Here is a 121,896-nt window from a genome sequence, read left to right on the forward strand (position 1 = left end):
TCATAACTGTAATTTTGCTACTTTCATGAATTGTAATGTAAACACCTGATATGTAGGATATCTGATATGTGATCCCTGGGAAAGGATCATTTGATCCCCCAAAGGGGTCGCGACCTACAGGTTGAGAACATTTGCTGTAAAGCATCCCAACAATCATGAGTGCGAAGACTCACCACAAACTACTGCCACCATTTAAGATTTAACTAACAGCAAATGCCTTCTTTTCAGGTTGCTATCCTGTCTTAGTTATGGTTTCTATTGCTGTTGACCGAAAGCAGCTTGGGGAGGAGAGGGTTTATTTCATCTTACAGCGCTCAGGTCTCCCTCCGTCACTGGGAGAAGTCAGGACAGGAGCTCAAGGAAGAGCCTTAGTGGTAGGAACTGAAGCAGTAGCCACGGAGGAACACTACTCACTGGCTTGTTCCCCATGGCTTGCTCAGCCTGCTTTCTTATACAACCCAGAACCACCTGCCCAGGGGTGGTACCACCCACAATGTCTTCCACATAAATCCTTAATCAGGAAAATGCCCCCCCCCCAGGTTTGCCCACAGGCCAGTCTGGTAGAAACATTTTCTCAACTGAGGTTCCTTCTTTTCAAATGACTCTAATTTGTGTCAAGTTGACAAAACAAAAAACAAAAAACCCAACAACAACAAAAAAGCAACTAACCAACCAACCAAACAAACAACAACAAAAAAACCCCAAACTAACTAGTACATATCCTCATTACAAAGAGGAAGGGTAAATTAATCTATCTAGAATTGTAGAAGTGGGACAGAACTGTGGAGTGGAAAAGCTTATTCATGAAAAAATGCATTATGCAGATAGCATAAAATTGAAAGGTGTGAAAAGGGGATATATATATATATTTATTGAAAAGAGCTTTCCTTTTCCCACTGCTCATCAGACTCAGATGCTAGGGAACCCTAAAAAGCTGTTACCAACATCTTGTGTATCACTCTATATATGCATATACAAAACACAAAAGCATATATAGTTATGCTAAAAATGCAGTTGGGAATTGGTATTGTAATGTCTTTTTTCTATTAATATACCCGTCGACTAATCTTGATAATCATTATGTATTAGTGAAAGCAGTTTTGCTGTGTTTATCAGCTCCTACAGTGTTCCCTAGCTCTATTAAGTTCCATCCATATAACAAGCCTTACTGGAATAGCCCCAAGTCTTAACAATGTTTTGCAGGCAATGCCTCACTGGGTAGCCTTGTTCCTATAGCTTTGGCCTCATGCTTACACATGCAAGATAAATTCCTAGAAATAGCATTTTAGCAAAAAGATACACACATTTTAAACTTGCTAGCTACTTTCAAACTGCCCTCCAGAAGGATGGTTAGGGCTCCTATTTACATCAACTGTTCCTGCCTTATCCCAGGTATTTTGATTTCTATCAATCTGATAAAGGGGTATTTATTATGGGCATCTTTTCGTGTGTGTGTGTGTGTGTGTGTGTGTGTGTGTGTGTGTGTAATCTGTCTTCTCATTCCTAAGTGTTCATATCCTCTGTATCCTGAACTATTTAGTCCTTTCAATTTGATTTAAAGGAGTAAAGGTGTTATTGTGTGGATAGAGATTTTCCTTTTTGTTTGTTTATAGTTTTTTTTATTCTGGGCAGAAATTAAATTTCATTTATTTATTTTTAGTGAGTAACTTTATCTTTTAAGCTATCCTTTACTTTGCTTACAGGCTTTAGAAAGCCATTGCTATCTGGAAAGTGAAAAAAAAATTCTTCCATAATTTCTTTTCAGTATGTTTATGGTTTCCTTCCTGCACTAAAAAATCCGGCATTCTTTTCAATATGAAGAGAAATTGAGTTTTTTTCCCCCTTCCATATTATAAAACTCCTTCAATGGCTATATTTTCTTGTTATCTTTTTCATACTGTGAAAAAAATCCCACAAACAAAGGTGACATTAGAGGATAAGGGATTTATTTTGACTTAAGATTCTAGAGGAATAGAGTCCAGGAGGGTGAGAAAAGTCAAATAAAGAAGGTTAACACTCAAGGAATTTGCTGAGGAGGTCTTTCTGTATGCTGTGAATGTGTTGCTTTGAGTGATTGATAAATAAAATGCTGATTGGCCAGTAGCCAGGCAGGAAGTATAGGTGGGACAATGAGAGAGGAGAATTCTGGGAACAGGAGGGCTGAGTTAGGAGACGCTGCCAGCTGCCGCCATGAGAAGCATGATGTAATGTGTTGGTAAGCCATGAGCCACGTGGCAAGGTATAGACTTATAGAAATGAGTTAATTTAAGATATAAGAACTAGATAGCAAGAAGCCTGAGCCATTAGGCCAAACAGTTTAAATAATATAAGTGTCTGTGTGTTTATTTGAGTCTGAGTGACTGCGGGGCTGGGCGGAACTGGAGATAACTCCAGCAACAGGAATTGATGGTGCTGTGAGCAGGGAGCTGGTCACATTTTTATCCATACAGGAAAGGGAGGGGGAGAGAGGGGAGAGAGGAGAGAGGGAGGGAGAGAGGGAGGAGAGAGAGGGAAGGAGGAGAGAGAGAGAGAATGAGAATGAGAATGAGAATGAGAATGGGAACTGAGGACCTCAAAGCCTGCCTTCCTTAGTAAGTCTTCACCTCCCTAAATGGTGCTAACAGCTAGGGACCAAGCACTCACATACATGAGCCTATGCAGGACATTTTTATCTAAACAACCACACTACAGGATGTTGTCTTCTTGTGATTATCAGAGATGACCCACTGACATTCCATCTGTATTTATCAACTCTTTAACACTACCTCCTGAGGGTTAAAATCTTAGTGGTTCTCATGTGATGACTTCAGTCAATATGGATGATGCTAATATCCATGATCACGTGAAGAGCATGTACAGGTGATCACTGGAAAGAACAAATGTGGGCATCATAAAAATTAAAAAGGGAAAGAATAAGAGGTGGTTCAGACAAAAACTCAGCACCATACTAAGTGCTATACACGGAATATTCCATGGAGTAAAGAAAGAAAGATTGTTATCTTATGTAAATAAGGCAACTGGCCTTAGAGCAGTGAAGTGATTTGAAATCACATAGCCAGTGAATGCTGAGGTCAGGCTGGGACAATTCTACAAAGTAGAGCAAAAGAAAATCAGAGGTCTGAGACCTGGGAGCTAAGCATGCTTGGCAAAAAGGAAGATAATATGACAGGGGACGCTGCCCGTCAAGTGACCTGAGCTATATCCTCCTAGGACACATTTCTCCATAGACAAGTCCCTTAATGCCACTTCTGGGTTGGGTATGACAGAATGAAATGCAGTAGTTCCCTCACTGAAGGCACAGAAGTTGCTTACTTGAGAACCAGTGGAAAGAAGACTGGTCAAAGGAAATGCAAGAGCTCATCATTCTCACCAGCTTGGCCACTCTTGAACCAGGACACGGGAAGAAGATCAGGGCTTCAACCAGGTCAACAAGGAGATGAGGAGGCACCTAGGGAATGCCTATGCTCTGCATCTGCCTGGCACACCCACCCACTGACCACACAGCTGTCCCTGCTGAGACTTGTGAAGACTGTAGATTAGGCTGGAACTGTCTGCTACAACCTGGAGAGAGGAAAGGATACAGGAGGACTGCTCTGAGCTGGTGTGGAGCTCCAGAACCCTGTCTTGTATCTCTTCATTTTCTACATTTTCCCCAAAGTTATTCTGGTCTTGAAGCCTGCCTGGCATGGCTCAGGTGGCCAGTGACCACATGGAGAAAACCTTGTCTATTATTATGCCACCGAGGGTTCTCAGGAAACTGGCAAATGTTCAAAAAGAATTGTATGCGTTTCTGGGGTTTGGGCTACCTAATCTTTTTAAAATAAGCTCTCAAATAGTTTGTGTGACTTTGAACTTAGAGTTTAGGAAACTGTGGGGGAAGAAATCTGACCGTAGCACATAGATTTTTTTTTAAAGAAAATATATTTAAACTTTCTGTAAATGTATTTTATTATAGATACATGTATATTATTGTTTTAGGAACATGATTATTTGATCGAGTATTATAATCAGAAGTGACTCAAAGTTACTTAAAACAAAATGCATAAACAAGGAAAAAGTTCTAATATTTTATCAATAAAAGGCCTTATAATAAACATATACTATAGTGTATATTCTGCCTAGTAATCAAGGCTTACCGTTTACAGCTATGAATTCTTTACATTCTTTACTAATTCTTTATGAATTAGTTTTACATCCTTCTTAGGAGCACTAAAAGGTTAATTTTCTTTGTAGTCCCTTTTGTTCCAAATTGAAAAACAGAAGAGGAAAGTAGTTGTGTTGGCTAGTTAACATAGTTAACCCCTGTGTGTTTCATATTGGTAAAATAATTTATATATTTAAAGTAATGGTGGACGCAGCATGGGCTTAGGACCAGTCGCAACTGGTCTGAATTCTGCCTTTGTCCGGTATTGCTCTGTACTTGTGGATAGTTTCTTTGAGCTCTCTGAGACCTCTTCAGTCTTTTCTTCTGTAGGATGGCAACAGTGAAATCCATCTTGGAAGGTACTAAAGAGAAGAATGGTATCTAGTCGTTACTTAATAGTGGTGTTGGATATTATTACAAGGAATGCAAATTGTCAGCCCAGAGCAAAATGTACTTTCTTTGAATGTAAAATAGATTCCTGGACTGAAGCTGGCTGGAGCTAATGTGATACGAATGAAACCACAATCCACTCGGATTGTGGGGATTTCTTCCTGTTTAGCGGGACAGAAAGACAGAAGTCTGAAGCTGATTCTGCCACGTAAAACTAGTGTAGCAGGAATGGAACAAGGACCCCAGGGGTGAAAGGGCTTGGGGTCCCCCAGATGGTGCCTCAACCAATCTCTGCCATAGTTTGGTTATTTCTAACATACTGAGGTGCGGGGGGGGGGGGGAGCCTCTTTAGGCTGACATGAAAGGCATGATGTTTTGTTTTGGAATGTCATTCATCAGTAGGTTCCCCCCACCCGTGGCTATAAAAGTATTTGAAAATGAAACAAAATCGAGTGGTAAAAACTCTCGGTACGTATTTTCCCTTTAGAAGATGAGGTGCTCAGGCAGCCTGCTCGGAAAAGATTATTTTCTGCTCTGGTCAAAGTGGCCTACTTTCTTTTTGTGTTGAAGTGCTTTGAAATGAGAAGTTATTTGTATTTTCCCAGGGAGTGTCCACTTTAGGAAGAAAGAAAATTATATGCCTGAAGAACATAGTTGGCCAGTTTATTGTTTATGTCTACCCTAGGCTAGCAAGGAAATATGTAGAATTTGAGTTTATTTTTTTTCTGGGAAATATAAAATACAATGTCTCATCTGATTTTTTTTTTTTTTTTTTTTTTTTTTTTTTTTTTTTTTTTTTTTTTTTTTTTTTGGTTTTTCGAGACAGGGTTTCTCTGTGTAGCTTTGCGCCTTTCCTGGAACTCACTTGGTAGCCCAGGCTGGCCTCGAACTCACAGAGATCCGCCTGGCTCTGCCTCCCGAGTGCTGGGATTAAAGGCGTGCGCCACCACCGCCCGGCCGTCTCATCTGATTTTATTCTCCTTATTTAGTGGCACTTAAAGGTGACTTCTCTGATCATGGGATCACAAATTAAACCAAACCAGACTCGCAGAGAAATGGAATAAACAAAAGAAATAAAAAATTTCCTTTAAAAACTTCAAAGAATGTTTTAGTTATTTAAGTACATTTTGGCCCCTCTAAATGTGTTGATTTTTTGGCAAACTTTACAAAAGCAATTCTTCTGCAGTTATTTCATATGAGAAAATCAGTATTGAACGCAGCTGAAACATCAAGGGATTCTCATCATGAGTAATGTGTCATGGGGTTATTCTTATACCAAAAAGACTTTTGCAAATCACACAGAAAATAAATTAATTAGTAAAGTTTAGCAAGTGCTCCAGGAGTCTTTGAAGCTGGTGTTGGGGGATAACCTCGTTCATTTGTGCCAGGTGCCCTCTTCTGGTCATTGTGAGTAATGTTTGCTAGCTTACTCCGTTTTACCACGAAGCACACGACGTGCAATTGCACATGTACTCTGTGCTGGCTCCACCTTCTGAAAATAGAGGACATTTAATTTAACTGGAGTTGAACTCATTTGCCCGCCTCAGTCCGGCACTTTTGTTCACCAAGCAGTGCTTGGCTAGCCCTCCGTGGCGGGGCTGACCTCTGGTGAACTGGAGAACGTCCCCATCTTTTTGGCTTCACTTTCGGCCCAGGGAAGCACACTTATGGTCTGTTTATACAACAGAGAGTGACAGAACTTGTGGGACAGAAAGGCTACCTCCAACATGAACAGGTCCAGAAATGAAGATCTTCCCAATATCATCCCCATGAGAGGCTGCTGTATGCACCCCAACATTCTCACACCCAGGGAAGAGGGTACCCATCGAGATCGAGTGTTCCATGTGAAATGCTACTGGCTTATGCACTTTGCCATATGTTTTGGGAATCAGGAAGAGTGGGGTTGAACTCAGAGCCAGAAGCCTATTATGGAGAAGCTATGATCATATTATGGGTTCTCAGGAAAGCAGCTTTGAAAGGACAAAATGGTTTTAGTTTATAAGCTATACACCCTCAGAGTGGGCATGGCTATAAATGTCTTCTAGTTCAATCTCTAGCAGAGGATATACATGAAGTGTCAACTTGTTCTGAGAGATATGATAGGTGTGTCCTCCTACCCGACCAACCACCAAGCAAACAAACAAACAAACAAACAGCCATCACCACCCCTAGGCTTGCTGACTGTTACAAATTGGTTGGATTTGCTGCATTCAGTGTTCTACAGCTCTAGCGCAAATCTCTGCTTCAAATCCGTCAACACATGTTGAGTCGTGACATGGAGAGCGAATGTGTAACTGTGCAGATCCGTGGACCGCTTCCTGTGCCACAGGCAAAAGTGTCCTGGGTCTATGTCATCAGGAGTCCCTGTCTTTGGTCAACAAAACAGTAATGGACTGGCTTGCACGTTTATATGTAATACAAAATCAAAACCTCGACCTGACAATAGCACCCCCAGTGGGCTAGAGTTTTCCCGGGATTCTCTAAGTATCTATTTACTTTCTTTGTATGTGAGATACTACACCAACTTCAGCAGCTGATTAATGTCCTATGCCACATTGGTAATAGGCTGTCTGTAGACGTGAGTACATTTAGCATACTCAGAATATGTAAACACACAGACGATATGTTTCTAGTCAGAAATCAAAATTCAGAAACAGTTTCACAAATGTTTACGTCTTGGTGTTTTAAGCAATCAAATAGCTCGAGCTCACCAGGGACTTGATGTCTAGCTATTGCCCTTGTGAAGATGAAGGGAATGAGTTCATTCAATGCAGACAGCCTAGACCACACTATGGTTTCAATACTAAGAGTTAATATTGTTTATATATATATATATATATATATATATATATATATATATATATATATATGTGTGTGTGTGTGTGTGTGTATATGTATATATATAATATGTTTATATATATATGATTTTGTATATATGTAAGTGTAGTCTTTCAAAGAAAAGATGGCAGAAAGAAATTGAAAAAAATAATGGCCCACACTCTGCAAACATGTTGAGAGTGAAAAGTTTACAGGCTCAATAAGTATAATCCTAGGTATAAGAAACACCATGCAAAGATTAATCACAACCTAATTTTGCAAAACTTCTAATAGGAATAAAAAATTTCAAAAGGAGCCTGAAAGGAAAACAGATACAATTCTCATCATATTTTTTGAATAAATAATTCAAATGATAAACTAATGGAAAATATTTTTGAAGAACTAAAAAGAAGAAAGCTGACAACTAGAACCCTGTGCCTAATCAGTTTTCAAAAATATGAAGGTAAAATAAAGATTTTTTTTCTGAGATATTCGAAAGCTAAGAGAATTCATCAGCAGATCGGAACTGCACTAACTATTAAATGAAGCCTCCTGGAAAGGAAAATAGTAGCAACAGAAACAGACATTAAAAAAGCAAGGCTTCAGGAAAGGTCCAAGCCCAATACTGCCTTACATAAAGATGAAAATGTATTTTCTAAAGCTATGTGAAATCCAATCACTGGGTTGGAGAGATGGCTCAGGGAGGAGTGCCCGCGTCTTTTCCAGAGGACTTGAGTTTGGTTTCCTGACCACAGAACTGCTCACAACCACCTGCAACTCCCACTCCAAGAAATCTGACACTCTTTTCTGGTCTCTAAGGACACCTGTACACATCCACACACACACAAACACATAAACAATTAAAATAAAATACTTCAAAAGATGACTGTTTAAAATAACAGCAATGTATTGTATAACTTATAACAATAAAATGCATGAAAATGATACTAAAAATCCAGAAGGGAGAAATAAGTAATCTCTGCAGCAAATGGTATTATCTCAAACAAACCAGGTTCTTGCTAAGCCAACGGGTTGCCCTCTGAAGACTGACAGCAGGCTCCATTGCTGAGGACAACACCCACATAACTCATTGAACGTGGAGAAGTCGAGCTGGTGCCTACATGGAACATTCATCCTTATGTTCTAGTATCTTTACTACAGGAAGGTACTCTGTAGGCCACCAAAGAGAAACATAAACACCAACCCAGCCACAAAACCTTTTACCTGCAATCTGTCCTGCCTGTAAGCTGTGCTAGGGAAATGATGGCAGAGAACTTATGGGAGCAACCAACCAATATCTGATGTGACTTAAGGCCTACTCTATTAGATGGGACCCATACCTGACACTGTTTGTGTGACCAAGAACCAGAGACTAGATAGCCCAGAGACCCAGGGTAAAACCAACTACTACTAGTCAAAAACAAACAAAACAAAACAACAAAAAACAAGTATCAATAAAATAACTCTTAATTATATTTTGCTATATTCATAGATCAGTGCCTTATTCAGTCATTGTCAGAGAAGCTTCCTCCTGCTGCAGACGGGAACAGATGCAGTGATCCACAGCTAGACATTATGCAGTGTGTGTGTGTGTGTGTGTTTTCTTGGAACACACCACTCTAAATGGATGTTCTCTCTGCTCAGTGTTCAGGGAATCCCACGAAAGAGGAGGCAAAAGGAGTGTAAGAGCCAGAAGGGATGAAGAAAGGACACCAGGAGAACAAGGCCCTCTGAATCAACTTAAAGCTCATATGAATTCACAGAGACTGAAGTAGCAATCTTAGGGCAGACATGGGTCTGCATCAGGTCCTCTGCATACACACACACACACACACACACACACACACACACACACACACACACACACACATATATATTATAGCTCTCAGCTTAGTATTTTAATAGGATTCCTGAGTCTGTGAATGAGTGCATCTCTGATTCTTTTGACTTCCTTTTGGACTCTTTTCTTTCTGTTTGGTTGCCTGGTCCAGTCTTTATATGATGTTTTTTGTTTTATCTTAGTATAATTTATTTTGTCATGCTTGGTTGTTATCTCTTAGAAGCCTGTTCTTTTCTGATGAGAGACAGAAAGGGAGTGGATCCAGAGGGGAAGTGGGGAAGAACCAAAAAGAGTAAAAGGAGGGAAACTGTAAACAGGATATATTGTATGAGAAAAGAATCTATTTTCAATAAAAAAGAAATGATGTAACATCACTTATTCCATATATCTTCACCAAACCACCAAAATAGCTCAAATAAATAAGAGGATACTTTAAATTGAATCATAAAAATATTCAGTTCTTTAAAAAGGGGAATGAATATTTATGAAACAGCTGGCATATGTCACCCTCAATAGTGTCAGGAAAGATACTCACAAAATCCAAAATCCATTCAACATGCAGCTCATGGTCAAATACTATTCCCCTGAAGATGAAGAGTAAGAGGTAAATGTCTGCTTTCTTCACATTTATTCACTGCTAGACTTGAGAGTCGAGTCATTTAATAAGATAGGAAAAACAAAGACATCTAGAATTTGAATGAATTTTGAATTAATTTTTGTATATGATGTTCTAAGACAGGATTAAAATCTACTGCTTTGTATTTAGATGTCCATCTGCTGCTGCACCATTGGGTGAACAGATTCCCCTTTCTCCATTGAGTTGCCTTGAATTTCCATCTTGCGGAAAATCAACTAAATACATAGATGTAGATCTATTTCTACCTCTACTTAATGTGCCTATCTTTAAATCAATATCGTTTCTTTTCTTTCTCTTTCTCAAAACTGTCACTGTGTTGTCTTTAACTTCCCACTCTTGTTTTAGAATTACTTGTCAATGTCTACAAAAGAGCCTTTGGGCAGTTTGATTGGATGATATAGAATCTATAGATAAAACAAGGATGGGTAGCTTTTGTTAGGGAGTGGAAAGAAAGGAGAGACAGAGACTGATTCATTATGTAGCACAGGCTGGGCTAAATCTTGTTATGTAACTGAGGTTAGCCTCCAATTAGTGATCATTCTGCCTCAGCCTTGCAAGTGCTGGGCTTAAAGGTGAAAGTTGTCTTTTTCCTAATGTATTAATGTCTTCTGATTTTGAGCAGACTCTTTCTCTCCTCTTGTCTTTTCCCTCTTTACTTTCCCTCACCAACATTTTGTGGCTTTCATCATATAGATGAAAACAAAACCAGCAAAACTCACATAAAAATCAGATACAGTGTAATCCATCAGAATTTAAAACATGTAGCTAGAGTTTTCCTGCCTTGCCCACAGTCAGGACAAATCTTTGTCACCCGTCAGTCCCACAGCCGCTCAGACCCAACCAAGTAAACCAAGTAAACACAGAGACTTATATTGCATACAAACTGTATGGCCGTGGCAGGCTTCTTGCTAACTGTACTTATAGCTTAAATTAATCCATTTCCATAAATCTATACCTTGCCACGTGGCTGGTGGCTTACCGGCGTCTTCACATGCTGCTGGTCATGGCTGTGGCTGGCAGTGTCTCCCTCAGCCTTCTGCTTCCCAGAATTCTCCTCTCTCCTTGTCCCACCTACTTCCTGCCTGGCCACTGGCCAATCAGTGTTTTATTTATTGTCCAATCAGAGAAACAGTTTTAACATACAGACCATCCCATATTAAAAACATCCAGTTTTTGTTTTTTTTTTGGTTTTTTGTTTGTTTGTTTGTTTTGTTTTTCAAGACAGGGTTTCTTTGTGTAGCCTTGGTTATCTTAGAACTAGCTCTGTAGATCAGACTGGCCTTGATCCCCTGCCTTTGCTTCCCAAGTGCTGGGATTAAAGGCATGCGCCACCACTGCCTGGCTAAAATGTCCAGTTTTAAAGGCCCTTTTGGAGAGAATGAAGACAAACCAAAAATGGCTTTAAAAAGCCCCTGAAAGTTATCTACACCATAGTAGCTGTACTGAAACTTTGAAAAAACACTCAGGATTCAACAGCATGTAAACCACTGAAGTGGGAAAAAGATGTCAGCCATCTGCTCGCCGAGGATCTATTAAGAGTAACAGATGTGCAACCGAACTGACGTTTAAAATTAATCATCATTAGTCAAATCACAGTGGAAAACTGCAATGTATCTACTAGAATAACCAGAGTTCCAGACTCACTCATATCAGTCCCTGGCAAAGGCAGAGACGATTCCTAACTCTCATGTACTGCTGTCGACAATATAAAATAACACAACTGCTTTGAAAAGCAATTTGAGGATTTCTTACAAAGACAAGCAGACACCTGCCAGATGGTCCAGCCATCTTTCCTAGACATTCACAGAAGATGAAAGCTACATCCACTTGAAGAGTAAGATGCAAATACTCAGAGCAACTTTATTAGTGGTAGCCAGAAGCTGCAAACAACCCAAGTGCCCATCAATGTGGGAGTATAGTAACACATCTCAAAGCACCCACCGCTCAGCAGGAAAGTAGCAATCTGTGAACACAACAATGTGGATGAAACAAAACTATTTTCTTCCAAGTGAAAGAAGCCACAAAAAGAATAAATACTGTGTGGTTCTAATTGTGTGAAATTCTAGAAAATTAAACTATAGTGTGAGGGGTCATCGAGGCTGACCCGGGTTGGTGGGTCAGGTTGAAGGGGAAGGATAGCAAAGCTTAAAGAAGCTTGTGGGCATGTTTACAGTCTTCATTATGGTGGTGGTTTTCATTGCATACATAACCATGTTCAATAGCATCTTACTAAAATACCCACACTGCCCACTTTCAAAGATGGAAGGAAAGAAAAATCCCTCTTGCTACATATATCCTGAAGACATCCGCATTGCCTTTCAGCAACATTGAGAACAGTTAGTTTTCATATTATTTATTTATTTTTGAGGCACTCTCACTCTATAGACCAGACTAGCTCGCACTAGTGTAGACCAGACTGGCCTCAAACTTGTAGCAATCCTCCTGCCTCTGCCTCCCAAGTGCTGGGATTGTAGGCAGGCATCTCTACACTGGGCTGGTTTTGGGGAGAGGAGGTAGTGTTTTTGGTGACAGGGTCTTATGTATCTTAGTATGACTTCAAAGTCACTTTGTGGTCAAAGATGACCCTGACCTCCTGATCTTTCTGCTGTCATTTCCATGGGCTGAGATTATGGCGTAAGGAGTCACTATTACCAACTGAGAACAATTAATTCCTGCCTACTGGACAGGCCAAATAATCCCAAAGTTCTAGACTTACCTTTTGGGTAGCTATGTGTAGGTTATTTTCACCTCTTCCAGACTTCCAGGGCATCTGTGCAAGGTATTATTTGAAAACGAGTTTGTTTGCAAACAGACTTCAACAGTCACTGATTTATGAAACATTGGACACATTTTAGCTGATGTATCTAATATAGAAATGTCTAAAATATGACGTATTGGGGGAACCCAGATACAATGTGTCTAATGACCAGAATGTCATTACTATTATAAAATAACTGGCCTCTAAACAGATGGGGAGAAGATTTGATTTTTAGTTGGATGATACAAAAGGTGGGATGTAGTGAAGAACTCCATTGGTTCTTAACTAATAAGGCTTCCTTCAGCTGCTGTGCCAATTCTCTGAAATTGCTGATGCCTAGATATGTTCTGCCTGCACATCTCACACATCTACTAATCCCTCAAATTAAAAAAATAAAATTCTGAGTTATTCTCTTCCTTCATACGACTAGAATTATACTCAAGTGGTACTTTACGACCAAATGTATTTTATAAGAGGCTAGAAGTTATGCTTATTTTTTATTATAAGTATTCTTTGATAACTTCCCACATACGTGTGTGTGTGTGTGTGTGTGTGTGTGTATTGCATTTGTGTTTCTTTCATCCCTACCCGGTCTTATCTCCCTCAAACCCACATTATTACCTTCTTCCCTACAGGTTCCTTTCCCATGTTGATGTCTTGTTTTGTTTTGTAACCGAGTTAAGTCAGGTCTCTCTGAGGACAATGGTTACAGGTTTTCTAGTGGAGCCTGGTGGGTTTGTCCAATGGGTACACATCTCAAGATAATGACTCCTCCCTCCTCCTTATTCAAAATCCTTTGGTAGCTAATTTAGCACTGTGAGCTAGGACCCCATGAGCTCCTACCCTGTCCATGACTGGCTGTTTTTATGTTCAGTCCTACACAGGCCCAGAACATGCAGTCAGAGCTACTGTAAATCCATGATTGCAAGGTTTTTAGTGAACAGAGAAGATAACATTTCACAGCCCTTATCCCCACCTTTCAGATCTTCAAATCCTTCCCTCCCCTTCCTGAGGAAAAAATAAGCAATATTCCTGAGAGCTCAAGGAAGTAGTATAACTATGTTCTTTAGGACTGAACACTCAAGTATCCCCCTTTTCCAGCACCTCCAACAGCCAACAGCCTCTGCATCGACCACCCCCCCACTCATATAAAAGAGACCCTTTCTAATTAAGGCCAACAGTAGCATTTGTCTATGGGTGTAAATATAGGAGTTTAGAAGGCAATTTAATGCAATGCCAATTTTGCTAAACAACAGCGCTAAGTTCCCTGGTAAGATTTATGGCCTCCCTAGCCTTGAATTTTTGACCATGTTTATAATGCCAGGCTTGAAATCCCTCCCTTGGACACCCCCATTCCATTTAGAAGCAGTTGGTTGCTCCATAACGGTATTGCAGCAGTAGGTACTCTTGCCTGCTGGGCTGGTATTACCCTTCATAGGGTTCACAGCTGGGTAACACTATTGATCTCTTTTCTTTCTTAGCAGTCTTCATAGTACTTTATATACAATTTTAAAAAGTTTAACATTAATAAAAAATATAATAAAGCCTGTTTCATGCAAACTATTCTTAAGGAAGCAAGAAACAAATTGGTCCTTCAGCCATTCTATAAAACTGGATAGATCATGATTGACATTTGACAATACCACACAGAGGAATCTGAGCCAGCATTAAAATGAAATACAGAGTATATACACTTGAGGATTTGGGAAATGTCTCTTCAATTGTCTAAGTTCTGCATACCCAAATTAAGTGGATACTAAATTCTATCTTAAGATTTAATGATTTGCTAGCCCCATGGTTATCAGGCATCTTATGTTTAAAGAATTGTCACTCTGTTCTGAGGTTCTTATCTAAGGATTATGTATATGTCCACTGGATATTCTTTTTTCTTTTTAATGTCATAATGTATGGCATAGTGATATCTATCAAATACTAATTCCTCCATCTCCAAACCTAGACTTTCTCCTCTGTACCTGAGATCAAGTAAGTTTTGACTTTCATCCCTCCTAGTCAGCCGGTTTTCAGAAAAAGGGACTTCAGTCATCTTCAATCCTTAATTAAGGAACTGAGATAAAATGAGCCCCTACCCCCACCAAAAAAAAAAAAAGAAAAGAAAGAAAAGAAACAGAGCTGAAACCTGGAAACTTAAGGAAATATGAAAAGGAAAAAATGTCCACTCCTCACCCCACCTCCACCCCTGCCTGCTCCACAGTCTGGCTGCCTGAGACCAAAACTCTTGCGAAGGACTATAGTTGCTTTTCTGGGAGAATCTCACAATGTGATGAAGGAAGTGATGGTCAAAATGGGTGCCCTGACTTGGTAATGACCTTTTTGCCAGTGGTTTGGCCCTCTCAGTCAGTCTGCAGGTCTACACAATGCATCTCATAAGCCATCCTCTAGTCTTGTTCACTAAAGAAACTTCCCTAGGTAAAGATAACCACACATGGGCAATTTTTAGTTAATCTTTTAAATTCTTCGAACAACGGAACTTTGAAGCCATCTAAATCATGCGCACATAGCTATCGTTAAAACACTTAAATGGCACTTTCTTGAGAAACCTAACACACCCTTAAGTGTGTACAGCTGTCCTTTTCCTACCCTTCCCCCATGGCCCTGCTTAAAATGATAAACCTTTCCTAGGCAGCTCCAAATCTGCTTTGAAAATTAACTTATTTAGTAAACAGCAGTCCTTGCCCTCAAAAAGTATAAAAACAGTTATAGGTAAATGATAGAAGAAGCTTAAATAAATACTCATTTCGAATGGCAAACGTACTTTTTTTTTTTTCACAAGGTGGTGCGTGTCCATTGAACATTCCAGAAAAGGATCACCGTGGGATATCAGAGGTTTGTTATGAACTGGGCTAGTAGGGAACGACTTTAAAAGGAGCAGGCCTGAAGCTCGGTCCTGGAGCGTTGTGTAACCGACCAAATGTTTGGCTAGACTGAGGAGGCACACAATTGCTTTTAATAAACTGTGGGCCAACGTTCTGTGTTTAGAGAGTCAATATGTTCAGGGAATGCATTCTGCCAGTAAAGTCAGTCCCTGTGGAGGGTGATGCTGCCTCTTCGGCCAACCAGTCTCTTCTCCCAGGCCAAATACACAGTGTGACTGGAAGTCTCAAGGGGTCAGTTAGAAATATCCCACTCGTTGGAACGGGGACATGTTTGTGGAGTTGGTGAGGCACCTGTGCCTACCCATGACTGGACATAGTTATTAGCTCTTCATTTCTCCAAGTGGCAAACTTGTTCACAGATGTTACTGCAAGGGAGGAAAGCGTTCAGAGTTCATGTGGCAAATCTGTTCTGAAGAAATCATTATGCCCCACTGAGGAAATGCCACCTTTATTTTGGTATTCCATTAACATCGGAAATTTTTATTATTTGCAAGGTTGACCAGCCTTTTTTTTTTTTTTAAATAAACATCACATTCCTGTTTAATATAGCAAATGTTATTGGTCTTTGAAAAATAAAGAACAGGCAGGTCATTTCCGTCCCCACCCAGCAGCTTAGTGACCTTTCCGGTATCAACAAGTTTGACACATACACTTCTATCCTGTTCTCTGTGGGATGTCTAACTCAAAATGCTGAGACTATCAGATGGTCCCTTCTACGGCTCACATGGCTGCAGTGGTGGCAGAGAATTGGCAGTGACCAAATGTTACTAGGGGACATTTCACAATCTATCTCTGTGGCAATCGCGAAATTCCCACCTCATAAAAACCATCACTGGGTCTCTCTTAAATTGACGCCATTTCTGAGATGGATGATGGGGGAGAGTATCACTGGGTCCTCTCTTTATTCTCCTTCCTGCCTGGAGAAATATTAGTCTCTTAGGTAATCGGAACAATAGAATAGAATTCGGTTGGCTTTTTGTTAGTTTTGCTTTTTCATATACATGAAATCTGTGTCACTTAGAAGACTAAAAGAATGTTAGGATTAACCGAAGCCTCCTATGATTGCTTTATATAAAAATTGTCTCAAACACCTCGAGGGTGCTTTGTCTTTGTGGGTATGATGGGTTGATGGGGCTGGTAGAGTGACTCTCAGATGCTATTCCTAGCTAACTTCTGTTGAAATTCTAATCCCCACTCTTCCTTCTGCCGACTGAGTGTGACACTGACATATTCAGACCCAGGCTGTGTGTGACAGACAGGGTGGCAGACGACGAGATGGATAGAGTGAAACAGTTCTCCTGCTTATGAGATGTTTGTGTGTGAAAACATTCTCAACATTCTGGTACCAACCTAGCCTCACACCAGCTTCTCCTCGTGCTGTGGCTTGTGGCTCTATGTTCAGGTCTTGTTACCACTTTAAAGTCTTGCTGCTCCTGAAATCAAAGATACCTGTAGTGTCTCTCTCTCCCAAACTTGCCTCACAGCCATTCTGCCCAATAGACTTTGCCATGAAAATAGAAATGGCCTAGAAAGCACTGAACAATACTGTAGCTGCTAATCATGTGTGAGTACGGAGCCCTTGGAATGAAGCATCACATTTAATTTTAATTATTTTACATTTATATTACAATAGCTTATTATACTGGATAGCATAGCTTCCAAAAAATGGTGTTGGCTGAAAGGTAACATATTCTCAATTGGACAGACCTATTAATATGTGCTTATCACAGATACAGATTTCCTTCTCTAGCATCTAAAAGAATTCCTGCTTGTTTAGGTCTAATACACTCTGTGTCCATGTGTATGAGTCTTACCATATAAACTAAGTCTGCCAGTCTTGTATTTCTCAACTGTATTTCTTTAAACATATGCTTATACATTCATTAGATGCCAGTATTGGCTATAAATTAGCGAATCTCAGCTCTATGTAGAAGCGTCTGACAAATTGTAAAGCAGTCAAACAACTAAGTTTATCTAAATCATGCTTTTAAAGTAGCTGTGATTACTGGTGTCAGGGTACTCCATTGTAGGTATATACACTTTCTGCAGTTTTATTCAGCAGAAACTGGCATTTTATCTGTGGGATGGTAGGCTTTTCTCTCAAGCAGAATGTGCCTATGTTATTAGGGTCTCATACTACTCACCGTCTCCTGGGGTACAGAGAGAAAGTTCCCCCATGCTCCCATTCTCTCAGAAGAGTTTTTCTTGTCCTAAGAGCATAGGCTTTTTTTCACAATGTATATTTACCTTCTACATTCCTTTCTTTCAAATGTTTATTACAAACGTTAATCTTCAACAGCTGGGCTTTATTTTTTTGTGGTGAATGCATTTAATAGATGCTATGAACACTTCCCTTGACCAAAAACTGTTTTCTTTGAGCCAAGGCCTGACACAATATTTCCTCTCTCAAACACTCCTTTGTGTAACTGTTTGCTTGTTTTCCATTTACATTTCTTCTGGGTTTGGCTCCAGTCCGTTCGATAGTCTACATGAAAATGGAACTCTTGTATTCACATGTTGATATGTACAGGCATTCCTTGCTGGGCTCAACATTTCAGCTTGCATATTGTGGCTTCCTCCACTTGTGGGGCAAAGCTGCTATCTGAATTCTCTTGGGCAAAAAGAGTTCTGCAAAAGGAACACTCTTTATTGGATTGGCAATTCACTTCATTTTGGTCCTTCAGACTAAGTGGAGTCACAGTCTATATTGGTTTCTGTCCTTAACAGCTCTATCTTGCTGACTCTATTGTGCAATGCTTTGGCAAGCTTTGATTTGGCCATGCAGAATGCTCAGTAGTGAGCTCAAAAAGTCGGTTATCTCTATTACATTCTTAAATTTGGGGGTAGCACAACCATATGAACAAAAATACAATGAAAATCAGCCCTCCATGACTTTAATGAAGTCGTACTTTTCTATTTATGGGTACGTTTTCACACTGTTATAGTAATGACATCCACACATGTTAAGGGTCTTTCTTTAGAACTGACTTTTTATTAGATTTTTTCACACATTGTGTTTTCACAACTTTCCTTTCTTGTAACTACCATTTTCTCCAGCTAGAGGACAAATTTGAGATTGGGAAGAACAGATATGGTAGTGGTTTCAATGAGAATGTCCCCCATAGGCTCACGTGTTTGAACACTTATTCCCCAGTTCATGGTGCTGTTTGGAGTCTTCTAAGGGTGTGGCCTTGTTGGAGGAGGTACTTCACTGAGGAAAGGTTTTGAGGTTCCAAAGTGTTGTGCAATTTTCATTCATTTTTCTGCTTTGTGCTAATGGCAAAGGACATAAGCTCTGTCTGGGTATCCTCTTCCAGCTGACATGCCTGATGCCTGCGACCCATGCTTCCCTACCATGACAGATTCATCTCCTGGAAACCGTAAGCCCATTCTTATCCCTCTGAAACGGTAAGCCCAGGTAAACTTTCTCCTCTAAGTTGCGTTGGTCATGATGTTTTCTCACAGCAACAGAAAAGTAACTACTACAGTAGGCCTCTTGAGAAAGACGGGCTGTTTCATCTCAGGTGGACTTAGTTAAGGAGTTAGGCTCCAGCATCTCACACTTAACACAAAACTTCCACCGAGTCAGTGGCTCCAGGTATTCATTTCATGAATTTGAGGATGTATTTTCATGAACTATGAGGGAAGGGGAGGGTTAGAAAGGAGTTTATAGATTTTTAGATAAGTTTAATACCCAGTGAGCAAATGGAACTCTGGTATGGCGGAGGCTGCTCTGTTCTTGTAGATAAACTAAGAGGACCCATAGATGGACCCCCCATCTGAGGCATTCATGGGTGGAGACCTGAGTGTTGGGCTGGTTATGCCACAGGCTATGCAGTCAGCCCACCCAGAAGTGCCCAGAAGCTTCTTTGTTTTGATTATATTTTCCCATAACACTTTGCAGGCATCTGTGCTCATCCAGGTGGCATAAAAGGAGAAAGATAAGAATCCAGAGCAGGAGCCAGAACCCACTTCTGGTATTTCTTGCCTCTGGCCAGGACAGAGTTCAGGATATTTCTGGCCTTCAGCCAAGGGCAAAACTCAAGGCCCCTGTCTCTAAACTGCCTGAGCAGTTTCTGTCTCCTGTTCTCAGCATTCGTGATTCAGTCTGGGAAGACTCTTCTAAAGTGCTGTCTTCCCACTACATCTTCACATGGTGGAAAGCAGAAAGTATGTTCATTGTGTGCGTGTGTAGTAGGTGCGTTTGTGTACAGCTGCCCAAGGAGGCCAGAAAAGGATGTCAGATCCCCTGGGAGCTGGAGTTACAAGCAGTTATGAGTTCCTGGACATGGGTACTAGGATCCAAACTCATGTCCTCAAGAAGAGCAGGAAGTGCTCTGAATTTCTGAGCTTTTTCTCCAGCCCTAGGCCTATTCATAATGACACTGACTACATTGTGTGAGGACTCTGCTTTCCCAAAGTGTCCCACTCCTCTTTTCCTTGGCTTAGGGTTTCAACACCTGAATCGGGTGAGGATACAGACATTCAGACTACAGCACCAAAAGAGACACTATTCCTGTCTTTACAACCACTTCTTGTAGAACAATCAATATTTGGGAGAAATTAAAGAACACAAAAGGATGAAACCACCTACTCGTAAAGTCCTGAATTTAGCATCTAATGAATGCCCAACAAAGGAAGAATTAGCAAAACCATAGGCCATGGCAGAGAAAGATGATTCGAGAAGAAAAAACAGCACCTGTCTGAGAAGCATATCCATGTACAAGGAATTAAAGGAAGAGTGTGCTGGGGAGGGGATCATGTACAAGGAATTTGAGTCTTTTCTGCATGTTAATATTTATCAGTAACCGTAAGTCATTATTAGCCCTGGGTTGGCTGGTGGATGATTGAGTTTATTATATTAAGTGTCCTTTCCAACAAAAGTCAGTTCACTACAATACACAGCAATACATTAGTGACTGGTTCAACTACGCATTCCCAGTATTAGATGATACAATTTAAATAATTTTAATAGTCACGAATTTGAAAAGAAAGTATTTTATGTTTATAATTACTTTTCAGGACATATGCAACAATTTAAGGAAAACACTCAAGAGATCTGTGCAAAGAAATCTCCCAGAATTCTTAAAGTCTAAAGTTCCGATTGTTGCTCCTTTGGCTTAGAGTATAGAAAGCCCTTGGCAGTCTGTGACTTTACCAGTGAGCAGGATAATATACTAACCACCTCTCATTCTTGACCATTTTACACACTATTTTTCTACAGTTGTTCATAAGCTGTGTCCTTAAAGAATGGATCTCATTGGAGTTGCTTGGCTGATAAATTCTGAGATGGAAATGGTTCCTATTAAGGTTTCTATTTAGAAAGCAAAGACTTAAGACATGGATGCCAGGCCTTTGAAGAGCTGGGGAGCAGAAGTATGAGGCAGAAAGGAGGTATTGCCTACAAAAGTTGGAGAATGGAGTGTGTTTGTGATGTTTTTGTCTTATTTGTTTGCTTTGATTTTCACTTTCATTTTCTTTTTAAGAAAGAAAGAACATGAAATCGGGTGGGTAGGGATGTGGGAAAGATCTGGAAGGAGTTGGCGGAAAAGAAAGAATCTGGTTAAAAGTATTATCTGAAAATTTTTAACATAAAAAGCATATAAAAAACTCAAAGCAGATAAAAATTAAATATATGTTCTTATAGAATACATAGCCTTAACAAAAAGCTGGTGAGTGGCTTAAAATGTCATGTTCAGGTATTTTCCTGACAATAAATAGTAATTCTAGAAGAAAATGCAAAATACCTTTGAGGAAATAATTTTTCCAAACATCAAATGTTTTATATTTTTGTTGTGTAAGCCAATATGGCCATGATTTCCCTTACACTCTTGGCTATTAGCCATGTATTAGCAGGCACATTCAGTACCTGAGGAGGTCAGGAGGAACTGCTCTAGTTAGAAAAGATGGTACTCAAATGTAGTTGCCAGCACTAAACGAGGTGGAAAATTTAATTTCTATTTGATTCTAGAAATCATCTTAGCTAGTATTTGCAGGCTGGTCATGTGACAGTTAAAGCTGGCTAATTAAGTTTCATAGTTGCTGTTGTCCCTCGGGAAATAGTCTGCTTCTCCCTCCACTGAGAAGTCATACTTCCACTCACTCTACACCTTCTTCAACTTGTGGCTTGTTTTTGACAAGGAGAGAAGGAAAGTATGGCGCACTCGGCATCAGAGAATGCAATGAGATGGACTCTCTTTGACCCACACTCATTCAACAACCACGGGGAAATACAGAACCATCTGGACTACTGACTACATAAAAATAAAGTCTTCTAACAGTCACAGCCAGAGGAAAACGGACAATAGCAAATAAGCGTTCATCTGGATGCACTCCATCTGCTTTGTAGACAAGCCAGAAACCATCAACTTCTGCCAAAGTAGTCCCGAGAGTTCTCAGGAAACTCTCACTGTCTTTTGCAGACAAATCTTCCTTTTTCCTCCAAATCACTACTGCCATGATAATGACCAAAGCAGATGCTCTTTTAGTAATATAGCCTAGAGTGTCCACTCCATCCTACTTGCTATTCCTGAGACAAAATAGCAATACCATACACCAAGGACAATGGTATCTAGACCAAAATCATACTGTCACCTTTAATAAGAATATCTGTTTAGATCAGCATGAAAGAATTTAGCACACATATAGCAGTGCTGTGTAATTTCACAGACACCCCCCTTCATTCTGTTTGAATTCATTTTCTGTTCATTGTCCTCCCGACTCCACAGAGCTCAAGTGTGAGATCATGGTGACTAGGTCAGAGTGGCTGACAGAAATGGGCCTCTGCTCAATAATCATTACTTTGTCTGAGCCTCAGTGTGGTCAGTAAACCCACACATCCAGAAGACTCTTTGTCCCTTCAGATGACTTACCTATAAAATGTCTCTTCAAGCTTCTTGCACACAGAAAAATGAATGGTCTCAGAATAACATTTCACTAGATATGTCTCTCAGAGTGATCATTACTCAGGCACTTGCCCGGTACTCCGCTACAAAATACTATGGAAAAGTTCAGAAGGGTTTATTATTACTATTAGTGTTATTATTAGTAACATTTGACTAACCAGAATTTTGTGGATCAGGATGTAAGAAAGTACTGGACCAAATAGATCAGAGCTGGAATGAGCTGGAAGAAGGGAAAAGAGTTACAGTGTGGTGTAGAATTTCTTTATAAAGCTGCATTCTACTGGGGAATTAGCATCAATAGAGAGCGGAGGAATTATATCCCTGGGATAATTAAACACCTGCAGTTGTTGCTAAAAAAAAATTAGTTTTATTTAAAATCATGATTATGGAACCTTCCAGAGGCAGCTGACTAGTGAGTATGATGGAGCTCATGTGTCCCCAATGCATTCTTCTTTTTCCTTTCTCTTCATCTGTTTTTTTCTTTTTAGATGCTCACAACAGAATAGTAGGAGCTTGGGTAGCTATGGCGACCCTGAGGAGGTAGCCATTGAAGGTGGAACAATAAGGTGCAAGATATAAAGCTTAAGTATCTAATGTTATAAAACTACATCTCCTTCCTGAACCATTTCCATTCAGACTATTAACTGAGTTTAGTTATATTTCTAACTTAAGCTACTGTTTGTTGATTTTGCAGACGATAAAGTAGTAAGCTAACTCACAAAACAGAAAAATTGAGATGTGAACTAAAACTATCAACAATTTGTACAGAACTATATATTCATTCTTTGCAGGTAAAATATATTCAGGATAATGTAAAAAAAAGATTTTAAATGTATTGTTGACAAAGTTGCATCCCCTAGTATTTGCTCAGTATTAGAATAAATAAATGTTATACTTAAAATGCGTATTAGCTAACTTGTATTGCAGAATTTGCAATTCTGTAACCATGTCTTCATTATTAAATATCAAAAGATACCTTCGGGCGTCAATAAATTTTGTCTGCTAATTTTATAAGTTCATCCAGGGGAAATTACTTACTCTTTCATATCCCAGAATAGCTTAATGAGAATAAGAAAATAGAAAAAAAAAAAACCTCTTCAAAATCTTTTATGTCCTCCCATTCTTCTCTCTACATTTTTATACTAATGTTAAAAAACAAATTGCTATGTTCTTAAGAAATTTTTTTCCAGAAACATATGAATGAATATTTTCTGATCCTGGGAGGCCCACAGACATGGACTTGCCCTCAGGCCCAGTGAAAGATGTCCATAACATTTGCTATCGGGTTGATCAACGACAGGCTTATTTTTGTTCTGATTTACTCAGTTCTTGTAATAGATAAGGATTGTTGATAACATGACAATTGATGATTTAAACAATAATAATATATAATATTCTGTTCAAACAAGAATTGGAATAAAGTGATTCCATTAAAAAAAAAAAAAGAGAGACAAGAAGTCTAGAAATGGGAGGTCCGAGGATTATGACGTCAGCGGCATAATGGCGTCATCAAAGATCTAGACACCGTCTCTTCTCTGTTTCATTGTGCCTGCTTCCACCATGTCTAACACACTGACACAATCCCACGCTCACATCTTCCTTCAATCCTAGTCCAGAGCCAGAAGCTGGAGGGAAGAATGGGAAGCACTTTATCTTCCATGCTTCCCTACAGCTTGAGAAGGAACATGCTTGCCGGGAGTCTTATACTTTGTTACTCAAGCTGTAATCTCACAGACCTCAGAATCCACTCTCACCTGTGAACTTACTAAAATGCAGTGTTCCGAGTCTGACCCCAACTAGCTATTCCTGTTTTGCATCTTAACGAAACCCCCAGGTAGTCCTTCTACCCAGTAAATTTTGAAAGGCCCACAATATTTGTTTTCCTGTGTACTTTAGATACTGGAGACAGGCCTATCCTGGGGTGCAAGAGAAGACGGCAAAGGAATCTTCCTTGGCCTCTTCAGTGGAAACGGGAAAGTACACAAGATGGAGTGACGGTTGGGTAAGTTGTTTCCAGAGTCTGATGTGGTATTTTTCCATGGACAGAGTGGTATCACACGTCACGCTCACTGCACTTGAATCTTGCCTGCTGTGACTCCGTGGCTTTCATGGTGCCTGGGGAATGAAGCCTGGCTTCAGGAGCAATATTTTCAAGAGAAGGTTGAGACGTTACCCTTGTGGTTTTGGAAAGGTTCCTCATTTTTATAATCTTGAGGTTTAAGAGCGCCGTCTGACCCAGGGGAATTCAGAGGAAAACCATTGATGCTGGCAGAATTTAACAGAAGGTGAGGATTGTAAAATAACAGGTTTCTTTTTAGTTCTCGTTGGTATGAAATTTTTTTTTTCTCCACCAGAATGGCTAATAAAATTTATTCTTGTGTACATTTTTTCCCTTTTGCTATGCATTAGTTCTAAGGATTTATGGCAAACGTTTACTAAGAAGTTTGTTTTAAAATATGAAATAACTGTCTCAGAGGAGTTTAGACTAACTTTGAAAATGAGAATTGCACTGTTTCACAGTTCAGCCATTAATAAACCATGTCTTGAGGGTTTCATAAAGTAAAATTGTGACAAGTTTTCCAATCATAGAAAGCAATAAAACAGAATGGTAAATGGGATGAAAAATAATAAAGCAAGGGGGAAATGCATAGTACCTATTCTTGGGGCAATGTGCTTCCAAACCCCAATTCAAGTCCATTTAGATGACCTGAGGACTCGTAATCACCTCTACACATTTACTTAGAATACACCTAATAATCAGTCCTATGGGCTGTTCGAGGACGTCCTGAAAATTAAACTCGGCCTCCATTTTGTTTCTTCTTTGGAAAATATGTGTTCTCCATAACCCTATCTCATTGTAGCCTTACCAACGTGGCAGGATACCAATTGTTGCCTTACTAACTAGATGGGAGGCCCAAAGACACTGTCATATTTACAGGGAAAAGAAATCAGAAGACCTTTCAATATGGAAACATGTTTGACCTCAGAAAGGCTGCTTACACACACAGCCTGTGCTCCTAAGCTGAACGTGTGATAGAGTGACCGTTTGCAGGAGAACCATACACCGGGGGACAGGACGCTCTTCACTGCTAGTCATGTTTTGGGTCCACATAGTTCTCATGAAATTGGCTGGGAGGCCCCTGCTGAGATCCGCTGGCAAACTGTGGTGCCCACTAAAACAACTGTGACTTTCAATAAAAGCTCATGCCAGGGGTGCCAAAGCAAACTTGCGAAAATTGCCCACTTACAGGCAACCCAGACAAAACCTTCGGAGGGCTAGAGTCACTATTTAAAGGCCTCTTTAAAAGCCAAGAGAAATGTATCCCTGATTTATTTCAATACTGGTTCTTATAAATGGCAAAGTCAGGGTGAGCCAATGTGCATTTCATACCTACAGCTTGGATTGGGCTCAGGCTAATCTGGAAAGTGGAAACAATGAGAATCCTGGGCCACTCTTTCCTCTGAGACATTACCTGGAGAGTCCGTAGATTTGGTGAGATTTGATCTTAAAGGTAAAGATTTGGTGATTAATTGGTGATTTGGAAGTAGTCCTATTTTTATATTTCAGATAGTCTTCATTGGACTAAAGAAAAAATAACAGTTACAGAAAAGCAGGAAGCACGTTTGATTAAGAAACATCAATTCAATATGGTTTCTTTTTTTTTTTTTTTATTTTTCTCTTTTGGGGTTTGAATTTAAGATTCTCATTGTACCCATTCAGTCTAGTGCTAAATCAGAATGTCACCACTTGCTCTGGCACAGGTACCTGGGAAGGAGGATGAAAGGTACATGGAACAATTTGTGTCTCTCTGAGTCACCAAATGTTCCTTCAACAGCTCAGATGTGTCATGTGTTTTGTCCTGTCTGGTCTTGAGCAACAGAAGCTGCGGTAATCCTAGAGGGGGGGGGGTTGGGGAGGAGGGTTGGGCGGGTTACTGCAGGATATGGGACAGTAATTACACATGAATATTTGCCCATAATTTCATAATTTTTTTGAAAATGATACATAAGAACTTGTAATAGAAGTTGCTGCTGTGATTGGGACAGGAGCTAGTGAATGTGAATTTAAAAAAAGAGAAAGAATACTTAGAGTTTTTATTTTAAAGCTTACAACATGAATGTGTGTATGCCTGGCTGGCTGGCTGAGTATACAGATATAGACAATCCATTCCAGAAAATTAGTAATAACAAGACAGGGAACGAAAAAACATGTTTTTGTTGGTTCTGTTTTCAACTGGGTGGTTAATTTTCTCTCTCTAGATTTTAGTTGTCTTTTTTCTAAAATAAGGTGAAGAAAATGCAAAACAGCTAATATTCCCTAAAATAGTAACTCTGTAATTTAGAAATAGACCTTTAAAGTGAAGTCTGGTGTTGAAGAAGGACATCGATGATAACAACACAAGACATCAGCCATACCTCTCTAGCCATAAAGTTAAAAAAACAAATCCCACATTTTTAGATGGGAGGCTGTTATGAAAAGAAGCAGAAGAAGGCGAAGAAGAAAAGTCTGTAGGGCAGAAGCTGTCGAAGACAGGATAGATGGGCTATTTAAGGCTTGGCAGGTGTAACAAAAAGACCATATGCTAGGACAGAATCTGGTGGAGACGAAGCTCACTTGGCTAGGATCGTCACCATGGAGGAATCCTTGTCTTGTTTTGGTTCAATTAGATGCTGACCGGCTTGGGTATGGTCACCCTTAACGGGCCCAGCTGACCTTCTCATCCCTCTTTTCTGAAACCTGGCTTTGGCCTCACATCTCAGAGTCTAAGTTGCTGACCCAGCCCCTACCTTCACTGCTGCCCGCTCTAATAATTCCCTGACCGTTGCCATGGGAACAACTGGCCTCTACTTCTTGTACTTTCTCTAACTGACCCCTGTGTGGGGAAAGTGATTCTACTCTCAGTTGTACACTCACCCGCCTACAGCTGAATGTCTCTCGCTCATATGCTTGAGGCAGGCGACGTTAAAAAGGCTATTGGCCAGGAAATGAGCCTGCCAGGACCACCATGCATATGTCAAAAGGGTCCTCATGAAGGAGGTAGAATAAGAGCGATCTGTGCGGACCCTCTGTGCCTGCTGCTTCCTATATAATGGAAGTCCCTCGCTACACACTCTGTGTTTGGAAAGAACCTGTTGACTCACCGTATTGTAGAAACAAACCATGCTTGCTTAAATCCCAGACAGTCCAGAGCACAAAGCTCAACATTAGCGCCCTTGCCATTTTAGACTAGATAAATCTTTTTGTTCAGGACAGAAGTGCATTTTTTTTTTAAAGATGTTTGTCAGCATCTCTGCTATCTAGTCATGAGCAACACTCTCTGTGTGATATGTAACAGTACAAAATATCTCTAGGTCTAGACATTGCCAAAAGCCCCCAGCCACAGAGGAATCACCACACTTTGAACATAACTGATTGAAGATGATTTTCCCATAAAATTTCATTTTGGCTCAAATAGAGCTAGGGTGAGTGTTTGCACAACATTTGCTTTATCCAGCATCCTCATCCCTTTAAGCCACATGCTGACCCATCTGGCTGCATTATGTAGCTGGCTTCAGAGGGACACAGTACAGGCCCTCCATATGAGTTAACTTAAGGTGTTAGTGTCCAACATAGTATCTATATGGCAGATGCACTTATCCTTACTAATACAAACCTTTTTTCTTCTAAACCTTTCCCATGTGATTACTGAAACCTTTTTGGCATCTTATCACAGGCATTTGGGAAACTAGGAAGTGGAGAGAGACAGAAAACCACTGACAAATGTAGCTGAAGTTTTCCTGTGTCCCACATGGCACATGGTCAGGACGAATCTCTCTCACCTGCCAGTCCTGCAGCAGCTTGGACCCAGGTAAACACACAGAAACTTATATTAATTAAAACTGTTTGGCTATTAGCTCAGGCTATTGACTACCTCTTACACTTAAATTAATCCATAATTCTTATTTATGTTTGGCCATGTGGCTTGTACCTTTTCTCAGTTCTGCTTTCAAATTTTGCTTCCTCTGTGTCTGTTTGATGACTCCTGACTCAGCCTTCCTGTTCCCAGAATTCTCTTCTCTGCTTGTCCTGCCTATACTTCCTGCTTGGCTACTGGCCAATCAGCATTTTATTTATTAACCAATCAGGACAACACATTCACAGCATACAGAGCGATATCCACAGCAGACAAAGGGAGATCTTAGTCATATACTGCCAGGTACAAGATCTACTAACCCACTGACACTTTCTCCTCAACTCTCTTAAGTGATGACACAGGGACTATGATTGCAAGCTAGAGTTTGGATTCTTTACTTTTCAGATGGATCACATTTATCAAGTCTTGAGTTGAATCTGAGGAATTTTGACTTATCCCAGCCCCATATACTGGAATGGAAGAGAACACCTTTTAATGGATAAAGCGGTGATTATATGAAGAGTCTCAAACTTGCTGAGGAGCAGAAATAAGGAACACTCATGAGTGAACTGATTGGAGATCATTTGTGAGGTTTTACGAGATGTTTCAGTATGAGAAAGGAATAAAAACTATACAATGGGAGAGAGGGGGGGTAAAATGAAGAGAAATATAAGAAGAGTGAGACACAGGGGCTTAGACCAGTCTTTCTTAAGAAGACAGTGGGAGTGTGTATTCATGACAGAGACTTTTTAGTTAATAATAAATGTTTAGTAAGTAACACACCAAAGCAAGTATCTCTAAAATTCAAGAATTATGTTGCATGAGCATTAAAAAGCCATAATCCCAGATTCAGCTTAAAGCCATTAATGTACTATATGATAGATGATGAATGAGCAAAACCATTTACAAGTCAATGCTTAAAAGCACTGGAAATTGCACTGAAAGCAGGGGTAGAGCTCCAGTGCAGACTTTTTCAAGAGAAGACACCCAAGTCTGGGAAAGAGGAGGTGGTTGCAGAGTAAGAGAAATTGAAAGTGCTACAGAGGAGGGGATAAACGTCAGAAAAATATCAGAGAGATGAAACATTCATTTCTCTAAGAATGATGAGAAAATGACCACAAGATGGAAATTTTGAATAAAACACTGTCTTCAGTTAAGAAACTGAAATGTCCTGCTGGTCTACAGGTAATGAGCTATCTCCATTGTTCACAGTCAGTTACAGATTGAACCCCTGTTCTACATTTCCCCCTTTTTATTACTTACTATACTCGACTAGAAAAGAAAAAAATAGAAGAAACTTAAATGTCCACAATTTACCAATGAAAATCAAGATATTACATTGTCATCAGCCATGAACACCAATGTAAACCAGCTGTGAAATCTTTGGGCAATAAACTCATGAATAAGGATATATTGCACCTTCGTTGTTTACTTGCTCTAATGCTTCAGACATGCCAAATGTCTGAAGACAGGCGACATTATTTCAGAAAGTCCATTTTCTATCAGCAGGAAATTTGAGTACTGACTGGGCCTTAACATTTTATCTTCCGTCATCTTCAGCTGGTCATTATTCCCTTAAAAATAGCACTAGAAAGTGTGCCTTTGGCGGAGGGAGCAAATATAAACACTCATTTTGTACAAGCGTTATGTTTGGTTGTGATTTAAGGGAGCTGAAAAGAGCTGGGGGAGCTGAGTAGATAATTGTCAAGATGACAGGAAAACTAGGACTGCCGAGACTCAAAGCAAGCATTGAAAACCTGGAAGAGTTGCTCCTTGAAACAGTAGGTTTTATAACACGACATAGATAAAGCACACAGTTATCACTGAATACTAAGTATAATACTGAAGAAATATCCTCCTGCCCACAGAAAGAAAGAGCCAATTCTTCTACATAAGGTGAAAGGAAGTTTTAAGTGGACACAGGAATGAGTTGGTTGGGGGAGGGAAGAGAGGGTGTGTGTGTTGGGGGGCGGTAACCAAAACTAAGGATATATATAAAAAAACGCTATATGGAAATCTACTATTGTGTAAGAGAATCAAAGAAAATATCAAAAATAAAGTTTGGTTATAAAGACAGGTAGGTATGGGCCACAGGGGTGGATTTTGGAGATGTTGGGGGTGGGGATAAAGATGATCAAATACATGTGGGAAATTCTCAAAGAATTGATAAAGATCTATATTTTTAAAAGTAGAATGGGGAAATTGGATGGTGGAGGGGAGTGTCCTGCATAGGTGAAAAAAATGGTTTTTAAATGAAATTTCTAGTCCTTGGTATGGGTTACCTCCTTTTGAGTTGTGGGTCGGGGAACCCCAGAGGTTTCCAAAACAGTATAGGCTATTGCCATTCCTCTTAGTTATCCACTAGAACTAGACATCACACACTTTTGTTGCAAGTCATAGAAAAATCAAGCTGACGCGGAACTACAAGCTTCCTTCCTACCGGCTAGCGTCCATAGTGTCTAGAGCTGTTATTCGGGCTGGTGGAGGAGAAAAGGCATCACCAGTCTTTGAGCTACAACACCAACCCACAGGCAAGATGTGCCTTGATGCAGACAGTAGTGACTGACATAGGTGTTATGGAAGCAACCGCACACACGTTCTTGCTGGATTTGAGGTCCCTTCCAGAGCAGGGAATTCACGTTGTTTATGGGAAACTTGGTCAAAAGCCCATGGCAGCAGAGTTCATAGACCCCAGAGGGGAAGTCACTACTGTTGCTTTGCTAAATGCACATGGTGTGAAAATACTTTCTAAACATGTGTGATTATACCCACACACACACGAGTGCTGTTCTCAACCCAGGTCTGAGAAGTTGCCGCCATGGCTGGCAGTTTTACTTATATCACACCTTTAGGCACTATGAAAGCTAGTCAGAAGGAAGGAAACTTACAGCTCAGTTTCAGCTTGGTTTTTTTCTCTATCTTAAAGTGGACAACTGGTCAAAATGCTGAAAATTAAGGGACTGTGGAGTGCTCAGCCCTGAACAGAACAACTATCTCACCCTTTCCAAGGATTGGAGACATCAAAAGAAGAGGCAGACAGCCTAAGAGCTGGGGGATGGGGTGGAGTGCCATGAAACGCTTTCTTGTAGACATGACATGGCAGTTGCACCCCCAAAACTCCCAGCTGTTACCTGCACAAAACTGGGCCATCAACCTTCAGTCACAGATGGGAAGGGCTCATGAGATTGCACCCTTCCCTGGGGAAGTCTAAGCACTTAATGTTTGCTGGGAGAGGAGAAATAATCATTCCTGATTGGTGTAGCCAGTGGTCAGTTTCCCTTGCTTAAGTGAGTATCCCACTGTGTTCATGTGAGGAACTCTAATTAAATGTAGTTGGACATACATTCAGGAGCAGACACACAGAAAGGATGAGTTCAGAAGTGGGAAGGGACTGAAAAAAGTCATGGGTTAATACAATCAAAGTTATATGTGCATATATGGTATATGTGATAAATAACATATATATGAGAACCTGTGAAATAACTAAATCAATAAAAAGCAGAATTTCTTCAATATAATAATATATTTTTTTTTATTTTTTTTTTGGTTTTTCGAGACAGGGTTTCTCTGTTTAGCTTTGCCTTTCTGAACTCGCTTTGAACCAGTGCTCGAACTCACAGAGATCCGCCTGCCTCTGCCTTCCGAGTGCTGGGATTAAAGGCCTGCGCCACCACCGCCCGGCTGTATATAATAATATTTTTATTCACATTCGCTTCTCAGTCCTTCCTTGCACCCCCTTCTTGTGACCTCCCCACAACAACAACAAGAACAAAAAACAAGTTCAATTTGTGATATCGATATATTCCTTGTATCATGGTTGAACTCCCAGTGGCCTGCCCCCGCAAATAGAACTAAGTCCTTTCCCTCCTACACCCCTGCTGGAAGCCATCTATGGTGGAAAGTGGCACGTCAGCATCCTTTCATAGTTTTTAGGGGTTCTTTTCTATGGCTTCCTGCTTATGCTATTACTTTTGGGGAGGGGGTTGTGAAGGTAGGGATTGTCACCGAAGTCTTCCACGCTCCTCTTTCTCAACTGTGCATCTGCAGTCAACGACATCACTGCCAAAGTAGCTTATTTGCTCTTTACGGCCTAAGGGAGCATGGGTCATGAGCATCCACATGGTTTCTGGCCACAGCACAGACCACGGAACAGAGCTCCTGGTTGTAGTAGGGCCTTTGGCAGAACATATACTAAAAAGAAAAAAAAAAAAACGCACTTTTAAAGAATAACCATACACTTATTAAAGTGCTGAATCTTAAAAAAAAAAAAAAAAAACAAAGGAAAAAAAAGAAATCTTTCTATCCACCTTAGTAAAGTTTTTATTATGTCAAACATAAAGCAAGAGAATCCTTTGACAGTTTTTGTTGTTGTTAGAGTCTGAACTTGGGTCTCACTTATGTAAACAAGTAACTTAAAGTCCCCTGTTTATATGGCTCATTGATTTAAAAAAACCAAACCAATAGTGTTTTGTTTTGTTTTGTTTTTGCCCAACAACAGCGACAGCAGGTTATATAGATTAGATATTATTCAAATGTCCTTCCTGGCTTGAGTTCATCTCTCTATATATATCTGCATTAAAGTATTGAAAATATAGTACATTTATTTCTCCTCTTCAAGTAAGTCTACTTTTTTCTTGAACAATAAAAAACGTTCGATGTTCATATAAGAAAACGATAAAAAAAAACAGAAAAAAAAAGAAAAGCTAGAGGTCAGAGTCAGAGCTAAGTTCACCTCGTCGGTAGTTGAAAGAGACTTATATTCTGTCGTTCTCTATTTAAATTTTTTCTGCTTCTTTGGTTGACAACGTACTGCTGTCATGTCTGAATGTACAGCAGTCTAAAGAATTCTCAATGTGCTATATGAAAAGAATCTATATAAAGTACCACCACTGCCACACCCTACTCATAGCTCACCCCCAACTTATATTAAAACGATCAAAATCACATTTAATAAAAACACCACAATAATTTTCAAAGGCTTAGCATAGTTTCTGTGGTCTCTTGATCACTTTTCCACACACCACCTTAAGCGCTAGGTCCTCACCATCTGCTCTTTGTCTGTGTGTCATCTGGCATGCGTTCCCGAGGGAGCAGCAAGAACAGTCTTTGTGCAAGGCAATGGTATTTCATCGGCTTGTGGTGCATGAAAGGACCACAGTACACGGCAGGTGAGAGGGATATCTGTAACACTAAAATATGGTCAGGAGGATTCTCGACAAAGGGGGAGTGGTATCAAAAGTACAGTCGCAAAGCTCAGCTCCAGAGCAGGAACTCATAAGCTGCTGTATGCGACCAGATAAACACTTTTATTTTCCTCCTAGAAGTTTAGGTTTAAAGTGGATCTTTTCCCCTTTCTAATCTACCATAGAACATTTATTTGTAATGCTTTGAATTTAAACCTTTCAAATTCAATGTTCTTTGTAAAACTCCATGCAGAGGCTATTTTGTGACAAAAGGTGTGTGTGTGTGTGTGTGTGTGTGTGTGTGTGTGTGTGTGTGTGTGTTTATTTTGAAAACTTTTTTTTTCTTTTCAGGTCAGACTTGCAGTCTGACAGCAAGATCTTCCAAAAGGCAGAGTGGACGGTAAATCATTAGATGGGAGAAAAGCATGTCACCAGAGATTTCCTTTGAATTAACCTTGTAGTCAGTGACACGTCCCTTAATGCCCCTGGAGTCCCAGTGTCTATCTGTTAAAGAAGTATGCTGCAGACAGATCTTGTGAGTGCTACAGAATTTGAGATAATGGGTGTGAGGTGGCTGGCACTCGATGTTTATGAGTTAGAAAATAAAAATGAAGCAGATGAGAGGTTGAAACTGGAGGGTGGCCAAGAGTTGGAGGCCAGCCTAGGCTACAAACTGAATTCAAGGCCATTCGGGGCTGCATAGCAAGACTATGTATCTCAGAAGAAGAGAAAGAGGGAGGAGAAGGAAGAGGAGGTTGAGGGTGAGAGGGAAGGAGGGAAGAGGAGGGGGAAGAAGGGGAGGAAGGTGATATGGGGAGGAGGGAAAGGAGGAGGAAGAGGAGGAGGATGGGGGATAGGAAGAACATAACTTTGTGGCCTAGAGCAAGGCACCCAGCAGAAGTATTTCACCAGATCTCACAACATCCTCTTCACATCTTTCTACAACCATGGAGAGGTGGGGGTGGAGGGGGGCGAGGGGGGGGGAATCCTTGCACATAGAAAACAGCCCCTGCCAAATTTACACAAATGTAAATAACTATCAATAGCTTTGGGGGTAAAAATCCAGGCTTTTCTCGGTAAGGACACATGAAGATTGTCAAAAAAAATACCAGCAAGGAGAAGGAAGCATTTCTCCTTCTCTATAAAAATCATCGTGATTTATTCTTTTAATGAAAAAGGCTTGGGAAGGCACACCAGCTGTGGTTTATGAGGGGGAGATGAGCCAGAATTCCTTGTGGCAGGGTCCTTGCCACAAGGGGTCAGATCTGGAGTATGGGTGGACCCTGGCATCATCTCCACATCGACATAAGCATGTGCAGGCATCACACTGTCTGTGGTGACTAGCTAGACTTCCGGGTCAGGCTGTAACAGCAAGGCAGCCCAGCTTTCTCCACTAGTGTTGAGCAGACCTCGGGTCAAATATTTGGGGCTGGGGCAGAAGCAGCAGGCTTATGTTGAAGCGCTCGCTCGCTCGCTGGTTGCACACTCAACGCGTGTGTGCAGCTTAGCCGTCTCTGTAAATCACAGCCTCTCCCCGCAGTGATATAAATAGGGATGCGTAAATATTTCGGATTCATCAGCCTCCAAGTATTCTTCAGATGTCTGGGGTTCACCCAAACAGAACACATCGTGCAAGCACATTCTCCCTCGCTTTAAAAAAAAAAAAAATTCAGAACTGTCTCAGATTTATGTGAAATAGAATCCATATGTTTCTGCCTGGCTTACACTTAAATAATCAAAAGGTTGTGTGTTGTAAGAGCTGCTTGCTGTCCAAACTGACTCTGAGCTTGCTGCCCGTCCTCTCCTCCCCTCCTCCCAGAAACACAGGCAGTTTGGTCCCTTTAAAAGCCAAGTGAGAGCAGAGAAGAGGGGGAGGGGATAACCTAGGAAGGCTTGCTTTGCCAAGATGAAATAATCTCAAGTGCCAAGAAGTTCAATTTAGGCAGAAACGGCAATTCCCAAGAATTTGGTGGAAAACACAGGCGCCTCTAGCCATGTTCAAAAGCAGCTTCAAGAACACACACACACACACACACACACACACACACACACACACACACACACACACACACACACACCAGGCAACTTGGTAACCACACCCTGAAGAAAGAAAGGGAAAGGGTGGGACCTTCGCACCCAGCTAACAGCTACTCCGGCCTGTCATTCCTGGTTCCCTGAGAGCAGCCTGTTGAGTCCAGATACAGAATTTGTCCTATTTTAGCTTGGAAATGCAAGCTCTTGTGGTGTGTCCTGGTGCCCTAACCTCACATTTCCTGTCATTCTGTCCCCTGGGCCAGCCTGCCAGCCATGGAACTCAGTATCTGTGTGCATTTGGAACGGTGTGTGCTTATTGATCATGCGCTTTCTTGAGACACAGCATTTCGCTCATAATAGGGCCAACATATGCACTTGGTGTAAGGTGAGAAATATATTAACTGGAGACCTGTGAATCAGCCAAAAGCCAAACGTAAGGCTGTTTTCTTGCCTCAACATTGAGTTACTGACATCCTAGCTGCTCTCACGTCACTTTAGGCCTGAGTGTTTACGTGATTAGAAGAAATGGATCCAAGTTAGAAATACTATCTTTAAATATCTATCTGTGAAGGACATCGCTACTCATTTTTCACAGTACTATCACAAATTAATATGAAGGACCTCGTGGTCCAATGTGATCTTTATGAGTGAAGTTTGCAGTGACCCCCAAAGACGGAACAGTCCTGTGGATTACGAACTCTGCTGGTTAAGTTTTGTCAACTTGACACACCTGGGAAGAGAGAGCTGAAGCATTGCTTCCACCAGCCTGACCTGTGGCCATGTCTGTGAGGCGTTTCCTAATTGGTGATTGATGGGCCCAGCCCCCTGGGCCCTGCCCACTGTGGGCGGTACCATCTTTAGGCTTATGGGCTTGGGTTATAGAAGAGGCAGTGCAAGCCAGTAAGTGACATTCCTCTGCTGTCTCTACTTCAGTTTCTGCCTCTAGGTTCCTGCTGTGGATTTATGCCCAGGTTTCCCTTGATAATAGACTCTAACCCCTTTCTCCCAAATCAGTCTCGGTCAGAGTTTTATTCAAGTAACTAAAAGCAAATTAAGACACATATGTAGCCCAGTTATCTAGGAGGCAAGTTATCAGTATAACATATTTATTTCCTCAGCCCTAACCCTAAGAAACATTAGTAATAATATATCCCTTAATCTTACAATAATGTGTAATAGGAATTAACACCTTGGTGTGTCTTAAACACACACGTGCATACACCTGCTTGTACACACACATACAGTATACCTGTGCAGAGTTTACTGAGTTCCCACTGTGTTACTAGACCGTCCCTAGCAACGGAGGTGTGGTTTTCCATAATTATAAGCTGTTTTGACTCTCAAGCTTCATGCATGAAGAGCAGTCCAGTATAGAACGGTACCACAGTTACCCTAATATCTCTAAGTACTTTTATACATGAAAGAAGCATTTTAGATCATTACTTAATATATATATTTTAAATGTTGAATGTGGGCCTTTAATACCAGCACTCCGGAGGCAGAAGCTGGCAGATCTCTGAGTTTGAGGCCAGCCTGGTCTACAGAGTCAGTTCCAGGACAGCCAGGGCTACAGGGAAATGTTACCTCAAAAAAACAGAATGTCGAGGTTAGTTTTCAAATGCACTTTAAAATATACTTTAGGGCACAGTAGAAAAATAAATTACCATAACAGCTGGTAGTTCTTGCATTTCAGATCAAGGCAGAGAACCCCTTCTGAAAAACAGACAGAATATTGTGTTTGGTGGATGGTGGCTATTTTATACAGAAAACCTTTCTCATGCCCCTAGATCAAAGGATCAGTAGTATGACATGTAAATGCGAGGAACCTTTTCTCCCACAAAGAATAATGTAGGAGACCAGCCCCCATCATTATTTACCCTAGGAACTCTTGAGGAATGAGGGAGAAGAGACTAGTTAGAGAGGGGAGAGAGAACAGAGACAAAACACAGGATAGACTCAGGTGGGCCTGGATCCTTATCCAAACGGGCCCAGAACTTTATTCCAAGGGTCTGTTTATAACAATGCCAAGTTACTGCTAGTTACAGCCACCTGGTACCCAGGCCTGTGGTCCAATCAACCTCTTATGCAGTCCTGCTGGGTACAGCCACTAGGAAACCTTGTGGGCTCCAACAGAATAAGTTGTGTTTGCACGTGAGGAACTGTGGCAAGCTCATCTGCCTCTGCTTCCTGGGTGTTCAGTACCTTGGTCTAGTTCCCAGGGAAAGCTCAGGTCCCGCCCACCTTCCGGTCTACTTCCCCTTCCTTCACCCCTTGTTTTGGAGTTTACTGCGCAGTTGCTAGAGAGCCAGTCCTGTCCCTTCTGTTGACAGGTTGCCAGGATATATCCAGGCAACAGAAGCTGGGGTTCCTTTTATGCGGCAGCCTTTCCTTCTAACTCTAAGTCCCACAAGGGAGATGTGAATCTTGGAGTTCCCAGCTCCAGCGCCATCCTCCCTGCATCCTCGGAGGGGGTTGGAATGCCACGGTAGAGGCCGAACATTGAGAAGACCGCAGATACTACAAGGTAAGTCTGTTGGAGTGTGGTACTCTGGTCTCACAGTTCCTCAGTCTGAAGCTTTTCTTTCATCCAGCCATTACTTACTACCTCGATTTCCTCCACAGCATCTTTCCCAGTGTGCAGTAAATACTTCTTTGTGAGAGAATAGAAATTAGGCCTAATAATAATGATATTGGGATGGTATTGACAATGAGGCGTAAACTATTACTTAAATGCTGTAATGACTGAAAGATAATCTAGTTTCATTTAAAGACACAACCTAAATAATTTTCTTCAAAGTAAAGTATGCTCTTAACACTAATGCAATATTAAATTTATTGGCCAGCTTAGCCACAACAATAAAAAAGTGATAAAGGGTTCAATTACTCAGTTGAATTAGATTTTTTAAAACAATCAACCGAGTAAACTATAATCAAACTTGAGTTCTAATTTTGAAATTCCTAAAACCAACTAATTTAACAGAATATATAGTCACATAGAATCCTCTCAACCAAGGCAAGGGCGTTTCCATCACCACAGCAACTGTCCTTCTGTCCTTCCAGCCTGCCTTCTCTCCGTTGTGCTGACTTCCGTCACCAGAGCATGATATACCCCCCATGAACCCTGTATGTCTATAGTCATGCTGAGTGCTCCTGTGTCTGGCTCCTCTGGCTGTGGAGAACATCCCTGGGCTGTTCTGTGCTGCTCTGTGGGCTGCTGGTCAGTCTTGGTGGGAGAGCATAACCCCATGATTGTTCTACATTTGTTTAGCTAATCTGTTGGCTGGTATTTGGTTCCTTTCCAGTTTGGACCTGCTGTAACCAAGCAGCTGTAAACACTCCTGCAGCAATTCCATTCTTCAAGCCTTCCAGCTTCACTGAGATTCATCTGACAAAATACCCATGCATTTAGGGAGTATCATGAGGTGTTTTCACGAGGTACATAGCGGGAGGTGATGGCCAGATTCAACTGGGTTGAAGTGTCCATCACCTCCTACGGGGGCCTTGTTCGCTTTGTTCTTTTTTGGTGGAATGAATGCTTGTGATTCTCTGTCTTCAGGGATATGATATACTGCATCATCGTTGTCTTCCATCAGTATGGTTTGTATTAGGTCCCCAATAGTTAAACCAACAATTTGGATCCTTTAACCGTTATCTTTCCTTTACCCCCAGGCTCCAGCTGCTGGTAACCACCACTCTACTCAAATGACTGACAGGTGTAAGAAAAAGATGTTAAATATCACTAATCATCAAGGAAATATAAGTCAGAGTCACCTCATGTGTATTAGAATCTCATTTCACAAAAATGATTTTTAAAAAAGAGGTGCTGGCAAAGATGGGGTGGAAAGGGAACCCTTAAGGGCACACTGTCTGTGGGAATATAAATTCAACCCGCTATTATGAAAGGTGTTTGGATATTCCTATGGAAAAAAAAAATAAAACTGCCATAGGACCCAGCAATCTCATTTCGGGCATATGGCCAAAGGAAATGCAATCAGTATGCTGTACTCCATGTGTACTGCAGCAACATTCAAGCACCAAGATAGGACACTGACAAGTCCATCAGCAGATGAATGGACAAAGAAATCACGGGATGCATTAGGGTGTTGTATATAGTATACATATATTAGAACAATCAGTTTTCAAAGGAAAGAAATCCCCATTCATGGTAGCAGGGTGAACACAGAGGACACTGTGCTAAGTGAAATAACTCAGGTACAGAAAGACAAATGCTGCAAGATCCCCCTTCCATGAGGACTCTGAACATGTGCAACAAGCCCTCTGGTTGTTATGTTTTTATTTATCTTTGGCTCAGACCTAGGAGTGAAATTGCCAAGTTCAAAGTGAACATTTACCTTCAATCGAGTATGAAATATGGTATCTTAGCATAGGAATAATTTGAATCTGCCGTTGACTAACCAAGGGGAACACTTCCTCGTGGGTATCTTTTTAATTGCCTATTCACACCTTTGACCACTTAAATGTTTTTTTTTTTTTATCTTTGATGATCCATAAACCACACACTAGACATACCCTACTTGCGTAGCATTATTGATAAGTTGGACAGATGATGTCACCAAAGTGTCAGCATTCATCTTTTTCGTCACTTCTATATGTACTCACCTTCAAACCAAGCTCTGTCATCCAGTACTGCTAGCATGCCACATATATGGAGTCATTTAGCACATACCCTTTTTTATCGGATATTTTCAGCATCATGTGTTTTGAAAGGACTCATGTTGTGTCTTGGTAGTTTGTTTTCATTGAGTCAACCCCCATGTAAGAATATGCTTCAATATTTTTATACTTGTACCTGGTGTGTAATTATGTTTCCATTTTTTCATTATTATGAGTAAAGCTACTGAAGACATATATCTGCATGTGACTTTTTGTGGATATGTAACTTCATTTTTTTTTAGACAGTATGTACCCTATGCATATGTCTTAGTGCCAACAAGTCTTCAGAGTGGCTGTAACACTCTACATTCCCACCAGGAAGGTTCCCCACATCCTTAGTAATACTTGGATTGACATTATTTGAGCTTCAGGCCTTGCAGTATGTATGTCTATGTCTCTGTGGTTTCTGTTTGCATTTTTCTTTTATAAAAATTTCTTGTGGGGTGATGGCAGCACATACCAGTCCTTGGGAAGCAGAGACAGGCAATCTCTGAGTTTGAGGCCAGATGGTCTACAGAGAGAGTTCCATGAAAGCCAGGGCTATACAGAGAAACTCTGTGGAGTTTAATCCCAGCATTCGGGAGGCAGAAGCAGTTGGATTTATCCTGGTCCAAAAAGTAAGTTCCAGAGCAGCCAGGACTATTAAACAGAAAAACTCTGTCTCAAAAAAAATTACACAAGAAAAAATTTCTTATTATTTTTATGTGTATGAATGTTTTGCCTGCATGTATGCCTGTGTACCACATGTCCAAAGGAGCCAGAAGGATCCTGAGCCTGGAGTTACAGATAGCTGTAAACTGAACATCCAGGAACATTGTGTCATATTTCCTGTATTCTACTGTCTACTAAAAAGTAGTTGTTAGCAATCTAGGCAAAGATTTGTTCTCTTTGAAACTTATTTTATTATGTATACATATAGATATACATACCAGACTCTCTACAGATATAAATCTTAAGTATATTCCTTTCCACTCTGTCATTTGTCTTTTAATTATCCTAATTTTGTAGAGTAGTAGTTTCTAATGTAGAAGCATCATTTATTAGACGTTTACATTTCCATCCTTTTTGTTTTGTCTATGAAGTTTTTGCAAATACCAACATCACAAAAATATTTCCCTATGTTTCCTTCCAGGAACCATCTGGTTTTAGCTCTTGTGAGTTTCTCTGTGGGTTGTTTTTGAGTGGTAAAAGTAGAGAGTTGCCGGGCAGTGGTGGCGCACGCCTTTAATCCCAGCACTCGGGAGGCAGAGCCAGGTGGATCTCTGTGAGTTCGAGGCCAGCCTGGGCTACCAAGTGAGTTCCAGGAAAGGCGCAAAGCTACACAAGAGAAACCCTGTCTTGAAAAATCAAAAAAAAAAAAAAAAAGTAGAGAGTTGATACTTATTTTTATCCGTGAATGCACTCTATCTCCCACTGTTGTGGATTAGAGAAGTTTCTTCTCCTCCACTGGGTCATCTGGATAGCTTTGATAACAGATGAACAAACCGTAGTTGACTATATACTTCTCAACTCTATGAAATGCCTCTATTGCCTACCCTCATTAGTATCATAATTTTAACAAAGCAACTTGTATTGGCTTATCAGTATAGAAGCAAAGATTTGAAACATGTATAGGGATGGACCTTCTGTGACCACTTGTCAGTGGTCTTACATAAAACTTAAATGAGATTGGGCCATTTTCCTTGAGTGTCATATACATATCTTCCTAGGCAGTAACCTAGTATTAAATGGCTGGACATTAAGAAAAGGCCAAAAATAGTCAATAAATTGATTTACAAAACTTAGTATCAAAAATTAATTTTAAATTGTTTAATTATTATTTTTCACTAACTTATTGTCTAGGATATTACATGAGCTATTCTATACAGGGGGAAAACAGTATTTATTGGTTCATAACATAGACACAGAGACATTACCTCTACTAGCACTGTCTTGCCTATTCAACAATATATTTTTCACATGACAGAGAAAAAAATAAATAAAATAAATAAAAGTTTTGACATCTTCCTGTGAACAAGAGAAAATTATCAACACCCAAATGTTTTCAAAGCAAAAATATGACATATTCCTTTCCAACTTTGGAGCGTCTGTCATAAACATCCACTTTGAGCCTGAAAATGAAAACTGTAATTTCTGTTAGTTGTGCTTTCCTGCTTATTTCAGAACTTGAGTCCCATATAATTGTCTCTAATAGAAATTTGAGAACAGTGACGAATGTACACAATTCCAGAACACCACTCCTGAAGGAGCAGTGACGATTCCTACGGGGTATTAAAAACGTGGGGAGGTGTTCTCCAAATGGCAACAGCAATATACCATGACACATTAGTATAGGCAGGGTTTAAAGAGGTGACTTGCCAATGGGCTAAACATGGTGATGAACTGTAAATTTGATGTTCAGGGTACAATGAAGCCAAGCATTTATTTGAGAAAAGACCAAGAGAATCCTGGAGAGAGTTGTACACAAGCAAAAACTGATAAGGATCTGGTGTCTTTTGAGTATGATTTTAAAATTCACACTGATTAGTAATTGGATGTTTCACTTTAAAAATACTTTTGTTTGGTTTTCAAGCATGTGCCTGCATTTATGTTCATGCATCATGTGTATACAGTGCAGAGGCTGGAAGAGGGCATCAGATCCTCTGGAACTAGAATACAAATGGCTGTCATCACCATATGGGTGGGGACTGGGAATTGAACCTGGATCCCCTATAAGAACAAGTGCTCTTAACTGCTGAGCCATCTCTCCCTCCCAGACACTTCACTTTTAAATCAAGTCCTACTTGTATGTTCTCATGCAGGGACTGCATGGTTTTCTCATGTACGTAGGAGCAGTAAACAACTGAACTTTATAGGCCATATACCCGGCCATCATAAGGCAAAAACAAAGACAAATATATAAAAGAATGAACATGACTATTCTCCAATAAATATTTATCAAATGAGGCCAGGTTAGGCAGCCAGCCAAATCTGGCTTATGTTTGTATATGCTTGTCTAATGTTTGAGCAATTCTGGTGAATTCTCTCCCCCAAATCATACATTAATTTTTAAAGTCTGTCCTTGCTCTGGGGACAAAGTACTCAGAGATCTCTTCAGAAGAGAAATGACTTTCAGAGACTATTAAGTTTGAAGTTCCTAAGTACCCATAATGCTTTTGTATAAAAGGGATTATAGATAAATAATCTCCAGCCAGGAAAGGCAAACCTTGGTTTTTAGATTTTGCTTGAATGTGCAGTGCCCTTGGCACATGTGACTAGCTGTCATATGGCCATTGTTAGTGTCTCTCTCACTGCCATCCTTAGGGGCTGGGGGCTGCAGCATCTACTCTACAGAAAGTCAGTCATTCCTTTCTGAATGACTCAACTCTGAGGTATACTTCTTGGTCCAGTGCATAGTCTTTGGCTGGGGTCTTATTTGCCTTGGACTAATTATAGATATATGTCTCAGGCTAAATAGAATAGTAATCCCTTCATGAAGAGGAATTAACAAGATTTAGCTGCTCAAGTATCCCTAAGACCTAAAAAAAAAAAAAAGCCACCAAATCTTCATTTCTATTTTCTATTTAAATAATTACGTTGAGTTCTGTTGAAAATATAACATAAAATAAAGCTAATCTCATTCCACATAGGGTGTGTTTTGTCAGCGCCTGTCACGGGCCTGGCAATAGGCCATGTGCTGTCAGTCGAACCGTACAGAACAAATAAGTCCCCAGTGCCTTGGAATTCATGTCCAAGGGAAGGAAATGGATACCACACGTGTAAACCAAAAACCCAAAAACAAAACCACATGTTGCAAATGCAGTTCAGAAAACAAGCTATGATGTCACTGAACAGAACTGGTGGTGGTGGCTGCAGAACACGTATGTATGGGCATGTGACTGTGCATGCCAGCATGTGTACATGTGGTTGTGTGCTTGGAAGAAAGTGCCAGCAGTTAACAGAGGAAAAGCAATCAGGGACGGCCTCTCTAGGTTGATAATATTTGCAGAGAGAAGTAAAGAGAGAAATCGGAACACCAGACAAGGAACTAGGTTTTAGGCAGGGAAGTGGTCACACACACACACAGCTACATTGCAGCCTCCACCCCAGTCTGCTGAGGGTAAGAAAGACGTTGACTTGTTTGAAGAACTGGAGTTAAAGTGAGCGAGCAAAGTACTGTACAGAGGAAGGAAAGAGGGAATCAGGAGAGAGACCTGGGAGGGGAGGGTTACAGAGGATCTCCATGGTCAAGAGTTTGAGCTCTGTTTTGAGAAAGGTGGGGCAACTGTAAGCATCTAATCTGGGTCAGGGCACTGGGTTCTGGTTGCAATTTGCAAAGATAAATATAGTTGCTAAGAAAATAAATGAACTGGAAGAGTCAAGGTGAATGTGGTCCTTCAAAGCCATGGCTGACACAGGGTATGAACGGTTGGGCAACCTGCCTGGCAGTGGACTTCTGAGCATAGGCCAACATTCAAAGGAATATCTGGACCCGTAAGTGTTAGATGCAGAAATGTTTCCCGGTTTCCTGTGAGTTAATGCAATATCACAAGGTACCAACATCAGGTGGGGAGAGTGGATGGACACAGAAGTGAAATCATTTGAGAGAGGAGACCCACTCAAATTCATAAGCAGAAAAAAAGCAGATCAGACAGAAAGTTCCTCTCTTCCTTGTGAATTCAGTGGATGACCCCATAGGGGAGAAAAGCTGCTGATGCTTTCGGTGTGTTATTGCCTTCTGCCTCTCTTCCTGAGCTGTTCTGATTATTAATAATAAAATAATAAAACCTCACAGGCAAACTATAGTCAGACTGGACCTCCAGCTGGAGAGCTTGGACAAGGGAGAGCATCTTATCCCAAGTTAAAAGGCTTGTCAAGAGATGACGTTAGTGAAGTTACTGTGATATGAACAACAACAACAAAAAAATGAGAGACAGCGATCTAGAGATAGAGGATAGAAACAACTGGGAAAAACCCCAGACGTCAGGTTTCAGCCAACGTTGTCTTTGTTAGTACCATGCGACCTAGTTACAACCCAGAATGTCATTTGTTATAATGATAAGAAGGCATCCTGGATTAAATAATTGCTAAGCAAAGGTCAGGATTATTATTAATGCACTGCCTTACCTAGAAGGCATATGGAGAGGGAGGTATACGTGTGTGTATAGCAGATTAGGAATTCTGTATTCAGAGAGGGGCAATTTAGAGCAGAGCACTCAATAATAATAATAAATATAAATAATAAGCCTCTAACTCATTGCTGGTCATATATATTCATTAAAGTATATAAATATACATATAGTCAAAGGCTATTCATAAATATTTAATAAAAAGTTAATATACTATTTGACTGAGTTCATGGCATTTTACCCTCAAAAATACTAGGTGATTGTGCAATGCTACAATCAGATAAATCTTGGATTGCTTTATCTGTTCATTTCCAAGTTAGCCATCTTATATATGAAACACATGACATTCGACAAACCACAATTAAAACCACATTTTCCTCATCAGTCAGCCTTTCCTATGTAAAACACAATATCAAATGGAATTTAATTATCCTAACTATTGGGGCATGAATGGATGATAAGACATTCCCAAATAATGTTTTCTACAGAGATTTCTGGGAGCAACTTATGGTAAATAGCAAGTGCTGTTTTAAATTAAAGTTACTTAAAAGACACTGTACATTCCTTGCCTAAATAAAATAGGTGGTGTTGTGATACACTCACAATTTTATTAACTCTAACATGACCAAATTAATTTTATTATTAATTTTGTAACTGGAACTTCACAGTTAACTAAAAAGAATAAAGATTTAAAGCCTTAAATTGTGTCATCCTTCACATGGTATTTACAGGATAGACTTCCATGTGTGCCTTCTCGAATACTGACTCCATAATGTCTTGAGATGTTTACCTACACTCTATGAGGTTTCCCCCATGTGATGTGGAATTCAAAGTTGCTGGACTCTAGGGCTGGAAGATGGTCCTACAAGTACCCGCCATGCTAGCCTGAGGACTTGGGTTCCGATTCCCCAGAAACCACATACAAAACACAAACACTAGGAGGGTGTGGTAGCCCATCTACAATCCCAGCTCCCAGGAGCCAGTGTGTTTCCTGAATTTTCACCTGAGAGCTGGGTAAGCCACATACCATCAAACCCAACTCAGATGAAGAGCTAGGTTAGACACTGGACTGGAGATGCTAGGCTTGGTCCATCTTCTGTGCATGAAGAGAGCAGAGGAGATCATCTAAGCACCATAACAAGAACAGCTTTTGCAACCCCTGAGCAAAAGACCATGGCCTTGGTGTTGTTTGGCTTTTGATTACCTCCAGACTTTCTGCTTTGATGAAAAAGATATACTTCTATTTCCCTAAGTGACTGATGGAGGATTTTTTTAATTACAGTGACAAACGATCTTCACAGATACAAAATCAAAGTAACCATATTGTAACAATTAGCCTGTGGACTCGTGAGTGGAAGAGTTGGGCTATTATGAAATAACTTGCAGTGAATTCATCAATAATGGAGACAGGAACACCAAAATTATGTCACAAATATATGCTCTGGACGCCACTGCCTGAGGGAGGATACTGGATGAAATGAATTCATCCCTAAGTCCAGTTCCAGGCCCTTCTCACCTGCCACAAGTGTCCTCAGATGTTGGGACACGTGTCATCAGGGTACATGCACAGGAAGCCACATGAGACTCTACTACCAGGCCCAGCTCAAAAGCACACAGAATACCTGAACTGGGAGAATGCTGAGCCTGAGTTTAGGAGACTCTGTTCTCAGGTCTAGAATCCAAAATAATTCCCCAGTCACAGCTCATCACTTTCAGAAGACTAAGAAACATGTTCCATTGTTTTTGGTTAGACTGTCAATCATGCAATGTCCATACTGGGTTTTCAACTTCACATTTGTTAACATCTCTTGATTGAACTGTTTTGAAATTCTGAGCAGAACTGGAGTCTACCCTGAGTCCACTTGTAAGAAGGGTTTGGAAAAGGCCAGTTGACAGCCAAGTGCTGCAAGTCAGCCTGTGTCCAGTGCCCAGTGCTGTGCCAGTCAGCTTCAGTGCAGGGGAACATGGCCACCTAGAGCCAGCTAACTGGGAGATGGAGCAAGTGTCCTTAGCAAAGGGAGCGGAGATGGCAGGCAGGATTGCAATGTACCATACGGTTTGGATGAGGTTAGAAAACATGCTCATGTTTCCCTAGAGTTCTCAGTATTTCCAGGACTGTGGCTGAAATGTCTTTTTATTGAATATAAATAAAATGTGGTTCGAGTTAGCTAGAGAATGAAAACTTGGGAACTTCTTGGGGTATTTTAATAAAAAGGAGAACAATTTCAGAAATGTTGCTAATTACATTTTCCTGTCTGCTACATTATGTATAAAGATGTGATCTAGTATGAAGATGGTATTTGAAAGCATTATAATAATAGTAGTGTATAATATATATATATATATATACACATCTCATACCTGGCATCTGCCAGCACTTTATCTTTCATTTAATCTTCATAACAGTCCTGCCAGGTGACTTTTGAATCCCACAAAACAGGAAGAAACAAGTCCAGAGACGATAAGAACCTCACTCAACATTCCACAGCCAATAGGAATTTTGGAGCTGTTTTGTGAACCTAAGTCCAAGTTTATGTAGGGGTAATAAAACAAAGCAAATCGAAGAGACAACAATAATAACAAAAACTATGGACACTGGAAAAGAAGTTCTGATATTTTGGTAAACTTCTTTTTCTTCTTTTACTTAGAAAATGAGACCTTACAAAAAAAACAAAAACAAAAACAAAAAAAAAAAAAAAAAAAAAAAAAAAAAAAAAAAAAAAAAAAAAAAAAAAAAAAAACCACCAACCTTTAGACACTAGGGAAGTTCTCATGGTTTGGCAAACCACTTTCTCTGCTTTTACTTAGAAAATGAAACCTTACCAATATATTTAAACAATTTGCTTGGCTCTGTGCTTCCCCACACACCCCTGCTAATGGTGACAATTCAATTACAATTAAGAACCTAGAGCCTGGAGATATGACTCAGTGGGCAAAGTCGTTGTTGTGCAAGCATGACGATTTGCATTAAAAACAAAAACAAAACAAAACAAAAAAAAACATTAAAAAAAAAAAACCCTCCAGCATCTATTTTCAAATGTGGGGACTCTTGCCTATAACCCCAGCGTTTAGGGTGGGAGTAGAGACAGACAGATCCCAGAGCTTGCTGGCAGGTCAGTCTGTCAGAAACAGAAAGCTCCAGGTTCAGTGAATGTCCCTGCCTCAAAAAACAAGATGGAAATAACCAACATAGAAGTAAATGAGAAACTACCTCGGCTTCCTGTCTTAGTTAGGGTTTTTATTGCTGTGAAGAGGCACCATGACCACATTCCTTATATCCTTATAAAGGATAACATTCAAATGAGGGGGCTCGCTTACAGTTTAGAGGTTCAGTCCATTATAATCATGATGGGGAGCATGGCGGCATGCAGGCAGATGTGGTGCTGGAGCTGAGAGTGCTACATCTTACAGGCAACAGGAAGTTAACCGACAGACTGAGGGAAGCAAGCAAAAGAGACATCAAAGCCACCCCCACAGTGACACACTTCTTCCAATAAGGCCACACATCCTAATAGTGCCACTCCCTGTGGGGGCCATTTTCTTTCAAACCACCACACATCCTAACAGAATATATTGTTGAAAATGAATTATCTCATTATTTAATCTCTGCATAAATAAGTCAAAACAATAGAGCAGAATAGTTCAGAGGTGTCTGCCAAGATTTCAGCAGAAATAGGCATATATATCTGCCCTTGGGGACACAAGGTGGGACATGAATTGGCTGCTTTAAATGTGTATTACACATAGTATTGGGAAGAGCATAGAAGTCTTAGTAGTTGAGTATAAGTTGTATTTTTGTAAATTATACCAATTTCTTTTCCTGCTAAAAGTTTGCTTTTAGAGGAAACTGTAATATGTCTTTTTTAAAAAAAAACTGAAAACTTGCTTTACCTGGCTCCTAAAAATTAGAAGCCCAAATCCTTCAGATTTCATAATCCATTCTCTTTTTTCATTCTTATGTGATACATATTTTAAGAAAATCTGTGGAATGTTTCTATGACCCATAAAGGGAGTCAAAATTCCTGGTATCAACTGTAAGAGAGCTCATTATTTATTTCCAATGTATTTTCCTAATTAGTTAAATCAATGTTTCACCACTTTGCTTCTTATTTTGTCTGTACCTCTCAACCTCCCAGCCTCCCCCCTCCCCAAACCCCACATCTCTCTCTCCCTCCCACTTGTCTCATGCCACCCACTGCTACTTATGTACACACACCCATCTATATACTCAGTTATATTCATTTATGCACGTAAACATGTCTCCACTCACATCCATGCACATATTCCATCAAGCGATTCACAACACCTAAATGCTCACATCTTCCTACATTTCCACAATACCAGTGGCCCCCTTATTCATGCCTACCCCCACACACACAACACCCACACATACACACACATCCATATATATACACTCATCTGTGCATAAACACGCTCATTCTCATAATTCCATGTATGCATTCCCATTAACTTGTATCCATCCACACTGACCCATTCAAACTTAATTCCATACTCACATTCATCCACTTGTGTCTCCATCTTCTCATGGGCATACATGCACACTTAAGCTCCACCCTGACAAAACCTCATGCATATCATACAGAAACTTGCCTCTCTCTATACGTCAAGCCCTACCATTTTGCAAGCATGACACACTTTAGATACTTGTATCTTTGTACACACTGCTGCTCCAATGACCCAAATTATCTTTCCTTCCTCTCTCACTATCAGACTGCTATGCATCCTTCAAAAATCACTTCAATGCTTTTTGTCATGAGAATGAGCATAGCAGCAAAACTGAAATCATCCAAGATGCTTCAACAGTGAAACAAAGTATGATATGTGTATAAAATCCTACCTTATGCAACAATTAAAAGCAGCAGATTACTGAAATATACAACATGGTCAAATCTTCAGGAAACTATGCTAAATGAAAAAAGTCTATCTGCTGTCTAAGTTCATTTATGTAATATTTTGAAATGATAAAATTTTAGGAATGAAAGATTAATGGGAATTAAGTGGTTACTAGGAGTAAGGGATGGAGATTTGAGAGAGATAATGGAAAGAACGTAAATAAGGTTAAAAATAGCATTACGGGGGATCTTTAGTATTGGAGCCATTTGGTACTTTGTAGTAGTGGTTGATATTTACATATGCAATAAAATTATATAGAGCTTTTTTCATACACACAGACAAACAAATTAAATGGGTATTCTGGATTTTATTCAAATCTGTTTCCCGGGTGAGACATTATACTGTAGTTTTGCAAATTGGAGGAAAGTGAACAAATGCACAGGGGATCTTCATATTATTTCCTTCAACTATATTGAATCTATAATTATCTCAATAAAAATTACCATTAAAATATAATTATAATGTTATCATTACACCTAAAAATTTAATGTAATTTTTAATATCTGGGCAGCAAGATACATTTTAAAGGACTGTGGTATGAAAAAGGATAACATGAACCCTGGCCAGTGGAAATTCCTTAAGTATATGAGAACAGTCAATTCTGTCCCACACAGAGGGGAAACTTGGCACACGGCAAACCGTATGGCCAAAACCGGGATCTGCAGGCATGATGAGAAACAGAGACCAGCCATTCCCCCAGACTGTAGGCACCACGCTCTGAGAATGAGTAACTGTCCATATCCTTCTTCGTGAGGGGGTACACAGCAAGAAAACAAGAGACTCCCAGCCTTGGGATGGCCACACCAGCCTAACCTCAATCATTTTCCTTTGTGTAATCCTCTTCTAGTTTTGGAGAAGATTCAGGTATGATCCACTTAGCAAAATAATCTCTCACGTATTAAAATGAAAAGCATTTTTTTTCCTGAGTATCATGGGCAACACTCTCCAGTGTTCTTTTTGTACAGTATACTACAGTTTTTATCTGTGGTTTGCTTATGTTTATGTCATTCAGTCATTGAGTCTGAGCTGGGTAACAGTGATGCCCATGATGAACACCTTATGCCAGGGGTTGTATAATGGGGTTACACAGAAAGACTACACGGGGGGGAGGGGGGCAGCAAGTTGGAGGATCTGCATTATGCCAGAGCTCTGTACAGAGAATGAATGCCTCTACAAATCAGAAATGAATTTTCAGGTCAGAATCAAAACAGATAGTGACTCTTCCTACTCCACAAGGTCCAAGCACCTTCTTCCATTTGCTGGAAAATGCTGCTTGTAGTGTGGACAACATGGTTGCAAGAAGAAAAAGAACTCTGTTACACATGGAACACCCTCATTAATAAGAAATGCCAGGAACTGGCCAAAAGCAGTGTGCATTTAATTCAAATTTCTGAAGAGGGTACTTAATGATGGTTCCCTCTGGTGTACATATGCAATGCAAAACAAATAATGTAGTCGAAGAAGAGAGAGGATAATGGATGTGAACCAAGAAAGACATACTGACCACAGTTGGGGTAAGACAGAATCAGAAGTTGTCATGCACTGTGGTTAGGGATTCTCACCACCCTAGAGAGTGACACTAAGACTCACTGAACAATGTTCTGTATTTGTTTGTCTGTGATTATGGAGTGAATTTTATTGTAGCTCATTCGAGACAACCAGCTGGGTATGATGCCAAGGCCCAGTCTGTGTGATGGAGTTTCCCACCGAGTTGTTACCTTTGGAGATGAGCTTGCTTACTGTGCCATGATTTCAAATTCTAGGCCTAAGCGTGGACAAGACTAATGGAATGACCTTTTGGCAGAAGGCTGCTGCGTCCACAAAACTGATTTCAGTTTTTTTTTTTGAGATGGTTTCATTTCTTATTATGAGTTGCAAGTTACCATAAAAAACAATGGCTTAAAAAGCACAAATTCATTATATGACAGTTCTATGTCAGAGGTCTAGCCAGGGGCCTCCATGGGCACAAGCTGAGATGTTAAAAGGTGACTCTCCCCAGATTCCAAAGGCGCCCCACACGCCTTGGCTTGTTTGGTTCTTCCTCTATCTTTAAAGTCAGCAAATGTTTGTTGAGTTCTTTTCGTACTTCAAATTCCTTCTCTCTCTGCAGCTTGGGGATAGGCAAAGCTCTTCACGTTTGTGACTAGAAGGAGCCCATCACTTCCAATACATAACAATCTGCTTTCTATAAACTACAACTGAGTTAACATTTAAGTAAGACATTTCTACTTAGGAACTTGCTAATACTGCTTTTATCTTCCAGTCACACTATGGCAACTCTAGAGTCAACCACTGGGTGCCTGGTTCTTTATTCATTTCCTAATTCTGCCCTTATTGTATTGGCTTGCCCTAAATATAAAGACAGATAGTGCTTAAAAGTGATATGGGATGGCATAGCATGAAATGTAGAAAAGGAGCCAGCTGACAATGCAAACAAATACCTCAGCCTTTGCCATCTTCTCTGCAACTGAAAATACACACAGAGATTTTCCTTCTCTGCTACAAGGAAAAGGAGCAAGACAGCAGATACTCTGACATCCAGGGTGTTTGATAGTAATTCGACAGCAAGTGGCAGGAAGCTTTCAGTACCTTGTAAGCCACAGGATATCTAAGCCATAAGCTATGGGGTTTTTAAATAAAGAGCTGTCACCACATTTCATGCTTTTGCCTGGGCTCGTGGGACACAGAGAGGAAGCAAGTTCCTCACTGACAGCAGGAGACACATTCTGGTGCTTTTCACCAGCAGAAGACATCTTGTGTAAGTTTTCCTGAGAAGGGAAAAAATGTGGTGCAGAGGGTTCAGAGTCATTGATGAGTTCTAAGCATAAGGTCTGTGACAGAGTGTCTTCACAAGATTCAGTGACATCAAACAGAATGACAATAACTCTTGGGTGACATATCTGCATAGGGAGGTCCTGGTACCATGGCAATAAAAGCCCACGGTGAGAAGCGGTGTTTAGTTTGGAGGCATACGTAAACTATCAAGCCTCCAGACTCATTGCCCGTCAGTGAGCAAATCAGAAAATAGAGCCTCATTCGTTGATTGACACAATAGAAACGCAGCCTTCCCATAGGCCCTGGTCAGCTTTTTCCTTCCTGCCCAGGGACTCTCCTCAGATACAGCTCTGGGTAAAGAGAGCATTATTAACAGTGCTGAGGGCTATAATGAATGTTCTTAATGATCAGTTTAAGAGTTAGCCAGGCTCCAGGAGACTCTGACCTCCTGGAGGTAGATAGAGCTAAGGCACAATGCTGGGTCTGTTATTAGGTCAGTGGGGGATATGGCTAGGAAGGTCCCCCTGGGACGCAGTGACAGCCATCTGTCTTTTGCCAATTTATCCTAGCCAAGGGCAGCCGTACACATTATGGTTGTTTGACACACTAGGGCAGTGACTATATTTCAAATATTGTTACCCTTGGCTTGGCAGCCTATGCCAAAAGTATTGCACTAAGTGATAATGAGTCCAGTGAGTTACAACAGCAGAACTTTGTCAGGCATCTCATGTGCTGAGGCTAGTAACACATGCATTGATTCAAAATTCTTCTAAAATTTGAATACTAAAACCTGAGTATTTTCCCCTAATCTTTGATGGTAATTTTAGATCTCATTCTAGCTTGAGAAGGAATTATAGTGCTGTTCTTCCACGTGTTTAGTTTAATTTATACTCACTTTTTTTTTTTTTTTCCGAGACAGGGTTTCTCTGTGTAGCTTTGCACCTTTCCTGGAACTCACTTTGGAGACCAGGCTGGCCTCAAACTCACAGAGATCTGCCTGTCTCTGCCTCCCGAGTTCTGGGATTAAAGGCATGCGCCACCACCGCCCGGCTCTATACTCACTTCTTGACAAAATAGCTTTGCAGAAGAAAAAGTAGTCCAAATTCTTCAGTCCTCTCTAATGAGAGATTTTCAAGTCCTGAAAATCCTACAATTGCTTTTATTGTTGGTAGATGATTTGATTCTTAAATTGACTGGTTCTTTAGAAAGAGGAATAGCATCCTATAGAAGGAAAAACGTTGAATGGTAAGGCAAAGTCCATTGGCTTACATAGAACAGCTCAAATTGAATGGATTGATAACTAAATGTGCAAATGACCTCAGAGTATTCAGATGACCCCGTGAAACACTTGTTTTCCTGCTGTTGTTCCCCCCTTCTATTGCCCTTCTTGTGGGTTTTCTAAATACCAGGTCCTCGTCCCTTTCTTTTTGGAATTACATGTCATCATTCTGACCCTTCAATAACTTATAACCATTCCTCCTGATGTCACTGAGTCTTTTCTTCTAGGATCCTTCCCTCATTCCTCAAACCATGCATTTCATCTTCAGCCCACTTTCACTGGCAGGATTCCCCCCCTAAAATCTTTAAACAATAAGTATGTTGTGACTTTAGTCGTCGTCGTCGTCATATCTCACAGAAAAGATAAGATATCTTCAACTGGATCCTCCGTTTCTGAAGAGCTGGGATTTGCAAATTCTTGAAGTGGTTTTCAAATACCCAGTTCAGAAGAAGACTGTGGGAAAGGGTCAGTTTCAAGTGAGGTTCAGAAGCAAACTTACAGACTCAAATGGCCCTAGGGTGAAGCCTGCACTATAAATTAGTGAAGTGAACTGGTTGAGAAACTTTGGCAGAGTCCAGCTGCCATCTGACCTGTGGCTTTCCTTGTGTTTTAGCTTATATTGGTTGTGTGACAGGAATGTAGGCTCTCCAGGCTAAATCTTCCATGTCCAGTAAATGCAAATAACCATTCATGGGACATCTCTAAATTCAAATATAGTGGCAAGTAATTCATTTTTAACACTTTGAATGCTACAAAGAATACATACATGTGGGCTATATTTGGTTTCTGAGCCACTACTTGGGATAGAATTATCTGAAATATGAGAAAAACCAGTATGTGAATGTGCTGGTTAGTTTGTGGTTGTTGTTATTGTCAATTTGACACAAGCTATAGTTAGCTGAGAAGACGAAACCTCAATTTAGAAAAGGCCTCCATCAGATTGTCCTGTGGAACATTTTCTTGATTGATGATTGCTGTGGAAGAGCCCAGCTCCCCACCTATGGGAGGTGCCACCCTGGGGCAGATGGCCCTGGGTTGTATAAGAAAACAAGCTGAGGAAGTGGTGGGGAGAAAGCCCAAAGCAACATTTCTCTGGGGGATCTGTTTCGGTTCCTGCCTTCAGGTTCCTGTTTCCAGGTCCTTGCCTTGAGTTTCTACCCTGACTTCCCTTGATGATGGTAGACTGTAATCTATAAGCCAAGTAAACTCTTTCCAGGTGCTTTTGGTCAGTGTTTTGTCAAAGCAACAGGAAGCAGATTAGGTCAGTGACATTCCTTTGATTATTCCTTACTAGCCTGAATCCTCCTACTCCACCCTCTTCTTCTCTTCCATTTCTCTTTCCTCATCCTTTGGATTTCCACACGTTACAGGCCTCTGGTGTGATTATATTGGTGGTTTCCGTAGTCATTTCTCTGCTGCTCCACAGAACAGTGTGACAGTCACATGACCATACCTGTGTAGCATTCATGACGGTGTACCCGGTGATTTGGATACTCAATATAGAGTGAAAAGTACAGGTTGGATCTAATACTAGCTTCCGTGGGGTAATATTATGAACCTTAACAACATAACATGTCCATGCAGAAGGCTCTACTTAGAGGCATAAAATGTCCATTTCTGTCCATTCCCTGTAGCTTTTCTAATACCACAGACTATTGTGTCCACACCTAGCAGTTAGAGGGAATGAAAGTAAAAGAACTTTTGGGTTGAATGTCTTTATACTGAAAAAAAAAAATGAGGAAAGGGATTTTTTTTTAAATTAACCATTCAAATCCAAATTGGAAATGCCCATATTCCCTCAAAGCCATGCCTCTGACTACATGGCTTTTTTTTTAAAAAAAAAAAAAAAAAAAAAAAAAAGCATTCCTATGTTTACCTATGAAATACCATTCTTTCAAGCCATACAGCCCCCAGGTCCCAGCTGTTCTCATGGGACCTGTTGTCAGTTCATATGAGATTTACTGAGGACCACAGACACCAATCTCCCTAGTTCTTCCAGGAAGAGTACTAGTCACCCAGTTCCCATCATCCTTTCTGGTAATCTGAGTGGGGTAGCTTTCCTCTGATTTCTCTCCATAGCAGTAATGGCCTTATGGCTGGACGATCAGCAGGTAGAGAGTCATACAAAACTAAAGAAACAATAGCTATGCCCAAAATGACAGGTTTCCCCTTATGACAAAGTTCAATTAGTGACAAGAACGAGAAGTGACATTTTTAACTCATAACATCATTTTCTTTAAGTTACAAGACCACATTTTTGGTGTTCTGAGTGAGTTTTATTGTTGAGGTAAGCACCTTAATTTCTAACAAATTATGAAAGGATTCCTTTGCTTATTGCAGTAGTAAAATAATGTGTAGCCTGAATAGCATGGATTTTTTTTTATTGCTTATTCTGTTTGTAACCATCAGGAAACAAAAACCATATAAGTTATTTGAACAGAGGGAATTTATTCAAAGTGCTGTTAACTAGGAATGAAGCTGTTACCTAAGCAACCAACAGTAAAAATGAACAATGGAAAGAAGGTGACAGTTCCATTCCCAAGACTGGAAGACGATAGGGAAGACGCCTCATTTGCAAAAACTTAGACACTCAGAAGAGGCATCTGAAGAGACAGGAACCAGATCTTCCTGGAAGAAGAGCCAACTGGCTGCAGATAATGTCCAGTGGAGGTCAGTGGGTCTTCCCAAGTGTTATAAGGACAAAACGATATTCCTCTGCTGCTGCAAAACAGAAGTGAGTTGCAACATAAGGAAGAGTTGCTGGAGTAATGTTCACAGCCATCATAAGCAGACACAAAGTCATCAACAAAGAGTATGTTGGCTCTTCCTGCTCCAACCTAATGTTCTCCTTCCATTGGCACCACTTCAGAGCACAGCATGGAGCCCCCAAGGCAGTACAGTCTCGGGCAGAGTGCTTCAGGAAGCATAGTAGAGGAGGAGGTTGGGAGGGTCGATCCTAAGTCAAAAATCGGCTCAGTTCTTTAAGAAGCTCATGGAAAAAAGTAAGCTTTTGTTTTCTTGAAGAAGAATGTCATTACATTTTTTTCTAAAAATATCTCTAGGAAATGAAGTATGAATAACTTATAAGAACCATTGGTTGATATTTATAGTTTTGAGTATTTCACATGTGATTTTCAGGATAAAAATTACATATTTTAGTAAGTCAGCTTTTCTCTGAACATATATCCCTTAAATTATCTTATTTGAAAAGATTTTGAAATTTGAAAGATCATAACTAGAACTTATTCTAAGTAGTATTTTTTTATTATTTGAAAATTTTATACATGTATACTGGTATCTTGATGATATCCACCTGGAATCTACCTCTCCAATTCCCCATGGACTCTCAAACACATCTCCCTTACAACTTCATGTTGTCCTCCTCCTCATCTTCATAATTATTGTTAGTTTAGCCCTCCAAGTACAGTTAGAACTGGCCATGTGCACATGGATGTGAGATCATCCACTAGGAGCATGGGCAGCCTACCATGAGTTACACTTCTAAAGAAAAGTTACTCTTCTTCCCTCAACTGCCAATAGCTTCACAGCTCGGGTGGGACCTCAGTGGTCTCTCTCTCCTCCATGCTGGAATTTTTATCTGGCTTTGTCTTGTGCAGGTAACCACAGCTGCTGTGAGTTACATACACAACAGCCATGTCGTGATCAAGGACAGCACTTCACAGCTCTCCTCCCCAATCTCCAGTTCTTACATTCTTTCCACCTCCTCTTCCACAGTGTTCTGTGAGTCTTGGTGGGGAAGGGGGCAGGTTGATACAGATCTTCTGTCTACGGTCACACACTTCCAGTCATTTTTACAACGAGAATTCATTTTGTGCTGTAGCAAAGGCCATTATTTAATGACTAGGATATCTCAGTTACTATTATGTTTTCATGTTTAAGTGACTTCTAAAATATACAAATAGACATTTGTCTCATGTGAATAAATTCTAAGGAAGGTACCCTAGTGCTCAGTAGTGGGTTTTACACTTAACAGAGTCCCAAGTTCATTCAAGTCTGTGCCTGGTCACACCAAGTGTTACATGGATATAAACTGTTCCAAGATGGCTGCTGGGGTTCCAGACATTATGTGTATGTTCTTAACATCAGCGCCCATAATCCTAGCACTTGGCAGCTAGAGGCAAGAGATCATGAGTTTACACTCAATCTGCAATAAATGCTAAGAGCCTGTCTCAACAGAAAAAAAAAAAAAAAAAAAAAAAAAAAAACTCAAGTCCCATCTACAAAAGAACTCACAGACTTTTAGCTGAAAAACAAGCCCAGCTAAAAGTTAGAGCTGCATTGGCCAGGGGAGTTGGGCAGCATGGCTTTTGGTACGTAACAAAACTACCACTGCCAGACTCTGGGAGGGATATTACCTCATTTGCCACAAGCTGCAGTGTAAGCGAGGATATTTGCTCCTTTTGAAAAGCACGATTCCCCAGGTAAGAAAGTGCAGAGGGTATATTAGGAGACCGTGCTCGCATGAGAAGCGAGAGAGAATGGAGGTTACTGAACAGAACAGGGTAAACGAAAGACGCAAAAATCAAACCTTACTCGCCTTTGGATTGTGGCCATTCAGGACGAGCTTCAACTTTGTTCTTATATTGTTGTCCATTTGAAGAATTTGAGTTCTAAACTTACAGAAAAAAAGAGGCCGTCTCATGTGCTAATTATATTTATTTTAAAGGATTAAGATCGTTTTAAAAGACTTGATCGTACTTTTGGTTGCGTCCAATAAATTTCTTTTTGTTTTAAAGAAACACTATTTAAAAGAAAAATGGGCTCTGGGTTCCCACAATAATTACACTCAAATTTGTGCTTGTTTCTCCCTTCTCGTGACCCCTAAAGGGAGTGGAAAAGGACATAATCTTGATAAAATGTGAGCCCTCCAAGGGGCCCCTTAAACGTTCAGTTTGCAAATATGTCTAAAATTCAAGCATGTCTCCACAGATGCTTGGGGTAAAGCTGGCTGGCTTTACAAAGCGCTTCTCTTTATGTACTAGCAACATTGTTTTATGATGTGTCTGAGTGACAGGACGGTTTCTTTAGGTGAGTTAAAAATATGTATTGAGTGTTTCTAGCCCTTTTGCCTTAATCACCACCAACTTACAGGGTCCGATAACCAACCATCCTTGCCCTGGCACACTGCCTTAGCAGACTCAGCAGCAGGGACATTATCCACTGCTGCTCGGGCCCCTCAAAGTTCACTCACTTCTAGGTACCTCATCTCTTTTACTTTCCTACCTTCACTTGTGGTGAGAAATGTCTGTAAGAGAGGAATGCAGCGGAGGATTGAAACGGGAATCTTCGAACACTTCATTCCCCTTGGCGCAGAGACTGTGTTCATAGCCCACTCATGTTCCTGTGCTGTAAGGACAGCGGCGAAGCAGCTGCAGGCTGCACACCCTCTGGCCTCCCTGAGTACTCTTCACGATCACCCTGAGTCTATTGTAAAGAGAGACTAAACAGGTCATTCCTCACACACCTCTACCCCACACCCAGCCCCTCCCGGGCCCAGTTACATAGATGATCCTGAAGAGGTTGGTAGGTTGAGAGAAAGGGTGTGTTGCGCCTCACCAGAAGAAACTTCTAGCAAACCATATTTAGAGCAAAATAAAATGACCCCTTCTCGTAGGAACATCCTTGTCTTTGGGAGCGCTTGTCTCCCTGTGCTGTTTTTTCCATCTGTGCGCTCTCCGCCCACCTCGCTTTGCTTCTCCGAAAGGGAACACCGAGGCTGGAGAGAGCTTAGTCGACTGCCCAGGAGGCATGAATAGTGTATTAAAACGGGGCTGGAAACTGATGGGAAGAAGCTCCGTGGAATGCAGGCCGAATGGATAATGGAAAGAGCTGCGCGCTGCAGCCAGCAAGAACTGGAATTGAACTCCAGTTCCGTCATTTAGAAACTCTCTTGGACACCTTACTTGTCTTCTCTGAGTTGCAGTTTGTTTATAAAACTGAATAATAATATCTGCCTCATCATCATGTCAGAATTAACTGAGTGGTGTACATGAAAACTAGCGCAGAGTTTGGCCCACAGTTGGCATTCAATAAATCTTAGTCTCTTACCCTGGTGAGAAAGGGGATAGCGTGGTTGGGGTAGGTCACAGGGCTTTCTCAGTATTCTGCTGAGAACTGACTCTCTCTCTCTCTCTCTCTCTCTCTCTCTCTCTCTCTCTCTCTCTCTCTCTCTCTGCCTGTCTCTCTGTCCCCCTCCCTCCCTCCCTCCTCTGTGTGTGTGTGTGTGTGTGTGTGTGTGTGTGTGTGTGTGCATGCACATGTAGGTAGGAAGGAAGAGGTCACAGACAGAGACAGACAGATGGAGAAGCAGTTTAAAAGAAGAGAGCCTATTTTATTGCATTGACTTCCCTAATATCTTGCACTCCTTTCACCGTCTGTAACTTCCTGGTATCGGGGAAAATGGATAACTAGGTCAGAGTAGCCAGTAGCTCTGGGTATTTTACCCACATGCTGATAAAAGGTAGTGAGATCTCTGCGCCATGCTCCCCACATCCCCTATCCCACTTCCCCACGCTCCCCCTGTTCCCTAGCCCACTGTCTTTTCTAATGGTACTGAGCAAGTGATCCGTTTTCCGAGTTTCATTTTCTGTGCTGGCCACTCTGCTTGCAGCCAACACATTCTTTGGCTGCCACGTGTTAGCACTGCTGTCTCGGGGGCTGTCAGAATGAAGAATCGTTTCATTCTCTGTGCCAGACCTGAGCTGATCTTCTAAACGACGAAGATTCGGGCCTCTCTTGGCACCCAAATACAGGAACCGGGCTCGGATCTCACAGTTCTTTTCATCCACTGTAACCCTCATAACTGGGTTTTTCATATTCCGCGTCTAAGCTCATGTGTTTGTGGACAGCGGTGAGGCCCAGGTCAGGTGCTTCTCTGGGACCCAAGTGGATGCTTTCAGGTTCCAACTTTGACTCAGTGACCCAGGAAATGAGACCTCGAGATGTCTGAAAACAACCTTCCCGTGACCCAGGATATGAATGAGGCCCTGAGATTTCTGAAAACCACCTTCCTTAGAATTAGGTTGTTAACTCACAGTAAAATTTACTCATAATTTTCCCCAAGAAAAAAAATTCCTTCTGCTTCTGCCCATAATGAGATCTCATTACCCTATCAGCCTTTCCTTCTAGTTTGTTTGAGAAAACCAGAGACCACGTTTTTCTTTCTGTCTTTACAAAACCTGGTTGGTAAGCATACATATATAAAAACAAAATAAATATGGTATGTAATAAAAGAGCATCAAGCAATGCCCAAACATCTTAGTTCTGAGGAAGATATGCAGCTACCAAGTCTGGGTTCTTTGCTTCAAATCCATAAATATTCAAGAAGCCTTGAATGCTACATATCTCAGTGCACACTGTCACCTCCAATACTTGACACATTTCAGCAAAATTTGTTTCACGTGTTAAATAGTAAAAAAGAAAAAAAACATTGTTTTTAAAGAATAGTGTGAGTGTCACCTCAAATATTGGACACATCCCAACAAAATTTGTTTCACTTTTAAATAGTGCTAAAAACGAGGTCTTTTTGTTTTTAAGAAACAGTCTGAGGAGCCTGCTGCTGTCACAATTGTCAGAGGGATCTAGGATGCTGAAGGGTCGGGACTCTCTGAAGGAGGGGGTTTGTGGGATTGGGAAGGTTTTCCACAGGGTCTGTTGATGCCTTTCATCTTTGTAGTTTTCTGTTTTTTCTTCTGTGGCTTTGCCATCCTGGACTCCGCCTCTTGGCACGGGTCATCCATGTCTATGGGAGGTCATTTTCAGGCGCCTTTGTGCATAATTTTGCTCTGCTAATTTCAGTTCCCTGCAACTTGTAAACAAATTATTCCATTCAGGTGGACGTTTCTTGAGTATTTCTAATGTATAGGTTACTAAGCTAGTCAAAGAGACTGCATGGCCAATTAAAAAATACTACCTTTTATCAGTTTATGATCTAAGGTGTGTGTGTGTGTGTGTGTGGTGTGTGTGTGTGTGTGTGTGTGTGTGTGAGAGAGAGAGAGAGAGAGAGAGAGAGAGAGAGAGAGAGAGAGAGAGAGAGAAGACAGAGTGTGTGCAGTAACTTCTTGATTTATGTTCCCCACTCCTTACAGATCTTGGAGACATCTGAGGCTTAATGGGGACTTTCCAACATTCCAGACTGCTGTCCTACAATGACGCTCTGAGTCACTGACCCAAGTACTGGCAACAATGTGGACACCCAGGACCGCCAGCTTCAGGCACCGTCAGTGTAAGCCCCGAGCTAGTGTGGCCTGAAACTCCAGCCAGCACTAGAGAAAGCCTCCCGTGTTCATGGAAAGAGGAAAGGAAAGGATTCCCAGCCAATCACAACGACCTTTCTGCGGTTCCAAGGAGCCCACCTTCCTTATCCGTCAGGCTGTCCTGCCTAGAGATTCCCACTCGATGCTTCTGCCAGAAATACAGTGTGGAGGTCTCACTGAAAACAGAAAGACCAACGCTCAGAAAAGGAGACCTGGAACGGTGATACTATCAAAACGCCCAAGCAGAACTATGTCAGGAAGCCAGCCTAGCCCTCCTGTGATCCCACCCCGCAGACCGGGGTTCCGGATATGCTACATCTGTGGCCGAGAGTTTGGGTCCCAGTCACTTGCCATTCATGAACCCCAGTGCCTGGAGAAGTGGCGCATTGAGAACAGCAAACTGCCCAAGCACTTGAGGAGGCCAGAACCCTCCAAACCACAGCCCATCGGTGGCAGTGGTTCCTACAGCCTTCAGGCAGCCAACGAGGAGGCATTTCAGAGCGCGCAGGCTCAGCTGCTCCCCTGTGGCCACTGTGGCCGCACATTCTTGCCAGATCGTCTCCTGGTTCACCAGAGAAGCTGCAAACCGAAGGGTGAGAATCCCAGAACACCAAATACGGATGGTCCTGATGTTCCTACTGGTCTCAAGAAAGCTTCGAGCGGCATCCCAGCCCGACCAAGGACTCTCATCTGTTACATTTGTGGTAGGGAATTTGGCACACTGTCCCTTCCTATCCATGAGCCCAAATGCTTGGAAAAGTGGAAGACTGAGAATGACCGGCTCCCTAGAGAGCTGCGTAGGCCACTGCCCCAGAAGCCCCAACCCCTTCCAACCGGACAGCCTAGCCAAGAAGGGGCAGGTGTAGCTGCGCTTGTGCCTTGCCCGAACTGTGGCCGGACCTTTGCCCCAGACCGCCTACCTGTCCACCAGAGAAGTTGTAAATCTCAACCCAACGGGCAAAAAATTCCAGATTCGAACTTAGAAAGGAAAAGTGGCCCAAATGTACCCACCAATTCCAAGCAACAAAGGAACGTGGCAGCAGGAAGTGAGGACAAGGTAACTGGTGTGGTATAGGATAAAGTAGGTGGACTGGGGACATAACGCATCTTCAAAGGGATGAGAGAATTGTTCCCAGAGCCAGCCACCTCAGCCCCAAGGATGGTGTCTCTCAAAGCCTTACTTGTGTCTCAAGGCAGTCTGTCCAAGTGGATCTCCTTTTGAACTCCAGGGGCTGTGTCTTTTTTGGCAAAGCAGACCTAACAACAACACACTTGCCTGGTTGGTTCATAATCCTCTCCAGTCCTACAGCCTAAAAGAGATGAACTTTTTTTTCCCCTCTGATCCCTCATCCCAATAATCCCCAGGAGAGACTGTTACTTAAAATGAGTCATTAATGCTGTGTCTACATTACAGAGATATAATTCCCATTCCAACAGCCAATGTTTATTGCTGGTTTATTTTAGTCATCTACCTTAGGAATTCAGCTTTGGCAACGTTGGGTTATGCTGAGTTTATCTTACTAAAATAGAATCTGTGTCAAAAACCCCAAATGACTTTAGCAATAATTAAACACTGGGGCACTTGCTAGGGACTATGTGTTCTTCAGATGCAGTATGATTTTGTAATCATGTATGTACATGATTATAAGTGTGTGTGTGTGTGTGTGTGTGTGTGTGTATGTGTGTGTGTGTGGTTAACCCCAGCATGGATTCTGAAACAACTAGATATGCAAGCATGGTTCTGGGTAGAGCCCAGTCCTGTGCTTTTCTGTACCCTTTGTGGACACTGTTCATCGAATAGGGCCCCCCAACCTCAGTCATTCTAAACAAGCATGAACTCAGGTGTCATCAGCCTATAAGGTGAAAGTTGTTGACATTTTTCTTGGGGTGTTGCCATCAGCAGGATTGAGTAGGGATGTTTATGAAGGCTGCTAATTGAACAATAGAACTTGGTACATACTCTTTGTTCTACTGTGAAACCAGGACACTGGCCTGTCACATCTTACATGTCAAACTGTAAGAAATAGGAGGTGGTCTTTTCTCAGGGCTATTTGAATTCCAAGAATGCTCAGACCCCCTAATCACAGACTCTTGACAGCAACCTTTAGCTAGATAATGTTTTTAAATGGAGCAGTTTAAGGAAAAGAATGATATTCAAACTGTTATTAAACTGGAGTGATAGGGGCACATCTTTTATTGTGATCTAGTTTCTCTTGGCTTTATTTTTTTTATTACTCTGAGGACTGTCTAGTCTTGTTCCTAGTTTCCATGACTAAAAAGCACAGACTTACTGGTTTTGAAGATTCCATGACAGTGATCCTAAAGCAGAGAAGTCAGACTAACATGCTGGACAGTTTTTCCAGTGACTATTGAAGATAGAAAAAAAAAAAATCCAAACGGCTAGATTCCTGCCTGATGAAAACCCAAATGCTTAAGTGTGGCATGGGCTCCAAGTTGGTCTCATAAGCCTGATCTGTTTTTCCCATCTTCTGCCTGTTGCTTTTCTTCTAATATGTGTGGGGTCTGGAGTCAGAGAGTAAAAGAATCTGTGTCTCGGGGGCCACCAAGCAGCAACCCTGTTGGCATTCTGACTTAGAGCCTGCTTCTTGATTGCATGCGTTTACACTGAACATTCACATCCCAGACCTAGAGCTAGGGAGGAGTGTGGTCGGCATTCTTGTGCTTATTGTTGTAACACATGCTTCGTGCTCCAAGACTGGAGTCAGCAGGCTCAGTACAGCATGTTCTCCCAGTCACAGATGCTAAGACAGACTGACCGGGCCGGCCCAGGGTGTCACAAAAAGACATCTCCCTCGCCCACCCAGTTCTCTGGAGGAGGAAATGTCAGCAGAAGCCAGTGGCGGCTTCTCTATGATGCCTGCATGTATGTGAGAGTCCAGGGAAGCCCCTGGAGGACTAGACGTTGTCAGTGTGCACCCAAGCCCTCACAGGCCTGGCCTTGCTGCGTGTCAGTAAAAATGTGACACCCGTCACTACTAGCTATGTGCTGGCATATTTGGGGACCACATAAGGCCTCGGAAGACACTGGAAGGTCATCTAACCGAGGGTTCGTAGTCAGATTTAAATTAAGCTTGGGTTAATTAAAATGGAGCACATTTTAGACTTCACTGAAGCATAAGATTTTTTTGGAATTGATGGGTGTGATCTGTACCTTCAGACATTGTTTTCAAGATGCATTCAGAAGAAAACCTTTCTGCTTACTGTACCTTGCTTTCTTGATCCTATCTGTTGAAATTTTAGCTTCTTTATACCGTTTACAACTTCATGCAACGAGTCCCTCGTTTTTCATAGAGCGCTGACCTATACATTATTATATTTTGGAGTTGTATCTGCCTCTAACCACTGACTTGTGGCTGACTGAAGTGTGTGCATATTGCTCTTTAGAACTTAGATGCTTGCTTCATCTCTTTCTCTTGTTGACTGGAGCAGTTTTACTTTGGAATTCTTCATCTGATTTTGGATTAGCATCAGCCCTCTTGCCAGATATTCTCAAGGGGCTCAACCTGAATTCCAGAGAGGAAAAAAATAAGTTCACAATGGGAATAGAATTTGCTCCAAGTGGGTGACAGTGACTTTCGCTGGCCAAGTGCAGTGTTTCTCAGAGCATTCCTCTACTGTAGACTGGTTCTGCCTTCCCTTGGGATGCAGCTGCTATTGTTCGCCTTCAATCAAAGGGAACAAAAATAAATGCCACGAGAGATCTAAGATCTGCTGGGAGATCTAAGTGGCATCTTGCTTTGTTCTTCTATGAACTCAAATTCTCTTGCTACTTATGATCTGAATACAGAGCCAAATCTATACTCTTGGTGATCTCACAGAAAACGTTATGAAGTGCTCTAGCAGTGTTTAAGGGACGTAAAACCCTAGTGTGGAATGATGTAAAAGTGTGACTGTCTTGAGGCCACCGTTGTCTGACTCTGTGTTGTAACAACCAGCATTGTGGCACTTCCTTCCTCTGAAGAAAAGCGTGGATGAGATACAACTAGTATAAAATTGTTAGTAACTTCATATGAAGTTTTGATGCACAGTGTGGAAAGATACAGATTATTGTTTTGATTTTTAATATTGTGTTTGATTAATCGAATATTCATACTCATTTTGTAAGTGATTTTCTATTGCATCTACTGAAGACTATGATAGAGGCCATTGTTAGTCCTTATTTTAAAATGGAATAAATGTGAACATTTTGGATCTTTTTAGAGGCTAATTGTCACAGTCTTTAGCTTCGGACCTGTTTCAGTTACTTGGAGCCCAGGATGATAGTTAAACACATAATTATAAACCCAAATACAGTCTTTGCCCAATGACCTTCACTTGGTAAGACTAGGGGGTTATTGTCTTAGGATTTTGCTGGTAACACATCAAATGTTCCTAAAACTCCTGCTTTATGTTGCAAAGCAGACATTATTTTTATCAAGGGACACTATCTTTTCTACAGAAGAACGTCTCTCTGAATGTGGCTCTGAGTTCTTTTGGCATCCCCAGGGCTCAGGTTGCAACTGGAAGCTCCTCAGACATGCCACAAGCATCCGGTGCTGCCATCTGCTGTTTCCTTCGAAGGCCTTCTACACTCTCAAATCTGTGACTACCTTTCTCCTTTAAAAAAAGATTTATTCTCAGTATTTTTAATTATGTGGATATGGAGGGGTGTCTATGGGTACATATGTGTACCTGAGGGAAGGTGCCCAAGGAAGTCAAGAGTGTCCAACCCTCCCTGCAGCTGAAGTGACAGGTGGTTGTCAGCCATCTCCTGTGGGTACAGGAATCTGAACGTGGCCTCTGTGAGAGCAGTCAGTGCTGTTGGCTGCTGAGCCCTTTCGCGGGCCACTGCTCCTCTTTTTTTATTTTTATGTGTGTGAGTGTTTTACTTTCATGCATGTATGTGCACCGTATGCATACCTGGTTCCCTCAGGGGTCAAAAGAGAGGATCACATACCTCCCCAGGAACTGAAGTTACGCATGGCTGTGAACCCTCACGCAGGTGCTGGGAATCGAACCTCAGTTGTCTGTAAGAACAACAAATGACCTTAACCTTACTGAGCCATCTCTCCAGCTCCTCCAGCGCCTCTTTTTTTTTTTTTTTTTTTTTTAACTTCCAAAATTTTGAGAAGGTACCATTACAATACAACTGCAAACTCATGTTATTTGGTACTATGATGATATTAGATTTGGAGGTAGAGGTGCTGTTTTCCGGGGAAGTTTCTCATTCCTTGAAGGCAAAATATCTGATGGGACTGTCACAACAGGGAAGGCAGAGCAGATATTTATTGCCTTGTTTCCATATCTGTGAATCGACATCTGTTAAATAGAAAAAATATGGCAGCTTAGGGACAGGGATGAAAAAACATGAACTATTTTTATTCAGCATTTTTACTTAGTAGCATTCATCCGTGCTACTATGACAACTGCCTGAGACAGAGTGACTTGTGAAGAACATTCGAGTCTCTCATTCTGAAGACAAGATAGTCCAAGATCAAGGTACCAGTAGCAACATTGCCTAGGAGGGATGCTTCTCTGGAATGAGCAATGCTTATCTTCACAACAGGAAAACAATGGAAGGACAAGGGCTCATTTGCTTCAGCTTTGAACCCTTTTATAAAGGTGTTAATCTTATTCACAAAGGTGGAGTCCACACGGCTCAATCACCTCCCACAGACTGAACCTCAATATGTGTTCCACTGAGGATGACGGTTCAGCCTGACTTTTAGAAGGGACTCCATCACTCAAACTGCTGTTTTTGTGATCAGCACTTTGTATCTTCTTTGTATGTACAATCGACTTTAAATTTTCTGGTGGGAAGTTTGAGGTTAAGCCATTACCCCGAGTTAGGTAGCAGGTTCAAAAGTGGGTGCTAGAGTCGGTTCAAAATCTAAATCAGTACATCTTTTAATGTCTCTATGAAAGAGCATAGGAGTGATACAAGCAAGGATCCAGAGGCCTGGTGGGACTCACTGGCCGAGTAACTGTGGTTTCGATTCCAAGTATGGAAAGGTGGGATCATGGTTACTCTGCAAAGCCTGAGCATTGGGTAAGACAAAGAGGAAGGAAGTCTGCTGACTTACCCATTAGACTTTGGCCTGAGCACTAAGTACATACTCACCAAAAAAACTATAGACCCAGCTCTTGGTCCTATAAGGAAATGATTGGAAATTTTAAAATATAATCATATAGTATCAAATTTTGATAGTGCAGTGTGTTGTGGTAGGAGACAACATTTATGACCTTGGCTAGAGAAAACCTCAAGGGAGATACTTCAGCGGATACCAGCCTTAACTTAGCAGGTGTGGAGTGAGGGCAAGGCTATAAAGGGAGACCGACTGCACTCTGACCTAACAGTGGAACTGAAGAGCCCGTATGTGGCTGGCATCTAAGAGGGATGATGGAGCACAAGAAGAGGCTGTAGGGGTGTTATCAGGGCAGTGGTGATCCCTCAAGCTGTCCTCCACAGAGCAAGACACCAGTTTAGCGCTATCAGGAATCCAGTGACTGACTGCAGACTTGGAGATGAAATACGATGGGCAGATAGATCTTGGTGAGGCCTGAAATGAGGAAGGGTGAAGAAGGAGGCCAAGGAGAAGGCCCAGACCTTTAGCAGGAGCGCCAGCTTTAGTTGTACCATTTTCTAGGAAGGGAAGAAAGGTTCTAGGCAGCCAGCATCGGTAGTTTCATTCTGGAAATGCCAAATCAAAATGCTACTGAGATATCTAAGTAACTTGAGCTGGGCTATGTGAGTTTGGGACTGAGAAGAGGGGTCAGGGCTGGGATGTCCATTTGTTGGTTTTTAGCAAACAGAAACAGAAATCTGAGTGAGTGTGGGATTAGAAAAACAGCCTGAAGGCCTGGAGAGATGGCTCAGCAGATTGGAGCATTTGCTGCCCCTGCACAAACAGAACAGAGTTCAGTTTGTAAGATCCACATGGCAGCTCACAACCATCCACAGCTCCAGTTCCAGGGGATCTGATGCCCTGTCGGCCTCTGGGAGCACCAAGTACACACACACATATGCAAGCAAAACACCCATACCCACAAAATAAAAAATAAACAAATCTAAAAAAAATTAAAAAGAAAGAAAAACAGACTGAAGCTGACTCCAGAAAGAGAGAATGAACATTCAAAGAGATGACCAACCAGAAAAGCCTGGAGAATGAGCTTGCTCTGGAAGGTGATATCCGAGAAACTGTCAGCAGAGTAGGGACAACAGAAGACGTGAGGACAGAGGAAGTAGAATCAGGACTGAGAAATAATTGTTAATTTGGCCATATAGATTTAGTTATGAGCCTTGGACAGAACATAGCCACTTGGTTGGAGTTGTAGAGTTATGGGTGTGTCTTTGAGACATTTAGCTCTTTGGCCTAAGAAAGAAACAGTGGATAGGTTAGAAGTAGAGGTTTCTTTAAACAATAGAAGCTTTGAGGAAAATTTGAATGACCAAAATAATATTTCAATGGGGAAGGAGCAGACCAAGGTGATAGGAGAAGGTAAAGATGATGCAGAGGAAACAGGCACCAGCGTCCAGAATCATCAGTGTGTAAAGAGGACTTCCTCAGAGGGATGCTTCCTTATTCCAGGGGGATGTTGAATGCAGAAAAAAAAAAATCAAGTTTATCCACCAGCAGTGGGAAGGTGGAGGGGGTGGTTACAAGCTGCTTATCTGTTTTCTCAGTTAAATGTCAGGCCAGCTTAGCATGCTATTAGACCGCAAGAAAGAGAGGGAAGGCCAGCTTTGAGAGCCCTCCTAGTGCTTGATCTCTTCGTGCCTTCTGCTACACTGAGTTCCTGGAGTCCCTAAATCCAAGAGTGACATGGGACTTTTGGGAATTGGTAGATAGCACATTGAGTGGCCTGTGGCTCCCAGACGTCATCATCTTCAGTGGCCTCAGCTCCCCTGCTCAGCAGGTACTGATGTCATGCAAGCCAGCCTTACCTCATAAAGTGCCCTTTGATGATGCTGCCAGCTGAGCTACTTAATGAGCAACTCCACGTGACATTTTATCATCTTTCCTTGGGGCCAACCATGCCCGAATATCAGGGCGGCATCCTATCATCCCATGGCTCTCAGATGTACAAAGATCAACAATAAGGTAGTAGTCTTGGCTCTTTTCTACATTATTGCCTCTGAAGGCCAACCCAAGTGAACCTGTGGATGGATGTGGAGTGTGTGAAATCTCTGGGTACGGGGAAGAATTATACACTTTTAACAGCAAACTTACTATATAAGCTTCTCATATGAAATTTAAAGGATATCACCTACCTATACAAATGGTAATAACATATAACTTAATAAATAAGAAGTCTGCCTCAGATCATACCAGAAGTTAGCACAACTCTGATAGAAACTGATAACCCCTTCTGGGATTTTGTACCAGGGCACCTGTATTTTGCTTGCTGCTTCTTTAAAAGGACAAATGCTAATCGTGTATGACTTCTGTGAGAGGATAGGATCACATGTTCACAAGTGTAGACAAATTTCTAAACTGTCTTATTGAATAAGAAACACAGAACCAAATACACGGGTGCAAGCCATAGCCACCAACTGATCTTAGCTCACCACCTCGCCATAGCTTCCTCAGCTTCTTTCTGTCTAGCCTGGGCCTTTATTGCCTTCCTATTCTGCCTTCTCGTTGGCTCTAAGCCCAGCCACATCACTTCCTCATCACTGCCTGTCTATACAGACCTCCAGGTTTCTATGTTTGGTACTGGGATTAAAGGCATGTGTCAGCATGCTTGGCTGTGTCCTTGATCACACAGAGACTCTGCCTGCCATGTGATCGGATTAAGGGCGTGTGCCACCACCACCATGTGACTTTTGTTTATGGCTTGCTATGACCTCTGATCTCCAGGCAAAATTTATTTATTAACATACAAATAATATCACATTTCAGCACAAATAAAATATCACCACAACAAGCCAAATGTTATTTAGTCATACAATCGTTAAAGCTATGCAATGGCTATATTATTTAAAAGTATATCTGTTTGGGGCTGTTGAGATGGTTCATTGGGAAAGATGCTTGTTGCCAAGTCTGGCAGCTACAGTTGTATGTCCGAGACCCAATTGGTAAAAAGAGAATCAACTTTTGCAAGCTGACTTCTGGCCTCCACATGCATAGATATATCTGATAAATAAGTAAATAAAACCCAATAAATAAATGTTTGTAAAACAGTTCATCAATCTTAGGTCTTCTTAGGCCTGATTCCTCCCCTTACCCCATTTCCTCGCTTCCAGCCCCAAATGCATATATCTATCTTTCCTAGTAATATACACTAATGACTCTTTATGAGTTAGAGCATGATTTCTACAAATCCAAATTCCAGCACTGGCTCTAAATCCTTCCCTACAAGTCTTTAAAACCACGTCAAATGTAGTTCAACATGTCTTGGCATGAGTCCTTCACGAACAAGTGTGTCGCTGATCAGGCACAAATCCTGCCTTATGATTGGGTAGAGAGCATCAAGAGAGATTTACTTAAGCCTTCATTTCTTGATTGCCATTTAGGTTATATAGCAATTCTCCTCCTCACCTCCTGTATCTTCCTATAGCGTTTACCAGTATCATGTTGTCTCCTATAACACCCAAGTTGGCAAGGGCCCAATACAGGAATTCAATACGTTTCTAGTATTTATGTCCAAGTTACCTGCCTCCAACGCCATGACCCCATCTTTAAAGACTCCAAGGAACATACACATCCCAGGCTACCTTTAATCAGAGAATACAAAAGCATAAGTCCATTGCTTCCAACTTCAAGACTGAGGAAAACAGGGGTACTAGGAGGAACAAGAATAAGTCACTCCCATTTTGGGAAAATTTTAAAAGCAGCTTGCCTCTTAAAATTAGAATTATTTCTGGCCTATCTAACGAACAGGATAGCCTTTTAAACATGGAAATCCACTTCTGAGCACACTCCTGAGCTGGGGACTTTTGCATCTAAACCATAGCAAATTTGTCACAGAAAACAGCTTCCTGCCCTAAATGCAGGTGGCACCATCTGTACTTTTCTTTGCTCCCACAGTGGTCACTGGATAAGTTGATTGGCTCTCTTACCTGTGGGTTTCCCTCCATGCTTGCTTGATTTCATTCTGTGACGAGAAGCCAGCTGACTATGAGAGTGAGACCATGTCCAACTGATGAGCTCAGAAACCAAACGCCCAGACATCCTCTACCAATTTTACTCTAAGAAAGTCATTTTTGGGGAAGGATTTGTTTAGAAAATCAATATCCTCTAAGGTATCAATGGCAGGCGCAGGGCAGGTTTATTTGAATCTCAAATAAGAAAAGAAAAAATAAAATGGAAAGTGTTTAACCAAGAAACTATTCTTTGGCTGGGGAGATGGCTCAGGGGGCAAAGTACTTTCCCAGCAAATATGAGGATCTAATTTGATATCCAAAACACATATTTAAGGGGGAAAAAAGCCATATGTAATGGTGCAGGTTTATGATCCCAATGTGGGGGAGACACAAACAGGTGAATCTGTGGAATTCAGTGACCAGCCAATCAGGTCAGGGGAAGAAACTTTCTGCACTACAATGACCAGGGGGAGATCATTGTAGTGATCAGGGGGAGATCATTGTAGTGATCAGGGGGAGATCATTGTAGTGATCAGGGGGAGAAACTTTCTGCACTACAATGGGAGAATAAAGTAAGTGTCTTGAGGGGGAAACCCTGTGCCTCAGGGAAGGCTGCATTTTATAAAGAAGCAAGTTGATTTAAAGGAAAAGACAAAGATCAAGGCAGTCTCTGTTCCGCACAAAGCAACTGCTTAGACAAGTGTTTCCCTGGGGCTAGAACCCTCAGGCTGTCCTGTCTATGCTCCAAGGGGAAGCAGGCTACATCTTGAGCTGGTGTAAGAACTTGGCAGTGTTGCAGACATGGTGTTGTGAAAGCAGAATGGGAGCAGAGACGGGGACTAGGCTGGTAAAGCCAATGGCTGACTTAGTGGCAGGGCATGGCAGTCCATTGACTACAGATAGTGGAATTGGGTAGACTTGAATTGGGATCCCAGATGCACAACCAAGTCATGGTTTTCAAGTGTGTTACTGAATTTGCCCCTTAATGTAGCAGTTCCTTGTGCCCAAGGGTAGCTTCAAACCTTCCACTGCATTCTGCTGTGATGAGATTGTTTCATGTTATATTCAGAGTAGGCAACCTAGTGATTAGGACTGGGGGTGGTACTAATTTATAAATATTGAGATATCCATTTAGAGGGCAGTTTGATACTAAGTCTACTTAGCAAAATGATAATAGTGAGTTCACCCTTAGGACCTAGAGGTCCCCCCCACGGCCCTGCCCCCCAGCCATGGAATATTGGACAGACTTACACAACCAGGCACAAGTTTCTTCCTGTGGAAGAGGCATTAAATTCAATAAGAAAGTCTTTGGTCACCCCCAAAACATCATGCCACCATTGCACCCACAGATAATTTTAAGGGGCTGCGTGTTGCTTTGGTTTGGGGTTTTTTTTTAAATTTCACCACCAGAGATTCAGTCTTTTGAATTGGTGACTTTTAGGAGACTCCAGGTAAAAAGTAGATTTCCAGGACAAGTAACTGACATGCTAAAGTAATAACTCATGTCACAAAAATTAAACATGAGGGAAATTACTGTTACCAGAAAGATCGAGGAATGGGAAAATAGGCTGTTTAGAGTCACACTTCAAATGCTTTCAGGGTCACAAAAATTCAACAGTCTAGAAAGATTCCTTGTCTGCAAACCAGTTCCCAGAATAATCAGTCTGAACTCACATATGTCCGTGGGCAGAGATGTCAAGAAAACACTGTCTCTGCTCAGCAGCAGCTTCTCTCAGCTTGCCCTCCTCTGTTTCTTGAATAGTTTCATCTGTTATTAGCTAGGCAGAGGCAAGTGGGCATCAACCACCCTGATATTTACCCATAGATAGAGCTAAAGAATATTCACCAAGTAAAGTGAGTTAAGTGTGGTTGTTCCCTGTACAGGGCCTGGCACACAGCAACAACAACCTCCAGAGCAACAGTATCCACACTGCAATTGAGTCACTGAGAAGCCCAGCCTTTCCTCCTTATAATATGTCCTTCGATGAAGGTCTCATCTGAATCAGTTACAGCTGTGCCTCCAGCAGATGCCTCTGCTTTGTTTCTGCTCAAAATACATTGGCACCGTCAATATTTAGAATACCATTGTCTTACTGGCTCTTGTGAAATTGAGAAATAGTTGATTAAACCCAGATAGTCACAGACTAGCTGGGCCTGTTACTAGCCATGCTCCATCTGAGACACAAAATACACACAGATATAGGAAGATAGCACTCAACCTAGTTTTGAGACAGGGTAAGGATTGTGATGTCTGTCTCTTTCATGGTCACCCCTGTTTTGAATTTAAATGTTTAGACTTGTATCATTACAGATCAAAGATTACAACCATATGATTGGCTAATATCCGAAAGTAGGCCTGTCTTTTGCTAGTTTGCTGGGAGTTGTGGTGTAGGCCAATGTTCTACTTCCCTTTTATGATGCTTTTTCATTTCTGGATCATTTGGGTGGTTGTCTTTGACTTTTAAGTTAATGAGTGGCCTCAAGTGAACACATAGAATAGGGCTATTTTGATACAGGGATGTTATGGTGCAATCCCTAGACAGGGATGGAAAAGTTCTCTGTTTTTAGGACTATTTCCAAATAACATATAAATTATGTTGGGGGAGCGGGAATCAGGTATTGCGTTCAATTTAAATACAGACTTAGTAACAAGAGTATAATTCACACTGTGATGTGGTTTCTTTGGCACAAGCCTCACTAAAATAGTCTTCTTATAAAGAATGGACAAAATGTTTCAATGACAAGCAATAAATCTAGGCCTGGTAACAGAGCTTGGCAGGTAAAAGGTGCTTACTACCAAGCCTGACAACCTGAGTTCAATCCCTGGGACCCGCACGAGAGAAGAAGAGAATCAACTCCCATAAGTTTTCATTTGACCTTCACATGCGCTGGCATGGCATATGCACACAGTACAGACTCACAACTCACCAGAGTATCACACACACACACACACACACACACACACACACCACCCCCACTAGCAAACTAACTAATACAAAATTGTCAAGCGACATCTTTGAGTCAAGTTCTCTTAACTATCCTGTAATAGTGCCCCCTGTCCGTTCACACTATAAAAGTTCACATTGGTGTCACTGTGAAGCTGACAAAAGCATTTAACAGGTGCAATGATTTTGCCCTTTACTGAAACTACTACTAATGACTTCCATTTTGATTTTTCAGTGCTTCTCTCATTGAGATTCTTGTAACATTGCTCTTATTTTTTTCCTTCAGAACAAGGTCTTCATCTTGTAGACCCTCTTGGCAATTAAGCTGCATGTTCACCATGGTTCCCTTTGCATGGAGCCATGCCAAGGCCATTGAGAGATGCTGAAAGCAATCTCTCCAGGCTCTCTGAAATGACTGTATTTATTCCCCTTCACACCAGTGTTTGTTTTCTTGGTCCTTATTTTTGCCCTCTTATCTTGACAGTGCTATCAGAAACATTAATTTTCATTGTAAAAATTAACACATGGGTGACAAGTTATATGTGCACTGATTGAGAGAGAAATCTGTAACTGTTCACTTGCCTTCTGTTTTAACCAGATTTGGCCTAAGCCATTGAAGACCAGGTGCTCTTGACAGGGGAAGAAAAAAAAAAGCATGAAGCAAAAAATAAAATAAAATAAAATAAAAGATGCTGCATGGAAAGTAGTATTAGAATTCCACCAGTGGCCAGTAAAGTGATTGAAAACATATGAAAAGTTAGTGGATTCTGGTTAAAAAACACACATAATAGCTTTCCCTAAAGCATCTTTGTCTTTTCAGCCTGAATTGTCTATATTGCTCCTGAAAGGACCAAAGCAGAACTGTAGTGAGCTGATAGACACACCCACGTAGCAAATATTTGCTTTAATGAACCCATAGACACACCTACGTAGCAAACATTTCTTATTCTCATGAAGTGTTTCACACCTGAAGAGTACTCACGCAGAACTAGAGATTGACTTTTGGAAAGGCAGCTCTGTAAAAACTATCTGAAATGTTGACAGGAAAACGAAATCTAATCCTTTGCTCTCTACCGAGTTCAGACAGCAGCTGGCTGGTCCTGGTAAGCTCCACATGGACAGGACTTGCTGTCCTCCTAGGGATGACCTCCCACTGCTCCTGTCCTGCCATGTCATCCAATGCTGTCCGCCTTACACTGAGCAAGAGAGGGGCACTCTGCTGGCTCTCTCAGGGGTAGGGTCTTCCCTTCCTGGCCATGCTCTCTAATCCTGTCAAAGCCATTTCTTCCTGCAAACACTGAAAAAGAACTCAGCTAGTAAATCCTTGCCAATCAGGGTAATGGCGTTCACCACAAGCCACAGATTGCTCAATGAAATTTGGGACTAACAATAGTGATGTTAAGGAAAAACAAATCCAGCCATCTTATCACTGTTCAGACGCACCCGGGAGCATGTTCTCCTCAGCCACAGCTGGGTTGCCTGTACTTCCCTATAGTATGGCATAGTGGGAAGATGGTCAAACGTGAGACCATAGAGTAGGCTACAGGTCAGCTGAAGTTCAACCCCAAATACCTCTCAAAAAAGAGCACTGCAGGACATCGTCCCCTCTGACGGTGGTCATTTTCTCCCACGTCTTTTGCAGTTGTTCTTAGATGTCTTTTGGCCTCTGGGTCAGCCTGTTTGCTCATAACTTTCCCCCCGCAGAGGAAACTTTATGACAATTTGATGGGAATGTCTTCATTTAGGAACCATGTCATTGATTTTGCTCGTTACGCTTGGTTAAATGCTGGATTTGGCTTGTAATCCAGGTTCCATATGGAGTCTTAATAAATGCATTCTTCTCAAACTAAAATGAACAACTTCTTATTTTTTTCAACTGAAAAACCTGTATTTAATTAACCTTCCAAATGAAAAAGCATGGAAAGAAAGCACAGGGAACTTGGAGGTGTCTCGAAAATTATGACTTACGCTTTATACTTTCTCATACGTCTTGAATTCCCTGCTTCCCAAGTCACTTTTCATGGGCTATCAGACTCCGCATAGCATGAGAACATGACAAACAAGCACCTGGTTATTTTGATGAACACAGTCTGATGGTATCATTTAATGCTCAATAAAAATATTATACCTCAAATAAAATCCACATTTCAGGAAGGCTCTCCAATTTCGGTTTTAATTGGCCTCTTAATTTGCTGTTTAGTCTTCTAGGATCTATTCTGCTTCTGGTAGTCAGAAATCATAATAGTGGTTTGTTTTTTTGTTTTGTTTTTTATTGTGACCATGTTTTGTATTTTTTCCATTTCAGGAGGCTGACCAATAGCTATGTGAAAGGCGGGTTGATTCTAAAACATACATTTTTTTTTTGCCCATGTTTTATTTCCCCAAAGGATAAAATACCATCTACTTAATTTGTTTCTGTCTCCAAGCCTCCCAGTCCTACCAGAGAACATATGAGAAAAGGGGCCTTTTAATGCTGCCAACATCTCTTCCAACTCTATTTAAATAAGTCATTTTTGCTTTAGTTGGTGAGTCTTTTTCCTAATTGAATTACTATCACATTCCCACAGTACCCAGTCCTATCATTTTAATACTTGATTTCCCAGAATCTGAGTCTCTTGATTCCCTGAAGATCACATACTAGGAGATGAAGTTCATCTCTGTGAGTTCTAGCAACCCTGACTTTCTGAAACTACTTTATTGACTTCGTCCATTTCTTCTTTCTTCCCTTTGCTCTGAGCTCAGCATCTTCAGTTCATGCTTGATCCCCTTTCTCTGCCAGTGGAGAAGGACCCTACTTTCTAATCCTGTTATATAAACAAGCCTTTCCTGACACTACTCAGCTCTCCCTTCCTTCCTTCAGGCTCTTTGAGAGCACCCCTTCTCCTAGCTCTGCTTTTGAATGTTCACAATCGAGTTTATGTGTTACTAGTACAGGAATAACACGTTTAAGTTGTTTTTTTTTTTTTTTTTTTAACCCTTCCTGCTCTCTATTCTAGGCTGCATGAAGTCTGATGATAGATGCAGTGATATACATCTTTTTCTCATCTCCCAATTCTTTCTGTAACATTATCGTGATGACTCCACCTTGCTGCAAACAGAAGGATGTTTCCAAAATTCTGACGGCTCTTTTTTTCTCATGTCTCATTTCCTAAACTGAAAGTTTGAACCTTTCCCTGTATTTCTTAACCTGTAGTTTCATATTTTCAATATTCTTATTACAGACATTCTACTTGTATTTTTTTCTCCATCCTCTCTAATCCCTTTATCTGGAATTTTCCTATTTAAAATATCCTTTTCTCCGCGAATTGTTCCAAAAACTATTAACACTGAATTGCAGGCCTACGTTTCCTCTTTTGGCTGGGTTTACTGAGATTAAATTCTATGAATATGTCAATTTCCTCAGGCCCAGAACACAATCAATGTTTTCCTCTTTCTTCCATTTGCTTTTGCTCCTTTTCCCCTTTCTGTCCCTGGCTGTCATCTTGCAGAATAAAATATTGCCATCTCTGGTCCCATTATTCCCTCATCTGCAGAACAGCCACTTATTGGATCTCATAGTCACATGGGCCTGGTAGCCACAAATCACCAGGCTAGTATCCTTGATGCACAAGAATGGCTTAGTCCCTGCTGAATGACCCCAGCCACAGTAAAATGTAGATCCCAGCATGGCTTTCCCGGCTCTCCACAGCCCTGCAGCTTGTTACCGATCTGACTCAAGCTTTCCTGACACTGAACGTAAGGCGTTATCAACTTTCTTTCTCTCCCCTGGTCACACAGAGTATTTTTCCCCCATTCTTTCACTTGAAACCTATTTGCATGTTTGTGTTCATAAAATGGATTTCTCATAATAAAAACACGAAGTTGGATGTTGTCTTTTTATCTAGCATGAAAAATGTGGTCTCTTTTACTTTTATTACTTTTGGTGGTGTTGTTTTTTGGTTTCTTGAGATAGGGTTTCTCCATGTAGTTTTGGTGCCTGTCCTAGATCTCACTCTGTAGACCAGGCTGGCCTTGAACTCATAGAGATCTGCCTAGCTTTGAATCCAAGTGCTGGGATTAAAGGCGTACGCCACCGCCGCCACCCCGCTACTTTTATTTATTTTTAATTTTTATTCTTCCGGCTTTGGAGACAGAGTCTAGCTCTTTAACCCAGGCTGGACTAGAACTCATTATGTAGCTTGAGCTGGCCTTGAACTCATGGCAATCTTCCTATTTCTTCCTTACAGTTACTAGGACTGGGTATGAGCCACTGTGCCCAGTAATATGTCTCTTTATTGTGTTGTTTAGTCTATTTATATTTACTGCAATTATTGATTACTTTTTTGAAAAAAACAGGCTTATTAATATATATATATAGTGAGAGGCAACAGGGTAAGCAATAATAACAGTACTGCCCTGGCCAATTATTGACATATTTGACCTTATTTCTACCTGTCTTCCTGTTTTAATGCTATTAATCAACATATTTCGGTGGGTTGATGTTTTCATTTCTCTCTTACTATCCTTCCTTCTTTTGGGGATTGGTTAATTTATCATATTTGGAGTTTGGTTGGCCATTTACCTTTTGATTTTAGGTTCTCTCCATGTATATATCTGTATAAAATAGTGGCTACTATATACATTAAAATAAACACCTTTGACTCATAATATTCATATTCAAAAACTATTTCAAAAAAATGTAATCAAATTAATAATTATCTCATTTTGAGTTTTGTTCCACTCTCTGTTCTTGCTGACTGTAACTTGTTTCATACATATATACTATAAACTCTGTCTTAGATACTTTTGCCTCAAGTAGCCCATTATTTCTGTATGGCAAAGCTATGAATATTCCAAAGCTTATTTTATTGACTGACCTACTGTGTTTTATAGTATTCCCCCATTGTTTTTTTTGTTTGTTTGTTTGTTTGTTTGTTTGTTTTTTACAGAACTAGACTATTTGCTGTTATTTCCTCTTGCCATTTAAAACTTCTCTTAGAATTTTTGGCTCAACAAGTCTATCAGCAGTGAATTCTTTACCTGTTCCTCTAGACAGAGATACCTTTATTTCATTTTCAGTTTTGAAGACCATTTTTTACTGGACTGAACTTCCAAATTGACATTGTCTTATAGTAGGATAATTTAGTTTTGTTTTCTCTTATCATTTAAAAAAATGTCAGGTCATTATTTTGTGGCCTCCATTTTTTTTTTCTTCAAAGAATCCACGAAAGGGAATAATTGGAAAAGAAGGAAGCCTGTATGGTATGCAATAGATATGGAATAATTTTACTAAGAACTTCTGGAAAACTGTATGAAATTAGCCTTAGTAAAGTATTTATCTACCAACTCTCATCTGTTGTTGTGATCAAATACTGGACAAGAGGCAGTTTAATGGAGGGTTAATTTTGACTAAGATTTGCAGATACATTCACCCACAGCAGAAACAGGGAACTTCTTCAACAACACACCCAGGGTGTGTCTCCTAGGTAATTCCAAATCTAATGAAGTTGACAACAAAAATCAATGATCATGTCACTCTTTGTCAACCTGATACTGAACACATTACTTTCAAGACATTGCATTTGACCCCTGGCCTCAAAGGCTCCTACTTTTCCTATAATGAAGAGTTCATAAAGAGTCATAGCACTCTCAACACTGTTCAAAAGCCATCATCAAAGCCCATCAGAGACTTGATAATCTCTTACCTGTGAAGCCTTGTAAAATAAAAAAGCCACAAATTTCTAATATACAATGACAGAATGTGCATTCCCATTCCAAAAGGAAGAAACTGGAATAGCAAGTGAAGACTGGATCAGAGAAACATTAAAACAAGCAGGGCAAATACCAGTCACTGCAGCTCTTTGTCCCATCATCCAGAGATTTATTTATTTACTTAGTTAGCTTTTATTTATTTATTTGTCTGTCTGTCTGCCTGTGTGTGCACGTGCCACAATGTGCATATGAGGGCCAGAGGACAACTTGCCGGAGTTAATCCTCTCCTTCCAATGTGTGGATTTCAAGAATTCAACTCAGGTTCATCAGACTTGGTGGAAAACCCTTGTATTCATTGAGTTCTCTTGTCTCCAACTCTGAGGCTCCTTATGGTGTCCTATGGGATGTCAGATAGAACCCACACTTAGAGTATCTCCCCTCCTCCGAGGAAACTCCCTCAAAAACACACTCAGAGGTGTGTCTCCCAGGTGATTCCAAATCCAGTCAAGTTGTCAATAAAGATCACCATGAAGAGGCTGGGTATGGATCTACCAACTTGATCAGCGGTCTTGCCTGTAGTGGATCTTACTCCAGACTCAGAAACAGGTGAAGGTACTTGCAGTAGAAAGAAGCTGACATGAGAGAATGTGAACAGGCCTAAGTTCCCTGCCTCTGATGACACTTTCATTTTCAGTAATGTTGGCACATTAGCTCTTCATGTTACTGAGAGAACTCTAGCCTCACTTCCTGTTGCATCTCCCGCCATTACAACTCAGATGTAAGGGTTAGAAAATCAATTCATCTTATAAACAATGAAAATACCTCTCAGACAATACAATGTGAAGAATTCTGGTTGACCCTTTTTATTCTCTTCCAAGCCCATATTCAATCATGTAACAACATAGTTTGATCTCTTTATTACCACAGAAGTCAAATTCTCCAGACTGGTTGGAGTTATAATTTTTTATTTTGTGTGTGTGTGTGTGTGTGTGTGTGTGTGTGTGTGTGTGTGTGCGCGCGCGCCTGCAGATGCCTGTGGAATCCAGAAGGTGTTGGATCCACTGAAGTTATAGGCAGTTGTGACTTGTTGGAAACTGAATTCAGGTCTTCTGCAAGAGCAGCAAGTACTCTTAGCCACTAAGCTATCTCTGCAGCCCTGATAACTGGAATTAAAAATGCTAGTTTTCAAATGAAATTTCCACATATATCCTTTATCTAATGGTTTTATATTATTTTCAGCCAACAATGATAAAGCGTCCACCAACAGTTGTTTGTTACATCTGTGGCCGTGAATATGGGACCAAATCTATTAGCATCCATGAGCCACAATGTCTGAAAAAATGGCATAATGAAAACAATTTGTTGCCTAAAGAACTAAAAAGACCAGAACCGAGAAAACCAGAAGTTAGAGTCATTACTGGTAAGTCCTTAGAAAAAAAATTTGGAAGACTGACTATTTTTTTCTTACTAGTCCTAGCATCTGAAATCAGCAGCACTTACAATCCTAGACAAAGTCAGATTGTATTTTTAAAAGACATTCTGGAATGCCTTTGCAGTCTTGTCTTCAGATGCTGAGACATAAAGACAGTATGTCCCGGCAACACCTTGTGAGAGGTACCCTTGGGAATTTACCATATTTTCCTAAAGTTATTTTTATATATTACCACACATAACATTTTAAAAACCATGAAGCTTAAATATGTCTGGGAATAGCTACAGCTTTGTTTTCATTTATAAATGTGCCTTGATTTCCTCATGGAGCAGGAGTACCAAACTCAAATGCTCACAGGGTCTACTAGGTTACCGGACTGAAGAACGTGTTTCCTCTGTGAACACAGAGGGAAGGCGCTCTCATCCAGCTGCTGCTGTCATTAAGAAATTTAGCCCAAGACATTCATATTTTCCAATAAATGCAAATGAAACCAGAAATCTAGACAACTGGGTGGAATGTCCAGATTTTTTTTTTCAACCAGTAATTTATAAAGTACTATCCAACCCAAGTGGAGGAGGATCTGTACTGTCTCATGTGAAAGTCACAGAGTGCTGGGTCCCCAGAGTATGAACAGAGTTGAAAGAAAAATATACATATATGTTATATTATAAATTACATGTTATTATTTAGATAACAGTATATATTATGTGATACTTAATATTATATATAAAATACAATATATTATGCACAATAAAAATAATATGTAATAATTATATTATGCATAATTATATGATATAATTATACATTATATTATACTTTAAATCATATATTATACATTAAATATGTAATTTAATACATAATATAATATATTGTATATCATGATATATTATTATATATTATGTGTACATTATATATTTATATGTTATATTACATGTGATTTTTTTCATTGCATATGTAAAAATATTTACATAATTGCCATGCAAGTTCAGTCTCAATTATCATATTCCTATCATTAATGTTTTTCTCATTTGATTTCCTCATTCCTTAAAGGTTATTTTTTATTAAGAGAAGCATCTTTCAAGTATTTTCCCTGTGTAGCTAAAAGTTCCGCACAGGCTGTTTAGCATTGGCTAGTTCCCGGCACTCCTTAAGGTGTGATCCAAGAAGAGTATGACAACCATAGAGTGAAATCTAGATTGTTATCAAGAGTTTTAGATGCTATTGAAACCCAACTAGTCACAGCCCTCAGCAAGAACAGACTTTGTAGAAAGGTTGAAAAACAATTCAAAATGAGTATCTTGGGGCTGGAGAGATGGCTCAGAGGTAAAGAGCACTGCCTACTCTTGGAAGAGGACCTGGGTTCCCAGCATCCACATGGCAGCTCACAGTCATCCCTAACTCCACTTCTACAAGTTCTGGCACCCTCTTCTGACCTCCTGAGGCCTCACAAACAAGTATGGTGCACATACATACATGCAGGCAAAACACCCATACACATAAAACAAATTAAAAGAAAAAAAGGATTTCACCCACTGAAATCATAGTATTTGTTTCTAGAGAGACTACATGCCTCTTCCTAGAACTTCTCATTTGGTACCCAAAATAATCATTCCCAATGCTCTGCATCGTTTTTTTCTGCTTGGTCTTTATCATCACATGGCTAGAAGTGTGAATAGCTTGAAAATCCCTGGAAGTGGGTGTCTCACTGTTGGCCACTGTTGACAGAGAGCAGGGTGGTTCCTATCATTTCGCTTGCCTACAGTTTTCCTTTGAGCTTCACGCTACTATTATCTTTGAAGGCGCCCTTCTCTTCTAGGTAAATAGAATTGGCTTCCTTTCGCACACACTCAGTGCAGTTATTGAGTTCAGATAACTCTTTTCCTGGATCCACAGTTAAAGTCCTATGCAGGACCATTGCCATGAAAAAGTCAGGGCTATCCTTTTCTCTACAGTTTTCAAAGCACTCAAAACACACATTCGTGTGCTGGAGAGACGTCTCAGCCATTAAGTGCACATACTGCTCTTGCAGGGACCTGAGTTCACTGCACCAATGATGACTAGCACCCTGCAATTGCCTGCAACTCCAGCTACAGGGCATCCAGCATCTCTGGTCCCCACAGGCATCTGTATTCAAGTACACACACACACACACACACACACACACACACACACACACACACACACTTAAAAATAAAAGCTAATCTTTAAACATACATCCATAATCTGTATAATAGTGGTACCTGCTTTATCTAAAAGAGAAATAGCAGGCTGCACATTAATGGGTTGAAGTCTCCATTAAAAGAAGGCATGCTAAGAATCTAAAGGTTTGTTATGGTTGTGTGAACCATTAAGATAGAAATCGAATGAACACAGGCTAGTGTTTAGTGAAGTAACATCTGATGGCCAATGATAAAAACAGATACATTTTGAGTGCCTGGTCACATTTGAGGGGCCTATTTTGGGAGATTCTAGGACATAGTCAATTTAATGTACTAAAGTCATTCTATTTAAACACGGCTTATTAAAGTTAAACCCCACATTGTTCCCTTAAAATAAAGCCATATGCTTTTGCTCTCCTAGGCCCCGCCAAAAAAGATTACACATCTCTCAGCTCTCCCTTTGTTTCCTTAAGGCCAGTCCTCTTCCCCTCAACTTGTTTGCGTTCTTCATTTTAATTACTTAAAGATCATATGAGTTTATGACAACGAAGAGACGACTTTTTTTTTTTTTTTTTTTTTAGGGTAGACTTCATCTGAAATTCACTTTCAGTTGTCAGTGTGGGTCTCTGAAAACATTCCAGGGAAGGATCGCATAGAATGAAAATACAAACATGCATTCCTTTCCCGGTGTAAGCTTATATTTAGAACCAACGGAAAGGAAGCCAAATGTTACAGATTTGCAAGATAACAGCGTGTAAGCAAAGATGTTCATAATGAGCGAAGAGTGCATATCATAACAAGAAACTCTCTTTCCCTTTTTCAAAAGCCTCCAGTTCATAGCTAACTCCAATCAACCCCTGCAGAAATGCTCAACCTATATTTTACTATATTTATTTATTAATTTCTGCCAAGTCACACGATTTGCTTGAGAATGCCAGTCCAGGGGTATTTCCTGCGACTATTTTCCATAAATAGTAGAACATGGCTCCCTTGAATGGAAACTAACACATTTCCCTCCTCTTTTTTTTTTTTTTTTTTTTTTTTTTTTTGCAGCCAAGGGGTTCTATGATCTTGACGCCTTAAACGAAGCTGCTTGGTCAAGTGCCCAGAGCCAGTTGGTTCCCTGCGATGTTTGTGGGAGGACCTTCCTGCCAGACAGACTGATTGTTCACCAGCGATCTTGTAAACCTAAAGCCGCCAAGTAAAGCCCTTTCCTCAGCACGAGTGTTACAGGAGTGAATGCCTTCAAAGGGGGGTGGGGGAGGGGCTTAGTGGGGAGGTGGGGAGAGGATGCTAGGAGAACTTGTGTTGACTGAGCCTGAGTGCTGGCCCAGCCCAGAAGGCCAGCTCTGTGCACAGGCAGCCAGGTTCATTCCTGCTGTGAGGGGACCACCTCACACTCTTTGTCAGGCGGAATTACTAGCAGGTGGCTTCTCATCAGAGCTGCAAGTTTTGTCTAAAGGACATTTCTCAGGCAATTGTTGCCAGTTTTCTCCCATTCTAGTTTCCTCAACAAGGTTCGTACCTCAGAGTGAGGCCTGTGCCGAGCAAACAGAGGCTTAAAACGGCAATTTGAGGCAACTCCAGGTTGTAGGCCGAATGGATTTCCTTCCCATGCCTTTGCTTTCTGGCCCATGGGTGCTTTGACACCGAGTTACTGATTGAGAAGTTTCTTTTCCCTGGAGAATCATGTGACAGGATACATAAACTTAAAATGGCTGAAGATGTAAAAAGAGCTGTGTTTAACTCTTACTGTTTCTAACAGCAAAACATGCTTTTGAGTTACTGCCTAGCCAAAAGCTCCATCCTCCTGTGTCAGGAGACCTCCGCGACACTATTCATCAAAATGGGTGGAGGCTAGTAGCTCCTTCCTCCTGTAGAAGTCTAGCAAGGGTTCGTTACACCCTCTTTGGGTTTTATAGGTTCTTCATTGTTGATTCTAAAAGCCTGCCAGGAAGTGCTGTGCCTCCCCACCCAGGCCCATGCACCGTGAGTGGGTTGTGAAAGAACTTTGTAACTTAGAGGAGTCCTTGAATGTGTTTTAATCCAGGCAGGGCTCTCCCGGATGGAGGCTTGGGGCCAGAGAGGTGCTCTGCCCAGGAAATTCTGCTCTCCCAGGCAGTGTGGCTTTGCCTAGACTCCCAGCATTCTACTTGGGATCTTTGTTCATGATTGGGCTGAATTCCAGGGCCATGAGGATCCACCTGCTTCCTGCAGTCCTTGCCTTCATGAGCTTACAAAGCACATCCAGTTATAAATCATAGGCAAGTTCCTTCAACCTAATATTTTGGTACCATATTTACTTATTATCTGGGGTTGGGTTAGGATAATTGTGCCAATCACCCTGCTTTTTTTTTTTTTTTCTATCCTGCCAAAGGAAGCAAGAGATGAACTTTTTTCAAAGCCCAGAGATCTCTGAAACAAGAATCTTGCGAAAAAGTTGGCATTTAGTGACTCATAGTTGGTGGCTCCCTTCTTTCAGCTTGTTAACCTAAATGATGGAATGCAGCACATTCAAGGGAGTGTGGAGCCAGGAACTGTGCTAAGGGCTTTGCATACTGCAGTCTACATACATCTTATATTAGCTCCATGAGCAGATGGAATTGTGTTTATTTTACAAATCAGGGAACCAATACTTAGACTAAACAGCTAATTTAGGGGCACACCAAGATTGAGTTAAGCAACAGAATAAAGAAACAAACTTGGGACTTGTTGAGATTTCAAGCCCACTATATGTCTATTGCTGTTTATGACAAATATCATCACCATAACACTATGATTATCTGTACAAATATAAACGACCTGACAAAGGAGACATTTCTCCCACAATGTCTGCTAACTAAGGCAAACAAGAATCTTGGCACACTTGTCATTCTCCTGCTGACCTGGGTTTATCTTAAACAGAGGTGAAAACAAAACTTTGAAGCAGGTCATATTAGAGGGTTTGAAAGATATTTTGGTATTTTGCTGATGTTCCAGGAATAAGGCGTGAAGGGGGAGAGGGAGAGCAACATTCTGGCTTCAGCTTTGAACAGAGTTGCAGCCCAGCCTCATAAAGAGGTCCATGGGCACAGTCAGATACCAGCAGCTGTGTCTTCATCTATATGAATCAAGCCTGAGAGTCTCTGAATGTTTGAAAACAAGGGACTCATCCAGGCCTTCTCACATCCTAGCAGACCTGTGAACAGGCTTGAAAATCCATCAAGGAGCTCACTGTGGGGATTCCACATATGGTTTCACCTCGGCTGGTCTTCAAATGTTCCATGGAATTAAACATGGAGAAAGTTCAGTTGTAATGACATCACCCTCAAGTTCTGGTCCATTATGAAGGCAAGTTATCAAACCTCACCATGAACAGAATGAGCTCACCAGCTCGCTGCCAACTACCCCTTTACCTCAGGAAGTTCACATCTGTTGAGGAGCTATGAGGTTCTCAAAAGAAAATTGCTTCTTTAACAATGGTTGGCACCTTCACGACTCATGAGTGTGAACCTTGATATAGTTTCCATGGTAATCCCGACATGCTGAAATTGATAGTAGATGAAGGTACTTAGACCTCTCCATTAACCCAGGTAGTTATTGGTGTGAGATATAATACCACTAAAAACACCAACAGTAATGTAATGCCTTCTTCACTCTTACCTACTGTTGTATAAATTTTATTTGAGTAATCTTCTGTGAGTTTATGGGGAGGTTTTCAGGATTGCTTGATGATCCTTTACATATTGAATTTACATAAAAGTTATAAGGTCTGTCCTACCAACACACAAACGACAAGGGTGTTGTATAGTAAGGGGCATTGCTACTATGTGTAACTACTTACATCCTTTATATCCATTGTGGGAGCTCTCCAGGCAGCTACATCATAGTATTCTTGTAACAAGTATTTCCAGATGATGTTTCAAGGTAATTCTCTGCTGTATGGCTTTGGTTTGAGGAACATGGGTCTCAGTTCCTTTGTAGAAAAAAAAAAGAAGAAGCTGCTCTCCATAGTTGGAGCTTTGAATAACGAAGAGCTATCAAAAATCCAATGTCTTCTGCTTTCTGAAAGCAGGCCTCGGACTTTCTGTTCTTGCCTGTTTCTGTGATTTCTTTTTGCGTGTGTCTAAGACTAGTTAGTGTGGCTTGAATCTCATATCACGTCGAGGCAGGAAGCTTAGCCCTTTCCTTCCCCTGCCCTGAGAGGCCCTCCCCGAGTCTGGCAGCAGGCCATCTTTCCTAATCACTTACCTTGCATGCAGATTTGCTATCTGGCCTGTGCACACAGTTGGCCCTGCCCTCTCTCTGTAGCCAGAGATAAAAAGTAAGGTTTTCCTTGCACTTGGAAGAACTAGTACAAATGAAAAGCAGTTGGGTCTTCAGTAGAGGCCAAATTGGCAGGAATACAGGAAAAACTCTGATGCAGGAATGCAGGATGGTACACTTTTATTGTTTTTTAAAATAGCATATTAGAAAAATCTTCTAATAGATCTCCTCAAAGGCCAAAGTAGAATGAAATCTCTTGTTCTCTATGGCCAGGTAGACTTGGTTCTGCCATCTCACGAAGGCTGCATTTGAATGGTTTCAATCCCAATGTTGTCATCTGGGGCAAGAAGGGAGATGAGGTGGTCAGAGACAGATGCTGTGACCTGTGATTCCACTCTGTCTCTCTGGAAATGCTTTTCACTCCTGTGTGTAAAAGAGCAAGGTTAGGTTAAAGTGGGTATAAGCTTAACTGGGGGGCGATAAGATGAGACTGGCAAAGATATCACAGAGGCAACTTTTCTCACTGATTCACACCAAGCACTCCACTGGTCAAGGAAAGCAGCTGAGATGCCTGTTAGTTAGCAGAGTCTATACTCTGCAAAACCTGGAGGATGTTCATAGCATAGTCTCTAAAACAACTCTTCTGTTGCATAAGACTTTCTCCCATAGGTTCCGATATTTGAACTTTTCTCCCCAACGTAATATTTTAATTATTTGGGAATTTTAGACAATGCACCACACTTTCTTCCCCTTTCTCCCAGGTCCATGCTCCAACCCTTGTGCCACCCTCAAAAAATAAAATAATAAAACATAAAATTAAAAAAAAAAAGTCCAGTTTGTGTTACCCATCTACTCATCGGAGCATGGTCAAACTCCCAATGGCCAGCTCTTTAAAGAAAATGGAGTGTCCCACTCTCCAGCCCCCAAACCCGGTCCCCAGAAGCCATCAACTGTGAAGAGCTTCACTTTAGCATCTTCATCAGTTTTTTTTTTTTTTTTTTTTTTGGTTTTTCGAGACAAGGTTTCTCTGTGTAGCTTTGCGCCTTTCCTGGAACTCACTTGGTAGCCCAGGCTAGCCTCGAACTCACAGAGATCCGCCTGCCTCTGCCTCCTGAGTGCTGGGATTAAAGGCGTGCGCCACCACCGCCCGGCTAGTTTTTAAAGACTCTCATTGATAGCCTCCTGTCTGGAATTTTTCTTTCTTTTCTTTTTCTTTTTTTCTTTTTTTTTTTTTGGGGGGGGGTGGCAAGGAAGTTGTCACAGAAGCATTCAGTGTCTCTCCCCCATTATGAATCTGCAGCCATCACTAACACAGCAAAAGAAGCTTCCTTGCCCACATCAACCAGAGGCAGCTTGGGGCACAGACACCAACCTGCCGCCCCCGCACAGCAGCACAGATCACAGATCATAGACATCAACATGGTTCAGGGTGTCGCACGGATCTCGGACACCAGCATGGCCCTCCAGGGGCAGCACAGACCACAGACATCTGCATGGCCCCTCTGCAGCAGCATGGACCATGAAAGTCTTTCCAGCAGACTTCTTCCAGAAAATGAGCCATTCTTCATCTTGGATGTCTTGTAGTTGCTCAGAGGCTGTGCAGGGGGGTGGGGCAGGACCCGTGCGAGCTCCAGGCTTGTGCTCTCCTCCCTGTAGCAGGGCAAGCAAGTGCCACAGTGGCCCACTGTGCGAGCGGAGAGGCAGCAATGCTCTAGCAGCGAGGTGAGGCAGGCCCAGTGTGGCCTGAGCCTCCCTGTGGCTGCACCCATGCCCCTTGCCGCCATGTTGCATTTCTAGTTCCACTTTCTGCCAAGCATACCGTTCCTTCCCGACATCTTTTTTTCAAGTTCCATGAAACCACTATTTAAAAACATCTTTCCATTAACACCTGCCTTTTGTTGTTGTTGTTGTTGTTGTTCCGGAGATACTGTGCACTCTTCAGGTTCACCCTCTGCTGTCTGTGTCTCCCTACAAAGCCTCTGTGTGTCTCTCAGGCTCTTTGGAGCAGTCCCAAGGCCCAGGGGTGCTGGCTGCCACCACCATCTTGAGTCTCCCACTATTTGAACTCTTGGTCTCCAGTTGGCGACACTCTTTGGGAAGCCTGAGGAGGTGGAGACTTGCTAGAGGAAGCATGTCACTGGGGATTGCGAGAGTAAAAAACCTCCCTGGCTTCCAGTTTGCTCTTTCTCTGCTTCTTGCTTGTGTTTGAAAATGTGAGCACTCAGCTTCCTGCGCCGGCCACCATGCCTGCCGCTTGATGCCATGCTTCTCCGCCATGATGGGAACTTAGCTCTCTGGAACTGTGAGCCTAAATAAACTCTTAGGATGCCCTGGTCATGATGTTTTATCACAGCAACAGAAAAGTAAATAATACAACATCTATGAAGCATAAGGTAGGATTCCATGTTGATCAGAGAGGCACGTCTTCCACATCGCAAGAGAAAATGCATCTTCCGCTGCTTGCTCTACGAAGAGACAACCAAACAACACTCCTTGAGGCACATATCCCAAGGAATGCTGAATGGGTGACCCATCAAAACAATTTCAAGTATAGGGAAGGGGTAGACAAAGGTCTCTGATTTGTCATTGATAAATTAGCAAGTAGTAAATTCACCTTCAGCACTTCCCTTTCCCTACTTTGAAAGTTCTTCCCCCTGTGACCCCTTCATAGTTCTCATCAGTGTCCCCACCTCAACCATGTATCCCACAACTGCCCAGACTTTGCTTTTGTTGGAGGAAAATGTCAGTACTCCATGCCCCAGATAGTCCACTGTAGGAGTTGATTCCGTGTAGCTGTGAACTAAATGTCTAACAGAATCGTGTCAGAAAGAGGATTTATTTGGGCTCATAATTTCGGGGGCATTAGACCATCAAGGCAAGCAAGGCACAGTGGGCAGAGTTTATATCATCACACCCAGGAAGCAGAGAAGATGGCAGGAAGTGTCCAGGAGTAAGAACTCACCCCGAACGACCTGCTTCCCCCACCTTGGCCCGCGTCCTAATGTCCTAACATTTCCAAACTTCCCAGCGTAGCCCAACTAGCTGGGAACTATGCTTTAATAAGTGAGGCTGTAGCGGCTAATTCAAATTATAGTATCCTTCCCATGTCCCTCAAAGGCTCTCATGATCTCCTCTCATAATGAACACAGTCTTAATGGTTCCTCTGTTGTTCAAAAACGCAGATTCAAAGTCACTTCTAAGTCTCAAGGCAAACTATTACCTGTAAGCTCCTATAAAAAATCCAAAATAAAATTATCCATGGCACAGAGAAAATGTTTCCATTTCAAACAGGAAGAGTCAGAGCCTGGTAAGGAGAGATGGGACCAAAGCAGGGCTGAAAACCAGCAAGGCAACCATCAAATCCTACTGCTCTATGTGTGGCATGAAGGCCATGAAGTATCAGGGTTTGACCCTGAAAGAGATTGTACACCTCGTCTCTGATGGACTTGACATTTTCAGCACACACAGAGAAGACTGTGTGTGCTGAAAATGTCACTCCACTCCTTGACTGTGGCAATGAATGACCCACATTGCTGACATCTCCAATACTCCGGGGTCTCCACCACAACTTAGATTTCAATCTCACAGCTTTATGCATTGTCTTCTTGGGGGTTACTTACAGGAATCCTAACCCTAGCAGAGTGCTGGGGTTCTCGGGCCTTCTTTGGAAATGTGTGTGGAAGTGTCCACAAACCTATAACTCTTGCATCCTGCACAGGAGAAAAATCAGGACCACACAGTCTACATCAGCTTGTGCATTATTTTGCACACATACACACCTGCCCAGTCATGGCTGCTGAGCTTCTGTGTAGAGAGGACACATGGTAGCTCTCTCTTATCTCAGGAAAATATCTTTCAAAGGAGTTTATACTTTTATTCTGCAGCCTGTAATGAGTGTTTTCCAGCCAATTCCTGAGATGTCATCAAAGTATTTTTTCTATTGTCCCAGTGCAAAGTACTTGCCTTTCAAAATTATCTCCCTTACCCCCCCACCCCGTGTGTGTGTGTGTGTGTGTGTGTGTGTGTGTGTGTGTGAGAGAGAGAGAGAGAGAGAGAGAGAGAGACAGAGAGACAGAGAGACAGAGACAGAGAGAGAGAGAGAGAGAGAGAGGCCATCTTGGAGGGAAGCTCCTTAAGACACAGGATGTTTACTGGGAGGTAAAACAACAGAATATTCTAAGGGGAGGTGAAACATTCCATCATGCTTGGAAACCTGTTAAGCTTTGGAAGTAAACAACTCAACGGTTTCAAGAAGTCCCTGAAACTGATCAAATTTACACACACACACACACACACACACACACACACACACACACACACACGGGGGGGGGGGGGGGGTGCCAAGCATATATAAGTTGTAAGGACTGCTGAGAGACAGATTCAATGAGATGCATGGAAGAAGCTCAGAGAAACTGAACTATCCAGAAAGGCCACCTCCACGCTGTTGCGCTGCCTGCATACTGTACACTGTGCTCCAGGTTTCCCGCTCTCATGAGCTTCCACCAGTGCTGGGGTGGAATTTTGGTGACCTAGTTATCTTTGGGCCATTTCTGCTTCCAGTAGTAACCCACCCATATACCTGTAAGTAACCACCTGGACTTCAGTGATATCCAACTTTGGTTTGTCGTTAGTTTTCCCTCTGGGGTGAACAGATATTTGTTCATGTCACTATAGGAATCACGTCACATAACCATGGCATGGGACATCTGCGGAGGTTATGACAACTTGTAGGGAGTTTGTTTTCTCCTGCCAGCACGTGAGGCCCAGAGATTATACCTTGATTTATCAGGTTTGGTGGCACATGTGACACATGCCTTCACTAGCCGAGCCACATTCCTGGGCGGTTCCTTCTAATGGTGTTAATCTCCCTACTAGTCACACCCATCCCCACAACTTTAGATGCTTTTTTTCCTGGCCACACTTCATATTATTCAAATGTTTTGGCTCTTCTATTTGCTCCCAATTCCCACTATAAACCAAGTTAAAAGCATCCAACAATAACCAACCCACAGCAAATGCTCAGCTGCCTTGGAATGTCTTCTACCCAATTAGCCCTTTACTTTTGAATTTGGATTCGTCCAAGGTCACAGGACACAGAGAAAATGTAAGTTGTATTAGCGACAACTTTTCCTGTGACAAAATACCCTGATAGAAGGAACTTAAGAGAGTAAGGGCTTATGTTGGCCCACAGTTTGAGGGACAGTCCATCGGAGCAAGGGTGTTGTGGAGGAAGGAACTTGAGGTAGCTGGTAACATTGCACCCACAGTCAGGAAGCAGAGAACACAGCAGTCGGCTAGCTTTCCCCTCCTTACGCAGTCTAGAAGCTAAGTCTAGGGTATGGTGCTGATCATTCCTATGGTTGATTTTTTTCACCTAAATGAACCTGCGTTGCTTAGTTCATGTCAACCTGACACAAACTAGAGTCATCGAGCAAGAGGGAAACTCAATTGAACCGCCTCCATCAGACTGACCTGTGCGGCATTTTCTTGATTGGTGGTTGACATGGGACTGCCTCCATCAGACTGACCTGTGTGGCATTTTCTTGATTAGTGGTTGACATGGGAGGACTAAGCCCACTGTGGGTGTGCTGGCCCTGGGGGGTGGTCCTGTATTAAATAATAAAAACCAAACTGGGCCAGTCAGGGAGAGCAACCCAGTAAGCAGCTTCCGGCCACAGTTTCTGCCTCTGCTCCTGCTTGAGTTCCTGCCCCGGAACTCTTTCCATAATGGACTGTGATTGCGATGTGTGAGCCAAATACACCCTTTCCTATTCAATACTGTCGGCAGCAGTAAGTTTGCTGCCTTAATTTTTAAATGCCCTTTTTTGTCCTGTCCCAGTTAAGTTGTTTGTGTGGAAAATGTGCAGTTGGGTTCCGGAGGGTGCTAGGGATCAGTTCCCCTGTGGTTTTTCCTGTTTGGAAAACAGTGTCTGGCTTGCCTACAGATACAGAGTAACCATTCCTTGACTCCTGCTGTTGGAGGGGTATATAAGCCCATGTTGGTTCGAATAAAGAGAGCTGCTTCCCTGACAAATTGAAACTGGGTGTCTAGAGTGCTGTTTAACCTCGGCGTCCCTTGCCAGATTCCGTGCTCCAGCTGCGTGGGCCGCAGTACAATACTTTTTGTCATGGTGCTTGTCAAAGCAACAGAGAACTAAACGAATACCTCACACAATGAGGAGAACCCCTTATTGGTATAGTATGCCCCAGATGCGTGTCTCCTAGGTAACTGTGTTTCTTAAACCCCGTTAAGTTGATGATCAATACCAAGCATCGTACATATCATGAGAACAGCCACTACTCCACATTCCTGTCAACAGTGTGATCTCCCAGCTCCTGTCAGAATTGCCCATTATGCTGTGTCTACGAACACTAAGGCTTCTCTATCTTGATTCTTTGAATGCTTCCAAGTTTTATCTAATTGAGTTCCAAAGGCTTCAGAAAGCTGCAGTAATAACCCCACTTCTCTGGCAGCAGTTTTTTGCAACAGTCACTTTTCTCCTTGCTGTGACAAGACAACAAAGGAGGAAGGATTTATTTCATTCAGTTTCAGGGATTTCAGTCCATTATGAAGGAGGAAGCATGGTGGTACAGAGTGGTCCACAACACAGCATCCAGAAATCAGAGAAAATGGCAAAGAAAAGGGTCTAGTGATGAGGTATCCCCAATAACGTACCCCTAGTAACATGCTTCCTCCAGCTAGTTACCACAATCACCCCAAATTTCTAAAACCTGCCAAAATAATGCCACCAGCTGGAGACCTAAGCTTTAACACGGGAGCCTGGGGCTGGTGGATATGTCATATTAAAGACATAAAGTCATCGGTCTTTCCTAATCAAATCTTCACACTTTGCTACCTGTTTCTCAACTTTTAAGGTGTTTTTCGTGGTTGGTTTTGTTTGTTTGTTTGTTTTGTTGTTTTTGTTTTTGTTTTGTTTTGTTGCTTGTTTTTTTTTTTTTTTTTTTTTTTTTTTTTTTTTTTTTTTTTTTTTTTTTTTAAGGTTTCTCTATGTTCTCTGTATAACAGTCCTGGCTGTCCTCAAATTCACTCTATAGCCCAGGCTGGCCTCAAACTCACAGAGATCCTCCTGCCTCTGCCTCCCAAGTGCTGGGATTAAAGGCATATGCCACCCACTACCTGACTTGCAAGGTGTTTGAATTTGAAGAAAATCCAAGAAACTCGTCTCTACCAAGCAGTGCCCAGAGAGACAGTTGAATGAATGATTTCATCTAAATGATAGTTACTTTAAAAGAACATTCATGGTAATATTAGGTGTAGAGCTGGGCATTGTGGTACATTGCTAGCATTCAGGAGGCAGAAGAATTAGAACTGAAGGTCATCCTGGACTGCAAAGCGAGTCCCTAGGCTGTAATGTGAGAACTCGTCTCGAAAGAACAAATGAAGGAGATGAGAGAGTAGGAGGAGAAAGAAAGGAAGAAAGAAAATGTTAGCTCTTTATCTAAAGCAATTAAGCAATTAAGTCCATGCAGCAGAATTTTAGACAAATTTTAGACAAATATCGAGATGGATGTAAAGAAAGTGTGAAACTAGTGCTCTCCTTAACCATTCGTGTCCACCCTCCACCACCCCCCACAACCCCCCATCACCACCCACCACCACCCTCCACCACCCCCACCCCCCACTCACCCCACTCACCCCCCCCCACATAGACATCTCTGACTGTTAGGCTTTCCGTTACAGCTTGGGTTGAAGTAAGGTATTTAGAGTAACAAACAGACCCAAAACAGAGTAATGTCTTCAAATAAGACCAGGGTTTATTTCTTGTTCTAAACAGCACTGAGCAAGAAAGCAGTTTACTGAGGTGTGTCTCTTTCATGGACTCATAGGCCCCAGGCTGATGAATGCCCCCTGTTTTCTGCATTTAACATCTAGGTTTCAGAAGTCACCCTGGTGGGGGAGCCTCTACTCTTAGCCTGCCCAAAGAAGAAAAGATTAATCATTTCAAGCCAGGTCTAGAAGAATGGTAACCATTCCTCATATTCACTCACAAAAAACAAAAACAAAACCAAAAAAACCAAACCTCAGTCGTATAACTGTATCTAAGTGCAAGGAGGCTGAGGATCCTGTTCTAACTGAGACCCCAGGGAGAGAAGATCTGCCGTGTATTTACGTGTAAATCAATACTATTTCGAAAACATACAAGGGAGATAGGACATTGTTCTTGGCGTAGAGGTGGATAACCGGTAAAGTAGGATGACAACGGTGAAGCTTATAGTTTGCTACCCTTCTCATGCATTAGGATCCTAACATCAGTCAGTTTTCAGAGCAAAGAAACTTTGGTTACTTGCTTAAAGAAGTGCTTTATAGGTATTTTTGATATGCAAAATTTGGTTCTGAGTTTGGTCTCATCGGGCAAACACTAGAGGCCATTTTCACAAAGTCTATAAGTAGAGCTCTAATTCTGAACAATTACTATGAAACAAATGGATTCCTCGTCCTCTGACCAGCATGTGACAAGAAATGAATTGGAATTTTTTTTTTACTCCACACTGGGTCTACAGGACCTATGGTTATATGAGAAGAGACTGGAGCCATAGGAACTTGTCAGCAAGACAGACTGGTGGGTGGGAGCAGGGGAGAGACTCCTTCCATTGGAATAAGGCAAGAGCACCAGTCAGTTCCCAGGTTTTCAGTGTGGCTTTCCTGCATTCTGCTCTGAATTTCAGATCTTTTCTTCAACTCCACAGTAATGTTTTATTTACTCTGGCTTGTTATGAGCTGGCCTGGGGTACAGGGGCAAGCCATGGTGGGGGGCTTACTGCACAGTTTGTGACATCTTGGTGGTTGGGGAACAAGAAGCAGGTGTCCCCTACTAGAGGAGAGGCAAGGTCAACACAAGGACAAACAAGGGGGCGGGAACAACAGTAACTTCATGAAACAGGAGGTAGCAATTGTGGAGCATCAGATGAGAGGCACCTGCCAAGGCAGGTAAATACTTTGTGCCAATCTTTCCAGTCACCAGAGAGGACTTGGGACTCTTGATCTCAATAAGGAGATTCAGGCCTTGAATTTTTTCCCCTGGTAGAGATTTGAATGGGGATAGGGAAGATGACTCATGGGATAAGGCACTTGCAGCACAGGTGTGAGGGTCCGAGTTCAGAGCCCCAGAACCTCTATAAAAGCCAGGCACCGTGGTGAGCACCTGTACTCTCCACCCTTGAGAGGACAGAGGCAGGAGCTCCTGGGGTGGGGGTGGGGGGGCAAGCTGGCTAGTGAGACTTGAAGGAAATAGTAAGTTCCAGGTTCAATGAAAGACCCTGCCTCGATAAATAAAGTGGAGAATGAATGAGAAGAACACCTGACATCACTTTGGGCCTCCACATGCATGTGTATACACATACGGGTTCACCTACACACACGTGTCCATATACATGGGAACACAACATGTACACATGCACAGTGCACAAGCAAACACAATGCAAAACAAAAACAAAAAAGGAAACAAGGAAGAAAAACATGGTTGAAATAGGAATCATCTCCCATGGCCTCATGTTTGAACACTTGGCCTCCAGCTAGTGGTACTGCTTTGGCAGGATGGGGAACATGTGGACTGTAGTCGAGCTCCTACAAGTGGGTCTTTGGTAGTAGGTAGAGGGTTAAAAGGGCCAGTGAAAGAACACCCTGGCCCGAAGACCAGAGCCAAAGAAATATACCTTGCCCCTCATGAATTCAGGAGTTCAAATCCACTAATCCCTGAGCACAAACCAACCAGTCCCAGAGCACAAAATCCAACCAATCTCTGAGCTTGTCCAAGCTCAGCAGTTGAAATCCTACCAATACTCACCCTGAAAATCTCCACCTTAGAAAGCTCTGTCCCTAAAAAGCCCTATATATCCCCGTATCTGTGCAGTTTGGGGCTGCCCCTTTTCCACTGTGGCAGAGGCAGCCGCTCTCCTAGAATCCTCCCTCCCCATAAATCTCTTGAGTGAAGTTTGTGGTAACAACTTCCTTTCTCCAGAGCAGAGCAGAGCAGAGCCATAATGGTTCTTGCAGGAGAGCAGAACTGTAACACTTTGGCTGGGGAAACGTTCCCTTGCTGGGAGGAAGCTGAGCAGAGCTATAACATTTCTCCAGAGCAGAGCCAAGCAGAGCTGTGACAGTCTCCTCCATGGGGAAATCCTCCTCTGCTGGAGCAGAGCTGTTACACTTGCATTAGGGAAACCTTTCCAGAAGCAAGGACTGTACCCACTTTGCTGGGCAAACTGTCCCTCACCAGAACAAAGCTCTAACACTTCCATTGGGATAACTTTCCCTTCAGAGCTTCAACAGTTACAATAGGCCCTGAAGGTGACATCTGCTTTGGTTTCCTGACCCACCAAGATATATAGGTTTTCTGGAAAGCCAGAAAACATAGGCATAACACAAGGCTGAGTGTGGGTGTGTCAAAACATGCTGCGTGGGTTCTAATTCCTGCAGTTTACGCTGATGGAAAGAACATGTCATGATGGGATCTCACAGAACAATGTAAGTTGGAATTGGCCTTTCAGTCTTAAAGGTAGACCGCCGGCCAGCCCTAGAAGAAACCCATAAGAACCTGGGCTGCTCCAAGGGTTGCAGGCTTGGCTGTGTTTTGTTTCCACTTGAATTGCCCTGGTTTTGTTAGTCTCTTTGGTGTTTTCATAGAACTTCCTGGTCATTCAACAACTTAACTCATGGCTGTGTTTTCTAAAACACAGTTCAGTTAGAAAGCGCCTGTCATTGGTGTGCTAACACATCAGTCCTTCGGTCCTCCTGGCCATCTCCCAGTTGCGCTCGCTTCTTGACTCAAGACAGTTTAGTTAGTGAACCCTAGTGTGCAGGACCAGTAGGTAGCTGTGAGGAAACTATGGTGGGAAGCTGTCTAGAATCTGTTTTGGTCAGAGACAAGGACCACCAATGTTCTAGACTGCCAGGTCGTCTTAAAGCAAGTTATCAGAGTTAATGCTGCAGTTATGTCTTAAAGCTGAACTCTCTCTCATACACTCGTGATCTCCAGCTAGGAACACTGCTTTGGTAGGTTGGGGAACCTTTGGGACTGTGGCCTGGCTACCTAAAGTGAGTCTCTGGGGTCAGGCCCTAAAGGTATGACATCTGCTTCTAGTTCTTAGTCCACCAAGGTGCACCAAGCCATGCTCTAAGTCCTCCACTGTTACAGACTGAGCTGTTCCAGCCACCATGGTTCCTTGCAGTAATGAACTGCTGTTCCCAGAAACAGTGAGCCAAAATACATTCATGTTCCTTTAATTGGCTTCTGTCACAGAAGCAAGAAAAGTAATGAATAAAAGTTATCTGCTCTGGTTCAAGATACTATGTCTGTTCAAATCATTTTTTAATGTCAGTCCTGTTCAACTACTAGTACAAACACCTTTTCAGACTGTGGGAGTACTTAGATGCAGAAGGAGAAAAACAAATCCATACGCCTTCTAGCAAAGAGGAAAGAAAATCCTTATATAATGGGATAACAGAAAAGGTTCTGAGGCATCTACTAGGAGGCATGCTAAGCATGGCAGTTACCTGTGAGACCAGCAGAAGACAGTAAATTGGAACCTCGAGGGCCAGGGGTGAATGGTAGTACAAAACATGTGTACAGAAAGGAGAGGAGCATTGGCAACAGGAGTATCAGTGGTGGCTTCGTGTCTCCTGAGGACCCAGCTTTCTGTAGGTACTTCACACAAGTTGGACAAATTGTATGACTTGCCAGTTTCCTTTCTGGAGAGTATTTGACAAAATTACTACAGTCGAAAAAGTGCCGGAGAATGAATGGAAAGGCCCACAAGGATATGTCTGCCTTTCTGGTTTTCTTTCTCTCTCCTAATTTCCAGTGCTCACACAGATTTGCTAATAAGGCCTCTGGCACTTTCTGCCCAGAAGAGGGCAGCATTTAGAAGCAATCAACACAAATCATTGTGGCCCAGGCACAGCAATGCCAGGCCAAGATTTGGTTCTTTCTCCTTTTATTTGTTTGTTTGTTTATTTATTTGGTGATAGCGAACTATAAAAGGGACTTGCCTTTACTTCTGAAGTCATAAAATGTGACCCTTTCATCTCTTTCTTCCCTGCCAACTTTCTGAAGGAATAACCATAAATATTTAGCATATAGATTTCAATTTGGCTTCATGACAGGCAATGTTTTGGCCAGTTTTCTAACAAAATGTACACACAACATAAAATGTAACTATCTAGATATACTGAGCAGAAAGAACATAGTAATTCAGGCACAAATATTTTTCTTCAAGTGTGCCTGCTTTTAGGCAGTTGGGCATGTGAATTAGTATTCCCCACCCACCCCTCTTTTTTTCTTAAGTATAAGCAATTTATGAGCTTTCCCAACACATAATTATTGAGAACAAACGCTGGCAAGACAATGGGGAGATACACAGCATGGCTGGTATGTGTTGAGTTTGAGATACATAAAATCTAGGGGATTTTTATATCTATGAGTGGATAAAGGTGACCGTGATATCCTGAGAATTTTGAATTTCTAGTTTTGCTTAAAATACACTTCCAGAGAAGTGTGTACCTGGTGGTCTGTTAGTGAACAGTTGTTCATAATTCCCGATTAAAAGTTTCTTCTATGACAAGGCAGAGGTGTTGGGAGGAGGGAGGCTGCTCTGTGAATGTGGAATGAGAAGAAGGGATGAGGCCCAATCGAGAGCCTGAAGGGCCTCACTTAGGTTGAGGTCACTTGGTATCATTCACTTCATTTCTAAACTCTGGTGTAAAGTGCGGTAGAGGATTAAAGAGAACCTTCTAGGTCTCCCTTAAATCCCTCTGTAGGCATACTATGTGTGAAAAACACTGCCTAATTAGAGGTCACATGCCAGTCCAACATTCAACACAGTAAAATAGATTAGATCCTTGCTTTCTGTCTCAGGAGTGTGATAACCAAGCTTTACCAACCTCTGTCTCCAAACTGTATAGTTATTTAAGTTTCTTTTAACAATTTTATTTTTTTATATTTAATTCTTAATTCACATAGGATTTTAATTATCATACACAGTAGGAATATAACTTTTATACCCAGTGAAGTTTACTATTATAGTTTTAGTTATCCTTTATATAAATGGCTCCACCTGGAATGTTCTACTCTCCTCTAATCTTTTCTTTGTACATACAGGGTCATATCCTTAAAATATATTCTGGGAAGATTCTATTTTAAGTGCTTTCCTAAGTTTTCTTAGTCATTTATTTTTCTAGCCAAAATTTAGAGTCAATTTTGTCAAATGATATGAATAATTTTGCTGAGATATTGACTTCTGTTGACTCCAACTCATCAACTACTCAAGGACTTTCCAGCTTATCTGCAAGAGGAGCCCTTCCTTTTGGAGACACAGCATGGGATTTGTGTTTAAAAATCATACATCTTCAACCCTAAACTCTCTCTGCTCAACCATGCTAGTTTGCTTTAGCCATGGCTGTTGTTGACTACATGAGTAGGAGTTTGGGGATGGTAAAAGCTTCACATTCAGACAGTTTCTGAAATACTAAGAGCCTGTGTTCAGTTTTCAAACTCATATTGTATGTTATTGAATTATTTATTCTTTCAAATGCTTTACGAAATACTTGCAAGGCTTCACTTTAGACCATGAATGTAGTCTTCACTTGATCTTAGCCAAAAGGCCGAGAAGCGATAAGACATGAATGTAGTCTTATCACTCTCCCCTCCATATAAGGGTAAGGTATAAAGGCATATGCAATTAATGGTAGATGTCATTGTAAATTGATATGTAGTTGGAAATGTACCTCATTTCTTAAAAGAAAAAAGAATAGAAACCTAACATCCCCAACAATATCTGGTCTGTAAAATAAAGATAGGCCCTTTATAAAGTTTTTAAACAGTTCACTTATTTACTGTCCTAGGCTAATCAACGCATATGATTAATAATATGTCACTGCCTTGAAATTGCATCCTGGGAAGTTTTTCCACTTAGGTTTAATGGAAAACACTTGGCGATCACTAAGCATTGTGGGGAAGTGGTTAGCTATTATTCTGGTTTATGAAGTAGGGTGGGTTTAAAGAGTAGTTGATGCTGAAGGCTAAAACTCTTTGTTGCTTTTCCGTCAGGATTTTTCCATCCAAATTGACACTGAAACACTGACAAACGTCAGCAAGCTAAAGTTAGCTGACAAAAGCAGCCGGAGGCAGAAATGTGGACCCAGAGATGGTCCAGCAGAGAGACGGATGGAGAACAGGGCCCAGCAGGTGGCAATAGAGGCCCTTGGCTTCCCTTTGGGTCCAGCTTTCCAGTCATTCAGCTACATAAGCCATCACTAAGGCACATATAATGTTCCGTGGTCTCTTGGTTCTCATGGAAAGAAGGGTGAGAGGCGTCGAGGTTGGATAGGAAGAATGCAATACATAAAATGTAAGCCCAGGAGTACTTCACTTTCCCGAGTCACTGAACACACCATAAGCCACATGGTGTTTCAGTAGCCTCTGTTCAGGCTAGCCATTGGAAAGACTGTTTTTTTTGTTGTTGTTGTTTTTGTTTTTTTTTTTTTAAGTTGGGAAAGAACAGTAAAATTTAAGCAGAAATGGCTTTCAGCTTAATTGTTAAGTTCAGCTTGTTACTTCAAAGGGAGCTCACTGAAATGTTTGAGCTACTTCGTTATAAACAACAAGTGTTTTCCTTCAAAGAAGAGAGGGAGAGAGCACAGAGAGGTTGCTCAGGAAACAGATTTGGAGGTGGGAAGCTGCTATGATGGGACAGAGTGGTGTTTCAGGTCACTCAAACTAAAAGAAGGGATTATCCTGCAGGGTGTTTCCCTGAATTTGGCCTAGAAAAAGGCCGGCATTTCATTGAGGGGTTTTAGTTTTTGTTTCCTTTTATTTTTAAAACACAGTGGAATCAAAGAAAACTTTGGAAATGAAAGCCTGCGATTAAAAAACGCCAGCCCCATCCATGATTATGTGCGGGACCTTTAAGAAATGACGCATCCTTTCTGGGGCTCGGTTTCTGGGTCCATAAAGTGAATCGGTGGCAGGCTTTGCCTCACAAGGTTGTAGCCAGTGTCAAATGCTCAGAACAAGGGTTTTTTTGCAAAGAAATCCTCAACTAATATGGAGTACTATTGAAAAGAACACTAGTGTTCTTGCTTATTTATTAGTATCTATCATACATTTCCCAGGACCCTCAACAGTCCACTTGAGTCCATGTGCCTGACATAGCCATGCACATATAATGAACATAACCAAGGACTGAATTGGAAACTGAAACAGCATACACTACACTCCCTCCTTAACTGGGGGGATACATGCTCAGGTGGTAGGTGGAGAGGAGCCATCATACCCATATCAGGGTGTGAAGAGTGTGATCAAAATTCATGTAAACTCACTGACATCGTAGACCTCTCCCTTTACCACAACACAGCACAACTATGAAGGAGGATGTGGGCTTTGACTATTTATTTGAACTTCTCTGAGTACTGTTGTTGCTAGATAATGACCAATAAAATGTCTAAATGAACAGCAGAACAACTTCTAGTTCTTGTAACGAGAACACTTTCACTGTGGGGCCTTTGTCTTGCCACTGAAACCTCAGTGCCAAGAACACATCTTGGCATAGAATACATGCTTAAGAATGTTTTTGAGGGTCCTGTACATTTTCAAGATGCACAACACTCTGCACACATTGCAGAGTGTACTAGAAAGTCCAAACACGGTCTTGGCCCTCGAGCCAAAGGAAAAAGACAAGGACTCCAGGGTCTTCCTTCATCAGCTCCCATCAGTGAGGCATGCAAATCAATCGCGTTAATGCTCCAACCAAGAAATGTTATGTTTAATTGCTAATTTATGAGACAGAATTTATGCATATCCAAATGACAGAGCGCTCTGTGAAGACTGTAAACACCTGGGAAAGAATGGCTAGCTCGGTAGATTGGAAAAGAGAAACCCAGGCCATCACTTAGTTCAATGGAGAGACTAGTGAAAGGCCTATAATGGCAACGTTTTAAATTAGTTTTTTTCACTATATTCCTCCACCTTCTCTCTCCTTCCTTCCTTCCTTTCTTTATTTCTGTCTGTCTGTCTGTCTTCTGTGTGGGCAAGTGTGCTATGACTGCTATGTAGAAGTCAGAGGACACCTTGCATGAGCTGGTTCATTTCCAGCTCCACTGTGTGGGTCCCAGGTGTCACTCAGGTCATCATGCTTGACAGCAAGTGGTTTACCTATTGAGTTACCTTACTAACTTTCTAATAAAAATAGTAAGTGTGCAGGTATGAATTTTCATGAGTATTAGCACACACACACACACACACACACACACACACACACACACACAGCTCTCATCTTAAAGAGAATAGGAGTGACTTATCCTGGAGCCATTTTGAGTGACCATGGCCTGGGATCACAGATTGAGGTTACCCCCAATTCCATGTTCTGATGTAGAAGCAGTTTCATTAAATTTCATAGTTTTCCAGAACAAAGAAAGTCACAAATCAAGGCAAGCTTAAAATACATTGGTGGGTACATCAGAGAGGTGGTTACAGGAAGATGGGGGAAGCTTTTCTACAGGCCTAACATTCTATCTTATGGCATTCTTATCTTTTGGTTGGAGGAAGCCAGGGGGTCTGCTAAGTCAACAGATTCCCATCAATTAGGTTTTGACCAGTTAGTCACAGGATGTTAGTTCTGACACACACAGTCAAGGAATGGCTGTTCCAGGATCTGAAGCTAGTGCAAGATGAAGTAATCTTCTAGACCTGTAACATTCCAACCTCTCCATCATCCTGAAGTTCTAGTCATTCAGTCTCTTCAGTGACAGCTTGTTTTCAGGAATTTTCATTCATGAGACAGGTCCTGTTGTAGTTTGAGTGTGAAATTTCGCCTACAAGTTCATATGCTTGCTCGCGTGGTTCTCAGCTGATGGTACCATGGTGGAAGTTCTGGAACCTTACAGCGATGGAGTCTTACTAGAGGAATTGGGTCACTGGGGTGGGCTTTGAAGTTTTATAGTTCTCCTTCTTGCCTTCTCACTGCTTTCTGTCTTGAAATGCAATAGGACCAGAAACAGTAAGAAAAAGAAAAACTTCTCCTACATATGTGTAGAGTACATCAATGCTGTCCCACATTATATACGCCAGTATTTCTGTCTGGAATGTGTTTACTCTCTAAAAGTCCACTCAGGACTCTGAACTACAAGTGCCATGAGTAAAAGGTGAAATTCCTTCCTTGACTCTACTACAAGTGGGATCATTTGGTTGGAAATGAATTTGTTTGAGAGGCAAAGTCAAGAGTAAACTCATGGGATCATGAAGAAAATCTCAGTATTTTGCAGTCTTTTACACAAGAGCACTGAGTCTCTGAAGGAAGGAGAATTGAAAGGAAGGCCTCATTTTCTTAGGACAAGCAGACAACAAGTCAGGTCCTCGCATTCAAGGACACTAGTGGCGGCAGACTTGAATAGGAGCTGACAAACATGTTCTGTTGAGGGAGGAGGAAAAAACAGGAACAGAAGGGGTGGAAGAAGTAGGAGAATAGGAGAAAGAGGAAGAGGAGGTAGTAGGAGAAACAGAAGTCAAGAGAGCCAAGCATGGCTAAATAGATATGAGAACTGTAGTGACGATTAATCACTGGATATTATGAATCGTCTGATTTGATTCCAAGGAACAACTTACATATGACACATGAATTTTTCTCTAAACTTATGAGACATTTCTTCTTCCCAACATTCCTTTGATTTCTTATCTGTTGTCACAAAGGTGTTGCTAATGGTCTGGCACTGAAAGTAATAGAGTATCACCTACTACATGCCAATTGTTATGATAATGGTGCTAATTTGACAAAAGTCACTTGCAAATCTAAGAATACTTTTAATGGATCTTGGCAAAGATGAGGTTAGTTTGAACAGTTATAGGAGTACTGGTTTACAATGTACATTAAAACTTGATGTGTGTGTGTGTGTGTGTGTGTGTGTGTGTGTGTGTGTGTGTAGTGGAGGAGGGGGTGAATTTTCCAAAATGTTCTTAGAACAGAGCTATTAGTTCAAGCGAGTTTGATGAGATTGGCATGGTTTATCAGTGACCAATGTATAGATGTGGCAGATCTTATAGTTTATAGAGATGAGACCTCACTTAGCCAAAGGGAAAAAACAGAGGCGACATCCTAAGGCAAGATGTAGGTAGGTAACGAGTGTTTTGGACACTACTAAGCCCACTGAGATGGGACTCATCTAAGTTGCAAGCCTGATCAACAAGCATCTTTTAAGATCTCTGACATGTGTCAAGCCCTGCAGGAGGACGCACTTGGAAAATTTATGAAAAATTAGACCTCATAAGATTAGAACTCAGAAATATGGGGAAAGGTAGGGAAAACTGAAATTTGTCATTAGGAGAGTAAGGAGAGCTGAAGAGAGACTTTGTGTCTATTGTGAGAAATGGCCAAGTTCCCAGACTCATCAGCTACATCAGGTGCTCTCATAATTTCTTGGAGCAGAAGCACATGAGACATTGCAGAATGGCTAGAAGAATCAATCTGTCGCAGATGTAGATGCTGGATGTACATCCCATATCTATCTCTACAACTCGGGCACTTTGCATTGGTTCTTTAGTGCCTCCAGCCATTTTTACAACTGCACAATGAAATTAGTAATGCCACTTCAAGGAACTGTTGCTAGAAATTAATGACAAAACTCATGTGAAGTGTGGCACACAGCAAATGGCATCCTAGAAAAATCATTGAGTATATTCATATATAGTGTATGATGAAGGAACTGGTAGAGGGGGGCAGCTAGCACTGGAGAAGTAAAGGAACACTTGTCCCTGGAATCTAGTCTTTGCACAAGCTACATCCCTTAGTTCTCCAGGGGTGCAGATGGAAAAGCAGCCAACAGAATTAGCTGGGATCCATTCTCTCTGGACTACTTCACCTCACAGCAAACATTCTCATCAGTACAGTTTCTTTCCTCTGGGGTTTGCAGTTCATGAGTGTCTCAGTGTCTGAAGCACTGCAGCTACTTTCTAATGAAACTTAGGCAATTATCTTAATTTTTGATTAGTAAGAATTTGTGGGGCATGCCAAGTCTGAATAAAAGAATGAATCAATAATTGATGAGTGAAACAGTTTATAATTCTCCAAGAGCTTTATAGCATTTTGTTCCTAAACAACAAAAGCAGCTTAGGATTTCTTTAAAAAAAAAAAAATCAGACATAATCTTCCTGCATAACTAAGGCTCTCTTTTACTCCAAATGTTAAAGCTACTGTTTACTTTTAGTATAGATACAAATACAAGAACAAGTATGAGCCCCATTCATATGCTCTCCTTGTCGGCATTGAAAGGCCCCTACATAAATGATGAAAAATGGCTTTTCCTTGCCCTTTCTTTCCCTTACAATTCATGGCATGTCTGGCCTCTTGCTTTGGGTCCTTCTCTGGCCTATGAAAATAATAACGTAGCTGTGTATTAAGCAGAGATCAGGCGGCCTTTGAAAGCGCTGTTTGGTTTTTATATGATCTAGTTAAGAATAAATGAAAGTAAAGAGAAATCATTTAACTTGCTCCAAATGACAATACAGTGTGACAGGAGAGACGCACACACCGCTCTCCATTTACTCATCTTGTTCTATTTTCTGCATCAATCCTTGTTTTCCATCAGACACAGAAGTTGATAGAAGAGGTATTCGCCCTCTTCCTCCTTCCTTCTCATCTGGCTTTTAGGCTCTAGGTCTTCATAACATTGTCCCATCCTTCTGATGGTAGCATATGAGTCATGTGAACTACTGAAGGCCATTTTGGGTTTTAGTTTTATGTCCATGACCAGTTAACATAATAATGCCCCTTGTTTTCCCTACACATGACACTTAGATAATTCTCTGTGTGTGTCATGTTTCTGTACATCTTACAAATAACAGTCCTATGGCTCTGTTGTCCAGATCATGTATTTAAGGATATTTGTATGGTGAGTAGCTGGGAAGATATGCCATTGCCCACCTGAGCAGACATCAGGGAAATACTGCTGTTGTGAAAGACTGAGAGTCCCTGAGCTCAGAATCTCTGTTCTGTAACAACCATAGCTTCAGGAGCATCATGGCTCTCCTTGCACTGATCTGGAGACTGGGACTCTGCCACCAGCACAGAAATATGTTCCTTATTAGTATGTGTGATAAACTGTTTACCTCTGATTAGGAACCTATGTCTTTTTCCAGTAGCACTTTGATATTCAACAGACATGCATGTAGGCTAAAATCTTAGATTTTCTCCATTTTTTGATGTATGATCCCAAAGTATCTGCTGATGTACAAAAGCCATGACAAGCAATCTTCACACATTGACCAAGATTATGCTTTACCAAAGCAAATAGGGTAGCACACTGTCTCTCAAATTTTGAGAGACCATCTCGATACTAGTGCATAAAAAGAACTGCACTTAATTATGCTCCCTTGAATCATTATTATGGAACCTTCTTAAAAACTGCCAATAAAGAATTCAACCCTTAAACCACTTTCTAAATGTTATCATACACCAAGGATTAAACCCCTATAAATGGCTAAGGCTATTTGTGTTTAGCAAGAACATGAAATGTATGTGTGTTCCCACTATAATGACCGACTGCCCAACCTGACTCATTCATTTATTCAGATAAGCTCATGTGCTAACATTAAAAATATTTTTCACAGATATGAATAAAACAGGTGTGTTTCTTGATATTAGGTAAGTTGCCTGCTAATGGAAAGTAACATATTAAAAACCTCTATATAAAATACAAATTATGAATACTAGAAAACTATGAAGAAAATAAACACTAAGAATTACTGTAGAAACAAGATATTAGAGGGTGGGTAATTTTATTTTTTGTCTCAAATGCCAAAAGTTTCATATGTTAACATGACTACAAAGCATTTTTCCTCCACATGTTTGTGTGTGTGCTAATGTAGGTGTATCCAGCAACTAAACAGGAAATAAAAATTAAATGTGACAGTGGTGACACACACCTGTAATCCCAGCACTGGGGAGTTAGAATCAGGAGGGTCTGGAGATCAAGGACATCCTTGATTACATATGGAATCTGAGGCCAGCCTAGGGATATATGGGACCTTGACTCAAAAAAGAAAGTTGAAAAAAGAAAGAAAGAAAGAAAGAAAGAAAGAAAGAAAGAAAGAAAGAAAGAAAGAAAGAAAAAGTACTAAAATATATGTTCTTCATAAATTTACCCAACTAAAATAATACTTCCCTTGAGTAAAGTGGGTTGGGGAAAGGATTCATGAAGTTTTATCCAAAGAAAGAAAACATTGTTCCACTGACAGTCTTGGAGGAGAACTTACAGTTTGTTGGTTATTACATGGGAATTAGAAGCTGGAGAGTCTGAGAAAATGAACAGGCACTTCGTGTCCCAAAGCAACAAAGTAGATTTAAACACGGAAGATTCCTTCACTCTTCCCAGCAATGTTTGGACCATACTCAGATGACGAAAGCCTGCAATGAAAAACATTTAACATATTAATTAAAAACAAGACCACACAAACATGAATCATTTTGAAAAAGTAAAACAACAATTGATTCTAACTTAGTAAATTAAAAAAAAAATCAGAAGATCAGGAACCTACCAAACTTCCTCCGTAATTCAGTTTCTTATGAATGCATATACACTACTTGAGCTGAAAACTTGCTGAACAGGATTCTCTGATGTTCTGGAACTACTAGAACTATTCTGATAATAAGATCTGCCTGTCTTTACCTTTTCTGAACGTTCCTGAAGCAGTGTGTGTTTGTCCCTTGGTTTTCTATGTAATTAATTTATTTGTGTTTGGACTATTCTAAATTATGCCCATAAATTGCCAAACTGTACTTTGGAAAGGCTTTGCCATAAAATCTGGGTATAAAGGGCTATTTTTGAGTGTGGATGGAGAAAAGATGAGACAGAGAGGGATTTGACAAAGACTTTTTTAGAGGCTGTTATTATGTGCATGTAGATTAAAGGAACTTAATCCTGTTGAAATTTTTCTTTGAAGGTAGTGCCAGAAGGAATTTATTTTTTCTTTGTAGTAAGTAATGCTGGGATTTAAAATAACTTACCTAGTAATTAGTTACTTCATGGGAAAGAAAAACCCTCACCAGTGTTTGTGTTACTAGAAATGAAGGCAAAGAATGTGTAGACCAGTTCTCTTCATCAGTCAGCAGTAGTAAATGTTCATCTGCTTCTCCTTGATCACTCCATGCGCATCTGGATGAGACCAAGGCTTTCTGCCAAGTGGACAGAGCTGATCCTTGTTAGCCAAAAAAACACAATGCTTGCAGCTATTGCTTCTGGCTTGATGACCCTCACTCCATAGCTTACTTTGAACAGTGATAGGTCGGTATAACTTTCTTGCTGCTAAAAGTGACTACAATGCACCTAAGTGTAAGATTCCTGATTTCCTTTCAGAGCACCATGAGATGAATATTATTTTCTCTAACTCTCTGACCCTAATTTCCTTTAGCATTTTCATTTTAAGAGGCTTTCGATCCTGTCATCAAGGTCAAATGAAAGGTTAAGGGGCTGTAAGATTTTCTTTGATCCACTTCTCCATCCTTGTAAGGGAAGGCACCATGAGCACAAGAGATTTTGAACCACTTCTTTATCTTTGTAAGGGAAGGCACTGTGGGCATAATGCATATATATATCAAGCTTTTATTGTATTACCAGCATTTGGAGATATCTACATGGTGTTCAGTTTCTGTCTTCCCATTTAACACTGGGTGCTTCTGCCTCCTAACAACATGACCTTGATTTTCCTGTAGGATTCTTGAAGACTGCTCCCCCCTCCCCAAACTACCGCTGGTAAAATAATGGAGGCAATTGTCTTATATTGTAATAATGATGGAACTTCTCTTGCTGGGTCCAAGTCAGTCTCCTGTCGCCTAATATTACATTAAGATGGCTTTCTTATCTATTTCTAAAAGACTGGATCTAAGGCATACTTCCTGGAGAATATTAGAGTAAGCTATTTCCACTTGATGGCAGGTGAAACTAAATCAAGTATCTTTATCTGTAGAGAGATATTAACCTAGATAGACTTAAATTTTTCCACTGACAAGATTAAGTGTTGTGAACCAACTGTACAAGTTCTGTGGTTGTGTGCATTTTAATGGAGCGGTGTAAAACAATTCTGGATGGTTCATTGCTATAAAACAACTTTTACACTGAGTACTGCTTTTTTAGCTCTGTTAGGCTCAGTTGGGTACTTTGAAAAGATAAGGTAATTGTTTTTCTAGTTTTAACTCTGCTATGGAGTACTCTTTTTTTGATGGATAAGTGCATAATGTGGGGATGCATGTATATATGTGTGTGTGTGTGTGTGTGTGTGTGTGTGTGAGCTACTCATCTCAGAGATTCATCAGATTCAGTCAGTCTGAAGAATTGGTATTATTTCCAAGTCTCTCATATTTTTGTTTTTGTTCTCTTAGAAACAGAATTCCTCCTGTTTTAAAAGATTCATTTTTGTTTTATGTGTATGAGTGTTTTGTCTCTCTGTGTACCTATGCACCATACATGCAGTAGCAACAGAGGCCAGAAGAGGGCAGTGGATCCTCTAGAATTAGAGTTACAGATATGGCTGCTGGGACTTGAACCTGGGCCCTCTGGAAGAGTTGCCGGTGCTCTTAACTTTACCTGCTAAACCATCTCTCCAGCCAAAATATGCCATACTTGGTAAATAGTTTTTGAGTCCATAAGACACTCAGTTACTTTCTCTCAGAATGCTTTTTTTTTGGAAAATATGGAAAATAAGATAATGGTCTCTGGTTGAACTAAAACAAATATCCTGCTGCTTTGATATTTTTTAATTTTTAAAAATCAAATATTGAAGTCATAAAGTGCTAAGCTAATAGGAAAAGCCAGCTAAAGCAACCTATGGAATGTGTCAGATTGTCAGGGACTGCCAAGCCCCCTACCTTTGCCTGTGGTTGCCAAACTATTTATACCAGTCAGGATACACCTATAGAAATAGTCCCCAAATCTCAATGCTTCAACACAGCAACATTTATTTATCAGCAATGCTTATTGATTTACAATGTTTATTTACGTTTGGTTGGACTATAGTTTTCCTCCACAATGTTTTCTCTGGGTCCCAGGCTGAGAGGGCAGCCTTTGTCTACAGCATTGTTGGTTCTGTAGTAGAGGGTCAGAGAAGACACTGTAGGCAGGCTCTTTGTGTGTTCATCTGTGAAAGTCACACAACTGCCTGAATTCATGAGTTATATGTCTAATTCTGTCCTGGGGAAAGATGTCAAATATTTGAGAGAGTGTGCCACATGATTCTCTAGAAATAAATAGTGAAATTTTTAAACTTCAGAAGACACACATTTCTTCAGGACCCACCATGCTGCAGACCCTGTCTGACACTGGGAATGTGGCAGTCCATGGAAAAACACAAAACTCCATAAACTCTTGGAGCTCTCATTGAAGGAATGGAAGTGGGGGGGGGTAGATAAATACTTTCCCTTGAAGAAAAACAAAACAGATCAGAAAGGAACTGTGCTGAAAGGTTGGGACTTTAATTCAGACACAATGGGCAGAGATATGTCTTGGGAGGAGATGTTTGAGCACAGAATTTTAAAAAAAAGTGAATGGAAGCCCTTCCTAGTCGTGGTGTGGGGGGGGGCGTGGAGGGGGTGCTTTGAGACACATGGTCTGAAGTAAAGACAGGTCATCCAGTATATCCAAAAAGTCTAGAGGGAAATGAAGCAGAAGATATGCCCAGAAACTTCACTAGTTAGAACCCTCCAGACAATCAGAAAAACATTGAATTTTCTTGTAAATGTATGGGAAACAATGAGGAGAATTTGAACAATGAAGGACATGATCATACTTTCATTTTCAGGAAATCTTTCCATCCTAGAGCTTGAATAGAAACCCTTTTTAGAACAGAAGAATGGGAAATGACCAGCCAGGAAGACACTGTTATATGTACCAAGACAATGTGAGTAAATTTGGTAAGCAGCAGTCATTTAGACAGGGAACTGGCTGGACTTCCTGGTGGACTGTGAGACTTAAGAGAATAGACGTAATTTGCTAGGATATTGGCAGAGCAATTGGATGAATTAAAAGAAAGTTTGATTACTAAGTTGATAACACAGGACAGCTGAGGGAATATCTCAGGTTAAATTTTGGACAAATTAAGTTTAAGATGCCTGTTTTATATCCAAGGTTGGTCATACGCATCTGAAGAGCAGGAAAGGCCATGGATGAGGTAGTTACCAGGAAGTCGGAGGTTCAACCAATCGCCTCTGGTCTCGTGCCTGCCCCTCCCCCGCCCACTGTCATCACCAAGGAAACCAGACGCGATAACCTGCCACCAAAGCTGGATTCATGGCAGACGCTAAGAAAGCGGTTTTGGGGCCGTTGGTGGGGGCAGTGGACCAAGGTACCAGCTCAACGCGTTTTTTGGTTTTCAATTCCAAAACAGCTGAACTACTTGATCACCATCAAGTGGAAGTAAATCAGGAGCTGCCCAGAGAAGGATGGGTAGAAGAAGACCCAATGGAAATCCTGCAGTCTGTGTACCACTGTATAGAGAAAACATGTGAGAAACTTGGACAGAAGAGCATTGAGCTTTCCAACATAAAAGCTATTGGTGTCACCAATCAGCGAGAAACGACTATAGTCTGGGACAAGATAACTGGAGAACCTCTCTACAACGCGGTGGTGTGGCTTGACCTAAGGACGCAGTCCACTGTGGAGACCCTCAACAAAAGCATTTCAGAAGGCAATAACTTTATCAAGACCAAGACGGGCCTCCCAATCAGCACTTACTTCAGTGCAGTGAAACTCTGCTGGCTCATTGACAATGTGAGGAAAGTGAAAAAGGCTATCGAAGACGGCAGAGCTCTTTTTGGGACGGTCGACACGTGGCTTATCTGGAATATGACTGGAGGCATCAACGGAGGTGTCCACTGTACCGACGTAACTAATGCAAGCAGGACCATGCTTTTCAATATTCATTCTTTGCAATGGGACAAAGAGCTCTGCGATTTTTTTAAAATTCCAATGAGCATCCTTCCCAGAATCAGGAGCTCTTCTGAGATCTATGGCCTAATGAAAATTGGGCCGTTGGGAGGTGTGCCAATATCTGGGTGTCTGGGGGACCAGTCTGCTGCTTTGGTGGGACAACTGTGCCTCCAGGATGGACAAGCCAAAAACACATACGGAACAGGCTGTTTCTTACTATGCAACACAGGCCAAAAGTGTGTAGCTTCTGAACATGGCCTTCTGACCACAGTGGCTTACAAGCTTGGCAGAGAGGAACCTGTCTATTATGCACTGGAAGGTTCAATAGGTATTGCTGGTGCTGTTGTTAGCTGGCTAAAAAACAATATTGAAATTATTAAGGCATCGAGGGAAATTGAAACATTAGCTGGAGAAGTAGGCACTTCTTATGGCTGCTACTTTGTTCCAGCTTTTTCAGGATTATATGCACCTTACTGGGACCCCAGTGCCAGAGGGATCATCTGTGGACTCACTCAGTTCACCAATAAATGCCACATTGCATTTGCTGCATTAGAAGCTGTTTGTTTCCAAACCAAAGAGATTTTAGAGGCCATGAATACCGATTGTGGAACACCCATGAAACATTTGCAGGTAGATGGAGGGATGACCGAGAACAAAATCCTTATGCAACTGCAAGCAGATATTCTGTGCATTCCAGTGATGAGACCCTTCATGCCAGAAACAACTGCCCTGGGGGCCGCCATGGCAGCAGGAGCTGCAGAAGGGGTGAGCGTGTGGAGCCTGGACCCCAAGGACTTGTCAGTCGTCCAGATGCAGAAGTATGAACCTAAGATCAACCTTGAGGAAAGTGAAGTTCGTTATGCCACATGGAAGAAAGCTGTGATGAAGTCAATGGGCTGGGTTTTGACTCAGACTCCTGAAAGTGGTGACCCCAGTATGTTCAACAGTATGACTTTGGGCTTCTATATAGTGAGTAGCATGATGATATTAATTGGGGCAAGGTACATCTAAGGGATCCCACAAATCATGCCACCTTGTGGATCCCCCAGTTGAGAGCTTTTTACCTAACAAAGAATCCAGCAGTTGTCTCAATGCAACGCCACTATTCAGACTCCGAATTTGTTTATGTGCCACTTGTATGTATCTCAAAGAAGACCCGAGATGTGAAATAAAGAATAGCAGCAGAAAAAGAAATGCTACAGCAATATTGGTTTCTTTTTCTTATTATTAACATTAACCATTTTCACTGGAGTGCCTACCACTGAGTGGAATCCCTCCAGGGTTCTAACATCCTGCCCACTTCTTATTAATATCTTGTCCATTGTGATCTTTGACCACACTGAGGTGTGGATGGTCCAGCGTTTCTGTCTCTGCCTACACAGGTCTAATTATGGGTTTTACTAACCTACTAAAAGTGATTGACATTTTTGTTTATAATACAGCCTCCAAAATCTTTTCTGCCCATCAGAAGGCATTTCCAAAGAGGTCTCATTTGATTATATATCCTATTGAGTTTTTATGATCTACTTAACTTTCTAAATTTTGTCTTTTTTCTGTTTTTATTTTTATTTATTCTTCTCTCACATATTACATTACAACCACAGTTTCTCCTCCTTCCTCTCCTTACAGTCCCTCCCCCCTCCACACACACCCCCATTCCTCTTCCTTTCCCTTCAGAAAAGGGCAAAGCGTCCCAGGAATATCAACCAAACACGGCATATCAAGTTGCAATAAGATTAGGCACCTCCCCTCATATTAAGGTTGGACAGGACAACCCAGTAAGAGAAAAAGAGTCCCAAAAGCAGGCAAAAGAGTCAGAGGCAGGCCCTGCTCCCTCTGTTAGGAGTCACACAAGAAGACCAAGCTACACAACTCTTAACTATACATAGGGGGCCCAGGTCAGTCCCATGTAGGCTCCCTGGTTGTCACTTCAGTCTCTGTGAGCCCACATTAGTTGATTCTGTGGATTTTCTTGTGATGTCCTTGGTTCCTCTGGCTCTTATAATCTTTCCTCCATTCCTTCAGCAGGATTCCCCAAGATCAGCCTAATGTTTGACTATGGGTCTTTGCATCTGTTTCTACCAGTTGCTAGATGAAGCCTCTCTGATGACTATTGGGCTAGGCACCAATCTGAGTATACCAGGAAATTGTTAGGCATCATTACATGGACTCTTTTTTTTTCCCCTGTAGTCATGTTTGGTTATATCCTAGGTCTCTGGGCCATCTAGCCTCTGGGTCCTGATGCTGCAGGCAGTGTCAGGGGTGGGCTCACTCTTGTGACAGGGGTCTGAGGCTGGACCAGTCACTGGTTGGCCACTCCCACAACCCCTGTGCCACCCCTTACCCCAGCCTGTCCCAATAGGCAGGACAAACTGTAGGTTGAAGGCTATGTGGCTAGTCTGGTGTCCTAATCCCCCCACTGGAAGTCTTGCCTGGTCACAGGAGATGGTCAGTTTAGGCTATATATCCACAGTTGCTAGGAGTCGTAGCTGGGATGATCCTTGTAGATTCCCGAGAGTTTCCCTTGCACCAGGTTTCTACCTGACCCGGAAATGCCCCCCTTTTCCAGTTGGCTATTTCAGTACTGTCTTCCTCACCCCCAATCTACCCATGAAATCCCTTCTATTTCCCCTTCCCAGGGAGATCCAAGTGTCCCCCTTGTTACTTAGCCTCTCTGTGTTTGTGAGTTGTAATATGGTTATCCTTTACAGCTAATATCCACTTATAAGAGATTGCATACCATTTTGTCTTTCTGGGTCTGTGTACTCCATTTTTAATTGGGTTATTTGCTTTGTTGATGTCTAGTTTCTCAAGTTCTTTCTATATTTTGGAAATCAGCCCTCTTTCAGATGTAGAATTGAACATATTGGCACAGGAGATAACTTTCTGAATAGAACACCAATAGCACAGGCACTAAGATCAACAATTAGTAAATGGGACGTCATGAAACTGAAAAGCTTCTATAAGGCAAAGGACACCTTTGGATAAAATGTCAGCCTACAGATTGGAAAAGATTTTTTATCAACTGGGTCTTCAGTTCAATCTCATTCATCTACCTGTCTGTTTTATGCCAATATCATGTGGCTTTTTTTTTTTTTTTTCCATTTTTCAAGACAGGGTTTCTCTGTGTAGCTTTGGAGCCTGTCCTGGAACTCACTCTGTAACCCAGGCTGGCCTCAAACTCACAGAGATCCACCTGCCTCTGCTACAATAGCTCTGTAGTAAAGCTTGAGGTCAGGGATGGTGATACCTCCAGAAGTTCTTTTATTGTACAGGATTGTTTTAGTTATCCTGGTTTTTTTGTTTGTTTGTTTGTTTTTCTGTGTGAAGTTGGTATTGTTCTGACAAGATCTGTAAAGAATTGTATTGGAATTTTGATGGGGATTGCACTGAATTTGTAGATCGCTTATAGTAAGATGGCCATTTTTACTACATTAATCCTACCAATCCATGAGTGTGGGAAATCTCATTTGCTGATGTCTTCTTCAATTTCTTCTTCAAAGACTTGAAGTTCTTGTCATACAGGCCTTTCACTTGCTTGGTTAGAGTTACTCCCAAGATATTTTATATTATTTGTAGCTATTGTGAAGGGTATTATTTTTCTGATTTCTTTCTCAGTCCACTTATCATTTTAATATAGGAAGGCTACTGATCTTTTGAATTTTTTTTGTTTTTTTGGTTTTTTTAGTTAATCTTTATCTAGCCACTTCACTGAAGACTGAAGGTGTTTATCAGCTGTAGGAGTTTCCTGGTAGAATTTTAGGGTCACTTATGTATACTATCATATCATCTGCAAATGGCAATACTTTGACTTCTTCCTTGCTAATTTGTAGCCTCTTGATATCCTTTAGTTGTCTATTGCTCCAGCTGGAACTTCAAGTAATATATTGAATAGATATGGAGAGAGTGGACAGCTTTGTCTTGCTCCTTATTTTAGTGGAATTGCTTTGACTTTCCTTTTAATTTTGATGTTGGCTCTGGGCTTGCTGACTATTGTTTTTGTTATGTTTATCTGTGTTCCTTGTATTCCTGATTCTCTAAGACTTTGGATTTTGTCAAAGGCTTTTTCAGCATCTAATGAGATGATCATGTAGGGTTTTTTTTTTTCTTTCAGTTGGTTTATGTGGTAGATTACACTGATTTATTTTCATATGTTGAACCATCCCTGCATCTCTGGGATGAAGCCTCCATGATCATGGAGGATAATTTTGTTGATGTGTCCTAGGATTTAGTTTGCAAGTATTTTATTGAGCATGATGTGTCCTTGGATTTAGTTTGCAAGTATTTTATTGAGTATTTTTACATCAATGTTCAGGAGTAAAATGGTCTGTAATTCTCTTTCTTTGATAATCTTTGTGTGGTTTGGGTATCAGGGTGACTGTGTATCATAAAATAAATTTGGCAGTGTTCCTTATATTTCTACTTTGTGGAATAATTTGAGAAGTATTAGTATTGGCTGTTCTTTGAAAGTCTGCTAGAATTCTGCACTAAAACTGTCTGACTCTGGGCTTTTTTTTAAATTAGGAGACTTAATAACTACTTCTATTTCCTTGGAGGTTAGAGGTCTATTTAAATTGTTTATCTGATCTTGATTTAACTTTAGTAAGTGGTATCTATCAAGAAAATTGTCCATTTCTTTTAGATTTTTCCAATTTTGTAGCGTACAGGTTTTTAAAGTATGACCTAATGATTCTTTGAATTTTCTGGATGTCTGTTGTTGTCAACTTTTTCATTTCTGATATTGTTAATTTGGATATTCTCTCTCTGCCTTTCAGTTACTTTGGATAAGGATTTGCCTGTCTTGTTGATTTTCTCAAAGAACCAACTCTTTGTTTCATTGATTCTTTGTGTTGTTCTCTTTGTTTCTATTTTATTGATTTCAGCCCTGAGTTTGATTATTTCCTGCCATCTACTCCTCTTGAGTGTGTTTGTTTCTTTTTGTTCTAGAGCTTTCAGAGGCGCTGTTAAATTGCTAATATGAGATTTCTCTAAGTTCTTTATGAAGGCACTTAGTGCTATGAAATTTCCTCCTAACTCTACTTTTATTTTGTCCCATAAGTTTGGGTATGTTGTGCAATCATTTTCTTTGGATCCTAGGAAGTCTTTAATTTCTTTATTTCTGCCTTGACCTAGTGGTCCTTCAGTACAGAATTGTTCGATTTCCATGAGTTTGTAGGTTTTTTTTTTTGTTTCTGTCATTGAAATTCAGCTTTAATCCATGGTGGTCTGATAGGATACAGGGGGTTATTTCAATTTTTTTGTATCTATTGAGACCTGCTTTGTGACTGAGTATATGGTCAACTTTTCAGAAAATTCTGTGAGGTGCTGAGAAGGAGGTATATTCTTTTGTATTTGGGTGAAATGTTCTGTAGATAGCTGTTAGGTCCATTTGAGTCATAAGGTCTGTTTAGCTACATTATTACCCTGTTTAGTTTTTGTCTGGATGACTTGTCCATGGATGAGAGTGGGGCATTGAAGTCTCCCACTATTAATGTGTGAGGCTTGATGCATGATTTAAGCTTTAGTAATGTTTCTAAATGTGGGTAACTTTGTGTTTGGGGCATAGATATTCAGAATTGAGATGTCATCTTGGTGGATATTTCCTTTGATAAGTATGAAATGTTCATCATCTCCTTAATTTTGGTTGTAGTTCTGTTTTGTTCGGTATTAGAATGACTGCACCAACTTTCTCCTTTGGTCCATTTGCTTAAAAAAATCTTTTTCCAGCCTTTTACTCTGAGTTAATGTCTATCTTTGATGTTGAGATGTGTTTCTTGTATGCAGCAGAAAAATGGATCCTGTTTTCATATTCATTTTGTTAGCCTGTGTTTTTATTGGGGAATTGGGTCCATTGGTTTTGAGACATTAATGACCAATGATATTAATTTCTGTTATTTTTGGTGGTGGTGGTGGTGGTGGCATTGAGTGTGTGGGCATGTGTGTGTGTGTTTTGCATGCAGGCTTCCCTTCTTTCTATTTTGTTGGTGTGAGATTATTTATTTCCTGTGTTTTCATGGGTGTTGTCATCCTGCATGGAATGGAGTTTTCCTTCTAGTACCTTCTATAGAGCTGAATTTGCAGATAGATATTGATATGGTTATTGGAAGTTTTGCTGGGTATAGTAGTCTGGGCTGGCATCTTTGGTCTTTTAGAGTCTGCAAGACATTTATCTAGCCCCTTCCGGCTTTTACAGACTCCATTGAGAAGTTGGGTGGAATTCTAGTAGGTCTGCATTTACATGTTACTTGGCCTTTTTCCCTTGCAACTTTTCATATTATTTCTTTGTTCTATATGTTTACTATTTTGATTATTATGTAGCTGGGGGGGGCTTTATTTTCTGATCCAATATTTTTAGTGCTGTTAGCTTCTTGTAACTTTATAGGCATGTCCTTCTTTAGGTTAAGAACATTTTCTTCTATGATTTTTATTAAAAATATTTTCTGGGTCTTTGAACTGGGATTCCTCTCCTTCTTCTACACATATTATTCTTAGATTTGGTCTTTTCACCGTGTCCCAGATTTCCTGGATGTTTTGTGTCATGAATTTTTTAGATTGAACATTTTCTTTGACCAATGTATCAATTTCTTCTATTGTATCTTCTATGTCTGAGATTTTCTCTTTCATCTCTTGTATTCTGTCAGTAATGCTTGCATATGTAGTCCCTGTTTGCTTAGCTAGATTTCCCATCTCTGGGATTCCCTAAGTTTGTGTTTTCTTTATTGCTTCTATTTCCACTTTCAGGTCTTGAACAGTTTTGTTCATTTCCTTCATCTGTTTGTTTTTTCTTGGCTCTCTTAGCTTTCATTAAAGGTTTTTATTCATTTCCTCCAATTGTTTGTTTTTGTTTTCCTGGATTTCCTTAAGGGATGTATTCATTTCCTATTTAAGAGC

The 121,896-nt window shown here is 41.2% G+C and overlaps 2 protein-coding genes and 1 long non-coding RNA gene across 4 annotated transcripts; 2 read left to right on the top strand and 1 right to left on the bottom strand.

The window, feature by feature from the left end:
- The first annotated feature begins 37,832 nt into the window (after nt 1–37,832).
- LOC114694773 (zinc finger protein 474) lies at nt 37,833–86,057 on the top strand. Of its 2 annotated transcripts, XM_028871821.2 has the most exons (4): nt 37,833–38,020; nt 62,355–63,579; nt 82,485–82,665; nt 85,890–86,057. In XM_028871821.2, exons 2-4 carry the CDS (start codon nt 62,554–62,556, stop codon nt 86,039–86,041), a joined length of 1,359 nt encoding a protein of 452 aa, XP_028727654.1. In that variant the 5' UTR covers nt 37,833–38,020; nt 62,355–62,553; the 3' UTR covers nt 86,042–86,057. The 2 variants fall into 2 exon arrangements, with proteins under 2 accessions (XP_028727654.1, XP_028727655.1); XM_028871822.2 differs by lacking the exons at nt 37,833–38,020; nt 62,355–63,579 and adding an exon at nt 70,506–70,624.
- Nucleotides 86,058–89,133: 3,076 nt separating this feature from the next.
- Nucleotides 89,134–110,834, bottom strand: LOC119086268. Its single transcript, XR_005089510.1, has 3 exons — nt 110,624–110,834; nt 110,342–110,492; nt 89,134–89,504 (listed from the first exon to the last, which is right to left on the bottom strand). It is a non-coding gene; the product is annotated as an uncharacterized LOC119086268 (long non-coding RNA).
- A 3,474-nt stretch (nt 110,835–114,308) lies between these two features.
- On the top strand, nt 114,309–116,210 carry LOC114694795 (glycerol kinase-like). The gene has a single exon (XM_028871846.2). The coding sequence runs from the start codon at nt 114,367–114,369 to the stop codon at nt 116,014–116,016; it is 1,650 nt and encodes a 549-aa protein (XP_028727679.1). The 5' UTR covers nt 114,309–114,366; the 3' UTR covers nt 116,017–116,210.
- The last annotated feature ends 5,686 nt before the right edge of the window (nt 116,211–121,896 follow it).

Source organism: Peromyscus leucopus, chromosome 19 (genome assembly GCF_004664715.2).
Source record: "Peromyscus leucopus breed LL Stock chromosome 19, UCI_PerLeu_2.1, whole genome shotgun sequence".
Classification (NCBI taxonomy): domain Eukaryota; kingdom Metazoa; phylum Chordata; class Mammalia; order Rodentia; family Cricetidae; genus Peromyscus; species Peromyscus leucopus.

Bases quoted from the DNA above. Each gene is read 5' to 3' on its own strand.
- LOC114694773 (XM_028871821.2), top strand. From the start codon at position 62,554: ATGGAAAGAGGAAAGGAAAGGATTCCCAGCCAATCACAACGACCTTTC. The intron at 63,580-82,484 runs GTAACTGGTGTG...TATTATTTTCAG, and splicing joins CAGCAGGAAGTGAGGACAAG to CCAACAATGATAAAGCGTCC. The intron at 82,666-85,889 runs GTAAGTCCTTAG...TTTTTTTTGCAG, and splicing joins AGAAGTTAGAGTCATTACTG to CCAAGGGGTTCTATGATCTT.
- LOC114694795 (XM_028871846.2), top strand. From the start codon at position 114,367: ATGGCAGACGCTAAGAAAGCGGTTTTGGGGCCGTTGGTGGGGGCAGTG.